The sequence below is a fragment of the Colletotrichum siamense genome (assembly GCF_013390195.1).
Source record: "Colletotrichum siamense strain Cg363 chromosome Unknown KSG_Cg363_contig10, whole genome shotgun sequence".
In the NCBI taxonomy this organism is placed as follows: Eukaryota; Fungi; Ascomycota; class Sordariomycetes; order Glomerellales; family Glomerellaceae; genus Colletotrichum; species Colletotrichum siamense.
In genome coordinates this window covers 1,755,450-1,893,545 of record NW_023501023.1, presented here as the reverse complement: position 1 = coordinate 1,893,545, position 138,096 = coordinate 1,755,450, and the positions used below count along the sequence as shown (strand labels likewise).

The 138,096-nt window shown below is 47.0% G+C and overlaps 33 protein-coding genes across 33 annotated transcripts; 16 read left to right on the top strand and 17 right to left on the bottom strand.

Annotated features, from left to right (window-relative positions):
- Positions 1 to 28,595: 28,595 nt before the first annotated feature.
- cpc-1 (Cross-pathway control protein 1) lies at positions 28,596 to 29,216 on the bottom strand (the record flags this gene model as incomplete). The annotated part of the gene is made up of 1 exon (XM_036646250.1): positions 28,596 to 29,216. The coding sequence occupies one exon, from the start codon at positions 29,214 to 29,216 to the stop codon at positions 28,596 to 28,598; it is 621 nt and encodes a 206-aa protein (XP_036488058.1).
- Positions 29,217 to 31,746: 2,530 nt separating this feature from the next.
- On the bottom strand, positions 31,747 to 32,379 carry CGCS363_v014400 (uncharacterized protein; the record flags this gene model as incomplete). Its single annotated transcript, XM_036646249.1, has 1 exon — positions 31,747 to 32,379. The coding sequence occupies one exon, from the start codon at positions 32,377 to 32,379 to the stop codon at positions 31,747 to 31,749; it is 633 nt and encodes a 210-aa protein (XP_036488973.1).
- Positions 32,380 to 33,657: 1,278 nt separating this feature from the next.
- nup-20 (Protein transport protein sec13) lies at positions 33,658 to 34,854 on the top strand (the record flags this gene model as incomplete). Its single annotated transcript, XM_036646248.1, has 4 exons — positions 33,658 to 33,660; positions 33,722 to 33,766; positions 33,937 to 34,052; positions 34,107 to 34,854. 4 exons carry the CDS (start codon positions 33,658 to 33,660, stop codon positions 34,852 to 34,854), a joined length of 912 nt encoding a protein of 303 aa, XP_036488312.1.
- A 972-nt stretch (positions 34,855 to 35,826) lies between these two features.
- Positions 35,827 to 40,590, bottom strand: GPATCH1 (G patch domain-containing protein 1; the record flags this gene model as incomplete). The annotated part of the gene is made up of 7 exons (XM_036646247.1): positions 35,827 to 36,112; positions 36,180 to 36,526; positions 36,579 to 36,714; positions 36,772 to 36,808; positions 36,861 to 37,133; positions 38,611 to 40,307; positions 40,382 to 40,590. 7 exons carry the CDS (start codon positions 40,588 to 40,590, stop codon positions 35,827 to 35,829), a joined length of 2,985 nt encoding a protein of 994 aa, XP_036488313.1.
- Positions 40,591 to 43,099: 2,509 nt separating this feature from the next.
- kin1 (Protein kinase kin1) lies at positions 43,100 to 46,086 on the top strand (the record flags this gene model as incomplete). Its single annotated transcript, XM_036646246.1, has 3 exons — positions 43,100 to 43,333; positions 43,455 to 44,085; positions 44,147 to 46,086. 3 exons carry the CDS (start codon positions 43,100 to 43,102, stop codon positions 46,084 to 46,086), a joined length of 2,805 nt encoding a protein of 934 aa, XP_036487982.1.
- A 1,052-nt stretch (positions 46,087 to 47,138) lies between these two features.
- rcd1 (Cell differentiation protein rcd1) lies at positions 47,139 to 48,205 on the top strand (the record flags this gene model as incomplete). The annotated part of the gene is made up of 3 exons (XM_036646245.1): positions 47,139 to 47,538; positions 47,604 to 47,759; positions 47,826 to 48,205. The coding sequence occupies 3 exons, from the start codon at positions 47,139 to 47,141 to the stop codon at positions 48,203 to 48,205; spliced, it is 936 nt and encodes a 311-aa protein (XP_036487983.1).
- Positions 48,206 to 61,774: 13,569 nt separating this feature from the next.
- radR (Transcription factor radR) lies at positions 61,775 to 62,720 on the top strand (the record flags this gene model as incomplete). The annotated part of the gene is made up of 3 exons (XM_036646244.1): positions 61,775 to 61,949; positions 62,020 to 62,546; positions 62,607 to 62,720. The coding sequence occupies 3 exons, from the start codon at positions 61,775 to 61,777 to the stop codon at positions 62,718 to 62,720; spliced, it is 816 nt and encodes a 271-aa protein (XP_036487984.1).
- A 4,247-nt stretch (positions 62,721 to 66,967) lies between these two features.
- Positions 66,968 to 67,831, top strand: CGCS363_v014394 (Uncharacterized protein; the record flags this gene model as incomplete). Its single annotated transcript, XM_036646243.1, has 3 exons — positions 66,968 to 67,011; positions 67,149 to 67,592; positions 67,645 to 67,831. 3 exons carry the CDS (start codon positions 66,968 to 66,970, stop codon positions 67,829 to 67,831), a joined length of 675 nt encoding a protein of 224 aa, XP_036487985.1.
- A 158-nt stretch (positions 67,832 to 67,989) lies between these two features.
- On the bottom strand, positions 67,990 to 69,155 carry CGCS363_v014393 (Homoserine dehydrogenase; the record flags this gene model as incomplete). The annotated part of the gene is made up of 2 exons (XM_036646242.1): positions 67,990 to 69,050; positions 69,119 to 69,155. The coding sequence occupies 2 exons, from the start codon at positions 69,153 to 69,155 to the stop codon at positions 67,990 to 67,992; spliced, it is 1,098 nt and encodes a 365-aa protein (XP_036488340.1).
- Positions 69,156 to 69,627: 472 nt separating this feature from the next.
- Positions 69,628 to 70,773, top strand: CGCS363_v014392 (uncharacterized protein; the record flags this gene model as incomplete). Its single annotated transcript, XM_036646241.1, has 3 exons — positions 69,628 to 69,979; positions 70,045 to 70,381; positions 70,479 to 70,773. 3 exons carry the CDS (start codon positions 69,628 to 69,630, stop codon positions 70,771 to 70,773), a joined length of 984 nt encoding a protein of 327 aa, XP_036488342.1.
- A 327-nt stretch (positions 70,774 to 71,100) lies between these two features.
- FBP1 (Fructose-1,6-bisphosphatase) lies at positions 71,101 to 72,249 on the bottom strand (the record flags this gene model as incomplete). The annotated part of the gene is made up of 3 exons (XM_036646240.1): positions 71,101 to 71,231; positions 71,287 to 72,068; positions 72,125 to 72,249. The coding sequence occupies 3 exons, from the start codon at positions 72,247 to 72,249 to the stop codon at positions 71,101 to 71,103; spliced, it is 1,038 nt and encodes a 345-aa protein (XP_036487980.1).
- A 1,688-nt stretch (positions 72,250 to 73,937) lies between these two features.
- PEX11A (Peroxisomal membrane protein PMP30A) lies at positions 73,938 to 74,743 on the top strand (the record flags this gene model as incomplete). The annotated part of the gene is made up of 2 exons (XM_036646239.1): positions 73,938 to 74,479; positions 74,581 to 74,743. The coding sequence occupies 2 exons, from the start codon at positions 73,938 to 73,940 to the stop codon at positions 74,741 to 74,743; spliced, it is 705 nt and encodes a 234-aa protein (XP_036487981.1).
- Positions 74,744 to 75,290: 547 nt separating this feature from the next.
- srp2 (Pre-mRNA-splicing factor srp2) lies at positions 75,291 to 77,081 on the bottom strand (the record flags this gene model as incomplete). The annotated part of the gene is made up of 8 exons (XM_036646238.1): positions 75,291 to 75,340; positions 75,399 to 75,822; positions 75,866 to 75,962; positions 76,019 to 76,095; positions 76,496 to 76,665; positions 76,742 to 76,747; positions 76,817 to 76,945; positions 77,030 to 77,081. The coding sequence occupies 8 exons, from the start codon at positions 77,079 to 77,081 to the stop codon at positions 75,291 to 75,293; spliced, it is 1,005 nt and encodes a 334-aa protein (XP_036488547.1).
- A 2,480-nt stretch (positions 77,082 to 79,561) lies between these two features.
- Positions 79,562 to 83,288, bottom strand: snx12 (Sorting nexin-12; the record flags this gene model as incomplete). The annotated part of the gene is made up of 2 exons (XM_036646237.1): positions 79,562 to 79,616; positions 79,669 to 83,288. 2 exons carry the CDS (start codon positions 83,286 to 83,288, stop codon positions 79,562 to 79,564), a joined length of 3,675 nt encoding a protein of 1,224 aa, XP_036488546.1.
- Positions 83,289 to 83,833: 545 nt separating this feature from the next.
- Positions 83,834 to 84,590, bottom strand: TRM8 (tRNA (guanine-N(7)-)-methyltransferase; the record flags this gene model as incomplete). Its single annotated transcript, XM_036646236.1, has 2 exons — positions 83,834 to 84,321; positions 84,371 to 84,590. 2 exons carry the CDS (start codon positions 84,588 to 84,590, stop codon positions 83,834 to 83,836), a joined length of 708 nt encoding a protein of 235 aa, XP_036488556.1.
- A 1,121-nt stretch (positions 84,591 to 85,711) lies between these two features.
- Positions 85,712 to 86,214, top strand: CGCS363_v014386 (uncharacterized protein; the record flags this gene model as incomplete). The annotated part of the gene is made up of 4 exons (XM_036646235.1): positions 85,712 to 85,777; positions 85,853 to 86,026; positions 86,075 to 86,128; positions 86,191 to 86,214. The coding sequence occupies 4 exons, from the start codon at positions 85,712 to 85,714 to the stop codon at positions 86,212 to 86,214; spliced, it is 318 nt and encodes a 105-aa protein (XP_036488555.1).
- A 604-nt stretch (positions 86,215 to 86,818) lies between these two features.
- CGCS363_v014385 (Coiled-coil domain-containing protein 174) lies at positions 86,819 to 87,868 on the top strand (the record flags this gene model as incomplete). The annotated part of the gene is made up of 1 exon (XM_036646234.1): positions 86,819 to 87,868. One exon carries the CDS (start codon positions 86,819 to 86,821, stop codon positions 87,866 to 87,868), a length of 1,050 nt encoding a protein of 349 aa, XP_036488715.1.
- A 486-nt stretch (positions 87,869 to 88,354) lies between these two features.
- On the bottom strand, positions 88,355 to 90,698 carry CGCS363_v014384 (uncharacterized protein; the record flags this gene model as incomplete). Its single annotated transcript, XM_036646233.1, has 2 exons — positions 88,355 to 89,486; positions 89,539 to 90,698. 2 exons carry the CDS (start codon positions 90,696 to 90,698, stop codon positions 88,355 to 88,357), a joined length of 2,292 nt encoding a protein of 763 aa, XP_036488553.1.
- Positions 90,699 to 95,351: 4,653 nt separating this feature from the next.
- On the top strand, positions 95,352 to 95,927 carry CGCS363_v014383 (uncharacterized protein; the record flags this gene model as incomplete). The annotated part of the gene is made up of 1 exon (XM_036646232.1): positions 95,352 to 95,927. The coding sequence occupies one exon, from the start codon at positions 95,352 to 95,354 to the stop codon at positions 95,925 to 95,927; it is 576 nt and encodes a 191-aa protein (XP_036488438.1).
- Positions 95,928 to 97,238: 1,311 nt separating this feature from the next.
- On the top strand, positions 97,239 to 99,394 carry bcsl1b-2 (putative mitochondrial chaperone BCS1-B; the record flags this gene model as incomplete). The annotated part of the gene is made up of 2 exons (XM_036646231.1): positions 97,239 to 97,532; positions 97,604 to 99,394. The coding sequence occupies 2 exons, from the start codon at positions 97,239 to 97,241 to the stop codon at positions 99,392 to 99,394; spliced, it is 2,085 nt and encodes a 694-aa protein (XP_036488552.1).
- A 4,607-nt stretch (positions 99,395 to 104,001) lies between these two features.
- hcs1-0 (Hydroxymethylglutaryl-CoA synthase) lies at positions 104,002 to 105,677 on the top strand (the record flags this gene model as incomplete). The annotated part of the gene is made up of 4 exons (XM_036646230.1): positions 104,002 to 104,061; positions 104,266 to 104,368; positions 104,432 to 105,480; positions 105,540 to 105,677. 4 exons carry the CDS (start codon positions 104,002 to 104,004, stop codon positions 105,675 to 105,677), a joined length of 1,350 nt encoding a protein of 449 aa, XP_036488551.1.
- Positions 105,678 to 106,252: 575 nt separating this feature from the next.
- CGCS363_v014380 (Delta(24)-sterol reductase) lies at positions 106,253 to 107,806 on the bottom strand (the record flags this gene model as incomplete). The annotated part of the gene is made up of 1 exon (XM_036646229.1): positions 106,253 to 107,806. The coding sequence occupies one exon, from the start codon at positions 107,804 to 107,806 to the stop codon at positions 106,253 to 106,255; it is 1,554 nt and encodes a 517-aa protein (XP_036488550.1).
- A 648-nt stretch (positions 107,807 to 108,454) lies between these two features.
- est-1 (Esterase) lies at positions 108,455 to 110,012 on the bottom strand (the record flags this gene model as incomplete). Its single annotated transcript, XM_036646228.1, has 2 exons — positions 108,455 to 109,169; positions 109,222 to 110,012. The coding sequence occupies 2 exons, from the start codon at positions 110,010 to 110,012 to the stop codon at positions 108,455 to 108,457; spliced, it is 1,506 nt and encodes a 501-aa protein (XP_036488565.1).
- A 2,507-nt stretch (positions 110,013 to 112,519) lies between these two features.
- PEX14 (Peroxisomal membrane protein PER10) lies at positions 112,520 to 113,740 on the bottom strand (the record flags this gene model as incomplete). Its single annotated transcript, XM_036646227.1, has 4 exons — positions 112,520 to 113,230; positions 113,281 to 113,591; positions 113,648 to 113,654; positions 113,708 to 113,740. The coding sequence occupies 4 exons, from the start codon at positions 113,738 to 113,740 to the stop codon at positions 112,520 to 112,522; spliced, it is 1,062 nt and encodes a 353-aa protein (XP_036488889.1).
- Positions 113,741 to 114,410: 670 nt separating this feature from the next.
- NDC80 (putative kinetochore protein NDC80) lies at positions 114,411 to 116,787 on the top strand (the record flags this gene model as incomplete). Its single annotated transcript, XM_036646226.1, has 4 exons — positions 114,411 to 114,455; positions 114,538 to 116,340; positions 116,397 to 116,527; positions 116,583 to 116,787. The coding sequence occupies 4 exons, from the start codon at positions 114,411 to 114,413 to the stop codon at positions 116,785 to 116,787; spliced, it is 2,184 nt and encodes a 727-aa protein (XP_036488896.1).
- Positions 116,788 to 119,816: 3,029 nt separating this feature from the next.
- On the bottom strand, positions 119,817 to 120,861 carry cccA-1 (Vacuolar iron transporter cccA; the record flags this gene model as incomplete). Its single annotated transcript, XM_036646225.1, has 2 exons — positions 119,817 to 120,363; positions 120,449 to 120,861. The coding sequence occupies 2 exons, from the start codon at positions 120,859 to 120,861 to the stop codon at positions 119,817 to 119,819; spliced, it is 960 nt and encodes a 319-aa protein (XP_036488897.1).
- A 2,237-nt stretch (positions 120,862 to 123,098) lies between these two features.
- CGCS363_v014375 (uncharacterized protein) lies at positions 123,099 to 123,335 on the top strand (the record flags this gene model as incomplete). The annotated part of the gene is made up of 1 exon (XM_036646224.1): positions 123,099 to 123,335. The coding sequence occupies one exon, from the start codon at positions 123,099 to 123,101 to the stop codon at positions 123,333 to 123,335; it is 237 nt and encodes a 78-aa protein (XP_036488894.1).
- Positions 123,336 to 123,495: 160 nt separating this feature from the next.
- mns1B-1 (Mannosyl-oligosaccharide alpha-1,2-mannosidase 1B) lies at positions 123,496 to 125,215 on the bottom strand (the record flags this gene model as incomplete). Its single annotated transcript, XM_036646223.1, has 4 exons — positions 123,496 to 124,070; positions 124,121 to 124,702; positions 124,760 to 124,932; positions 124,986 to 125,215. The coding sequence occupies 4 exons, from the start codon at positions 125,213 to 125,215 to the stop codon at positions 123,496 to 123,498; spliced, it is 1,560 nt and encodes a 519-aa protein (XP_036488895.1).
- Positions 125,216 to 127,147: 1,932 nt separating this feature from the next.
- swi10 (Mating-type switching protein swi10) lies at positions 127,148 to 128,452 on the bottom strand (the record flags this gene model as incomplete). The annotated part of the gene is made up of 1 exon (XM_036646222.1): positions 127,148 to 128,452. One exon carries the CDS (start codon positions 128,450 to 128,452, stop codon positions 127,148 to 127,150), a length of 1,305 nt encoding a protein of 434 aa, XP_036488892.1.
- A 599-nt stretch (positions 128,453 to 129,051) lies between these two features.
- On the bottom strand, positions 129,052 to 129,816 carry CGCS363_v014372 (uncharacterized protein; the record flags this gene model as incomplete). Its single annotated transcript, XM_036646221.1, has 1 exon — positions 129,052 to 129,816. The coding sequence occupies one exon, from the start codon at positions 129,814 to 129,816 to the stop codon at positions 129,052 to 129,054; it is 765 nt and encodes a 254-aa protein (XP_036488893.1).
- A 2,783-nt stretch (positions 129,817 to 132,599) lies between these two features.
- lgd1 (L-galactonate dehydratase) lies at positions 132,600 to 134,027 on the top strand (the record flags this gene model as incomplete). Its single annotated transcript, XM_036646220.1, has 2 exons — positions 132,600 to 132,755; positions 132,831 to 134,027. 2 exons carry the CDS (start codon positions 132,600 to 132,602, stop codon positions 134,025 to 134,027), a joined length of 1,353 nt encoding a protein of 450 aa, XP_036488890.1.
- Positions 134,028 to 135,118: 1,091 nt separating this feature from the next.
- On the top strand, positions 135,119 to 136,957 carry speE (Polyamine aminopropyltransferase; the record flags this gene model as incomplete). The annotated part of the gene is made up of 3 exons (XM_036646219.1): positions 135,119 to 136,146; positions 136,199 to 136,502; positions 136,553 to 136,957. 3 exons carry the CDS (start codon positions 135,119 to 135,121, stop codon positions 136,955 to 136,957), a joined length of 1,737 nt encoding a protein of 578 aa, XP_036488891.1.
- Positions 136,958 to 137,195: 238 nt separating this feature from the next.
- CGCS363_v014369 (uncharacterized protein) lies at positions 137,196 to 137,837 on the bottom strand (the record flags this gene model as incomplete). Its single annotated transcript, XM_036646218.1, has 1 exon — positions 137,196 to 137,837. One exon carries the CDS (start codon positions 137,835 to 137,837, stop codon positions 137,196 to 137,198), a length of 642 nt encoding a protein of 213 aa, XP_036488384.1.
- Between the last annotated feature and the right edge of the window lie 259 nt (positions 137,838 to 138,096).

Genomic DNA, 138,096 nt, shown 5'->3' with positions numbered 1-138,096 from the left:
AAGTAATATTTAAATACTTATAATTTACCCCCTAAGATACTAAAGTAAATTATAAAGTATTAAGTTTTATATAAGTATTATATAGTATATTTTATAATAGCTAGATACTCTTAAGATAGATTTATAAAGAATTAAGATAAAAGTATTATTATAAATATAATATCTACTTTAATAAGTATAGCTATATAAAATATTAATCTAACTATCTTTTAAAAAATCTTAACTTCTTATAATATTACTTATCCTTTATTTTTCTTAAGTTCTACTTAAAATAGAGGGATTAATAAGTAAGTAGTATTTTATAAGTTAAACTTCTAAATAACTTTTTTAATATATAAGTTATAAACTAAAAAGATTTTTTAAGCTTTTTAATCCTTTATAACTCTTACTCCTAAGTACTATTTAATATCTCTTTATTCTTTAATCTTATATTTTTTCTTAATCTTATTAATTACTTTATAAGTTTTATCCTTATTATCTTTATAAAATAAAATAAAAAAATTATTAATATAGAATATAATTATAACTTTTTAGTTAGGGTTTTAGAAGAAGTAGAGGTCCTCTTTTAAGCTTTATAAACTAAATCTCTTAAAAGTAGAGCTAAATTCTTTATACTATAAAAGTAGTATATTTTAAAACTTATATAGAGTTTTATTTAGCTTAATAATATATCTAATAGGGGAATTTAAGTATCTTATAAGTTCCTTAATACTTTAAAATATCTTATAAATAACTAAATCTCCTCTTTTTAGTATTTTTATATTTAAAAATATATTAATAATATTATATTAATATACTTTATAGTTAAATTATATAATAATTACTATTATAACTTAAAAAGTTTAAGAGGTAAGTATTATAGTATAGATACTTTTAAGATCTTTTAATTAAAGGTTCTTTTTTATAATAATCTAAGCTTTTATATTTATAAAATATCTATCTATATTTAGTTTATAAGTAAAAACTTATTTTAGGAGGAGGGGTTTTAAGTATACTTTTAAGTAATTTAAAATCCTCTATATTTTAAAGTTAATAATCTTCTTAAGCTCTTTATAGTATATAGTAATAAATAACTTCTAAAGCTATTTAAAAAGCTTTTTAATCTCTTTTTAAATCTTTAGAAGTAATAGTAACTAAATATAGTATATCTTATTAGATTATAGTAAGGGATTAAGAGGAGGTTTTAGGATTAATTTTTTATAAATATTATCTCTTAGGGGTTTAATTAATTTAGCTTTTATTATTTTATAAAATATATAGTAAAGTTCTTTATTTTCTTTAATAGCTTTTTATTTTTTTAGTATAAAGGATATTAAGAAGTTATTTTATTCTTATTTATTAGATATTAAGTTTTTATCTTTTATATTAATAATATTATTAATATAAGTTATAAAAGTATTTTTAGATTTACTTTAGAAACTACTCTTCTTATAAGAGTAAGTCTAAATATAAGTTTTCTTTATATATAAACGCTTTTTCTTTAGCTTAGAGGTTCCTTTTTATATATCTCTAAGGTTAAATTAATTTTTAAGAAGAAATAAATTCTTATAAAAGCTATTTATATCTATTAATTTAGAGTTTTTTATATTTTTTAATAGGGATTCTATTCTATTAGTTAATTTTAGATCCTCTTAAGATACTAAAGTAGTAGTAATAATATTACTTTTAAAACTTCTATTACTTAAAAGTTTTAGAGTTTATTTAAGAGGATTATTTCTAAATATCTAACTAATAAGTTCTAAAGATTATTTAGGAGTAAAAAAGCTATATTAAGCTATTTTAAATATAATCTTCCTATTTTTTATGCTTTATAGTAATTATTATACTATAATTCCTTTATTAATTATAAGATTATTTTTATTTAGGATATAAAGGCTTATAAGTATATTAGAAGCTAAAGGTAATTCCTCTATTTCCTTAACTATAGCTTTTATAACTAATAGTTTTATACTTTCTTTAGTATTCTTTTTTAAATAAAACTTATTTTTATTAAAAATAATATTTTATAAGATAATTACTCTTTTAAGTATTAAAATTTAGATCTTATAGAAATTATATATATTAAGTATATATTTTATAAGATATCTAATATAGCTATATAGGATTACTTTAAACTCTCTTCTCTTTATATTTCTCTCTCTTTCTCTCTTAAAAATATATATTTTATAACTATAAGTATATATCTCTCCCTAGTAAAGTTAAGTTTTAAGGTTCTATAGTATACTATAAATTAATATTTATATATTAAAATATCTTTTAAACTATTCCTCTTTAACTTTATTAAGAAACTTTTAGTTTATTAATATATAAGGATTTATATTATATAGAAAGATACTTATAAGTATTAATTTATCTTATAACTTAAATAGAAGTTTTATTAAGTTTAATATCTATATATTTTATATAATTACTTTTTTTCCTATTTTTTCTCTTTTATTAATTAGGTTTTTTATATAAAGAGGGGGAAGCTTAATATTAATATTATTCTCTTAAGTTTATTATTAATATTTAGTTATTCTTTAGATTATAATAATAGATCTATTAATATTTTATCTTATTTTATATATAAAGAGTTTTTTCTATTTAAAAACTTAGTTCTTAAAAGTTTATAGTATTTAGAAGACTTTATAGTAAGTTTTATTTTTAAAGTAGAACTTAAATAGCTTTCCTATATATTTATCCCTAATTATAAGAAGCTATAAAACTTCTAAATAAGCTTCTAAGTAGTTAAATAGATCTTAGGAGATATATTAATAAAGATATTTACTTCTAAATTTAGATAGTCCTTATAAGATAACTTATTATAATTAAACTATAGAATAATCTTTATATTCTAGATAAGTTAGCTTTTTAATTCTTACTTCTTAAATATTTTAAACTAAATATTTAAGAGCTTTTTATCTAAAGTATTTAACTTATAAGTATTAAAGATAAATATTATCTTTTTTTATAAGTTTAAGGTTATAAGAAGATTACTCTTAAGAAGTTATAGCTATTAGTTAAGTAGTATTTATAACTTTTAAGTAGCTTATATTAAAATAGATTTATAATAAAAGTAAAATAAAGTAATTAGAAATAGGTTTATATTTAAAAAATAAGATATTATTAATATATATAAATATCTAAAATAAAGTTCTAATTTCTCTATAGTAAATCTTATTAATATATCTATTTAACTAAATATTAATACTCTTAAGAGAGGATTTTAAGATAATATTAATCTTAAAACCCTTAATATAAGAAATATTCTTAAGAGTAAGATCTTCTATTTATTCTCTATTAAGCTTATAAAAAGCTTTATAAAAAACCTTTATACTTACTTTATAAACTATTAAAACTTAATTTCTTATAATAACCTTTTTAGGTTTCTTAAGTAGTTTATAATCTTATAAGTAGCTTATATTATTAATAATATAATTTAAAGCTATAGTATTATAAATTATAGAGAACTATAGAGAGCTATTATTTTCTCTATTTATATTAAAAATAGATCTAAATCTCTCTTTAAATATTTTAGGAGTAAATAAGTTTATATATAGTAATATAACTATAATAATAACTAAGTTATTAAAGTATAATATATTTTTAGTAGTATATCTTTTTACTTCTATAATATTAAGTTTGTAGTTATAATGCAGCCCCCCTGCAAAAAGACTATAGCAAAATTCACCCTATATGTAGGCATAATTCTAGAAACACTATATAGGTACCTTAACCTATACCCTCTACTAATTAAGGAAAATAGTATAGAAACCCTATATATTCTTGCTAGTAAGTAAACCCTCTGAATATTACTATATAAAGTTGAACGTATACCTTAGCTGAATAGACTAGTAGAATAGTAATAGCGCTAGCTACGTAGCATAGGGCTAGCGGCGCTGTATATAGTAGGGCTGATTATATTAGGGCTAAAAGGGTTACTAAGGCTCTTATAGCGACAGCTTTACTGAACCTTCTAGCGAGATGCTATGAACGCTGCTATAAGAGAAATAACTCCTTAACTAAAGAGGTTATAACGCTACTAAATAGAGATAACTTCTTAACTAAAGAGGTTATTATAAGAGGTTTTCACAGCTAGAAGTATAAAAAGCTCTGCTATATATAGGGCCTATACCCTTCCCTCTTCCTCTTCCTCACCCTTAAACTTATATTAATAACCTATCCTTATAACCTATAACAGATCCTTCATAATATCCACACTACATAAGGAATATAAGAATACTAACCCTATACTAAGTACACCCTTTTTTAAGAAAATAGCTAGGACTATTACTATATAGTATAATATCTATACGCTAGATAAAGCCCTTAAGTTTAGTAAGTACTTTAACTCTAATTAGGAGTAGTTTATTATAGTAGTATTAGATAGAGCTTTTAAAAATACCTCTAAAAAGGACCCTCTCTATACTATAATTAAGGTAATAAACACCCTTAATAGCCTTAGAGTAGAGGCTATATATATCTCTAGCTATCCTAAGGAGTAAGCTTTCTTTATATAAACTTTCTATAATACTAAAGTAGATATAGCTTAAGCTTAAGTATAAGCTTAGTAGAACTTAAATATTAGTAAGTATACTTTATACTAATTAATAGAGAGAGCGTTACTAATAATAGTATAGCTACTTTAAAGGTATTAGCTAGCTTAATTAAATAAGAAGATAATAATAGTAATAACTTACTTCTAAAGAAACTACTATAGTAGATAGCGAAGTAGTAATAGGGATAGTATTTAATAGTAACGTAAGTAATATATAAGAGAGAGGATAGGTTAATAGTTTAGTAGTCTATAGTAATTAAGTAATTAAGTAATTATAAACTATATTGTTACTAAAGTGAAGTTAAAGATAGTAAAGTTATGTGTATATATAAGTGCAGCTAAGATTAGGAGAGGTAGTTAGAGACTTAGGAGGTCGTTAGGGATTATATAACTAAAGGCTGTGTGTATTATTAAGAGGCGTAGAGTTAGGAGGTTTGTCGCTCTAAGCAGGTAAAAATCATAGTGAACAGCTAGAGGCCTTACTTCTATAATATCTTTTAGTTTAAGCTATCTCTTATTTATAAAGTTATTATAGATTAGTTTTTACTTTTTTAAAAATACTTTAATTTTAATATTATTTTAGATTTCTATAGTAACTCTTAAAACTAACTAGTAAGATATTTTATTAATTAGTATAAGTTTAATTTTTATATAATCTTTAAAAAAACTAAGTATATTATAAGGATTATTTTTTATTAATAAATTCCTAGTATAAATATTTTTTAATTTCTTTAGGAGTATCTCTAAACTTTTAAGACTTTTTATCCTTAGACTTTAATCTTTTAGATTTAGATCTTCTTAAAGTTAAGCTTAATATTTATAAGTTATTAGATCTATTATTAATTATTATAAATACTTTATTAATTTTAAGTTTCTTTTAATAAGAGTTTAATTAGATAATTCTTATAAGGATTTTTCTATAATCCTCTAGTTTAAGAAATAATTAGGATAATTCTTTATAAATAATAAGATCTTAAATTATTTATTATACTTAATTAAGAGTAATTTAAACCTCTATAACTTATAAAAAATATTTAACTATAAAAGCTCTTTAGATATTTAGAATTTTATAAGTTAATACTTAATAGTAATAATTAATCTATTAGTTATAGAAATCTCTTAAACTAATATTTAAGTAAATAGCTTTATAGAGGATATTAAAGTAGTTTTCTTTTATAATAATCTAAATAGCTAAATTACTTTTTATAAACCTATTTTTAAGTAGTTTAACTACTATTTAAAGAGAAAATAATCTATTATTTTTATTATTTAAAGTAGTTTAGTTTATAAATCTTTATAAATATATAAATATTAATATAAAATTTATACTATCTCCTAACTTAGAAATATCTAAAGTATATAACTTAAATAAAAGTAGTATTTTATATCTTAAAATAAGCTTAAATAAAGTATAATTTTTATTAATCCTATTTAAGATCTAAAGTTTAATAATATTTATAAGTTTTTTATTAATACTTATAAGAAATTAGTTCTAAATATATCTTAAGAGTTAATTTTTAGTTTTTTAGTTATCTTAAATATTAGCCTCTAAAATAGATTATTACTTAATAAATATTCTATATTTAACTTAAAAAAAGGGATCCTTAATTATAATAAATAATAGCTTAATTAGTTTAAGAAGAAGTTAAAAATATATAAACGTAAAAGTATATATAAGTATAAGAGAATATAGAGGTATAGAAGCTTATATAAGTATAAGAGTAATAAGGATTTATAAAACTTTTTTTTTACTAACCTCTTATTATTATTAAGAATTAGCTATTTTTACTTATTTTTCCTCTTAAGCTTTATTTACTTCTTATTTCTTAAGATCTTTATTATAAATATTTTATTTCTCTTTATTAAGTTAAGTAATATAATTTTTAAGAGAAAAGATATTTACTCTATTAGTATTTCTAAAAATAAGTATATTAAACTTATTAAGATTAACTAAATCCTAAATATTATATATAATATATATAATTTTAAAATAGTTAAATTAGATTAGCTAGTCCTTATAAATCCTTAATTTAACTTAATTACTTTTAAAATAAGAGTCTATCTTAGAAGCTTTTTTAGATAAATAAGATATCTTATAAAGTATAATAAATAGTTATATATAAATAAAAGTATAGAAAGAGAAAAGAGAGTCCTATTTACTTTATAAAATATTTTAGTAGTAATAAAGGGGTAAAATTAAAGTTCTAATAAACTAAATTTATAACTACTAAGAGCTAGTAGTTAGAAGAAACTAAAGAGTTTATAAAAAAGTACGTCTTATTTAGGAGGAAGTTACCCTCCTAAGTATCTTTAAATTATAAGTTTATAAAGCCTATGCTAGTTATATAACCTGCTCTCTTAGTAAGGCTTACTGAGGGGGCTGCGTAAGGTAGAGGACGTATTGTGAGATAAACTGTTACACTATATAAGTATTTAGTTATACCTTTTAGCTTAATTAATACTTTTATTATATTTTAGAATTATATTAACTCTATATTTAAAAAGATTATTAATATTTTCTATATTATTTATCTAGATAATATCTTTATTTTCTCTAAGGATTAAGAGATCTATATTTAATATATTCTTTAGGTTTTAAATTAAATAAAGGAAGTTTAGCTATATATTAACTTTTCTAAATATTTATTCTATTTTAAAAGTATAGATTTCTTAAGGTTTATCCTATCTCTTAAGGGAGTTTCTATAGCTTTTAGTTATATAGAAGTTATTACTTTATAGCTAATCTTTAAGACTTATTATAATATTTAAGTTTTTTTAGGATTTTATAACTTCTATTAATAGTTTATTTTAAGATATTCCTATATTATAAAACCCTTCAGAGAATTATTAAAAAATAGTAAAAATAGTAAAAAACTAAGTATAGTTAAGTTTAGTTAAGTAGAGTAAATTATATTTTAATTACTCTATTTAGCTTTCTAATATACTTTAGTTTTATAATATTTTAATAGTAATAAACTAATAAGAATTAAAATAGATATATTATAATTTATAATTTTTAGTATTTTATTATAAAAATATAAGGATAGCTATTAATATCTTATAGTATTTTAGTTCTAAAAGTTTAAAAAAGCTAAACTAAATTAATATATACTAAATTAAGAAATATATACTATTATTAAGTAGGCTGCTAGCCTTATATTATGAAATTTAACTGGTATTAACTGCGAAAGCTAGACTAGTCCCCTCACCCTTTACTAATAACCTTTAGGTTATATAACTACTTAGATATCTTCTTCGCCTCTACACTCCTCTATTAGTCCTTTAGGACTTTAACTATTATAATAAGCTAAGTTAACTGTTTTCCTCTAGCTACCTCTATCTCTATTAGTCTTATCTATCTCTTGCTCCTCTAAGCTGCACCTACCCTTTACGCTATATTTAATCTACGCCTATTTTCTGTTATCTCCTCTACTATTTAGATATCTACGCTATAAGCTCTACTAAGCGTAGGGGCCCTAAGGCCTCTATACTATTACGCTATTATAACATCTTCTACTCTACTATATAATCTTAATAGCTCTACTACTATTAGCTATATTCTTAATATTAGATTCACCCTTTTTAACTTACTAACTACTTAGGCTACTTTAGCTATTTTAAGGAAGCCTATAAAGTAATTATAAATATTAAGATTATTATTAATAGCTTTAACTATCTCTATATTAATCTTAAGGTTATATAACTCTATTATATTGCTCTTATTAGCTATCTTAAATAAGTATTTCTAAGTGAATTTAAGGAGAGTTTTCTTTTTAGTAAAGAGAAAGTTATTATATTTAGAGTTTTTAATTTTATTAATATTAGTTTTATAAACTAAGTTATTTAGTATAACTTTATTTAGCTTATATATAGTTATAATAAGGGGGAAAAATATTATATAGGGTTATTATATATATAGGAGGATATGAGGAATAAGCTTAAAGCTTTATTTAAAGTAGTAGTTAAGTTCTTATACTATAGTTATAAGAACCCTTTTAGCTATATAAAGAGTTATACTATTAAGTTTACGCTCTTAAGTATAGGTTTAAGCTATTACTAAGCTCTAGCTGCGTTATAGATAACGCTTTTATAACGTTATAAATAATACGCTTATGATATTATAAATAATACTCTTACTAGTATGTTTTACTACTCTACTACCTACCTACCTACCTACTTACCTACCTACCCTCTTCTATATAGCTAGGGATAAGTTAAGCTAAGCGTTAATAACTAGTTATACTGAGATTTATTTGTTTACTTTATTAAGATTAGGTATAAGTTAAAGTGCTGCTATTAGGTTTTAGTACTGTGAAAAAAAGTATAAAGTAAACTATAATACTTACTTATATAGGTTAACTAGACTACTAACATACTATTATTAAGTTTTTTAAGACTTAGTAATATTATATAGAAAGATTAAAATATCTTATAGAAGTTCTAACTAATTACTAAAACTTAAGCTTTTTTATATCTTAAACTTATATTATAAGGAGATAAGCTTATTAATATATTTATCTTATATTTTATAACTTTATTATTTATTATTATTAAGAAAAGAGTAACTTTATTAATAAGCTTTTAAAACGCTTTAATTATTATAATAAAACAATCCTTAATTTTAACTTTTTATTAAGTATTTCTAAAAAAATTAAACTACTATAAGAATCTTAGCTAGATTAAACTAAAGTTAAAAAAGTATAAAATATTTAAGTAATAACTTAAGCTAAAGCTTAATATATTACTAAAGATAAATAAGTATATAACCTTAAAATAACTCTTAGTTTAGAAAAATCTATTAAAGATCTATAATCTAAAGATTTCTAATATTAAAAATAAATTCTCTAAATTAATAAGGAAAATCTACTAAAACATTAAAATTTAGAAGCTAATTTTTTTAAATATAAAGATTATATTTTTATTTCTAATAAAATATTTATTTAAATAGAGATTTTATCTCTCTATTATAATAATCTATTAACTAAATATTTTAATAAAGATAAAACTATTAAACTTATTTAAAGAAAGTTTTAATAGATAAATCTTAATTAAGATATTAAGGAATATATTAATAGCTATAAAGTTTATAATATAATAAAAACTAAAAAGTATTAACTTTATAGTAAATTATAGCTATTATTATTATTAAACTAACTTTTTAAGGAAATCTCTATAGATATAATTATTAAACTATTATAACTATAAAATAATTAAAAACTTTATAACTTTATCTTAATAATTATAAATTAATTTATTAAGTTCTATTTATTTTTTACTATTAGTATAATTATAACTATAATAAAACTAACTAAACTTTTTTTAAAAAAAATAAAGTTAGTTTATAAATCTCCTAAAGGAATTATTAGTAATAAAAAGCTATTATTTATTAGCTAAATCTAAGTAGATCTTTATTAGTATAGTAAAATAAAATATAGATTTTCTATTATATTTTATCTATAAACTAATAAATAAATAGAAGTAATAAATAAAACTTTAGAATAATATTTATACTATTTTATAAATAAATTCTAATTAAATTAGATTAAATTACTACTTATAGTAATATTTATATATAATAATATAAAAAACTTTATTATTAGTAAAGCTTTAATAAAAGTATTACTAAAGTATTATTTTAAGTTTTAAAAGGATTTTAAAGATAAAATCCTAAAAAGGGAGATATAAGGAGTAAAAAACTATTTAAAAAAACTAAATAATTTTTATAATAACTTATAGGAATCTTAGTAAAAGTTAATAGAATCCTATTAGAAAGGATATAATAATTATTATAAAAAGTAGGAGTTCTATTAAAAATAATTAGTTTTACTCTCTATAAGAAATTTATATTTTAAATCTAAAAAAAAGAAGTTATCTCTATATTTTATAAGATTATTTTAAATTCTAAGTTATATAAAAAAGTAAACTTATTACTTAGTTCTCTTTAATAAGTATATATATCTATATAATATCTTTTTACTTAGTTTATTTAAACTATAGAAAAGTAATTAAAGAAGTAAACTTTTACTTATCTTAAACCTAGAAAATAAAGATATCTAATAAGAGTTAGATTAAATAGTAAGCTATTAAAATATTAAAGAAAGATAGTTTTATTTAATTAAATAAACTAAATAGCTATTAAAATATAACTCTTAAGTTAGTAAAAATAATATAAATAATACTTAAAAAGCTCTATAATAATATAAAAAAGTATAAAAGAAATAAAAAATAACTAAAGGAAAAAACTAAAAAGAGAATAAAATTACTACTAATCTAAAGCTAAACTTAGTTAAAACTATAACTAAAGTATTATAAACTTACTACCTTCTTTTTATTAAGAAGTAAAAGGTATAAATAACCTTTTTAGGTAGATTAAAGCTATAATTTTAAACTAAAAGATAAAACTATAAGAAAATAAAACTAATAAAACCTAAAAAACTACTTATTTAATAAATAAAACTAAATAGGAGAGGCTTATTAATAAAAGCCTTAATATAGTTTAAAATCTTATAAGAGAAAGCTATAATATATAGGTTAATAATTAATTAAGAGGTATATTAGTAAAATATTTAGTAAAAGCTAATATAAACTATATAGCACTTAAAGATCTATTAAGCTATATAGCTAGTATCTTTAAGTAAAAAGAAAAGATTAATATAATATTTCTTAAAATTAAATTAGTTCTAAAAACTTAAAATTTATAATAAAACCTAAAGGAATTAAGTATATTTACTATTTCTCTTAAGTTAGTATAAAAGTAAGAACCTTAAATAGATATAAATTAATAGTAAGTAATATATTAATAGTTATTAAAAAAGGAAGTATATTCTTACTAGAAATACTATTTAATTATTAGTAATTATCTCTAGAATATATATTAAAATAAAGTAATATTTTAAGGATTTTCTTTAAAGTAAGAAAGGAAAACTTTTAGTAATATATAATATGAAGTAAATAAAAAGTATTTTATATTTATTTAATAAAGTTATATAACTTTACTATAATATCCTTAAATTCTATAAGAAAAAAGAAATAATAAAGTTTATTAATAATAAAGAAGATATCTTAATACTTATTTAAGATAGATAGAGTATATTATATTAGAACTTATTAATAAAAGACTTCTAAAAAACATAAGAAAAATAGAATTACTATAATATAGAAAGCTTTATAAGAATAATACTAAGTATAATATATACTACTTTTAAGAGTATAGATATATTCTATAAGAAGTAGCTAATTATAAGAGGTTTTATTTTCTTTCTATATTTTTATAATAATATAAATATAATAAAAGTATAACTAAATACTATAAAAGCTATTATATTCTAGCTTATTTAGGACTCCTTTTAGAGTAAGTAGTAAATAGCTATAATAACTAAATTAACTCCTATTTAAATTATTTAAATAATAAGAATAATAAGAATAAATAAAAAAAGTATTATTTAAGGAGTTACTATCTAAGGAGGTATTATTAGAAGAACTAAATAAATTTATACTAAGTAAGCTAAAGTTAATATTAGCTAAAGCTATATTAGCTAAAAAGGCTATATTTTAAGGCTTAATAGTAAGTACTAGCTTATTATTAAATACTCTTTCTTAAAATTAAATTAGTAATACTATAAAACCTAAAATAATAGCTATATATTATAAACTCTTAAAACTCCTATTTATCTCTAAAATCCTCTATAGCTTAATTAATAACTATATTATTATTAATTTCTTATTAAAAACTAATTAATTTAATACTAAGAATATATAGAAATATAACTTATTTAAGCTTTATATAAAAGCTATTAAATATCTTTAAGCTCTTCTTTATAGTTATATTTTAAACTAAAAGATTATAAAATAAAGTTAAGATAATAGTTTAATAAATAATTACTAATAAGCTAAGGAACCTTAAAACTAAAAGAAAATATATAGTTATAATCCTTATTTTTAGTAATAATATCTATTTAAACCTTAAGAATAATTAACTTAAACTACTACTATTAAACCCTAAAAAGATACCTAATTATTATATTTATTTAGCTTAAAGCTTAATTAATAAGATTAATAGTTATAATATTACTCTCTTAGTTAGTCTCTTCTTATTTATTACTATTAAGAAGTAGATAATTAGTAACTTACTAAGTATAATATAAGATTTAATCTATATAAGTAAGAGGAATAAAACTACAAAAACTAACTATATAAAATAAAGTAAATTAATATAGTAAAGAAGTATTAATATATTATAAAAACAATAATAAAGAGAGTTATTATTTTAAAATATTATTAGATCTTTATATACTCTTTAAGTTAATAATTTATAGTAGTATTATTAGTAAATTATAAAAATAATATAATCTAAATATAAATAAATAGCTAAATATTTTTAAAGAAAAGGAAATCTATTATAAAAAATATTACTAGAAGTAAATAAATATATAAATAGAAAATTATATAGCTCTAATTTTTTTAATTAGTTAATAAGTGAGGAGGTAAAATAAAGTAACTACTTTTTTAATAAACCTCTTATAAAAAGTTTAAAATTAGCTAATCTTTATTCTAAACTAAGGATAATTCTTTAGAGGGGGACTTAGTTATTATAAAGCCTTATAAACTTAGCTACTTTAGGCTTTTACTAAGTTATTATTAGTTATTTTAGGGAGAGGGGCTTACTTCTAGCTACTACTTAGCTATTAAAAGGTAAGCTAAGATTTAGTCCTTATTTAATATAGACCCTAACTATGTTATTCTCTTAATCCTAACTACTATCTATAATAAATACTTTATTACTAATTAGTAGTATATTATTAGAGTAACTATAACTAAAGCTTTTATAAATACCTCTAAAAGAAACTTTCTATATATTATAATTAAAGTAATAAATAATAGCTCTATATACCTCTATATAGAAGCTATATATATTTCTAGCTGTCTTAAAAAGTAGCCTTTCTTTATATAAGTCCTCTATAATACTAAAGTAGAAGTAGCTTAAGCTTAAGCTTAATAAGACTTATTAGTAAGTATGCTTTATACTAACTAATAGAGAGAGCATTACTAATAATAGTATAAATAGCAGATAGTAAAGTAGTAATAAGGATAGTATTAATAGTATAGGTAATATATAAGAGAGAGGATAGGTTAATAGTTTAGTAGTTAGTAATTAAGTAATTAAGTAATTATAAACTATATTATTACTAAAGTGAAGTTAAAGATAGTGAAGTTGTTAACTAATATATATATATAAATATAGCTAAGGTTAAGAGAGGTAGTTAGGGAGATTATATAACTAAAAGCTATATGTATTATTAAGAGGTATAGAGTTAAGAGGTTTATTGCTCTAAGTAGGTAAAAATTATAGTGAATAGCTAGAAGCTATAAATATTAATTTATTTTATAGTTTAAATAAAAGTTTTATAGAGTTTAATATTTATATACTTTATATAATTATTTATTTTTCTTATTTTTTCTCTTTTATTAATTAGTTTTTTTATATAAAAAAAAACTTAATATTAATATTATTCTTTTAAACTTATTATTAATATTTAGTTATTCTTTAAATTATAATAATAAATCTATTAATATCTTATTTTATTTTATATATAAAGAGTCTTTCTTACCTATATAGTATAGTAGTATGCGCTTAGCAGGCTTATGCGTTACCTAAACGCATAGGCGTTAGTTCGATCTTAGCTATAGGAACCCCTTTTCCTCTCTTCTAATTAGTTAAGGACCTACTATAAAATATAGGTCCTTCTTTCGAGGGACTTATATATATAGTAAAATACTAATAGCTTCTAGCTAATTATTATATAGTATTATATACGTATATTATTTACTTTATTATATACTACGTTTATAACTTAAGTTTTCTTCTTATAAAAAGTTTCTTAGTAGTACGTAGTTTAGTATTAAGTATTAGTATAGAGTATTAGGGCTTTAAGCCTTATAGTATAGATTAAATAGAGGGGGAAGTACCCTCATACCTTCTAATAAAGAGTCTTTCTTATTTAAAACCTAAATCTTTTAAAAGTTAATAATATTTAGAAGATTTTATATATAATAAGTTTTATTTTTAAAATAAAACTTAAATAACTTTTTTATATACTTATTTTTAATTATAAAAAGCTATAAAGCTTTTAAGTAAGTTTTTAAGTAGTATTAATAGTTTAGTTAACCTATATAAATAAATATTATAGTTTACTTTATACTTTTTTTATAGTATTAAAACTTAATAGTAGCACTTTAATTTATATATAATCTTAATAAAGTAAATAAATAAACCTTAATATAACTAGTTATTAACGCTTAGTTTAACTTATCCTTAGTAGAATAAGGTAGGTAAGTAAATAAGTAGGTAGTAAAGTAGTAAAATATACTAATAAGAGTATTATTTATAATATTATAAAGGTATTATTTATAATATAGTAAGAGCTTAGTAATAGCTTAAACTTATACTTAAGAGTATAAACTTAATAGTATAACTCTTTACTATTATAACTAAAAGAGGTCTTATAGCTATAATATAAGAACTTAACTACTACTTTAAATAAAGCTTTAAGCTTATTCTTTATATCTTTTTATATATATAGTAACTATAATAACTTCTCTATTTTTCTTACTTATTATAACTCTATATAAGCTAAGTAAAGCTATATTAAATAACTTAATCTAAAAGACTAATATTAATAAAGTTAAAAGTTCTAAGTTTAGTAACTTTCTCTTTATTAATAAGAAAACCCTTTTTAAACTTACTTAGAAGTACTTATATAAAATAGCTAATAAGAGCTATATAATAGAGTTATATAGCTTTAAAATTAATATAAAGATAGTTAAAGCTATTAATAATAATCTTAATATACCTATATAGCGCAGTAGTATACGCTTAGTAAGCCTATATATTACCTAAACGTATAAGTATTAGTTTAATCCTAGCTATAAGAACCTCTTTTCCTCTCTTCTAATTAGTTAAGAACTTATTATAAAAAGTAAGTCCCTCTCTTAAGGGACCTATATATATAATAAAGTACTAATAGCTTCTAGCTAATTATTATATAGTATTATATATATATATTATTTATTTTATTATATACTACGCTTATAACTTAAGTTTTCTTTTTATAAAAGGTTTCTTAGTAGTATATAGCTTAGTATTAAGTATTAATATAGAGTATTAAGGCCTTAAGCCTTATAATATAAATTAAATAGAGGGAGAAGTACCCTCATACCTTCTAATAATAATCTTAATATAGGCTGCTAGCCTTATATTATGAAATTTAACTAGTATTAAATGTGAAAGCTAGACTGGTCCTCTTGCCCTACGCCCTTAAGTATAGGTTCAAGCTATCGCCAGGCTCTAGCTGTGTTAGCTGCAAGTGCTGTCAGCGTTCTGCGTTACAGATAACGCTTTTGCGATGTCGCAAATAACGTTCTCACAACATTATAAATAACGCTCTTACTAGTACGTTTTACTGCTCTACTACTTACTTACCTACCCTCTTCTACTAGGGATTGTAAAATATAGTATTATATATTTTATAAGCTTTAGTAAAGTAATATATTATTATTATTTAATAAATAATAAATAAATAATATTATATTTAAATCTATATTTAAAGTTTTTATAAAACTCTAATTATACTAAAAATAGTATATTATTTATTTTTAATAATAATTAGAAATAAATAATAATCTATTTTTAGTATAATTACTATTAATAGTTATAGTTTAGCTTACTAACTAGCTTAGTAAAACAGATTAAAAGTGGGGAAATCTGCCTCCTAAAAAGTATTTAAGGAGCTAGAATTTCCCTTCTCTTTTTCCTAGAAATTAACGCTTTTAATTCCTTTAAAATTCGCCCCTTAAGATGCTATTTAATTAACAGGGATAAGTTAAGCTAAGTGTTAATAACTAGTTATACTAAGATTTATTTATTTACTTTATTAAGATTAAGTATAAGTTAAAGTACTACTATTAGGTTTTAGTATTATGAAAAAAAGTATAGAGTGAACTGTAATACCTACTTATATAAGTTAATTAGACTGCTAATAATAATCTTAATACCTATAAGTACTTTATAAGTTTCTTTAAGATAGCTAAAGTAACTTAAGTAAAATATTAATAAGTTAGTAAGGGTAAATATAGTAAGAGTATAGTTAATAATAATAAAGCTTTTTATTAAGACTATATAGTAAGGTAGAAAACATTATAATAGTATAATAGTATAGAGGCTTTAAGGCTTTTATACTTAATAGAGTAGTATAGATATCAAAATAATAGAGGAGAAGAAGATAAGTATAAATTAAATATAGTATAAAGAGTAGGTATAGCTTAGAGGAGTAAGAGATAGAGGAGATTAATAGAGATAAAGATAGCTAGAGGAAAGTAGTTAAGGCTTATTATAGTAGTTAAAGTTAAGATATCTAAGTTTAAACTATAGTTATATAACCTAAAGGTTATTAGTAGAGAGTGAGGGGATTAGTCTAGCTTTTATAGTTAATATTAGTTAAATACTATAATATAAGGCTAGCAGCTTAAGTTTCTAAGTAGGTAAATAGATTTTAAAAGATATATTAATAAAGATATCTATTTTTAGATTTAAATAGTTTTTATAAAATAATTTATTATAAATAAACTATAAAATAATCCTTAGCTTTTAGCTATTTATTATAATTTTAACCTATTTAGAGCAATAGACCTCTTAACTTTATACCTCCTAATAATATATATAGTTTTTAGTTATATAATCCTTAATAACTTCTTAAGTCTCTAACTACTTCTCCTAACTTTAGCTATACTTATATATATATATTAATAACTTTACTATCTCTAACTTTACTTTAGTAATAATATAGTTTATAACTACTTAATTACTTAATTACTAACTACTAAACTATTAACTTATCCTCTCTTTTATATATTATTTATATTACTATTAAATACTATCCTTATTACTACTTTACTATCTACTATTTATTACTATTATTATAGTTTTCTTATTTGATTAAGCTAGCTAACGCTTTTAGTATACCTTATATTATTTATAAATAAAGTAGTATACTAAGTTAATAAGCTTAATAGTAGCTATACTATTATTAGTAATACTCTCTCTATATAATAATTAGTATAAAGTATACTTATTAATAAGCTTTATTAAGCTTATACTAAGGTTTAAACTATATTTACTTTAATATTATAGAAAGTTTATATAAAAAAAGACTACTTTTTAGAATAGCTAGAGATATATATAGCTTCTATACTAAAGCTATTAAATCTTCTTATTACTATAATTACTTAGTAGATAGAATCCCTTAGAAAAGTATTACTAAAAGTTCTATCTAATATAACTTTAATAAAGTACTTCTAATTAAAAATAGAGTATATATTAAACTTAAGGGTTTTATTTAGTATATAGATATTATTCTATATAGTAATATCTTTAGCTATATTCTTAAAGAAAGGTATACTTTATATAGGGTTAATATTCTTATATTCTTTATATAGTATAGATATTATAAAGGATTTATTATAAGTTATAAAATAAAGAAAAAGAAGAGGTAAAAATATAAAGCTTAAGTTTATAGTTATAACGTAGCCTCTCTATAAAAAGACTACAAAAAAATTCACCTTATATATAGGCATAATTCTAGAAATACTATATAAGCACCTTAACTTATACCTTCTACTAATTTGTCACGGCGCTGGCGCCGTGCCTGCCTCAGAGCGCGTCACGTGCCCAGGCACGTGACTGGCAGTGAGCGCGCTGGGCGCGCCCATAGAGCCCTCGCGCGCCCGCGCCCCCCACTTCCGACTTTTCCCTTCTGCAACTCAATATCAATTGATCCAGGTTATCCATTAATGCGCGTTAGCCATACTTCGTGAGCCTGTCGTCACAAATTAAGGAAAATAGTATAGAAACCCTATATGTTCCTATTAGTAGGTAAACCCTCTAAACATCACTATATAAAATTAAACGTACGCCCTAGCTAAATAGATTAATAGAATAGTAATAGCGCTAGCTATATAGCGTAAAGCTAGTAGCGCTATATATAGTAGAACTAATTATATTAAGGCTAAAAAGGTTATTAAAGCTCTTATAGCTTAGCTAATAATAGCTTTACTAAACTTTCTAGTAAGGTATTATAAATACTACTAAATAGAGATAACTTCTTAACTAAAGAGGTTATTATAAGAGGTTCTTATAACTAGAAATATAAAAAGCTCTACTACTATATATAAAGCTTTATATTCTTCTTTCTTTCTCTTCTTATAACTTATAATAAATCTTTTATAATATTTATATTATATAAGGAATATAAGAATACTAACCTCTTATAAAGTATACTCTTCTATAAGTAAATAGCTAAAAGTATTACTATATAAAATAATATCTATATACTAAATATAGCCTTTAAATTTAGTAATTATTTTTTTATTAATTAGTAATATATTATTAAGGTAGCTATAGCTAGAGCTTTTATAAATACTTTTAGAGAAAACCCTCTATATATTATAATTAAAGCGATAGATAATAGCTTTATATACCTCTATATAGAGGCTATATATATTTCTAGCTATCTTAAGGAGTAGCTTTTCTTTATATAAACTCTCTATAATATTAAGGTAGAGGTAGCTTAAGCTTAAGCTTAATAGGGGAATATTAGTAAGTACCTTTTATACTAATTATATAGAGAAAGCGTTACTAATAATAGTATAGCTACTACTAAGCTTATTAGCTTAGTATACTACTTTATTTATAGATAATATAAGGTATACTAAAGGTATTAGCTAGCTTAATTAAATAAGAAGACTAATAGTAGATAGTAAAGTAGTAATAAAGATAGTATTAGTAGTATAAGTAATATATAAAAGAGAGAATAAGTTAATAGTTTAGTAGTTAGTAATTAAGTAATTAAGTAATTATAAACTATATTATTATTAAAGTAAAGTTAAAGATAGTAAAGTTATATATATATATAAGTATAGCTGAGGTTAAGAGAGGTAGTTAGAGACTTAAGAAGTTATTAGGGATTATATAACTAAAAGCTATATATATTATTAGGAGGCATAAAGTTAAGAGGTTTATTACTCTAAATAGGTTAAAATTATAATAAATAGCTTCCTTAAGCTTTACCTCTACACTCCTCTAACTTTAACTATTATAATAAGCTAAGTTAACTATCTTCCTCTAGTTACCTCTATCTCCACGCTATATTTAATCTACACCTATCTTCTAAGTCTCCTCTGCTATTTAGACGTCTACACTATAACAGATAATATCTTCCACCCTACTACGCAGTCTTAATAAAGAGCCTTACGACTATTAGCTATACTCTCGCTATTAGATTTACCCTTCTTAACTTACTAAGCCCTTAGGCTGCTTTAGCTATCTTAAGGAAGTCTATAAAGTAGTTATAAATATTAGAATTATTATTAGTAGCTTTAACTATCTCTATATTAACCTTAAAGCTATATAACTTTAATATCTTACGCTTATTAGCTATCTTAAGTAGGTACTTCTAAGTAAATTTAAGTAGAGTCTTCTTATTAGTATAGATAAAGTTACTATACTTAGAGCCCTTAATTTTATTAACTCTAATCTTATAGATTAAATTATCTAATATAGCTTTACTTAGTTTATATATAGTTATAATAAAAGGGAAAAATATTATAGTTATTATATATATAGGAGGATATAAAGAATAGGCTTAAAGCTTTATTTAAATAGTTAAGTTCTTATACTATAGCTATAAGAACCCTTTTAGCTATAGTAGTAAAAAGTTATACTATTAAGTTTATACTCTTAAGTATAAGTTTAAGCTATTACTAAGCTCTAGCTATAAGTACTATTAGTATTCTACGTTATAGAACGATACCTTTATAATATTATAAATAACGCTCTTATTAGTATGTTTTACTGCTCTACTACCTACTTATTTATGCTCTTCTGTTAAGGATATATTAAGCTGAGCGTTAATAACTAGTTATACTAAGATTTATTTATTTGCTTTATTAAGATTAAGTATAGGTTAAAGTGCTGCTATTAGGTTTTAATACTGTGAAAAAAAGTATAGAGTGAACTATAATACCTACTTATATAGGTTGACTAGACTGCTAACAAACTTCTCTTAATAGTAAATTATACTTTTATTATTCTAATAGATTATTAGCTTTATAATATTAAAATAGTAGAAGATAAATATTTATATTAATATAAGTTAACTTAATAGACTTATTAGAGTAGTAGACTAATAAGTAGTAGATATATTAAGTAATATTACTTAAGGAAATAGTTAGGTCTAAAAATAAGCTTAAAGTATAAAGATAATATACTTTACTTAAGAATATTATAGTAAGCTATAATATTATTAAGCTTCTTAGCTTAAGCTATAATAAATATATATTTTAAGTAAAAAACTTTATAGAGAGGTCCTTAAGTATTATCTAAAGGGATACTACTAAAGATAAGCTAATATAAGTAAGAACTTTAGTAGAATATTAAAAAAGTAATAAATGAATATAAGAAGAATATATAAAAATAGGATTTTTAATAATAAAGTAGGAGAAGAGGGGCTAGTTAAAATAGGTTTATAAACCTTAGCCCTCTAGAATATAGAGGGAGTTATTAAAAAAGTTAAACTCTTTTATAATAAGCTCTTTATAGTTAGAGAAATTAATAAAATTAGAATGCTTAGAGAGTAAAGTATTACTAATAATAATAAAAAGAAACTTTATTTTTATATTAGAGTCTAATAAGGTAAGTTATATAAAGTTAATTATAGTAAAATAATAAGAAAAAAGTAAGTATTTTTATATAAATAATACTATTATAGAAATAGAGAGAGTAAATTAATTAGATCTATATAAGTTAGTAATTAATAAAGATTTAAGACTAATTAATTTATATAAATAATAAGCTAAAAATATATTAGCAGTCTAGTTAACCTATATAAGTAGGTATTATAGTTCACTCTATACTTTTTTTCATAATACTAAAACCTAATAGTAATACTTTAACCTATACTTAATCTTAATAAAGTAAATAAATAAATCTTAGTATAATTAGTTATTAACGCTTAGCTTAATATATCCCTAGCTATATAGAAGAATATAAGTAAATAGGTAGTAAAATAGTAAAATATATTAGTAAGAGCGTTATTTATAATACTATTATTTATAAATATATTATTTATAATATTATAAAAGCGTTATTCTATAATATAAAATACTAATAGTACTTATAGCTAAAGCTTAGTAATAGCTTAAACCTATACTTAAAAGTATAAACTTAATAGTATAACTCTTTACTATTATAGCTAAAAAAGTTCTTATAGCTATAGTATAAGAACTTAACTATTTAAATAAAGTTTTAAGCTTATTCTTTATATCCTCTTATATATATAATAACTATAATTTTTTCCCTTTTATTATAACTATATATAAGCTAAGTAAAGCTATATTAAATAACTTAATCTATAAGATTAAAGTTAATAAAATTAAAAGTTTTAAATATAATAACTTTATCTATATTAATAAGAAAACTTTACTTAAATTTATTTAGAAGTACTTATTTAAAATAGCTAATAAGTATAAGATATTAAAGTTATATAGTTTTAAAGTTAATATAGAAATAGTTAAAGTTATTAATAATAATTCTAATACTTATAACTACTTTATAAACTTCTTTAAAATAGCTAAAGTAGCTTAAAAGCTTAATAAATTAGGAAGGGTAAATATATTAAGAGTATAGTTAATAGTAATAAGGCTATTAAGACTATATAATAGGGTAGAAGATATTATTTATTATAGTGTAGATGTCTAAATAGTAGAAGAGACTTAGAGATAGAGGTAACTAGAAGAAGATAGTTAAGGCTTATTATAATAGTTAAAGTTAGAGGAGCGTAGAGGTGAAGAAGACGTCTAAGTAGTTATATAACCTAAAGGTTATTAGTAGAGGGTGAGGGGACTAGTCTAGCTTTTATAGTTACTACTAATTAAATCTTATAATATAAGGCTAGTAGCCTATAAGCTAAGAGTATATTAGAAATATTATTAGAATAATAAAAAGTTAGCTAAAATAATATTATAATTAATTAATTAACTTACTACTATATAAGTTAATAAGAGAAAAATAAATAAGAAGTAAACTAAATATAAAAAATCCTATTATTATATTATTTATTTATAAGGTATAAAGTAGTTAGTAGCTTAAATTAATATAATAAATACTAGCTTTATTTCTAGCTTATACTAACTGCTCTTAGTTTATACTATACTTATATTTATATAAAAGCTAAAAAGGGGGGTATATATTATAAGCTATACCTATTATTAATATCTAGATAGTATTATAGACCTAAAAGAATTCTACCCTTAGTAATTATATTTACTTAATAGCTACTTTATACTTATTTTTCCTCTATATAAGAGGCTTTCTAGAAACCTCTCCTCTTTAGCTTAGATTCCTATAATTAAGGCATCTTTAAGTTAAATAAACTAAAGGCTAGCCCCTTATAATTATTTTATAATTATTAATTTAAGAAATAGTTAAAATAATTTTCTATAAATTATAATATTTTTTAATTATTTATTATATTTAATTAAAGGCCTCTAGCTAGCTATTATGATTTTTACTTAGAACTTATACTGTAACAACCTCTAACTTCCCCCTTTAGCTAACAGCCTACTAGTTATATAATCCTAGCTTTAGCCCTATTTCCCCCACGCGCGCTAAGGTATGCTATTATAATCTTATTACTTTTAATATTACTTTAATAATAACTTTATAACTTTAACTAAACTTAATTACTATAGAAGCAGACTTTCTATAACTTTTTAATCTATCTTCTAACTCTTATACACACCTTTTATCACTTAGCTTTCTTCTCTACTGCCTACCCTAGTTCTATATTTATTAGCAATATCTATAATATTAAGCAGTTTAGCTAGGTTAGCTTACTAGCTATACTGCCCTACTAAGGATGTTATTAAAATAAGCGTAATAGTTAGGATTAGCAGTAAATATAGCTATATCCTTTAGCTAAGGTATATAAGTGCTTCTTATAGCTATACTACTAACGTTAGCCTTTAGAACTATTAAATATAACTTAGCTATAGTTATTTTATTCTTAGAGCTTTATAAGTAGAAGGGTGTTAACTTACTAATTATAATAAGCTTAGCTTTATAGTTAGTATTAATTATTATATCTTAGGGCGTGCTTTAAGTAAAGCCTTATAGTATAAAGCTTTATAGATTAGGTAGGATAGAATATATTATAAAGGAATTTAAGTAGTTTACTTATAGGATAAGGGATAGGCTTAAGGCTTAGTAAGTAGTAATATCTTAAGTATATAGCTAAGATAAGCTTTTCTATAGCTAAAGACCTTATAAAGCTATTACTACGTAGTATAAGTTATATAGGTGAAGCTATTAACCTTACTAGTAATAAAGCTATTATTAATAAAGCTAACAGCTATAATAGGTAAGTTGAGGTTAGTATAAGTAGTTATTCTAGACCCTTAAGTATATATATTACGAAGCTACTAAACTAAGCACTAACTGAAGTGCTTTTACTGCTTTTTCTCTTATTATGAAAACCCCTACTAGGTAGGCTTGAAACTTCCTTAACATTATATTTAATTAAAAGTAATTTAAATTTTAATAACTTATAAAAAATATTAAGTTATAAAAACTTTTTAAATATTTAAAATCTTATAAGTTAATATTTAATAATAATTATTATTTTATTAATTATAAAAATCTTTTAAATTAATATTAAAATAAATAGTTTTATAAAAAAATATTAAAATAATTTTTTTATAATAATTTAAATAGCTAAATTATTTTTTATAAATGTATTTTTAAATAATTTAATTATTATTTAAAGAGAAAATAATTTATTATTTTTATTATTTAAAATAATTTACTTTATAAACTTTTATAAATATATAAATACTAAAATAAAGTTTATATTATTATTTAATTTAAAAGTATTTAAAATATATAACTTAAATAGAAGTAATATTTTATATTTTAAAATAAATTTAAATAAAATATTAAGTTTATAGTTATAACGTAGCCCCCCTATAAAAAGACTATAGCAAAACTCACTTTATATATAGGCATAATTCTAGAAACACTATATAGGCATTTTAACTTATACCTTCTACTAATTAAGGAAAATAGTATAGAAACCTTATATATTCCTATTAGTAAATAAACCTTCTAAATATTATAAAGTTAAATATACGCCTTAGCTAAATAGATTAGTAGAATAGTAATAGCATTAGCTATATAGCGTGAGGCTAGTAGCGCTATATATAATAAAGCTAATTATATTAAGGCTAAAGGGGTTATTAAGGCTCTTATAGCTTAGTAATACTACTAAATAGAGATAACTCCTTAACTAGAGAGGTTATTATAAGAGGTTCTCACAGCTAGAAGTATAAAAAGCTTTACTACTATATAGAGCTTTATACCCTTCCTTCTTCTTCTTCTTTACCTTTAAACCTATATTAATAACCTATCCTTATAACTTATAATAAATCCTAAAATATCTTTATAATATCTATACTATATAAGGAATATAAGAATACTAACTTTATATAAAGTATACCTTTCTTTAAGAATATAGCTAGGGATATTACTATATAGAATAATATCTATATATTAAATAAAACCCTTAAGTTTAGTATATACTCTATCCTTAATTAGAAGTACTTTATTAAAGTTATATTAAATAGAGCTTTTAGTAATACCCCTCTAAGGGATCTTATTTACTAAGCGATTATAGAGATAATAAGACTTAATAGCTTTAGTATAGAAGCTATATATATCTCTAGCTATCCTAAAGAGTAGCTCTTCTTTATATAAACCTTCTATAATACTAAGGTAGATATAGCTTAAGCCTTAATATAAGCTTAATAAAGCTTCTAAGTAGTAAGCTAATATTAAATACTTCTTAGGGAAATAATATATAAATATTATTAAGTATGCCTTATACTAACTAATAGAGAAAGTATTACTAATAATAATATAGCTACTATTAAGCTTATTAGCTTAATATACTACTTTATTTATAAATAATATAAGATATATTAAAGGTGTTAGCTAGCTTAATTAAATAAGAAGACTAATAGTAGATAATAAAGTAGTAATAAGGATAATATTTAATAGTAATATAAGTAATATATAAGAAAAAGGATAAGTTAATAGTTTAATAGTTAGTAATTAAGTAATTAAGTAATTATAAACTATATTATTACTAAAGTGAAGTTAAAGATAGTGAAGTTATTAATATATATATATAAATGTAGCTAAGGTTAGGAGAGATAGTTAGAGACTTAGGAAGTTATTAGGGATTATATAACTAAAAGCTATATATATTATTAGGAGGCGTAGAGTTAGGAGGTCTATTGCTCTAAATAAGTAAAAATTATAGTGAACAGCTAGAGGCCTTAAATAAAATATAATTCTTATTAAGTTTATTTAAAATTTAAAACTTAATAATATTTATAAATTTCTTATTAATATTTATAAAAAACTAATTTTAAATATATTTTAAAAGTTAATTTTTAGTTTTTTTAATTATTTTAAATATTAACTTTTAAAATAGATTATTATTTAATAAATATTTTATATTTATTTAAAAAATAAAATCTTTAAGAATAATAAATATTAATTTAATTAAGTTAAAAAAAAGCTAAATATATATAAATATAAAAATATCTAAAATTTAGAAATTATTTTTTTTTATTAAAAGTTTACTTATTATTTTTTTTAAAATTATGTTTATTTTATTTCTTTTATAAAACCCTTTTATAAATATTTTATTTCTTTTTATTAATTTAATTAATATAATTTTTAAGAAATAAAATATTTATTTTATTAGTATTTCTAAAAATAAATATATTAAATTGATTAAAATTAATTAAATTTTAAATATTATATATAATATAAATAACTTTTAAATAATTAAATTAAATAAGTTAATTCTTATAAAATCTTAATTTAATTTATATATTTTTAATATAAAAGTTTATTTTAAAAGTTTTTCTAAATAAATAAAATATTTTATAAAATATAATTAATAATTATATAAAAAAACAAGAAACTTATTTATTTTATAAAATATTCTCATAATAATAAAAAAGTAAAATTAACCTTCTAATAAGTTAAACTTATAATTATTAAAAATTAATAATTAGAAAAAACTAAAGAATTTATAAAAAAGTATATATTATTTAAGAAGAAGTTACTTCTTTAAGTATTTTTAAATTATAAACTTATAAAGCTTATATTAGTTATATAACTTACTTTTTTAGTAAAGTTTACTAAAAAAGCTATATAAAGTAAAAGATATATTATAAAATAAATTATTATATTATATAAATCTAATACTCTTAAGATATAAAGTATATTAAGAGTATAATATCCTCTTAAAAAAGATACACTTTTTTTTTAACTTTTTAATCTCTTTTAATTATTACTTATATAATAATAAAACCTATAAGTTAGGCTGCTAGCCTTATATTATAAGATTTAACTAGTATTAATTATAAAAGCTAAACTAATCCCTTTACTTTCTATTAATAACCTTTAGGTTATATAACTACTTAGATATTATTTTTACCTCTATACTCTTCTAACTTTAACTATTATAATAAGCCTTAACTATCTTCCTCTAGCTATCTCTATCTCTATTAGTCTCCTCTATCTCTCTTTCTCTTACTATTTAAATATCTATACTATAAGCTCTATTAAGTATAAAAGCCTTAAAGCCTCTATATTATTATGCTATTTAAATAATATCTTCTGCCTTACTATATAGTCTTAATAGCCTTACTACTATTAGCTATACTCTTACTATATTCACCTTTCTTAACTTACTAATATTTAAGTATTTAAGCTATTTTAGCTATATTAAAGAAGCTTATAAGGTATTTATAAGTATTAAGATTATTATTAATAGCTTTAACTATATCTATATTAATCTAAAAGCTATATAACTCTAATATATTATACTTATTAGCTATTTTAAATAAGTATTTTTAAATAAATTTAAGTAAAATCTCTTTATTAATATATAGAAAATTATTATACTTAAAGTTTTTAATTTTATTTACTTTAGTTTTATAAATTAAGTTATTTAAAATAACTTTATTTAGTTTATATATAGGTATAATAAAAGAAAAAGATATTATAGTTATTATATATATAAGAGGATATAAAGAATAAGCTTAAAGCTTTATTTAAATAGTTAAATTCTTATATTATAGCTATAAGAACCCTTTTAGCTATATAAAGAGTTATACTATTAAGTTTATACCCTTAAGTATAGGTTTAAGCTATTACTAAGCTCTAACTACGTTCTACGTTATAGAATAATGCTTTTATAATATTATAAATAATACGCTTATAAGCTAAGGATAAGTTAAGCTAAGCGTTAATAACTAGTTATACTAAGATTAATTTATTTACTTTATTAAGATTAGGTATAGGTTAAAGTGCTACTATTAGGTTTTAGTACTATAAAAAAAAAGTATAGAGTGAACTATAATACCTACTTATATAGGTTAACTAGACTGCTAACATAAAACCTATAAGTTTATAGTTATAATATAGCTTATAAAAAGACTATAGTAAAATTCACTCTATATATAAGCATAATTCTAGAAATACTATATAAGCACTTATAATAATACTTATAGTAAATTGCTAGAAGCTATAAAGAATAAATAGCTAGAGGCTATAAAGCTATATTTTATAAAGAGGTATAGTGATTTTAACTTACTTAGTATAGTTAACCTCTCTGTATAAATAGCTAGAGGTTTAGGGAAAGAAGAGGAGGAAACTATGCTCACGCAGTAGAAACGCAAGCTGACAATGGCCTTAGACAATTGCGATTGAGTGGACAATGTGTGACGTCTAGCTGACTACCCATACCTGGAGCACTGTACCACACACGAAGTAGAAACCTAAAGAAAAGCAATGCAGAATTGACGCGCGAGGTGACTGATTTCAGACTCCCTCCAGTCCATGCAGAAAAAAGAACCCCAAGTGGCAGCGAGATCATGTTCGGCCAAGAGCCACATTCTTCCAGTGATCACGCTCCGCTTCCAACTTTCGAATCTTCTCCTCCAAGTCCTCAAACCGTTGAGCCTTACGCTCACGAGACTTACGAGCCGCAAGAGTGTTCCGTGCCCGCTTCATAGCGACGACGTCGCTAGGATCCTCCACGACGATGGGAGGCAAAGGTTTGTCCCGCTTTCGAGAATTCACACCAGCCACAGAAGAGTGGCGGCCGGAGCCGGACGGTGGAGAATCACTCGACTTCCGCAGCGTGGAGGCTGAAGTAAACTCAACGACTTCAAGGTCTTCTTCCGCAACAGCAGGAGACTGCCCAACATTCTGTTGAGTGTCTTTGGCCAGAGCGGGCTCCTGGGGAAACAGAGGGAACCAAGGATCAGTTGAACCGGTTTCGAAATCACCAGAGCCAAAATTGGGAGACACGTCGTAACCGTCGTTGAAGTCTGGCGACTCGTTATAGACGGACGGAGAGGTTAACGCAGTGAATGCCGTCGAATTAGGAGCCGACATGAACGGCTCCTGGATTAGCAGGTCTTGTGGAGAAACAGTGCCCAGGTTGCTCGCCCCAGATGCACTACCGCCGAGATCGAAGACAGATGGCATAGCTGGGGACGAGTATGTGGTAGAGGCACCACCCTCGAACCCGGTGAAGTCGTCCAGATCGAGTTCTGACAATCGTAAGCAAGGCGGATACGTCAACGGAGGCAATTGCATAATACCTTGCAGTTCCATCTTAGACGATCTCTGGGAAGTCTGACCAGTACTCTGAGAGAAAAGCGGGACCGGGGGCAGATGACGACGGGATTGCTGCTGAAGAGCAAGTGAAGACGACGGAGCTGAAGCAGCGTAGAACTGGGCTTGGTGTGCGGGAGAGGTGAATCGAGAAGCAACCAGCGATGACGGAGACCTCGAGTGGTCTGCTGCCTGGATCTGGGCTAGTCGTTGGTTGTGACGGACGAGAGATTGGCGTCCGCGTTGCTGATGATGACGGAGCTGATGCGACGAGTGACGACGGTGCTGTATTTCAGAAGCACTAGACTGGTGAGTGTGGTTTCTAGGTTGACTGGGCCGTAGGAGAGGCTGATCGAACAAGACGAAGTCCTGTTGTGGTTGCTCGACGGGTGGGCTGAACTGTTGTTGCGCGGGTTGTGCCGGCAGGCTGGGAGAACTGGAGGGAAGCCATGGTGATTGGGAATCCGTGGTGAAGACTGGAAAGTCTTGCGAGTAAATGGTGGAAGAGGAGGAACCTGAGCTGAAGCTTTGTGTAGCTGGGCTGAAGTTCAGATCGACCTGGGAAGGTAGAGCTGAGGGTGAAGGCTGAGTGGGGAGAATGTTGCCGAAGTGTTGAGACTGAATTTTGTCTGGTTGTGGGGAGCAGCCGAAGAGGGCGGTTGATTTAACGCATCTTGAGAAGCCTTTATGGCGATAATGAATTGCTGTGTATTGGGGGAAAATGGTGAGGATGAGAAGAGGAAGGAGGAAACGTCCATATGCGTTTTGTGGGCGAGCAACTAGCTTTTGTAGCCTTTCAGGCAACCGCAGGCCAAAACGACAAGCGCAAGCCGAAGGGCGCGCGGTTGGCAAAGCCCTGGAATGAAACGGCATTAATGGCCGGTAGAAAGTACAGAGCTAGGAGGTATCCATGCCTACCCGGGACGCCCAAAACTTCGCAAAATGGCCCACAAGCTGGTCGACCATCAGCCTTGGAATACTGCTATTGGATGTACCGTGCAGACCCTTCCACACAGGTCTTGATCCGCCCTCTGTGTAATCCATGGTCCGGGCTGATGTGTGACTCACACTCTGCGGCGCCAAACCATATATGGTCTAGGACGGAAGCAGTGAACGGGCACAGTACAGTGCGTGTCAACAAGGCAAACGGGCTACCCACCCACCACCATACCTTAGAAATCAGCCTGGATGCCGGACGTCTCTCGCCTGCCTAGTTTCCACGCACTGCCCACCTCACACCAACGCCGGCCACAAGAAAAAAGACACGCTAAGGTAAAGTACAGTACTTTCTCAGTTCGCTAACTGGCTGTCCTGAGAGATACCGACAACTTTTATTGGCGCCATCTTCGGCCAGCCCAAACGGGAAACACATAGTGTACTGCATAGTAGGTACCAGCGACACGGATGAGCCGGGTACGAATCCACTGCACAGCGCACTCCTCAACAGTAGATTCAACATGTATATCTTCCTTTATTTGCTCACTTTGCTCCTGCTGACGAAGTCTTACTAGATACTTCAAACCGTATGCAGTGTACGCATACACCTCTGTATCAGGCAATTCTCGTACTTATTTTATCGATGAACAAGCTTACGTTTTCGCCAGGTCTCCGCGAAAACAGACAAACATACATCATATCTGGCAGGCCCGGTATTCCTCGCTACACATAGACTCTGGATACAGCGTTGCCAATCAGCCAATCATTTAGACCAATTGATTCAGTGATAACCAGCGCCCCTGTCAGTTCACCCTGTTTCACGCCTGTGACTCATGATCCCCAACTCTCCCCGCAGTCTCTCGTCTCGTAGTGTTTTAAATGATCAATCTCATCTTGCACATGCTCCATATATGCATGCCCACTATGTCTAGCATATTGATTAACTCCGACGTTGTTCGCCAATTTCCAGACCTCACCGATCCGCACACGCACTCCCAAAAAGACTGCCATTGGACGTGGCTGGGCTCAAAAGGTGGAAGACTTGCCTGAGATCAATCCGCTGGATACGCAGAATTGAAGGTCGATACGGCCTGTCTCGCACCATATGATGTATTTATAAACCATGCTAACACTGTCGCAATAATGATTGTCTCGCCGGAACGTCTCCCTCCATACGCGGCATCAACAAGCCACATCATGCTCGGGATATTCCATAAGCCGGTGAGGTCGGGTGCCGACGGTAAAAAGCTCGGGCCTACAAAAATCCGAGATCGGTTCAACCCCTCAATGCTGACATCCATCATGGCCTGGCCCACGTAGGTGATGCAATTGGGGACACAACATGCCATCTCGCGATGGCATCCTCTGCCCAATCCGTCAACTCGCGGGGCGAACTCTGCAATGAGGTTGGCTTGTCATCCAAGATATACGGTTTGACTGCCTGCACCTGCACACTGCTGCCTAGTCATGCCTCGGTCAATTTGACCTTTTCCAACAAGTGACCGTCATCGCCATGTGTTTCCAGTATTTCGTTGTCGATGATATCCTTGTAACCATCTCGGAAGTCTCTCATCAGTAGCAGGAACCTCGAATTTTTCCACTTGTCACCTTGCTCGTGTTGAACCGATTCCAAAATTTGTCTTGCGGCCTCGGAAATTTCTGATTGCCCCGGGCTAGCGAGATCGGCTGACGTTGTATCGGCCATGTCATCGAGGCCCAGCCGCGACACATCGGGGAGCTGGTTGGGTTGGGATGTGCCAGAGGGAGCCTGAAAAGAGTGGTCTTTCTCCTCTACGGATGTCTCACCATCCACGGTGGCTGGCATGAGTTGTTCACCGCGAAGACTGATGCCAAGGGTTCTGTCATCGTTTTGGGCAGCCGTTATTTCTTCTTGCTCCATCTGCCGCGCGAGCTCCTCCATGATGGCGTCAACATCTTCTAATCGGCTGTCCCCATGAGCAGCCATCCACCTGTCCATTTCGAGGTCAAATTCAGCCTGAACAGCGTCAGCGCCCTGGCTCGTAGGCCCATACTCCGCGAGTGCCCCAGGATCTCCGACAGGCCTAAAGAAAGACGGCCTTGAGGGAAATTTCATCATGTTTGTCGCGAAGTCTGCGGAGCGAAGTGAGTTATTTTGTGTGGTTGGACGAATGAGCGCCGAGCTGCTTGAGGCTGGAGTGTTTTGAGAGAACCTTGCAAAGTCCTGAGCCCAACCTGTTGCTTCTGGGGGTGCATTTGGTATGTGGTATGGGCGGCGGGCCACGCTTTCGTCCACAGAGGGTATAGCATTGGACAAACGGGAAGTAGAGGCCGGGTTGTTCATCGAAAGGCGTCCGTCATAGTGGTTTACGAGATGCGGTGCTATGGAAGGACTAGGTATTGGCTGTGAATGAGAGCTTGGCGCATTCGTGGTTAAAAATGCGCCGAAGTCATGCTGTGCTTGAGGCGAGGACATCGAGCCACTAGACCTAAAGGCCTATTCGTTGTGTTATAAGCGCTCTGGATAGGGAGAGGTAGATACAAACATACATGTTGACTAGCAAATGTGGTGGAAAAGCGATCCTGGTGGAGGCTACGGTCTTGGCCGCCGTGGTCGACGAGACTCTTGAACGGCGTTGAGCCGCCACAGGAGTTGTCACCCATTCTCAAGAAGGAATCTCAAGAAGCCTGAGCGGATTAAAAGTCCAAGTGGTGGCCGTAGAGTAAAGAGCCCAGGGTTAAGAACCACCCGCCGTTCTGCTTCTCTTCTGCCTGATTGGGTCAGCGGTTCAGCGGCTGGAGTGTATGTGACGGCCGGCGTATAATGCGAACGAGCAGTCGAGGCTGCTACCGTCGAAGCCTGAAGTGGAATAATCAAGAGTGTGAAAGAAAAGCCCGCGAGTTCTTGAAGTCTGCGGAGAGTCGACAGTAAAAAGTAGGTAGGGGATGTGACAGGAATATAACCTTTCCTTGTGAATGACGGTCATCATTCTGAATCGGCCTACCTCGGCACAACGCGGTACGTACCGACGGTGTCATTAGACGTGGTTCTGTGGCAAGACCCAGGATCTCACCGCCTGCCTAATCGGGCTTCCCTCACTTCCGCCCCCGGGCGGATTGAGAGAGGGCGGTGGGGTACTTCCCGCAAGTACCTTTCCTCAAGAGTGACGAGGCCAGCTTGCGGAGGCCCACTTTGCAGCCAGCTTGACCAAACCCGAAGAGCTCTTGGATTAGGTGGCTCGTCAACATCTACTACGACTGCGACAACACTTCTACCGACACTTCGACGGCGGTAGTTACTGTCTTTTCTCTGCCAACCCCGTCTGACTGGCCCTCACTCAAACGACACATACCTTTCGATCAAAACGGCTTGCAACCTAAAATAAACATCCCCGCCATGGTGATTTTGCACCTACTTCACCTCCCAGTTGTTGCTTCTTGCCTGCTGACACCCATTGCAGGCGTCCGCTCAGGTCATCTCAAACTCTGGCCACGATGATATGATTGTAAGTGCAAATGACACCTACACCAGCCACGCGAAATCGCCATGGCCGCCGACTGCCACCATAAGGGACTCCATGACGGGTGTAGATCTGGAACCGCTCCCCGACTCCCATACCCCCGGGTTACTACTCCATCATCAAGCTCTTGAGGCTAACCGAAATCCTTTTTGCAGCATGACGCCGTCCTCGACTACTATGGTCGCCGGCTCGCGACTTGCTCGAGCGACCGAACGATCAAGATATTCGAGATAGAGGGTGATTCTCAACGACTTATAGAAACCCTCAAGGGGTAGGAATATGTCTCATTACACGCCTATCAGCTTTCAGACTGACGCAGCAATAGACACGATGGCGCGGTTTGGTGTGTTTCCTGGGCTCACCCCAAGTACGGAAACATTATCGCTTCGGCGGGTTACGACGGCAAGGTCTTCATATGGAGAGAGCAGAACAACCAGTGGCAAAAGATCTTCGACTTCGCTCTGCACAAGGCTTCCGTCAACATTGTCTCCTGGTCACCACATGAATCCGGATGTCTTCTTGCCTGTGCCTCGTCCGACGGCAATGTCAGTGTGCTCGAGTTCCGAGACAACAGCTTCGACCACGTTACCTTCCCTGCTCATGGATTGGGCGTCAACTCCGTGTCGTGGGCCCCTGCAACTGCACCGGGTAGTATCGTGAGCAGTTCTCCAGGCCCCGGCTCTGCTGGCGTCAGACGTTTTGTCACTGGCGGCTGTGACAACCTGCTCAAAATCTGGACCTTCGATTCTGCGTCGCAGTCTTACAAGCCAGATCAGGAGCCCCTTGTTGGCCACTCCGATTGGGTGCGTGATGTTGCATGGTCACCCACTGTTTTACAAAAGTCCTATATCGCCTCAGCTTCTCAGGATAAGACTGTCCGCATCTGGACCTCTGATTCAACCGGCGCAAGCCAATGGAGCTGTAAAATCCTCAACTTTGATGCTCCCGTCTGGCGTGTGAGCTGGTCGCTGAGCGGCAACGTTCTGGCCGTAAGCGGAGGCGACAACAAGGTTTCCTTGTGGAAGGAGAATCTCAGAGGCGAATGGGAGTGTGTCAAGAGCATCGAGGAGTGATTCAAGTGCTGTCATGACATCACAAGCAAGGCGTTCACGGAAAATTAGGGTTTAGACAGGTCAGCTCTCATTGATGATGTTCTATTACTCGATGTCGATGTCGTTTGTTTTCAGGGGTTGGTTCGCAAACGTCCCCGCCGGCTCGCTTCTCCTATTCTATGGCATCAGCCATTGGCCGCTGGACTTCTTTGCCAACAAATATCGAGAGCGACGGCACGGCCAGCATGTTTAATTTATCTCATACTGCCGCATAATTTCCCCAGCGATTTATGCTTCCTGCGTAGTGCACGCAATCCCCCCCCCCCCCCCCCCCCCCAATTAAGCATAGGACATATTGGCAATCGGCAAACCGAGTTCCTGCCCCTAGGCTGTCGTCTCGCGAGAGACGCCACCGCTCTTTTAGATGAGGGCGGCTTAGGTCGAGAGACAGCCCCGAAATGCATGATAGTTGAGAAACCGGACTGGTCCCAGCACCAGAAAAGGACGTGGTGGTCCTGGCGAAATCCAACGAGGTTGCCACTACGTGTATGGAGCACGTACGGCCCACACATGGACATCATCAACAGTCCACCATTGCCTTTCCGCGCTACACCTATGGGCTTGCCATGCCCGCCGGGTATGATACATGCTGGTAACCCGCGGAATATAAAATTCTTGAGGCGTGGTATCGGCCGGCACTGAAGGACAACCTCCATTCAATGCATATGCTTCTTTTATACAAGCTATACAGCCGGGCGCTCTACCTGGTGTACAACCGTGAAACCTGCAAGGCCAAGCGGAGGGTAAGATTGAGAAAGCACGATAGACAAAGCCAAAATTAGGGGGCGAATAGTATAAATATTAGGAATATCTGACCCGTATTATGAGATGTAAGAAACCCAGCATTTTTGCCTTTAGTTACTTCAAGGTGCGCTACCGCCAGATACCTACGTGTCCTCCAAACCATGAATCTGACCTCCTTAACTCAGTCTTTTAACGGAGGCCAATTACGCTCATCTCCAATGTCCAGACCCGCCTTATCCAGACTTTGAGCTTTCCCGGCACACCTTCCACATTTTCAAGTTCAACACCTTCCCACCAACAGCGCCTCGCCGGCTTGCGCCAGAACAAGAGCAACTTCTGAGCCATACCGACAGCATTGCTGCCCATGTCATTGCCCCGAATGTCACTTCTCAGTCGCGCTAGGGCGAGGCTACAGACGACTGCCTTGTTTGGTTCCCCAGCTCGGTGTCCCCAGCTGTCATCGTGGTTGAAGCCGCTAGCATCGACAATTAGCCTCAACTGCATACATCGTGAATGAACACCTCGTCAATTGCATAACTTACCCTGCTGTCAACATTTCGATAAGGTGAGCCTCCGTAGTGCCCGGCTCGTCACTTCTTTTCAGGCCAGAGAATATGCCATTCTGTTGAAGTAGCGCTTTGCCAGCCGCTCGCTTCACCTCTAACATCTCTGATTGCGTGATATCTGCCCGCGGCGGAATGACGTAGAAATCCAAGTCTTCTCGCAAAACAATGATGCCGGCACGTTTAGAAGAGTCATCTCTTGATTCCATGGCGTCAGCAGCGGATGCATTCTCTTCCTGTGAGACGCTTGGGGACGTCTCGGCCGGTATCGACTGTGCCACAGTACGGAAGAAATCCAGCATGTATTGCAATGATGCTGGATCATACTAGCAATCGGTGTCAGTGATGGGGTCGGATGGCCTTTTGGCTTGTACGTACGTCTACTTGAACCGCGTCGCCTTCGGCGAATCCACCCATGTGACCTTCGGGGAAGAGCCCGTTCGGAAAGAGAGACAGGAGCACGAACTCAGGCAACGTCAATAGTTCGTCTCTCGAGAGAACAAATCTGGTACCCCTGCAGGACTACTGTTAGCCGTCCTCGTGTCTCATTTAGAGCAACCACTGATCTTACCGAAGGTCCATGGAAATCGTCTCGTCGGCGCCGACATCTAGCACATTGTCAGTAGGTAGTCGGACCGCCACACGACGAAGGAGACCTACCTCCGATCGCATTGATGGGCGGGCCTCCTTGTTGTACCTGAGTAATGATACTCGAGGCGCCACCGGCGGTAGCCATGAGAAAGGTGAAGGATTGAAGTGGACTGGGTCCCTCCGAGTAAGCTGGCGGCGGCTCGGTATCGTCTTTGCTCGCAGCGGCGCCCTTCTTGTCTTGAGTGAGTCCGCGCTTGGTGTCTGTGAGGGCTTGATCAAAGGAGCTTGAGGCGGTCTCGTCACCGGAGATGACAGAAGACGTGGGTGCGTATGCTGGGGCTGCTACAGAAGATCCAGCCGCGGGAACAGCTGAGCTACTATCGCAATATACGTGATGGGTACTTGCGCTAGTCTCAAAATTGCCGTAGAGAGACGAGAACGGTGGTGGATGCGAAGTTGAGGCTTCGGACGTTGGATACTGAGGAGGGGGCGAAAGTACTCGAACGTTGGTAGCAGAAGCAGCTTGTCCTTGCAAGTGTGGGCGTTCTTCGGCGGTCCTCTTTTCGACAGAAAGGCAATTTCCTCCTGAGAGAGGAACTGAAGGCCGGGCGGACACGGGTTCCCCGTTCCTGTCGTCTTGCGGACCTGGCAACGTTGTGGCGGTTGGAGAAGATATTTGGTAGTCAAATCGCTGAAAGAAGTGATTTGTGGTCGCCAAACGCTCGTTTTACACTGCCTGCGGTTGCTTTCAGCCGATGAATGTCGTGGCTCGACGAGAAGGTAGGTTTGTCGACGGGCGACACGAGGACACAGCAAGGCAGGCGTCGGGGGGAGGGGGTTTATTCGGAGATCGAACCAAGGCGCTACCGACGATAGTCGCGATGATACGACAGCAAGAATCAGAGGAAACCGACAAGTCGCAAAGCGGAGGATGACTTGTTGCTATCGTCTGGCTCTGAAGCAGGCAAAGATGCTCTGTGGGAAAGGAACAGTTGGCGGTGGTGACGAGCAGGGAATTGGGAGTAGGTCTTGTCGGAGCGGTTTGATGAGGTTGGACCAGAATATGGGAGGATGGCGGTTAAGACGTAAATGAGCGTGAACGGATCTGAGAGTGAACCGTGCTCTGGTGACTGTAGGTACAGAGTACTACAGTGGATTGACTGCACTAACTACCTACGGTTTGGAGCTAGCTCCTTCCAACCAACCCCCGTCTCTTAAACCCTGTCATTTCCTAATTACTTCCGTCCGAGATTGGAGGCCACGCTCAGGTCGGCACACCATTGCCTGTAGCCGCCCATACCATACCATCCGCTTCCTTCTGGGCGAGCCAGAACGAGGCCAAGTTTGTAGAGCTTAAGGTTCACTGAGCGTAGATGAGAGGGGGTCTGCCTCGATAGACCCTGCATGACCTCACGATCCCGGGCATGTAAATAGGAATGACGTGCGCGAACGTCTTTAATGGTTGTGACAGGCTGCAACGTGCGATCGAATGGGACTGACTGGCACTTACTTTATTATTCTTCGTCGCTGCTATCACCAAAAATGGCCCTGAAGACGTTGTCGTTTGGCCGGGCCACCTCTTTGGTTGAGTCCTCGCTCCTAGATAAGTCAAGTCTAGTTTTCGTTGCTTCCCGAGAACATGCCAAATCAATGGTGGCTGCTGTATCCTGTCTTATACCCGGTGACAGGCCCATTTTGTCTGCTAAAGGCGGAAGAAGAGGTGAATGGCTCCGCATCATGGATGCCGCTGTCGCTGTCGCTACTCCGGGCTCAAAGTCTGGTTGCACGTGTGCTGGTGGCTGGACGTTGAAGCGCTTACACAGCAACCTGCCAGGGAAAAAGTCTTCCATCAGCCTCGTCATACGCCCATACATGCCCATTCTGGCGGCTTCTTCCGCTGCGCCTAGGTGTGCGGGTGCTGCCGTAGCTTTTCGAACACCAACGTCTGTGGCCAATTCTGATCCGCCGCTGGTAGCAAGTTGCTTGGATCCTGCCGAGGCGGTTGTGAATCTTGTGGCCATGAAACCTGTCATCGGTTTGAAAAGCTGCGCACATCCGTAAAATTCCCCGATCTCCTTGACAAAATCATCATCTGTCATATCCGATGGCTTGATGGGAGGCCCACCAAAGCCCGCGGCGCTCTGTAAGTAAAGGCGATATCGTCCACGTTTTGCGTCGTCGTTGGCATAGGGGCTTCCAGTGCTTGCCCCGCGACTTATGGCGGCGAGAGCGGTATCTTTCTGCAGACACGGTAGAGTGCGAATTCTTTCCTGAAGCTGCTGTTCGGCTGGTCCCCTAGCTTCGATCGGAGCCTCGCCTTTCGCTGGAGGCAAGTCTGTCTTCCCTGAAGCAATCGCCAGCCGCTCTCGAGAGGCTGCCGACATGTAGTCAAACACAGACTTGCCTGGCAAAGTCGATTCGCCTAGGATTGCCGCGCGAGTGTTGGGATCTAGCTTGGCTGCTTTGGCAGCCTCTGCCGTCGACGTATTCGTAGAGAACGTGAGGGATGAGTTGCTCCTTGACGGTGCCCACTCAGGGGGGACCGAGGGAGGAGGATACACGTCCGTCGAGTTCCCGGTTGCTTTTGAGTTTGTGAGTTGTCCGGGAACAAAACCGTTCAAAGGCCGCTTCCCATTCCCGCACCTGCCGTGTCCGCGACTTTTCGTGGTGTGGGCGGCTCTGGAAACGAAGACCGGCGTGGATCCAAGACTGGGATTTGCAGACACACTGGTGGCTGCAAGCTTCTTCTTCTTCTTGGTCTTTTCCCCGCCTAATACTCGATTATATGAGATGCGTGGACCCATCTCGTAAGGATCATCTTCTTCTGAGCCGGTGTCATTTAGAACGCCAACACCAAGACCTCCCCGCTGGCCATGCTTGCTTTTCCTCTTCTCGGATATTCCCAAAAGCACATTAAGGCCGCTAGCCGGGCCATCATCCTCTCCCTCATAAATTCCATTACCGGCCCTAGTAACTTCATTGCGGTGGTTTCCGGAGGCAGTGTGGTGCGCCCAGGCGCTACGAGAGCTAGATATTCGCGAAATCCGAGCGTCGTCGTCGTCGTTGAATCCCAGGCCTTGCTGGTCAGGTTTCTGGATAAAGCTGACCATGTTGATATTTTCCGGGGCGAACATGTGCGTCTTCTCTGCCACGTGAGGCGTGTTGCCTCCCGAGATGTCGAGCCTTGCTACCCTACGAATTCTGGGCCCGATACCTTGGCCATCCTTCCAACCCATTTTTCGCAGCAACTTGAGACCTATGGTATCCCCTTGAATGCGCATCAAGCTGGCTAGGCTACCGGACAGACGCTGACCAGGCGATGGAGCCCCGAGAGCCCCAAACGGATCAGTAGTTCGTATCTCCTTCGTGGCGGCTGCATCGGCAAGATCCTCATCATCCATGTAATCCTCTGGTCTCTGATCTGGTGCCCTCGGGTCATCTTTCCGGCGAGCCGTGCGGCTGGACACGAATGTCGAAGGTGTCCATCCTTCCTTTGATCCGACGGTGTTGAAATAGCTGGACAGGAATGTCAGCGAGCGAGTATTACTGAAATGAGACTCTGCCACATGAGAGCGTGAAATGAAGCTTACCCTGCACTCCAGCCTCCAGTAAAGGCGCCATGGAGGCGCCGCCTGCCCTTGTCGTCCCTTACCTCCTGCTTGTGTAGTGGAATGTATGAGCCATCATCACGGGTATCGGCGTCTAGGGACGGCAGAGGTGTGCCAAACGCGACGTGGACGGCGGCACCATCGTGGAGGTCGGCCTCATAAGTAGCGCGCGATCTTTTGCTGTTGAACATGGGGTTTGCAGAGGCGTTGGGTGGTTGAGTGGGCAGTGCGTGTGCGGCAAGGCTGCAAGCATCGACAGAGGAACAGTCTCAGCCCTGTGAGGATGCAAGTTGACTTTGAGATACCTAGGTACTTCGGGCTTGTACGTAGGTAGGTAGGCACCTTGAGCACTCTCGACGGGGTACGTTACGTAAGGTACCGTGATTGATTGGGAGGCGCCTACACTGACGAATACTCACTAAGTGAGTAGGTAGGTGAGGCAGCTTTGGGTTTTTCGTCAATGTTAGCGACTCAAGTTTTATTGACTCCGCAGTCCCTTGTTCGATTCCATTCTAACTTGCACCCTGTTCTTTGCAGGTACGTAGTGCGAATGCAATTTCCCCAAAGGCGGATAACTCCACGCGGCAGAGTCTTGGTGGCTTCTGTGGAGATGGTTTGATTGTGCCCAAGGTCAACTTGTTTTGAGGTCGGGAACTGGAATCCTTTTCAGAACGGGTACATACTGCAGGCGTGGGCTACACCGGCATGTCCGCGCATCGCAGAGGAAACAACAGCACCTAGACTATCTGTGCTATGAAGAGCCGTTGGAAGCAAACTGGGAAATGAATTCGTTTGGTGCTCAGATCGAATCCATTAACGATTAGCCTGACCTCATGTGTGTCTCTGCAACAACAGACGAAGCAGTGACTGACAGTCGTCGGGTGTGGGATGGACATGATCGAGTGAAATTACTCACAGCTCTGTCCCTTCGAGTTGACGATCCTGGTCCTTAATTGTCTTTGGGCGTGACCCCTGGGACCGAATGGAGCTCCGCGACCTCGTGATAAAGATGCAAAATTGGTCGGGAGTGGCACGCCCTGGTGCTGCTGCTGAGGCCCGGCTTAGAACCTGCCATCATCGGCCTGCCCTCCATTTCTCGCAATCCAATGGTCGTTGTTGGAGGTGAGGGACGAGGAAGAGGCCGGGGATCTGACGTCAGGTCGGGTTTGCGTACGGTCTACACTCTACACCGTCTTCATTGACAAGATACCTAGAGGTTCCGATCCTGGCCTGGGTAATATCCCAATTGCCTATTGCTCTTCGGACAACTCATGCTCCTCAAATATGCGGGCCTCGGCATGGAGTCCGACGAAAACGAGTTACGAGTTGCGACACTTGGACAATTGGACAAAGACATGCCGAGGCGAGAGGCGCCGATGTTTGAGAATTGAGCGACAACGACAGAGCACTGCAGAGTTCCTTACCTTAGATTGCCCGCTACCCGCCCGCTACCTAGACTTGGCAAGGTGCCATGAGGGAGGCGGGCGAGGTGCGTTCGTGCCTGAAAGCACAATCGTAATCACCCACCCAAGGTAGTGTGTATCTCTACCCGACGGACGGCACCTGTTGACAGTCCAAATAGAGGGCAATGTGCCCAACCCCGGGGGGGGGGGGCGGGAGACCTGCCCGGCCAAACACCAGGCGCACCGGTGTCTTCATTACCTAGGTTCCCCACTGTGTCTTGTCCCCACAGCCCGGGCAAGTTACGGTGCACCTTTCATTTCCTCCTTCCCTTCGTCCTCATCCTGCTTCTGCTGCTGCTGCTCCTCCTCCGATGCTGCACAGCACGGTTTGGTGCTTGCAGCTTTGCTTCGCTGTCGGCTCCTGTGCCAAAGCAATAGATAGATCATTGAGAGCACACGCGTAATCGAACTGGGAAGGGTGCGGACACACAGCGGTTCGGGATGGAAGGTGAGGTGTCCTGTCCGTACCTTCCCCCATAAAGATGGGTGAAGTGGTGAAGGTAGGTACTAACCTTACCCCAAGTTACGGTAAGGCAAAAGCAGGGGGTGAAGAGAAAAAGACGACGGAAAACATGGTGCTTCTCATTCGTCTCCAGCACCTAATTACCTACCTACTGCCTTACCTTGACCGCCCTCTCTTTTGGTCTCTCATCCCCGACGAATTCCCACTTTCACTTTCACGCTCGCCCTCTGCTCCCCGTCGTTCGTTGTCTGCTTGTCCCGTGTTCCGTCCCTTCTCGCTCGTCTTACCTGCCCGCCTGCACCAGATCCAGCGAACCCTCGCTCTGTGTGGTGTCGCATCCCCCCTCCTGCAATGACAACAGCAATCCCGGCGAGCTCTGATCCCTCTGCACATGCTCAAACAGTCCCTGCCCGCGCACCATCGACCAGGACACGGCCTTCAGTCTCCGCCTCTGGACCTCATCCTCAGCGCACCTCCTCCACCTCCAACCACTCCTACTCCCACCACCATCACCATCGCAGCCACAGCCAACAAAAACACCACCAACAACACCGTTCACATTCGCGACAGTCTTCCTCTGTCGCTGCCGCCCCCCGCACCTCTCAGGACAATTCTCCTAAACATGATTATGAGCATGCAAGCATAGCCTCCTACCCCAAGCGACCCGCCTCCAAAGACCATCCGACGCCCTCTCCCTCCCGCGCCGACGCCTCGCGCACTCAGCGTCACGGCAGCACCAGATCTAATCATCATCCGAGTCGAACCTCCAACGACATGCCTGCAAACACCGCCGTTGCCAATAACGCTGGTCCTGCTCCTGTTGCCCATGGCGCAACCGACCCTCGGAGCCCTACGGGCGCCTCCTCCGCTTCCGCCTCCGCTTCCAAGCATAGCAGGTCGCGCACAACAATCCCCACGCCATCCGGGAAATGGATCCTGGGTAAGACAGTCGGTGCTGGGAGCATGGGCAAAGTGAAGTTGGCCCGTAAGGAGGACACTGGCGAGCAGGTTAGTCTAGCCCCCTCAGATGCTAACCCCTTTCTCAAATACTGCTCACTTCCCATCGCCTGCAACCAGTCAGCTGAGTCACAATACACAGTTGCTAATCTCTCCTCCATCTTATCATTAGGTTGCTTGCAAAATCATTCCACGTGGCTCAACAGAAGATGGGCACCACTCTCGAGCAGATAAGGAGAGAGCAGATCAATCAAAGGAAATCAGGACTGCCCGTGAGGCGGCTATCGTCACGCTTCTCAGTCATCCTCACATTTGTGGCATGAGAGACGTCGTCCGAACCAACTATCATTGGTACATGCTTTGCGAATACGTCAATGGCGGCCAAATGCTTGACTACATCATCTCTCATGGCAAATTGAAGGAGAAGCAAGCGCGCAAGTTCAGCCGTCAAATCGCGAGCGCCCTGGACTATTGCCATCGCAACAGCATTGTCCATCGCGATCTCAAAATCGAAAACATTCTCATCAGCAAGACCGGCGACATCAAAATTATAGATTTCGGTCTTAGCAACCTCTTCGCGCCTCGTACTCATCTCAAAACCTTCTGCGGAAGTCTTTACTTTGCAGCTCCGGAGTTGCTTCAGGCAAGAGCTTACACGGGCCCCGAGGTTGACATATGGAGCTTCGGCATTGTTCTTTACGTTTTGGTGTGCGGTAAGGTACCATTCGACGATCAAAGCATGCCCGCCCTCCACGCCAAGATCAAGAAGGGGCTAGTTGACTATCCGAATTGGCTTTCGAGTGGTACGTTTTCTTGTCCTCTCTCTTTCTCCTTTTTACATCTTAGAGTCCTAACGTGCTGCAGAATGCAAGCATCTGCTATCTCGCATGCTCGTGACCGATCCAAAACAACGTGCCACCATGTTGGAGGTTATGAGCCATCCATGGATGACCAAGGGATACAACGGCCCGCCCGACAATCACCTGCCACCCCGTGAACCCTTGACTCTTCCTCTAGACTCGGACGTAGTCAACGCCATGACTGGATTTAATTTCGGTCCTCCGGATTCTATCAAGGCACAGTTGGTTCGAACAATCGAATCCGAGGAGTATCAACGTGCCGTACGTCTGTACCAGCGGGAAAAGGAACTTCCCCAGCCAGCCAAGGACGTCGAGAAGAAGCGGGGTTTTGGCTTTGACTTTTACAAGAGAAGAAACTCGGGCAATAGCCGCGACACACTAACGGCCCCAAGCTCCGAGGCTCTTCAACTTGGCAACGATCCGCTAAATGCGTTCAGTCCGCTTGTTTCGATATACTATTTGGTGCGGGAGAAGCAAGACCGTGATAGCGCTGAACGGAATCCTGGAGTGCAGAGCACGCCCAAGGAGAAGCCACCCATCCCAGAGATTACACCACCACAAGAAGCACACACCAACACAGCGGCTTATGAAATGCCTGGTGAGAGGGCCACCGGTGGTCGGTCCCGTCCCCGTGCCAGGACTCATGGAGAAGACGAAGCACCTGACTCCGTGAAGGCTTCCCAGCTCTCACCAAACGCCCCGCTGTCCCCAGAAGTGCCTCCTGAGCCCTTGCCAAAGAAGGAAAGCACCGCTGCCGGTATACTGCGACGTTTTAGCACACGAAGACGCAAAGACCCGGAGCGGCTGGATAAGGACCGCTCTCACCCTCCAGTGGTCCAAGTTCATTCCCCATCTGGTGGTGCTTCAGCCGAGACAACCCCGTCCTCTGTGCCGAGAAAGAGTTTCAGCATTCGACGCGGCAGACGGGAGCGCGAGGAACCTATGCCCCTGCCGTTGCGGTCTGGCAGCAGTCAGCCGCAGCACAGCGATCTCCTCAGCCCGCCTCTTTCCGCAGGGGGCCCGTCGTCACGCCGGAAAGGTCTGGGTCGATCCACGAGCGTAAATTCGGCAGACCTGCGTCGCCGCGGATCGACTAGGACTGAAAAAGATCCACCGCCGACCAGTGGGTCAGATCAATCGACGACAACTGCTGACAGGCCTCCGCCAGCATCACGAGATGGTCAACAGTCTCGCGCAGCGTCGATGAGAGCCAAGTCCCTCGGACATGCGAGGCGTGAGAGCATTCAGCAACGAAGACTCCGGCGGGAAGAGGCACGGGAGGCCAATGTCCCGGAAGAAACCGACCAAGAGCAGGGAGATCAAAGTGGTGTATCGACAGACAGGTTGGACAGGTCCGATCTAGCCAAACCAGTTTTTCTGAAGGGATTGTTCAGTGTGTCAACAACGTCGACAAAGAATGTCACCGAGATTAGGGCCGACATCAAGCGCGTTTTGAAAGGTCTGGGAGTAGACTACATAGAGATCAAGGGTGGCTTCACATGCAAGCACACACCAAGCATAGATCTCAAGAGGGTTCAGGATCCTCCCGGTAGCCCTGGCCAAGCACCACCTGGCCACAGACGGCGATTCAGCCTAGGCGGGGTGAGAGGTGGTGACCGAGAACGAGACGACCTCCCCAGCACAGATCGGGGACCATCAACGCCCCGAGGCACAGGCAGGAACGGGGCAGACAGCTACTCAAACTCAGACGTCTCGATCGACAGCGTCTCTCGCGAAGCAGGAGGCTCGTCCAGAAGAGTACCAGGCGAGACAAGCACCCATGTCCAGAGCGACCTCGGCGGAAACATGGTTTTGGAGTTTGAGATATTCATTGTGAAGGTCCCGTTGCTATCGCTGCATGGCATTCAGTTTAAGCGTTTGGTTGGCAACACTTGGCAATACAAGAACATGGCAGACCAGGTGCTCCGAGAGCTTCGTCTTTAAAAGGGGGCAGAGTGGCTACATGCAGTCAAAGGGTGGGCAACATACTCGGGAAGGCCTTTGCCAGCTTTCATTGGAGGCATCGTTGAGTAGGGGACAATAACGTTGTCTGGATCCAATCTCTCGCATCAATTTTCCCCGATCCCGGGATTTTCTTCCGTTTCTCTTTCCGGCCGCAGTCATACTTTGAGCGGCTGTCAGTCTTTCTGACATTTGGGTGCGGTAGCTAGCAGAAAGATAGACGCTGTTTGAATAGGCGCTTAGTGGGATTTAGCAGCGATGTCTGGGAGAGGAGTCTCAAAACGCGACAGTTGGCAAGAATAAATAGTCGTACACGAAATTAGTAGTAGTCCAAAATTTCATCCTGCAAAGGCCATCCTCGACGATTCTGACCATGGGCAAGAAAGTCCGAGGCAAGTACGGATCTATTAGTGCATACCTTACTCTTACTATCCATACGGAGTTAGCTGAGGCGGTACAGAGACCAACACCATGGCCGTACCTCAAGGTACCTACCTTACCTTAAGGCAACCAGTACCCACCGCCTTCCCAAAATGGACGTGCATTACCTAAGGTAAGGTATGGCAGCCAGCCTTGTTTCCTGTCCACACTGCAATACTGATTAACGTTGGTTAACCACGACAACTTCCTGACGCCCACCAAAGAGCCTAACGCCAGTCCGATCACTCTGCGCAAACACCATTGCCCATCACCCATCGCCACCTTCGCTGTCGGTTGTCCACTCGCTGCCGCTGTTGTCGAAAAGGGATCACATTCTTTGCGACAACCGTCCTTTGCGATCCCAACAGCCTAGTCCCACGCGCACCCAACCCCACCCCAGTTCGCCCCACGAGTACACCAATTGTCGCACGTCGACACATCAGCCATTCAAGACTCGACCAGCCATCGAAAACGACATTGTCGATAATAACGCGGCAGAGCAGTGAAAATACCACACTCACAGTCGGACGCAGACTCGAGTCGGCGTCAGCCTTGAACATTTTCCGGCCTATTTTTCTTCCTATTCCACAGAACGTATCAGTCTAGGGTCAAAGATGATGCCGACTGCTCACGTGTACGGCGGCCACCACCAGTTCAATCCACAAGCGGACTCGGCCGCATGGATGCACCAGCAGTCGAATCAGCACCATCATGCACAGCAAGCTGCCGCCGTTGCCGCTTCGGCTGTCCAGCAACAGCAGCAACAGCAACAGCAACATCAGCAGCAACAGCAGCACTACAGCAGACTTGCCGGTGCTCACTCCGCCGTCAGCTCCCTAGCCAATGCCCATACACAGGACGGCAGTCACGATAACATATCTGAGGACAATCGGAGAACGATGTCTTACATTGCTGATCTGTTGAACGAAAGTACTCGCGAGGCCGCTCTCTTGGAGCTAAGCAAGAAGCGAGAGCAAGTCCCAGAGTTGGCTCTCATTCTTTGGCACTCTTTCGGTAAGTGATAATGGCTTGTGCCTGTTACCAGGCTGGGATACTATACGAGCTGACACGCGACGCAGGAGTTATGACTTCCTTGTTGCAGGAGATCATCTCAGTCTACACCCTACTAAACCCATCCCAGCTCACAGCCGCAGCTTCTAATCGGGTATGCAACGCGCTGGCACTTCTCCAGTGCGTTGCTTCCCACAACGACACACGCACGCTTTTCTTGAATGGTGAGCATCACCACTGCGATACTCCCTTCGACACTACCCCTTTCCAGCCTGCTGACCCTAATCCAGCTCACATCCCTCTGTTTCTCTATCCGTTCCTGAACACGACATCGAAATCGAGGCCCTTCGAGTACCTACGTCTGACATCGCTTGGCGTTATCGGCGCCCTCGTGAAGAACGATTCGTCCGAGGTCATCAATTTTCTCTTAACCACAGAGATTATCCCCTTGTGCCTGCGTATCATGGAGACAGGCTCCGAGCTGAGCAAAACAGTGGCTATCTTCATCGTTCAGAAAATCCTGCTGGATGACAATGGTCTCAACTACATCTGCGCCACATATGAACGATTCTACGCGGTAGGAACTGTTCTGAGCAATATGGTTGCTCAACTAGTCGAGCAACAGACGGCTCGCTTGCTCAAGCATGTCGTCAGGTGTTTCCTTCGGTGAGTTTGTCGGTCAGCATGGGTGGATTTGGGCTTACCAACGGTCAACCAATAGACTGAGTGACAACGCTCGAGCACGCGAAGCTCTTCGCCAATGCCTCCCGGAGCCTCTCCGAGATGCGACGTTTTCTTCGGTCTTGCGTGACGACGCTGCAACAAAGAGATGTCTGGCACAATTGCTCATCAATCTTTCCGACAATGTCGTCGAAACCGGACAAGGAGGTCATGTCGGCGGCCTTTGAAGCCATGGCCAATACTAGAACGTGTGCGGACCAAAAAGGAATCATGCATAAGTCGGCGACCAGGAGGTCAGTCATTTCATCGAAAAAGCGCAAAGCGTCGTGGACATATTGATACCCGCTTCCTTTGCCCTATGTTCGGGCATCTCAGGTTGATCTGGAGTGCGTCTTCGACACCGAGTCTTTCTTTCTTATATCATCTGTAGCATCGAAGGGGCGGATAAAAAGCAAGGGTTTTCGTTTGGAGCCGGCGACATGGGGTGTCATGTCATTTGATTATAGGGATCACCTGGACCTTGGGATGGCGCTGGAGGATGGTATCATGGTATCTACCGCTGGACACTGGTGCTCTTGCTGGCGTTTCCCTCCCTTCCCAGCGGTAGCGAGTGTCGACTTTGGCTTTTCTCAGACGGCGAGCTTGTTCACATGTCTTGGACGACGCCGCCAGTAAGTGATACGTAATGGAGTTCACACTGCCCGAGTTTTCCTGTGTATGTATATATATATCATGGACCGGGGCTGGGCCGGTGAGCTGGAATGTTTTAGCACTCAACACAAGCACTGTCAATGACCTCTTGACGTCCCACCAGCTGTATCGTTTGAGCCTGAAGTTGGTGTCGTGAGCATACAGCATCGAATGGTGGCAGATACGGAGCATCTTGCCATATCCCAATTGTATAAGCATGAATTCGCAGTCATGGCCAGAACCTCCTTGGAGTTGTTTTTTTCCTGCGACTAACATGGCACTTGCCTGTGCCTAAATACCCCTGCTCTCTCTCGCCTGTCTCTACCTGATTGTTCTGAAGCAAATATTGGCGGTCCTCCCAATGCAGGGGCAGTAGTAGGTGGAAGATGGGACATGCCAACCAAACACAATAGCCTTGGTGACAAGGTCAACGGCACCGGCAGGGCCATTTCTAGGAACAATTTCGACACAGATATATAGTTAATGATTCGAATTAATGAACCAAGATCGCAAGCGGCGCCAGCTAGACTTGGGCGACCCCGGCCGGCCGGTTCAAATGAATGTGACCTAGGGGTAAAAAAGCAGATACCTTGCTCTTCGTAAAGGACTCACAAAGTTCACCTGATACGCAGGCATTGTGCAAGTGAACTTCGTGGGTTAGTTTAAACCTATCCTCTTACGAAAGAACCTAATACCTGTTGTAAACATACACCTGGTTTATGATGTGAAGCTGCTCGATTGAACAGACCTCGCCAGTGAATGGCATTGTAATCAACCGGACACTCTTGGCAGGACTGAGATGCCTGTGAAGCATGTGGGCAAAGCTCGTCGCCGAGTAGCAATACCGACATATGAACGCGACCAGTATAGCAGCCTACTCCCAACAGCTTCCTTGTGGGCTCTAAACCTTTATACCGCCGTTCCTAGGCTTTAACACGACTACTACAGGCCCAGGAAGATCATCTAGACCACCAATACAGACGCTAGCAAAAAAAAAAAAAAAAAAACGGATAATTAAGGAGGCGCGAGTTACTTCGGCGGGTGCAACAACCTATTCAGACGGTTCATATATGACCATCTACGGCTCCTAAACACCGTTGACTAGCTTTTGTAATACATCGTCAACACGCGGGAACAGTGCTCTCAATTAAGGTCGCACTTCCTGCGAAGTGTTGCATACCGAACACGGCTCCTTCTTGTCAATGCCAATTTCGAGACTCGGCAGGAGAGAAGCCACCGTCTGTCTGCCCCCGCAACTAGAGCCATTTTCCATGGCCCTCAGCAATGCACGTTACATTACTCAGCCGAACCCGAGGCTATCCAAGCGCTCAAGGAAGCATACAAATGGCCGGCGTGCCGAAGCTCCCTGGTGTGTCTATACGGTATAGTTCTGAGGTAATCCGGGAGCCAAGAGGTATTTCCGTAGCATTGGAACCAATCCTCTCAGGTACAAAAAGACCAATGGGCGGGAAATGATCATACGGGCAGCCAACCATCAACCCCCTTTCTAAGGCTGGTGGTTGACAGAGGGCTATGCGGGATGAGCTGCGAGGTCCTTTTGGTAATCCTAGCAAGGCCCAGGATCCATTGGAGCACCGCAGGCCTATCAGTGAGTCCCACAGGCGGTAATACCTACTGCGTAGTCCGTATTTCATGAGCGCAGCAGAGGACCTGTGTACGTCGCGCTACTAAACAAGCAGTCGGCAAAGGGTAGGTGTTCTCCAAGGAATCAGACACAACGTGCGGGAATAGCCGGGGAATCACCGAGAGATGGAAAGCTAGCGAGAGCCTGATGGGAAGAGCTTACCATACAAATAGTCCATAGCCGGACCTTGAACACCCACGTCTGACGACACCTATTTGCCCACCTTCCTTCCTAAAGGCCCAATTCGCCCTCAGCCGTGTGCTAGGGAGCAGGCAGCCCTACGCGGGTCCTTGGCTGAGATTCGATGTTACACAAGGTCCCTTCTCAACCATCCCAAAGCCCGTGGTCCCAACGCTGCGAAGCCGTCGTTCCGCACCTTGGAGGAGGAGGGCAGGCTGTCTAACTACCCCATGGTTACACAAGACACTGGCTGCCCGGGCCTGGTGATGATCCTTTCGTGTGGATGCGTACTTTGGCACGCGCTGGTGGTGTCGGCGCACAGTAGTACAGCAGGTTGCAGGTTGCAGGTGCAGATGCAAGTGGAAGGATTGAAGAGCGGCGAGGATACATGCCTCCCGTCTAGTGTACTTCCGTTCCCTACGGATACCTAAGGTACCTAGATGCCTAACTGCCTTGGCCACCTGCACCGCACACCACCCTACTAAGTAGCCCGCACACACTCGCCCCTTGCTCCCGCTCTTTCTGCCACCAAAGCGTTCAAGTCCACAGCCAAAACTCATCTCAACTGGCGGACTCGACGTTGATTGGAGGGCTCGTCCTCCTCTACGCCTCCCCGCGTCCATGTCTCCGTCTCTTCTTTTGTGCCCACACTTCACTGCACCACATTACAATTGACATCATGGTCTCGCACTGGAGAGGCGACCCTGCGCGACCCGCACTAGCGGCCGATGTTTTTCGATCGGGGGCCATTGTGGCTCCTCCGGATCTTTTCGAGAGCATTTCCTACCAAATATGTAGCCACTCACAGTTCGTGCGTCGCATCTTTGATACGTACATGGCCAGGCTGAATGCTAGGCTTTCAGCCATCGCTCGAGTAGGCCCGGCATTTTGCGCACCACGGACTGGACCGAGAATGAACAAGTACGGCAAACCTCAGGAGGCAATGTCCAACGTATCGTCAAATGCCTCTCACCGCTACGATCGGCCGGTTCACAGGAGTGAACACTACCGCTACCGACCACGTAACTCGGATGCGCGAAAGCTGAGCCGGCCAGGCCAAGTCGGCTCGGGTACGATAGCCCGGAGGCTCCCGCACAGCGTACATCGACAGCTCGAATATTGCGGCTTGCTTCGTCAGGAAACTCGGATCAGTGTGGTTCGCAGCCAGCCCCGTTAAATCCGATCAGGCTCGGACTCCATCGCGGCCGGCGTCTGATGACAACGGAAGGGCGTGGCACGCGAATTCACCGGCAAGCACACGTTCGAACCGCCGAGATAAGCTCTTGTATACGAGCACCCCGAGCAACCCGAAGCTCTTTGCAAGGCGCGTGCGGTATCCTTGCTACCAGGATGAGTATGTAGGCTGGTAAAGGTAGAATGAAGGACCACGGGATGAGAAACGATACTCACTGTCCAAGTACCTCACTTCTTGGCCTCGCAAGTGCACCGTTCCTCTCAATGGAGAGCTTCTTTGCACCCTGCAGCTGAGACCTGCAGCCGCAGAAAGCATCATGTCCTGATACCCGGACTAGCGAACTTGGGGTTGCACAACATTACGTACGTGCCTCTACGAATACTCGAGCCTATCAACGTCGTCCAGCGATGCGTCTTCAGCCCTATGGCCCCTTGCTATCGGCGGCGTCACCGAAGCTTGGCAGCTGCACCCAAGCACCTCTAGTCCCCGTGGTCAAGCCCGTGTTTCTCCGCCCCTGATAGAGCGAGGTATCTTTCTGCTGACGAACTATGCCAGCTACATTCCAAACACGCAAGGCTCACAAATTGAAGGGCCTGGTGTACTCCTCCATTTGAGGAGCACGGAGCGATGACCGTTTAGGCTCATGTACGTACAGCAACTCCGCCTTTTGCCTCCCTCACTAGCAACATCGACACGAACTCACACTCCGCACCCTGTGCTGTTTCGATTCACCATCCTTAACGAATAGCTGAGAGGACTTCACAACTTGATCAAGCGAAAAGAGGCCCATTTCCGTCACCGTTCAAGTCAATTCGCCTGTGTCGTGCCAGGAGGCTGCACTCAACGGTCTGAATGCCGCCTGTAAAAACAGCAGAGGGTCTCATACGTCATGTGCTCCTCTACCAGGGCCTCCTGCCTCACATGCCGCCTAGGTAGGGAGGGACGCTGCATGCGACTGGATGCGCAATATGCGGATCACGGTCACTTGTTGGCCGACGTCAGCTGGTATCTTGATATGCGATTTAGATAGCCACACCGCCAGAAAGATGCTGAGTTGCACATGTCTTCAATTGTAAGTCGAGCACGTTGACCAGCTGCCTCGATGGCGTGCACGCAGCGCGGAGGGGAGAGAGCATGCCGTGTAGCCCCACTCTCGTGAGCGTAGAATGATACGATGATGCATATCGTCAACCACACGTTGCATCTGCGCGACTGTCCAACTGCCCACGTTTTTTGCTTGGTTTGTAGTATACGCAAGACACAAGAGCACGTCTGTGCATGCTTCGGCTGGGTGGCGGAGGAACTGCTCTTGTGTCCAAGGCCAGCCCTACGAGTCCATTTGTATTCTAACGTCTTACTGGGCGCATGGGAACCTGTCAAGCACGGGTAGAGGCAGCATCATTGCATGTCTGTCCGTCAACTGGTGTCTACCATGCCTGCAAATGCATTCAGTACTTTAGTACATGTCCATCTTGGGGTTGTCTTTCTCATCACCACATATATAGCTAGGAGAGACATCGTTCCTGCTTTGTGACACGCCCATTAGGCCAGGCAGTTAGTTTATTCCCCTGCCGTATCTTTATTAGACACGCTTGAAACGGCGCGCTTTAACTTTCGGCGCGCAATTGTCGTTTTGTCCACTTTCATCCTGGGGGATACGTATCCGTCATAGCCTGTTGAAGAGCCAGAGAATTGGATCGACACATACCGCACCTGCGAAAATAGCCCTGTTTGATTGGTTGATTTCAACGAATTACCCAATTCGGACACTCTGCCCGATCTGCTCTCACCTAACCGGACCTGGCCTGACGCTGTCATCAGCTTACCAATCCCCGACCGTCATCGAGCGTTTCCGTTGAAGCACCGAAAGGGACGGCAGTGCCCAAGCCCTCTGCGCTGTGCCGGCTTTTGGCTATGCCAACTTTACCTATTCCAAGAACAAAGACTCTTGGCTTGATGTGGCTGAATGTATGGGCCTCCCTGCCACCAGGGCCTGGTGTGTAATTAACTAGTTCAACCACTGCTGGATTACAACCACCACGACAAGCATTCCACCCACCCAGATGCCTATTTTTTTTATTTTTTATTTTTATTTTTTTTGATACTCAATGCCAGGGTCGACTAACTTCTGTGACGGTCAAGGAACGGGTTCCGTGGACAGCCACAGCACAAATGATTTTGATCCGGGACTGGATGCAAGGTTTGTGACGAGGCGTCGCTGTAGCTTGGATGCAGCGAGCTCCCAGTAGGAAGGAGTGTATGGGACTTCCCCCTGAAAGCCTACCTTGACTGCGACCTTTTTCCCTCGGCATATCAGAAAATGGTGAGCCATGAACCGAGCAGAGTTCCTTGCTCCATCGGCCGGGTCGTGGCTATAGATTAGGACATGCGTCTCAGCAGTGATGGTGATGACTCGATACTGTAATCCCCGACGAATATTTGTCCGAGTGGAATATGTACATCATCCATCCATATCTTACCCAGGCAACCGTCTGTTCTTCCAAAAGTGCTTTTTTCTTCTCCTTTGTATGTTCCCTTTCCCTTCTCTTTCGGTGTCACTCATCTTCTGCTGTTTTTGGTTTTTTCCTCTTCTCCTTTGGCAAAACGGGGGGGGGGGGGGGGGGGGAGGCGGGGGCTGCGGGTTCGGATGGGAGAGGGCAAAGTGGAGACATGTTCCGAGTCCGAACCGGCCAGTCATAGACGCCGTCCGGGTTGTTTCATTGGATGTCGCCTAATATGTACGGGACTTTGGACAACTCGGCGACAAGGTAAGGCTGTTGGTCCGATGCAGCCCGGAGCAAAAGCCCGTGGCCCATTCTAATAGTAAGTGCCCGTCTCTGTCATTGCCCTGGCTTGGAACCAGGAGAGCGGTGGAGAAGCAATGAACTACACTGAGAGTCCGAGTCCTCACCCAGTATCCGTACCTACTGCTTAAGATTGCGGAGTCCTCGCCCTTAGCAATTCCTTGCCATGTCCGTCCATCGGTTCGTCTTGGCAACCACTCCCCAGACCACATCGACAGTGGCGGAGCCCCGAGTCGAGAGTGTCTGTTCAGGATTGTATCCGTACATGCGGATAGCCCACTAAGAAGAACAGCACACCTGCCCTCCGCCGTGGGGCCGTTTGGCCGGCATCCACATCCACAGTTCCTGTAACCTGTCGTTCTCCTTGAATAAACACGCGAGGTGTGGCCAGGCAGTTACAGAGCATTCTTAGGTGCGAGACCTGCACGTCTTGGGCAAAGTAAAACGGCTCGATTCAACATTCGCAGTCTTTGCATTGTGGAAAGTGTCAGAACTTTAAAGATATCGTGGGAGTCGAGCAAATGTATATGCCGATCCCCTGGAACCTGGGAGCGCCACAGCTGATGCTGACTGCGGCCCAGGGAATACCCCCTGTTGACGAAGCCTCGGCCGAGGGGTAGCGCTGTCCTCTTCTGTCAGGGTACATTTGGAAAGGAGCTGTTGTTATCATTAAACTGATCAAACTGCCCCTGTTGGAGCCCGAGAGCTCGGCCTGGGGCCCTGAAACCCGGGCCCTTGGGGGAGGGGGAGGGGGAGGGGGCTGAAGACCTGCACATCGTCAGGTAAGATGAATCCAATCTCGGCGATATAGGGCTATCCACTGGGGAGAGAAAGGCGAATAGGCCAAAATGTACGACTGATGGGTATGCGAACAGACAGGCCGCACAGGGGAATAAAATTTGACAACGGAAGCTGGCGATTTGTTCATAGTGATTCGCTTGATCTCCCTCTCCCCTATTAGTCGGTTGCTGTGGCCCGTCTAAAGGGCGACTTAAATGTCGCATTGGGACCGAAAATAAGTGAATGATCCATACCAGGCAGCAGTCATTCCGAAGGATGACCGACCAGGACTTTGGGTTCTGATAATCCGTTTAGTGCGCGGCGTGTCGTGGGCAGTGGTGAGTTGTCGCTGAAGGCTCGTTGTATATGGTGCCGATGAAGGAAGTAGTGTTCGTCCACAGGAACCGGGTGGATTGGCTCGGCGGCCGATGGACGGGAGATGTGTGGTGTGAGCGTGTCTCTGTTGCTGAAGAAGGCGTTCTACAGGGTCTTTTACTTGGCTCTTGTTGGAGGTGCAACAATAGTGGTGGTGAGGTGCGTGTAACTGCCAGTTCACTGCTGCACGTTGGGAAGGGGAGAAGACAAAAGAAGGGAAAAACAAAACCAGCCCAACGGCTCCCCGTCCCGGGGGAGAAGAGACAGGTGGCGGCGAGGCGGCGGTAAATTGCTGCAGCCCTGTTGACTGGACTGAAGGCTCTTGATTGGTCTTTGGTCCGAGTGTGCACACCTCTTGCCAGATTGTCTGTGCTTGCTCTGCGGCGATGATAGATCCGCAAACATGGGTGTCGAAGCTAGTGCCGTTGGCTGGGCTGAGCTTGTTGAAACCATGGACGGACAGAAGAGGGACTTCGCAGCGCGTTACTTGCGTCGACCGACTTGTCGACAGAATCCTGTTCGGACTACGGTCTAGACGAGGCCGCCTTAGGAGCAGCAGTAACGACAGGCGTACCTCGTCCACAGCGAGAGCCCAATATGAGCAGGTGAGGTGGCATCTTGTCAACCTTTGATGGAGTACCTCCGCTCAGGAAGCAGGTTGTGGAGGAACAAGGTTGTGCACGCAATGGTGGAATGGACGAGTAGAATTTCAGCCAGCGTCTTGCTAATCGACCACGCAAAAATAGACGTCTTACAAAGCACGTGGGCATTCTCGTCATTGGGGGCCGAGAATGGTGTCTCTCGGCGGACAGGAGGGGCAGACGGGGGCAACCCCTGACCACACTGAAGCACTGTAAGCGCCTTATTACTGCGCCGTACGCACAGGAGGTACTAAAAAGCAGGTACCTTTTGTACGGATAGATGGACGCGGCGGGCAATGAAGAACTTTTGATGCTGTACGTGATGCCTGAGAAAGTGGACGATGAAGCGGGCGCAAGCTGGCTAATTCGGGTGGATGTTTATGTTTTTCTAGCCATCTGCCAGATCAACCACCACCGGCCTAGCGCCAAGTCATCCTGCTACAATTTGCTTCGCTGGCCTCCTTCACCCGAGGTGAAGATGATGTGAAAGTTCGGATATGGGTGCTTCAGCCTCCAAAGTGCCTCCAGCTCCTACCTAGCCCGAGACCAGTCGAGATGAGGGAGGTTTCATGGGCAAAGGAAACCATGTCGAGCAAGAGACGCTGTCGTTTGTCGAGTTTTACGACCCACGGACACGGCGTGTGTCAGGTTGGACCTTTTGCAAGATGGCAAGCCATGGGCAACATGAAAGAAATGTCAAGGTGCGCTAAAGCGCGGCTAATGGAAGGCGTATGATACGTGCCGCTTCCCACGACTGGATCAAACATTCACAACTAAAACGGTTTGGCCGATCTGGGTGCACCGCGCCCCGTGGCTGGGTAAGTCGGAATGGCTTTTTCCCGCTTTTAGTCCGCAAGGGCCGGCTTAGGTTGATTCCTTTTGACCTCTTTGGTATGACGTCGGGCGGGAACTGGGCATTTGGGGGGACGGGACGTGTAGGGACGTTTGCGGGGCTGACCGGCGGGTCATTGAATTACATTAGTTGCGGTGTTTTTGCCAGAGGGGAGACCCTGAACACTGAACAGCGCATGGTCCTTTGGGGGAATCCTACGAGAAAGAGAGTCAAGGTGAGGTCTGCTTTGCGTCTAGTCCTCCATCCCCCACTTGAATCAGGCAATCGAATTCTCGTGCTCGAGATTGGTAGAATCGGACAGCGGCCTGTCAGGGGCGCACGTTGACGGTGGGCGTGCAGGGGTGCAATGGCGCGCTTGAACTTTCGTGTTGAATTGATCTGGTGTCTAAAGTCCCGACGGGAGTCTGGAATCTGGCATCAGTCATCCCGAGGCAAGCGGGTCCAGTGTTGGGTTCGAGGCAGGGAAAAGCTTGGCTTCGAGACATTGAGGGCCTATGATTGGCTCGACTTACGATTCGCTATATTAGGACTAGCGTAATCCGATTCCCCGTCTACGACTGGGCCCACCCGCCGTGAGGTCACAGGTGCCGTCCCGCGCCACGGTACCTCACCTCAACTACACTACCTACGGATACCTTACCTAGCATCATATGTGAATTGAACTGCCACCTGCCCCACCTTCTCCCGTCTAGTGTCCCCAGGATACTGGAGTGTGGGTGGTGGGTGCTAGGTCCCGGGATCAGATTGTCGGCCGGTCCAAGCATGTACCCGTACGATGTTCCCTTCCCCGGCTGGCTGTCCGTCCAAGTCAAGTCCAGTCAACCAGATGAGCTTTTGTTTTCTTGCCAGCCCGGTCCTCTGTTCGGGCGGTGGTCACACCGAATGAGCCTTGAGCGGTGTGTCCTGGGATTGGTCCATTTTCGCATCGCAATATCATGACCCTGTCCATCATGTTTCGCATTGTAGACGACGACTCCCTCTGGAAATATGAAGGCAGATGAAGTCGAGCCCAGTCCAGTCCAGAACGAGGCATTCGTGAGCCATCCATCGCCAAATGTTCGGGAGCAGCATGTGCGGGTGGGATCTGCGCCGCCACGCTCCCTCCGGGGCAGTAGATGTCCTCAACGGCGACCAGTCGCCTCACCAGGTGCTTCCAGGTTCCCAGCGCGCTACGTGTATAGCTATCCATGGTATTTCTGCTTCCTTACTCCCCTTTTTGGAATCATTGAGCGCCCGCTCAACCTCCGAGGGCCTGCGGCTCCGTGGGACCTGTCCGGAACGGCACAATAACAGTGAGAGAAGGGGCAGTGTACGCAGGCAAGCTCGCGCTTTGCCCAGACGGACTCCCGTCCAGTTCGGATACGGTCCGGAGGGGGCGGGTTGACTCACAGAGACTTCTAGTCACCCACTTCATACACTCATCTCCATCCGAATATCGCCTCGACGCCCGCAAGGTCTACCCCGTCCCATGCCCGTGGTAGGTAAGGTGACAGCTAACATATCCTGCCGAAGATGCTCGCCACCTGATGGAGCAAGGTATGTAAGGTAGGTATGCTACATGAACCCAGTTACTGGACACAGGAACCGTGTGTCGTTGCAAGACGAAACGCGCCCTTTGCTAGGCACGGCAAATGCCTCGGGGGCGTGAAGGTCTTCCTACGTAGGTAGGTAGCCAAGGTAGGTTTGGTGGCTGGACATGGTCGCAGGATGGAAACGTCTTTCTTTGCATTGGTCTATGGCTTCCCATACAGGCAATGCGAGGGACTTTGGGAGCGGCTAGGGTGCTGTGCGGGCTGAGCTAGGTATCTTGGGGAGCAGCGCTTTGGGACCTGTAACTGTCCAGTGCCCCCGAAAGATAGCGAAGGTGCCGTCTCCAACTTTAAAGTGGGTAATGAGCGATCGGCCGTCTCCCAGGCGCCAGCCCAAAGCTTGGCCATTGATGGCGGCGACAGATTGGGAAATGCTGCTAAAGCTGGAGCAGAACGCACACTCTGCGGCGATGATAAATTGTACGTGACACACCTAAAGAGAAGGGACGCTGAGAAGGGTGGAGGGCGAAGGGCGAAGGGCGACAGGCCACCTAACTGGTGTTGGATTGGCCTTGGGTTGAAATGCCAGCAGACCTTTTGCCGTTTATCCTGTGGCGGCGGTAGCGCGACCCTCCATCATCGATCTGGTGTTGCTGGGGAAGGTCGACCGAGTCTACCTTACCTTAGGTAGGTACTCTGTGCTGCTGATGGGCAGCCCTACGGAGCGCAACGGCGGCCGCGAGTTTTCTCATGAGCTCGAGGCGGAGAGAGTAGGTACCTCGCATGTTCTCATTTGATGCCCCGCAGACGCCCCCGTACCCAAGGTAGGTACCTACGGACATTGTATCCGCACTCGGTACGTACCTTGGTGTAGTCAGGAACCTTGGGTATGTACAAGGGGGGGTCTTGTGTAACCTGACGCTTCCCAGGGACGCGATCCTTTGGCAAGGGCCTGTCTTTTGGTAAGGTAGATGGCACGATGCAGCAGCAGGTTCCAGGGTTTGGCTGCATCTCAAAATACCGATACTACAGTGCAGTTCCTCGTCGGCTTCTGGCCACGAGCCAGAAGCCAGACAGACACCAAACATTCGGCAGGTTGCAATTGTATGTAGCTACTGATGCAGAACTGAAGAGGAGGCCGTCAAGTAGGCAAATTTAGCACACTTAGCTCGGTTTATTTGCGCTTGCTTGGTGTCATGTCCAACAAGGCTCTTCTGCTGGCCATGATCCTTCCTTCTCATGTTGTTGTTGGGTGGTGTGGTGTGGCAGGTACAATTCACAGGAGGCGGCAAGATAAGATGGCATCGGATCCAATCTTTGGTCACGCAAGTAATTAGGCAATGGCCAGCAAGACAAAATCTGGTCCTTGATCATTTTGTCCGGTATAATTGCGCCAAACCTTTCTGCGTTTCTCGTACAAGTCGTCCAGTCAAGTCAAGCTGGTCTTGAGCCCCCCGTACTGCGGTAGTATCGTGGAGCGATGGTGGTGGAGAATAGAGAGAGACGGGACCCCTACCCCAGCCTCAACCTTGGACCCCCTTCCCCCGCCCACGGTGCAGCGACCTGGATGCGGGCAATGGAAGGCTAGTCCCCTGTCTCCGGGCAAGTCCCAGGTCGCCATCCATGTCGGACTAAGCTATGTGCCCGCGTACCATAAGGTACCTTGGGTAGGCATGGCGTGGACCGTGGTTGGTGTGGTTGGTGTGGTTGAACCCCTACAGCCAGATTGAGACGTCGACTCCACCAGGCTGGACGAAAGGCCCCGGTACGTACCCCCACCGTCTCTTTCCCGCCCTCGACCCAGACCCCTGCAATACTGGACTGCAGCAGGTGCACCATCGCAGTGCACCTGTTCTCGCGCGTCGCTCTCCACCACTCACTCCACCCCGTATCTCGACGGTGCTGCGCGTGTGTTCGCACTTCTTGCTTCGCTGCAGCCTGGCCGCCAGCGAAACAACACAACAACTACGGATACGTACCCTCACCTCCTCGCTCCGTTGACTTGGATTTCTGATGTGCCTCCCGTCTGTTACTAGGAACGTGCTTCTCTTTCTCTGCCCTACGGCGGTTGTCACCCCCCTCCCATCCTATCCCATCACCCCCCTCCCAAATTTCATCTGTTCACTTCAGTCTTCTCTACTTGGTATCTATTCGCATATCTACCTACCGTATCCTGCGGACGCCCTGGGTAGGAGGTACCCTGCCTCTGCCGCACAGCACCTACATACTGCGTATTCTGCTGTGCCCTACACACCCTTCCACAGGCCACCCCTCCCCCCTTCATCCTTCCCACAGCCTACCGGCCACGGCAGTGGTACCCTTCTGCCTGTCCCTCTGCCTCGAGCTCTCAACACAGACAGCTCCCAGGTTAACGCCTTGCAAGGATAGGGACTTGTACCAGGCGCACCAGAACAGACCGGACCACAACCAGGTTACGGCTGCGGGTGCGGGTGCGGATGCCTATTCGCACACCCCACCCTAGGTACGCTACAAACGAATGCCTACCACGCCCGCCAGCCCTGTCTCTTGCTGCCGCTGCCATGTCATTGCTCCAGCTCGTCGGTCACTCTCCTTGGGCTTGACTGGAAGTCAAGTGAAGCCTTGGGCCGGTTTTATTTAATAGCTTCCCTTCCTCTCCATCGTCTATCGTGTCTTGACCCAACAGCTCGTTTTTCAACCATATATCTTCACTCCTCCATATCGACACTTGAATTGGAAACTCTTCCATTCAGCCTCCTTCGTACAACTGGTCTTCATACAACTGGTTGCTTGCTGGCTGTCTTCTACATCGCACATCCCTTCATTGTAACAACAACCTCGTCCTAGCCAAAACCCGAGAGCATCGTCCGCCATGTCTATGTTCACCATGTCTCAACATCAATACACCTACCCGCCTGCTGCCCCGGCACCCAGGGCCTATTCAGGTCACGGCACAAGCAGCGCATTCAGTAGCTCTGCCAACCCGGACGAGGACTGGACCAAGATCTCCGACCTCGCTGAACGCCGGAGGATCCAGAACCGCATCGCTCAGCGCAACTATCGTACGTCAGCCTCACGGAATACATGCCATTCCCTACCTCAACAGACTTTCCTCCTAACAAAGATTCATAGGCAAGAAGCTCAAGAGACGCCTCGAGGACCTCGAGAGACGCGCAGGACAGGAAGGCCCGACCGTCACCACTGAGAAGCAGACGCAGCCAAAGAGTGCTAAGCGTCAGTCGCAATCCTCCACCAAGACGCAAAAGACGCCGGTTCCAACCAAGACCATGAATCAGGGCCAATTTACCCCCCCAATGCACACCGATGACGAGCTTCTCTTCGCGCAAACTTACGAAGACGGTCGTGAAAGATCAAACACTCCTCCTCTTTTCGCCTATTCGACTTACCCTCCCCCTGAAGAGATGCTCCTTGCTCCTTCGTACACAACTCAGCCTTACCCCATGACAACTGCAGAGGTCTACCCTAGTTACCTGGCCGCAGCGGTGCCGGTAACGCTACCCCCAATGAACCATTTCAACGATGCCATCAAGCGCGAATCCTACTCCAGCGACGATGGCCTCTCCCCCTACGTGAACTACGGCTATATTTCCGGCGTCGACATGAACGCAACTGGCTCCTACGACCCCTCGAACCCTCATGTGAGTTATATGCGGCATCTGCCTCCCCGCGATCCACAGTGCTGATGGGTTGATGAGCAGACTCCTCCGCTCTCTCACTCTTTCGACCACTCGGCCAACTGTTCTGACGCTGGCTACGAGTACCCTACTACACCTTTGTCCATGCCAGGATCTCCAGGCATGATTCAACAATAAAATGGCCCCTGGCGGAGGGTGTAAGCGAGAAAAGGAGAAGAAGGGAAAAAAAAAAAGAAAAAAAAGAAAAAAAAAAACAAGTTGCAGCGGGACGCGACTCATCTTTCGATAAATCCCGCCGAGCGAGCTATATTGGAATTTACTTGACATATGCAGGGTGGCTTTGGCCAGGAGTTCGGGAGCATTTAGGGTTGCATGCAATGGTCGAAGCGCTCGACCATACGCGGAGATGACGACTGGGAACGGGCGGCGGCGTTTCAATTTGGCTAGGTACTTCGTTGTGTTGTGGACAGTTTAGAAACTTCAACGACAATCCAAACAAGAAAGATTGTCACAAGAGTCAGCATGTCCAACAAAATTTACCAAGTTACAGTCAACCAATATCCCCTCCCCCCCTTACTACGTGATGATCAACGCCTGCTCAAGCGCGCGTGTTTGTGTGCCCGGACAGCCTTAGGCCCTCTGCTTTGGCGTGGGTAGCGAGATGGATGAAGATTTACAATGGAAGGGCGTCAAAGACAAGGACGTCCCCTCCCCACAGAAGGTAATGTTTCCATGTTCGTCCGGGGCGATCCCACCGGAGTTAATCCACAAATGTCTCGCCGTAGTCTCGCCCGGAATAAGGATTTCCAAAGTCCATGCTGCTTAACTCCTAGGCCGACACCATTCCAGGGCACCTGAGCCACCACATTGGCTGACAAAGCACGCCGCGCAAAGAAACAGACGGCGCTGGGTGCTTGCACCGGGCAAAGCGACCACTTCGCGCCGTCTCTGAAGGTTACACAGGCATTGAAACAAAATGCTTCCCACTCACACTTCATGACAGACTTGCTGCCGCAACTTGGGCCCCTGTACAGACCACAGGCGAGGCCATGAAGGCTTGGCTTGGCGCGTCACTGAGGAGACCGTACCCGGCTCTGCCCCTTTCTGCTTCCCCTCAATTTGTACCTTTTCCCCTCGGAGACACCAGCACTTTTTGTTCACAGCCTTGGCTTTGCTTGGAATGACAAGGCCTCAGCATGCGAGGGGTCTGTATGGAGCGTCGGCTTTCTTCTGCTCGGATAGAGACGAACAGCGCAACAGCATGGGTAACGGCACAACAGGTGATGAATATAGTTTCAGCTTCGAAGGCTTGATGGAGGGAAAGTACATGCTGGGTGATGGGTGGGATGGGATGGGCACGGCTGGTCTCATGGGTGGAGAGCGCCGGGTGCGGCACACTAGCTCTATGTTCAGTGACCACTTCAGTCATGCCTGGGCGCAAACAAGTTGGGGTACGAGATATTGAGTTGACCATGAGACGAAATGATGGATGCTCATGACTTTGAATGGCCAGAAACCCGTACACATGAAAAAAAAAAAAACATATGGCGCGGAGGGATGAGTCTCCCGGGATATGACCATGCTGCTTGATATTCGGCATCGACATACGGATACTGCCTCTGCCTCGTCCGTGCAGACCCGGTTGTCGTACAGGTTACGTGCCGCATTTTTGGTCCAGCACTTAGGGTTGCAGGCGGGCACAGTCGGGCGTCCTCGTCAAGAAGGCTGGCGGGCTCGCCCTCTGCGACTCTCGAGGTTCAACTGTAGCTTGCAGGGTTGATTAACAAATGACATGATGTGATGGGGCACTCGGCTGCGCGGTCCTTTCGTTCGGTAAAGTCATGGGCATCCATGTACGACGAGGCGATGGAGATGTGCGCTTCAGGTAATAGCCAGCACACTACACATATGCATACACACATTCCTCTCGGCCCCTTTCTCCCGGTCTACCTTCGTTCAACCTATGTGCGTGCATACGAGGCAGCAATATTTGCAGCTACAAGTCGCTTGTCAACCCTGGCTGCACCCACATCTGCGTCTGCTGCTCAATCAGGCGAGGATACCATCGTTACACAAGATTTCTTCCTCCTCCTGTCCCAGCGGCTTCTGTCAGTTGTATGCTGGCCTGGGTTGCAAGCCCGACTTCGACGTAACACAAGGAGGGTTCCCTGTCGGCCGTCGATTGACAGACGTTAGGAAACTCGCCGGAAAGTCACCGGGGGCGCCAGTTAGCATAGGACACAGACACGTTACAAATGGACGCCACGGGGCACTTGGCTAGGGAGGGTGAGGTGGAGGATATACGCCGTAACATTGGATGGGACAGGGGGAGGGCACCAGTAGGAACTTTGGACCTTAGGCGGGTACCTCGGTAGGTTACTTACCCCGTAGGTAGACGGATAATTAGGAGGGGGGCCACGGAGAAAACGGGGGCGTGCTTCCTGGAAGGCTGAGAGGGACCTAGGCTCCGGCTGTTGCCGGAGTTAAGAATACCCAGTCAGTGGCGGCTTCAGTGGCTATACAACTCGAACTCATTCTCATCGTCACCATCTCAAGAAGTCAAGAGGTCTGCATCAGTATCTTCTGCTCCTTGCTGCCTGGCTCGGTTCGGAGGGCGGGAGGACCATGCTGGTCGGTCTTAACCGTCACATCACCGGCGCTAAAGCAGAGTATTCAATCCAGAGTACCCTTTACGTATGACAAGTACTTTGCGAAGCTGTGTTTGATGCCTCGTGCTTTTATCTTGTTGACTGGATCGAGGCTACCTGTGTTTGGTTGTTATCGTCCGGTGTAGACAGTGCAAGGATCAAAAACGCACCAGAGCTGCATGCGGGCAATGGAACCTGTGAGGGCTCTTAATTCGTGTCGCGGCCACCAGCAATGCCTCATGGTCGATGCTGGTTCATCCCGTCCATCCTATCTCGTTTCTCACAACATAACCCGGCTGTTCGCAAGCCTACTGAGGTTTTAAGTTTCTGATGCTAATTCCATCTTTGAGCAAGACCGGAGCCGATGCGGCAATGCTTGGCAAAGACGCTGGACCGGCCTACCGAGACGCACGCCCGCCCCCATTAAACTCGACTTCACGCGCTAAAACACATCGCGCAGGTCCCCTAGGTATTCTTCCAGCGCACTTACCTACGCACTACGACTTTATACCCGCCGTGATGGATCTTCCCAGCTGCGGTGCCTGAGGTCCGCCTGACATCCGTCACCTTGCGCCACAAGCGATCAGTCATCATAGCGTCGGGCTGGACAGGAAAGAGGATTCGCTACCTGTTTACGAGTCGACATCGTTGGTTAAACTATGTCCTGGTGTCCTTACCCAACTGAACAATGATACGCGCTTTTGCCTCACCAAGCCTCCGGCTCTGTTCCGAAATAGAAAGACTAGAATAATGCAACCTGCAACGCACCACTCCGTACCGCATTTCCTGCTACCCACACGTACTTGTTATGCTTCCTGCGTCAAGATCCTCCTTCGTAGTCAAGATCGGGCACACTGGATAATGCTCGTCCACAAGCACCTCGCTTTGCGTTGTGTCGTGTCTCCTTTGTGTCCAAGACGACCATTAGCCGTTGTGGATCTGTTCCGGCCGGGATGTCCAAGAGTACCAAGGTATTGCCGTACAAGATTAGCTCGTGATGTTTACGTAGGAGGTTGTATGTTATCTGCGCCTTTGCGCGGCCTCCCTCAACAAGGACCACAACGACTCAAGAGTCACATTCTCAGACATTGCCATGACACAGGTAGATCGGCGCCTAATGCGAGCCACTTGTCAAAAGTCAAAAGTCAAAATTCCTTTCCTTCCACATTAGCCCTTTGGCATACTGGAGGTGGAGGTACGCAAAGAAGTGACGACTTTCGATCTGGGGAAGCTTCAACACCATTTCGGTGGGAACTAAAATGCTTCGACACTCGGCCACGAAGTCACGACAAGGTTTTTTTGCACTCATTATCTCACCGTTTGCGCGCCCGGCTGGGGAATATAGCCTGGTCGATCACTTGGTGTTTCAATAAGTTGTGGTCTGCACATTGCCTTAGGTAATCCCGACACTGTGCCACATGCAAACCAGCTTCGACAGAGTACCTGCACTTACCTTTCTTGGTTGGTGATGAAATTAGCCCGGGCTCCACTTGGCTTACGTTTTCCCGCCATCTGCAAGCAAGCTTGCAAGCTTCCCGCGAAACATCTTCAATCCCTTAAAGAACTGTTTGGATTTACGTCGAGGCATAGGTGATTGGATGCGGCCCAGGAAGCAACCCTACTTCCCAATCACCCCCGCCGAACCGCGGACACTCCAAAACGCCCAGACACTTTCTTGCCATTCGCCGTTCTTGCAGCCCGCCGAATAGAATCCGCACATTCTTTCCATTTACCAGCCGAACAACCGCCGGCTCTACGCAGTTCAGAACGACCGCAATGGCACCGGACTGGAAATTGCTATACCTCTATGGAGGCGACAGGTTGGTTTTCTGGCCCAGATTCGGTGCGGGGACCATTGCGTTGAGAAACCCGCACCGCTCCCTTACCCCTTCTCATGATTCACTCATCTCTTGAAATAGCGGAACACATGAGACATCTGATTGACCAATATTATTAGTCCCTGGGATTCCAGTCTCTGGACTGATTCTGATGACCGAGTCCGCGGCGGAAAGAGCCAGTCTCACATGCACTGCGAATCGCCGGAGAAAGCTCGGTTTTTTGGTCACCTAGACATCACCACCCTCGGAGCAGCTGGATTCGCGTCTCAGAGGACTCTTGGTACACTCCATCTGGATTTGAGGCAGTATGATGGTTTCGTCATCAGAATCCTTGAGAGCGACTCCAAAAAGTACACTCTTACTGTCAAAGACGAGATTCTGCCTCCCAGGGACGATGGCCGCGATCAGAGCACAATCAGCTGGGAGTACGACTTCGTCTGTGATACTGGCGACGTGAAAATCCTCTGGAGCGACTTCAAACCCACATACAGGGGCAAACCCAAGCTTGACGCCAAGCCGCTGGACTTATCCAGTATTAAGAGAATCAGTTTCATGATGCGAAGGTATTGCAATACCCATCATTTTATCGCCTCATTTTCGCTGATAAAGTGTCAGCTTTTTTGGAGAGCAGGAGGGAGATTTCACCCTGACTGTTGCACATCTCGCCGCCGTTAGCGACAGACCCACGTCACCAGGATCAGAGCTATCATTCGAAAAGGACCATGCCGCCGTGCGTGCTGCTGCGCGTCCTCCCGGGGCCCAATCGTCGTGGCTTAGCTGGATTTGTGGATGGGGTAAATGACCTCCGGTGATCATAGACTCACTGTCCGGCGCCAGCCATGCTTCATGGAGTATACAATCACAATTCGTGGTGCATTCGTTTATGTACTTGACGGCATTTTTTTTTACAGCGCTATGGATGTCCATCTTTCTGTTTTAAAAGCTACCTTGATGAGCGCTTCATACAATCTGACCTATAACCTTGATCAAATCGCCTGTCACACCCATAGCCGTCACATCACCACCAGCGCCGGCACCCTGGATAATTAGTGGGTTGCTACCATACCTCTCCGTGTAAAAGCTGATGATGTTGTCGCTGCCCTTAAGCGCGGCTATGGGATGAGATGCGTCGAACTGCTCCAGACCAACCTTGACCTGCTTGGAAGCAACGTCAATGCTGCCTACGAAGCGCACAACCTTGCCTTGGCTCTCTGCGGCTGCCTTGGTCTCCTCCATCTGACTGTCAAATGCTGGAAGCTTCTGCAAGAACTCGTCACCGCTCGAGCAAGACTCGAGTTCCTTGGGGATCAGACTCTCGACGGGGAATGAAGTCGGTGATTCCACTGGCAGTCCAGCCAGTCTTGCAAGAATGGTGAGCTTCCGGGCGACATCGAGTCCATTAAGATCGTCTCTCGGATCCGGCTCCGTGTAGCCTAGCTGCTTCGCCTTGGCCACCTCGGCGGACCACTTGCCCCCGGAGCCTGATACAGGAGCAAAAGAGTTGAACAGGAAGGACATGGTGCCGCTGAAGACGCCCTCAATCTTCGTAACACGGTCACCAGTCTCCACCAGATCTTTCAGAGTCGAGATGACGGGCAGGCCCGCACCGACAGATGACTCGTGGTAGACTTTGGCGCCAGATGTCGACGCTGCGGAGAAAATATCTTGCCATAGCTTGTAGGAGCCCGAGAACGCCTTCTTGTTGGGGGTGACAACGCTGATGCCACGGCCAAGGAAGACCGGGTAGGCATCGGCGACATCTTGGGAACTGGTGTTGTCGACAAGGACGACCTTGGCGGGAGCGGCAGCAAGATACTCAGCGAGCTGGGAAAGAGGGGGCGGAGCCTGCGAAGCGGCGGAGAGTTTCTCGGTGACGCCAGTGATGGAGATGGCAGAGTAGCTGTGGTCGTATAGAGCCTTTTTGCTGGTTGAAATATAGCATAGGCTGAGCTTTGGGGAGGGTCGTCTCGCAGCTAGCGCCTCGAGTTGGGAGAGGAAGCACTTTCCAACCCCGCCAGCGCCTATATTGCATGCCACGAAACGTTTAGATGATGTTCTTTTCCGTGGTGGTGTGAAGGGATGCTCGTACCGATAATGGCAATGAATATCTGCTTGGGAGAAGACATTGCTGTATTTCAAGGACTAATCAGTTATTTAGACGCGATGTGAGCTGGGCCGTTTGCCTGTGGTTTCAGTGTTGAGTGCAACAGAGGGGTTTAGGAGGAGGGCAGGATGATTAATTTCTCTGCACCTCCGACCGCGGGGCACCAGTGGGGCACCCAACATGGGGCTTCTCGGGGTACTCTATCTTATCACTCGGTGAGTATCTGCACCGAAAGTCCTGCATCGGCAACCGGACGCCTGTGCATTCCAGCATCGGAGCTTGGGCCGTTCTCGTCCCGGCCCTGTCCAGGTCATGTCGTCATTCAATAAGGTAGCATCCCATCCCCCGGCCGTACGCATCTCTACAAATATGCACGGCTGATACAAGAATGCCCCCAACGTCGCTGCTGTCGACAATTGAGTGAGTGATCCATCGTTTTCCCCACGACATCCTGGCTCTCTCAGGATTATTTCCACTGAAGAACGGTAGTCGCCATGACTCTACTACAATCGCTTCTCCATCTCACCAACTTCAAAAATCCCTTGCTACGGACTTTAGTTCCCTCAGTCTCCGCCGCATACGCGATTCAATTTGCTTTCGCGATCCCCTCCATTCTCGCACAGAATGAACGCTTTTATGACTTTTCCGGCTCCCTGACGTTTCTGTCCGTAACTGCTCTCAGCCTGTATCTGCCCTCCTTGCGCACCACATTCTCGTCTACGGCAGCCAACGTGTCTACTCCGTTGCCGAGTCTTCTCGCTCCGTTCACCAGCCCTGGTAGACTCGGAGCTCTGAACTGGCGACAAGTTGCTCTGAGCGGTGCCGTTGTGTTTTGGGCTGTACGACGTAAGTTTACACACATCTTCTGTGGCCTAACGTGAGGTTTTTAAATCTGACCGCGGCATCTGTAGTGGGATCATACCTGTTCCAACGTATTCTGCAAGACGGCCACGACTCTCGCTTCGATGAAATCAAGAAATCTCCCGCAAAATTTGCGGGTGCTTTCTTTGCTCAAGCCACCTGGGTCTCCTTGTGCCTACTTCCTGTCATAGCTCTTAACTCCGTTCCCGCAGCTTCGTTCGCTGCGTTGCCACCCGTCAAGATATCTGATATCGCCGGCATTCTCGTCTACGTTGCCGGGTTCGCGTTCGAAATCACAGCTGACCGGCAGAAGAGTAAGTGGATGCGAGAAAAGAAGGAAAAGCTGCATGACGAGCAGTTCATGACCCGCGGCCTTTGGACTGTTAGGTACGTTTTGAACTGCGCCATTAGCATTGCCATCTCTGCTCCCATAGGGAAGGCACCAGTTGGAAAGCGAAATACGGCATGGCTAACACAGCATCAGCCAATATCCGAATTATTTTGGAGAAATTTCTCTCTGGACTGGCATTGCAACTGCCGCCGCCGGGATTATCGTATCGAAGCCTGTCCAAGCCAGTCTAGGCCTTTACGGCGGCATTGCTGGGCCTCTACTAGCAACTGCAATGTCGTTTGCAAGTCCAGCATTCGTCGCCCTGCTCCTGACAAAGGTTTCGGGCATCCCTCTGAGCGAGAAGAAATACGACAAACGTTATGGAGACCGCAAGGACTACCAGGAATGGAAGAAGAACACTCCGAAGCTGATTCCCAAGATATTCTAGCCCGGGATACTACTATGTTGAGAAATTGGTACCACAAATTGAAGATTATTTCTTTTCAATATCGGAGTTTTCAATATGACCAATGCATACTCTGGTCCGGAATGGACTAACCTGCCTAGATGAGGTAGTTTACGATCGCCCCAGCCAACCCTCTTTTCCTCTCTGCCCACTGCGCGTCCACCCACACAACCAATCTGGTGCCCAAAGCGCCTCCAACGGGAATCAATCATCAGTCAAAAAGAAGAAGAAAATGTCATTTCGCATCCATTAAATGTCATGAGAATCGGTGTCGTTGGCTGGGATGAGACAAATGCGAGTTCCAATCAGTTACTGGTGGAACTTCTTCACCTTCTCAACCTCATCAAAGCTGCCCATGAAGATACCGGCTCGGTCATGAATGTGTTCAGGCACGACTTCGAGCATTCTCCTCATCTTACTGTCGACCGCTTGACCACCGGCTGCGAGAATGTTTAGGAGTGAAACTGGGCAGGGTATAGAGATACTCAAACTTACCATTCTCAAATACCAATGCCATTGGTGCGCATTCGTAGAGAATACGAAGTTTGCCTTTAGGGCTCTTCTTGTCGGCCGGGTAAGCAAATACGCCTCCGTAGAGCAGAGTACGGTAGGCATCAGCCACCATAGAGCCGATGTACCGAGCGCTGTACGGTTTACCGTTTTCTTGGGGTGTCTTCAATGAGTTGAAGTAGTTGTTTGTGCCATCCTCCCAGTATAGCGAGTTACCCTCATTCACCGAGTAGATGGCGCGGGACTTGGGCAGTCTCATGTCGGGATGGGTAAGGATGAATTCGCCGACACCGTTGTCGAGCGTGAAACCATTCACGGTGCCGCCCCTCATAGTAATGACGAGTTGAGCCGACGCGCCGTACATGGTGAAGCCGGCAGCCAGGAGCTCAGTGCCAGGCTTCAGAATGTCTTCCTTGGTGCCAGTTGAACCCTCTTGTAATTTGTGGATACCAAAAATGGTGCCAACGGACACACCGGCATCCAGGTTGGAGGAGCCGTCAATGGGATCGCATGCGACGGCATAACGGGCGCCCGTACTGTCGTTGAAGAAGATAACGTCCTCCTCCTCCTCTGAGACCAGTAGAGCGCACTTGCCGGACGATCTCATCGCCTCAATGAAGAGATCGTTTGAGATGACATCAAGCTTCTTTTGATCGTCACCAGTGGTGTTGGAAGAACCGGCCAGACCAGTCAGGTTAACTAGGGTAGCTCGACGGATGTAGTAGGCAATCGACTTGAAGGAAAACTGCAGGGCATGGCATAGAAGTCTATGCGCATGGTTAGAAAACAAACGTAGCGGAGCAAGTGGGAGTTGAAGGCCTACGTGAAATCTCCGGTGGCTTCCTTATGTTTGGCTTGTTCTTCGGTGAGGAAGCGAGTCAGCGTAACAATGTTGGTGTTGATCTTTTCGGTTTCTTGGCCGCCGCCGTTCGTTGTGTAGGCCGACATGATGGGTTAGATGGCTGTGCCTGGACGCGTCAGTTCTTTGGTCAAGGTTGTGAGCTTCCGGGAGTTGACATGAAGAAAAGATAGAAAGGAGAGAAGTGCTTTCTAGTGGTAATTGAGGCTTGTGAAGGTGGTGGTCCACGGCGGACATTACAAAGAACGACGAGCGCACGGTATAGAGGGGTCGGGTTTAAGCCGAAGGACAATACGTACGTTAAAGTATGGCGAGTGCGATGCGGGAAGAGAGTGTGGTACAGGAGGGGAGACGTCAGAACGCAGATGAAGGTGACGAAATAGAGGAGATGCGAAAGGAAAAATAAGGTGGCAATTGGAGGAAATGGACCGTGTTTGTAAGTCCGGGTCTGGAACAAAACATCAGACAGCGTTGCCGGAAGCTCTCGTCTTCAGAGCTCAGTGCCCCTCAATTCGGCATACGGCTATCGCAGGGCTACGGTGCTACGTCCTATTATCGCGTACGATCCCGAGTCACCACGACGAAGTGGGGCCTACCGCAAGCACCACCGGCCGAGGGGAACCCGAGACATGGGGACGAAGGCGCTAATGGTACGGGACGCGAGGCGCCTCAGAGGATTTCTCGGAAACCCTCGGCGCGGTATGCAGCGAGAAGCACCCTCGTTTCTCACTACTATTTCTCGTGGACTACGTAAGTGAGTAGTCTGTCGGTAGGTTGGTTGGTTGGTTCTTTTCCGTCCCATAGTAGTAGGTAGGGAGTACTTTTGGGTGGCGGGAAAAGAAACGCTAAGGGTGGCAGGGCTGTCCATGGCTACGACGAGGACGTGTTGAAGTGCCTGTAGCTTGGTTTAGGTCAATACTTTTGGCATCTGACAATACCGCTCTGTTTCTATTCTTTCCATCGAGAGTGATGGAACCCACCGCGGTCCTTGATTCTCCCGCTCTGTACGAAGTCCGGTGGACCGGACTATGGAAGCATGAGGCACTATGACAAGAAGGTCCCATCCGGACCTGTGCGGAATGCTGACAAAGGCCAGTAATTGCTCTGTATGTAATTGTAATTGTAATTCCTACTTCCGTATTGGAGGTGGAGCTTGAGGTCTCTGAGCAGTAGTCACGACATACACAAGAGTTAGGACCAACAAACCTTTGACTTGTTGACGCCTGAGGCGCAAGCGATTCCTCATCTGCCGGCCTCTTTGGGTTTATGCCAACTCCCCCAGCTTTAACCCCACAACTGACCAAGACCACGCTCACTGGTCCACCGCGCAGCGCCTGCAGGGCCGCAGATGCCGAGCCAGCGAGCTTAGATAAGCCCCTATTTTGCGCTCACGTGCCCCCCCGCCTGAGCGTGCTCAAGGTCATGGACATGGTGCCCTTACGTGCTTCATACAGTAGCCCGCGGCAAAAACCCCCCGTCTCGGCCGCGTTGTGCTGGGAGTCTTCGCTGATGTCTCGGTTTCGCTGGCGGACCTCGGCATGTGGCAGCTGCACTAGCAGCCAGTCGATCTGCCCAGTTTACTATCCGTGCCCATCCCCCGTGCTTCGGCCAGAATCTCGACGCTTCCCATCGCCAACAACAATTTTCGTGACTTAAGCAGTTGCCTCCATTCGAAGCCCACCGAACTCCATCAAATCCACTCCGCATTTGGCCGCATCCTCCGAAGTTACCGCCTGTCCCGAATTTCTGATTTGATACTCTGCCTTCCGCCTCCAAAATGGTCGCCGACGCCGTCATCTACCATCCTTCCGTCGCACACTACCTCAAGTTCGTCGCCACGACTGTCGGTCGCGACAAGCTCCTCCGCACTCTCCAGTACTTCGCCCGTTTCTACGCCTGGTACTTGTTTCGCACCAATGGCTCCAAAACTGAGATCGCTCCTTGGGATGCCATCAAGAAGCAATTTGGCCTCACCCGCAAAATCATGCGCGTAGGCAAAAACGTCGAGCACTTCAAAGCTGCCGCCGTTGCTTCCGATGCCAAAACTATGGACCCTGTCCTCCGCTACGCCGCTGTCGGTCGCCAGCTTGGCTATGCCGGCTATCTGACCTTCGATGCCGCCACCGTTTTGGACGCGGCTGGGATTAGGAAATGGGAGGGTGCCAAGAAGCTTCAAAAGGAGGCCTATCGCTGCTGGGCCATTGGTCTGATCTGCAGTGTCATTGCTCAATCCTATACCCTTTACCGTCTTCAGCAGCGGGAGGCCAAGGTCGATAAGAAGGAAGGTGAAGGTGTTGTTGAGGCAAAGAGAATAGCCATGTGAGTACCCCCAAGATGAAACCCCTCAGAACCGTCTCTGGGACGTGAAAATTCGCGCCCTCTTCGCGTTGGCAAGCCGGCTCAAGCTAATCAAACTATAGTGAACGCGCTGGTAGCCGCCTCCAGCTCCTTTCTGACCTCTGCGACTTGACCGTCCCCACCTCCGCCTTGGCGTGGGCCAATTTTGACGATGGCATTGTTGGTCTCGCTGGCACCGTAAGCAGTTTGATTGGTGTATACACCCAGTGGAAGAAGACGGCGTAATCTTACTCTACGGTGAAGACGCGCATGCATGTTCCTGCGCTTGGAGCGTGTTTTGATGGGACGGCAAGAAGGCTTCGAAATTGTGTCATCTGAACATCCGATAATGGAGGGTATGTTGGGGCGTTCCGGTTTAAGCCAGCAAAGGTTGAGGGTTCAATTGCTACGGCAGGTACTTGTAGGCAGGGAATTTGGCTGTCAATTAATGCACATTGTCGATGCGAACGCCATGGTCCTCTTCGATGTTTACTGGGCACAGTACTAGGTCCAACTCATCATCGCATAAGCGAAGTGGAAGGGTGTGACGGGGTGCAGGCAAGGACTATTTTTTTTTTTTTGGGTCGGATATCCATGCGTGTAATCGTACAATATACATTTCCTTCTGGGTACTCCCACCTCGATTTTCCGCGACGCAACACTTCATTTTCTGTTGCCCCAAATCCTCGGATCCTACATGACTGGAAAGCTCGGAGACTTAGAACAACTTTTCAGGCCCACGAACAACCGCCATTCAAATCACATCGTTTCCTTCCTTATGGTCCAATGCGAACTAGAGGATGCGGTCTCTGTACTGTAACATGTTTTGGGCGCCTCCAGGATCTATTCAGAGTCAAGGACAGCCCCTTTGAGGCAAGTGTTTGAGCAGGAGATGAGTTACCAGTAACGGCCACCACGGTCATACTCGCGAGGGTACCCATCACGAGGGTACGCCCCATCTCGAGGAGGGAAGTCTCTCGGAGGACGGTCGTAGGGTCTACCATTGGCATAGGGATCGGGTGGCGGAGGATAGTCTCGACGGTAGGGGTCGTCATAGCGGCCTCGCGGTGGAGGGTAATCATCCATAGGGCGGCGAGGAGGGGATCGGTATCGAGCGCGATCATCATAGTACTCTCGACGAGGGCTGCGCTCACGATAGCCGTCACGATATCCATCTCTGCGCGGACTGTAACCTCGTGGAGGGCCGCGCCTATCGTAGTCGTCCATCGGAGGCGGGTAAGGGCGACGTCCGCCAGGAGAACGTGAGCGCGCGCCGCGGATGTCGCGAGGAGGCATATCGGGTTGGGTCTGATGAAGTGCGTCAGCTCTGTCAGACAGCGCATTTTCATTTACAGATTGGTAACCCACGTCGGCAACACAGGTGACACGATTTCCTTTGAATTCTCGGCCGTCAAGCTTCTCGACCGCAGTTCTCAGGTCGGCTGCGGTCTCAAATTCAACGAATCTGTAGAGTTCAGTTAGTACTTGCCAAGACCGCGGGAAAGGTGGCAATTGACTCACCCTCGACCATTGCCGTCGCGGCCGGTCTCAGAATAGACGACATCGAGACTCGATTGACGGGCAAAATCTTTGAGATCCTATATCCAGAGTCCATGTAAGTTGGTGTCCAGGAGCGGTGGCATGGGCCGAAGAGGGTTGGAAGTCCGGAGCTCAACGACCAGACAGCGTCCAGTCAGCGGTGGGAATAAAGCCATCGTCGAGGCGGCCATCCCAAGGGTTTCCTTCCTTGTTCTGATAGGGCCAAGCCGACATAGAACCAGTCCTGACACGGCAATGCGAGTTCCATCCGAGCCGCATGGTCCGCGCTGGTATGAGGACGGCAGGAGGGAAGGTATCTGTGTGCCAAAAACCGCAGAACGTGCCGGGAAGTCCATCTCGCGGTGAAAGGGTCGACCAACGCGCCTCGCGCCAGCAAAGGGGGAGAGGGGAAAAGTCCAGGTGTCCGGCTTGAGAGAATGGGGAGAGATTTCAACAGACCTGCCAACTGGTATCGGTGGGAAGTCCCGTGATCTGCATCCGATGGGGAGTACGGCGAGGCCTTGGAGGAGCGCGCTCGTTGTTAAAGCCGCCGCCATTACCGCCCTCCCGATGCCGGGTTCCACGGGCAAATTGCACTGTCAAGCGTTCGCCCATAAAATCGGATCCATCTTTTGATGCGATGCTATGGTTAGCGGACCGGACCGAAAGAAGCAGATTGCATTGTATCGACGCGCGAGAACATACGGAAAGCTGGGCAGACAAGGAATTAGCGATGAAGAAAGTGACGGGACTAGCATGCGTCGGCGTTGAAACACTTACCTGGGACTACATCACGGGCATCCATGGCATCTTTGTATTCAATGAAGCCGAAGCCGTTCATGAGTTTGATTTCAGTTATTTCGCCGGTGCCATGGGTGGCGAAGTGTGCTTCGACGTCTGCTTTGGTAGCTGGCGGAGCCAGAGGCGCATAGGTTAGCGATTTGCTACCACAGCGCGATGCACCGAGACGCATTTGGGCGAAGTTGAACTAACCAGTTCGCGGGAGATTCCCCAGGTACAACCTGGTAGACGATACTTCGGTCATTTTGATGGGAATGCCTTGTCGAGTCTGTCGCGTGTAGAAGAGCAGCCAAGCGAGATTCGCAGTAGCAGTTGCTACAGGCGTGTCAACGATACGGCCGAGTCCAATAAGCGGCAATGACGTGGAGAATTAACGACTTGTGATGTTCCAGGTCGACCTATGGGCAAAAAGGCGATTGAAGGACAGTAAGGAATAGCGCGGACGTATTCGTGCCAGTTTCTGAATGCCGACTAAACGGGGAAGACGGATGAGAGATGCAGGAGCGAGACGATGGGCTGGGCTGGGAGGGGAGAAGTTATGAAGGGTTCTAGTATCGACGTTACACCGGTCGGTCGAGCAGCGATTGGTCGGAAGAGGGAGTGTTGTCGGGCACCTCTGTGAGCAGAGTACCCAGTAGTGTGTGCGCCTTGGGGGAAAGGTGCCGGTGGTAGGTGTCAAGAGGAGATGAGGTGAGGTGAGGAACGGGGTAGGAGCTGTTGGAGGAGAAGGAAGTAAGCTAATGTAATGTAGGTACTTGACGGTTCCTGGTGCCCGCAGTGCCGCAGCTGGCTCACCTACGGTATCTCGTGCTGTAATCGAGTTCCCGGGTAGGTAAGGGCTTGAAGCACTAGGGGAAGAACGTCCAATCAAGTGTGGATTTGTAGCTAATTTATAGCTACCTAGATAGGTAGGTACCTTAGCTGCCTGACCTTGCGACCTGAGGTCCTGAGGTCCTTGCTGGGGATGCGAAGAGGAGGAGGAGGAGCAGGAGCAGGAGAGAGTAGACAACAAGGAAAGGAAGAGAGAAGGAAAAAAAAAAAAAAAAAAAAAAAAAAAAACAAAAAAAAAACACACACACACAAATTGGGATAGTGGAGCGACCGAAGAGCGTCAAGCATGCATGCCATGCTCGGGCTGAAGAGGGGAGGAGCTCCTGGAGTGCTGCAGTGGTCTGCACAACCGAGGAAAGGAGGAGGAGCAGGAGCTACAGCATGCAGGCTGCCCGGCTCTGGGGCTTCACAGCGGGGCCTTCTCGTAGACAGCCAATGACAAGCTGATATATCCTGGCACTCTCAAGCATGTCCTGGCCTATGAGGGACCTTCCCTACCTTACCTTCCATACAAGAGCTAGACTCCCCAGGTCGTTCGTCCACTGGTTCATCGTTCCACCTCACCAAGTAGGTACCTACCTGCCTTAAGTTCTCAAGGAGGGGTGGGGGGTATCCTAACAGTCGACAGTCAATTTCGCCCAAGCATCCAGTCAAACAAAAGAACTATTGTTGCAAATGGTATAACAAGTAACTCGTCAAAATAAGCTGACCAGCGGTACCTGTCGACTTGTCAAGCAACCGTCATCCTAAGGTCAGGATCGATCAAGAAGCCCGCTCAGACACCGGATACGAATTCAGGGAAGAGACCTAACAACGTCTCTCAACGATTGCTGTCGATGTTATGAGGAGACGGTTGCGGGCTGTGAAATCCTGCCAATTCGATAAGCCTTGCAAATTGCAAGGTACTTGTATTGACCATGTCTAGGCAGCAATGACGTTGGCCTTTCTGCTTCTTACCCAGAGCCCGCCGGATATGCATTCGAAGTACCCCCTGTGGTTTCACCGGTCCCCAAGTCTGGTCATCATCAACCTTCTTGATGCTGTTAATCTGACCTTTGAAGCACCTTACAAACCGGAGGTTCAAGGTGCTAAATCGCTTTGCAAAGGAATCGTCACCTCCACGATCGGACTTTCGAAAGAAGATGATACGACGGTCTCTCGGATCTCGGGTTGTCGTGTCGCATCGATGTGGGTAGCAGGTTGCTGGGTATTTTAGTCAGTACTACTCTCAAAGAGTCAAAAATGTCCATTTTCAGCTTCTCCTGAGTGACAAAAGCCTGACCAAGAATGTTTGCGATGCCCACCCGACTGTTTCAAGCATCTTTTGGGATCTTGGGGCCGTCGTTGAGCCAATTGCGAAACTCGCAAGCTTTTCCCTTGTCACCTAGTAGACCGGGATCTTTCACAGGGGATCGATCACCCCTTGTTCTGCCCTCGTTGCAGCCTCGTGGAGAAGCATACCTAATTGACTTTATTCTGACCGCCGTTCAGTCAATCCGTGGTTGACTGGCGTCGTTATGTATACATCGGGTTTTCTCACGGGCTTGGGATGTTGTGTTGCTACTATCATTACTCGCCCAGTCACAAAGCGTTCTTCTTACTGGTCTTCTCCCTTATCTTGATACTCGGCCGATCGCCACCCAGCATCGCACATTGCCATGCCCCTTGGTCCATCTCGCCCGCCTGCCATCAGCGAGTGGCCCTGTATCAAGTTGACCCTTGACACCCGCTTCTATGCAGCAAGATGCACCGCCCCCAATACCTGCCAGCTCATAAGTTTAGGGCGCCAAAAACGCCATTCTATATGCCCATTGCCCCCAATCAAGACGAGGCAAAGCGTACCTCCCTGTTCCGGTCCCCGAGAAGATAAAGAGAATGGCTCACGCGCCCACATCAGCCAAACAAAATCTCCACAAACTCGTCCATGAAAGTAAAAGCTAAGTGAGCGCTGACAAGTAGTTAGCCCATTGCAACCAAAAGCGGTCAGAACAGCTACTTACTTGAGTCTTGAATTATTAAAGGTTGCAAAAACACGTCGGCTGGCTGCTTGGGCATTGACTCTACCGACCACACTGCCTGCCAGGTCTGGTACAAGTGTTGCTAGCATCAGGCTGGCTTCTGTGCGTGTCTGCTTCTTTTCTGCTGCTGTCCTTGGCAGCTTATTCTTGTTCATTTGTCCACCGGGCCACATGCTGTCTTGGAGCAGGGCAATATACTTAAGAATCGCGTCCTCTTGAACCAGCACTTTGACGTTGTCACGTACTTTGCGTTCTATGGTACCCCCGAGTAGTTGCTGGAGAACCACAACGACTGCCCGACCGCGCAACCAGTTGTTGCCTCGATTGAGCTCGAATACCTCCAGGAAAATGTCGCAAATAGGCTTGATAAAAGACTCGAGCTCCTTGTTCTCGAAAGCATTCAACTCGGCCTCGGCCTCGGCCGCATTGACGCCATCTTCGTTGACTGGTAGGGGCATTGCGTTCAACTGGTTGGTCGCTGCTGCAATCAGGTTCTGGCCCGCTAGCGAAAGTTGATCCAGGACTGGAATATTGCCAAGGATATCCTCCACACCGTCCGTAACTGAGTCGTATAATCGCGTTATCATGTCTTTCTTGTCCTCGCGGTCCACTAGATCTTGACCCTGAGCAATCACGCTTTGAGACAAGAACGCTCGTAGATCACGGCTCCGGCAAACTTCCGGTAGCATCAAGAGTTCGCGAAGATACTGCTCCAACGCAGCCCGTCTTTTGCGCAGAAACTCGCTCTGAAACTTCATGACCATTCGTCGTCTGGGAAAATCGAGGTTGCGAACGGATGGATACCTCGACCGAAGCTTTTGGTGTAGTTCATGGAACTCGCTATATCGGCGAGTGATGATCCATGTCGCTGCCGGCATCTTCTCTCCAGCATCCCGCTGTACCTCGATTACATAGAGAGCGAACTCCCTGCCGTCATCTTCACGTCCCACCTGAATGGCTTTGATCTTGATCGTGGAGCGGCCGTAGAGGCTGTTGTCGCTTTCCTGTACTACGTACTGCTGTCTCTGCAACTCTTTACGCCGAATTTCGCGCTGCAGACTTGCTTTGGACTTCCTTAGAATACGTAATTCGGCTGTGTTGTTCGTGAGTTCGGCCTTCTTTGTAAGAGATTCGACGATGGCATCTTGCGCTACAAGGCGATCAATGTCGTTAGACAGCGCTGTGATAGCTTCCGCCAGGCCCAGGTCTCCGGGCGCGGCTTCGTGAACTTCGTCCTCCACATCCATCTGTTTACCTCCGCCATCGTCATCCTGCTCGTCAGAAAGATACTTGTCCTCATCTCCGAAGAGATCATCGTCAACGAAAACTCCTATTCGAGAAGCGGCGCTTACGAGGCCCAAAGATGACAAACTCGGTCTCTCGGCTTCCTTGGACGACTGTGCCGGCCTCGGCACGTCGAGTGATCCTCGATGGGAATCATTATCGCCAGAGAAGAGGCTTGAGCCTGCATCTTCAGCCCCGAATAATGACGCCCGGAATTCTTCGGCTGTTTGAGGTCGGTTATCTTCCATGATATTATTTAGAGCTTCTTCCATAGCTTGAACCACAGTGGTATCGGGAATAGGATTGCTGGCTTCCTGGTCCAGACTCTGCACCGAGTCCATCATGTTTTCGTGCTCAAAGTCTTCATCGTCAAACAACGGAGTTGGTGAATCGTCGTCTAGAGAGCGTCGCTGTGCCGTTGCCGGGTCAAGACCGCCGCCGTTAACGTTGGAGATCCTCAGATCCGACGCAGATCCGGCTCGCTTCGTCGTCGGACGTGTTAATCTCGGTGCAAGTCTTGCAACCGCATTCGGCTTGGACTGGTATGATTGGGAACTTCGGTGTATGGGCGGATGGGCCACCGACGAGGACGGCTCAACTGAAGGGACAGCAGTGACAGCTGCAGATGCTTCCTCGGCTGCCAGGCACTTGTAAAAGAGGTCAGACTTCTTGAAAGATTGAAAAAATTGTGCTTGCATCCTCTCCAAGACCGCTGTTTGCGCTCTCAAAATGGCTCGCCGGGCTTTGTAGTACTGCTCTGCAGTAGCCGACTTGCCGGCGCTCAGAAAAGCCCGAACTTCGTCCCGAGTGGACTGCGACACCTTCAATTCAGCCTTAGCCAAGTACGCGTGGTCGATTTGCGCCAGGTCTAGGCGATCAGAATCGGTCCACATGGACAGATTCAATGGGAGCTGCTCGTCGTCCTGACCTTCATCCTCCAACGGGTTGCGGAAGCCATCAACCACCAGCCAGAACTGAACGAGAGGCATCATGCGATGACGATCCATGAACTCCATGAAGTAAGACAACCCTGATGCATCTCGGAGCAGCTCCACCAAAGAGGCATGCTCAAGTTTTGACACCGCCTTGGTATTGCCTGCGGGGCGAGGAGGCAAGGCGGCTGCGTTGCGTCTGTCTCCTCCCGCCGCAAGCACTTGAACGCGCTGGTCCAACAGCCTCTTACCCATTTCCAGCCGGCGAAGATACACCTGGTCCTGGTTGTCTTCTAACGAATCTCGTTTTAGTTGACTAGCCACCTCGCTTCTCAGGCGCCTCGCCTCCGAAAGATTGTTTACTTTTCTTATGGCGCGGATGAACTTCTCAAACTTCCGTTCACTGTCGGTGGGCGAAAGTCGTGGTATGATTGCGGCTTTGCCCACCCTCGGGGTTGGCGAAGCATGCTGATCCAGCGCAGCCCTGAGCTTGCGGACGGTTGACCGGTCCTGCAACATAGATCGACCATAATTCTCCATAACTTGATTCCATGTATCGGGTTCGGCCAACATCTGAAGCACGGGAAACAGCACAGCGCATGCGACAATTTCTCGAATTATGGTGGAGACGGCGCGACTGGCGAGCATATTAGGCGGGAGGACCTTGGGCAAGATGCCAGAAACCATTTTTCGAAGATAATCTTGCTGGACGAGCTTGGTATCGGGAAACGACAACGATGCGGCAGGGTGCAATCTTCCATCCTTGTATTTGGAAGCAATTGCCAAGTCCAACTCCTCTGATTCCGTCACGGATCGGTTGAGCTTCCTCCCCCGAACCGAACGTTCGGCATCGTAAAAGTCGCGGAAGTGAGCCGTTAGCATTGGGACAACACGAGTGGTGACAATGTCCACCAGATCAAGCTCCAACAGCCTCTCTCTGATGTTGATAAGAGCATCGCGGATAGCTTTGTCCACTTGGTTTGCAAAAATGGGGTTTTTGCTGATGTTGGAGTACCACGAGGTGACAAAGTCCCGAACGATAAGACCGAGAAGATGGTCAAGAGCTTCGGATATTCGGGGCGAATCGGGGTCGAGGGAAACTTTCGAGTAGGAATGGCGTGTGTAAAGGTCGGCAACTTCGCGAGACCAGGCTTTCGGCGCAATGAAGGCGGGCCCCTGCGGACGAGGTGATCGATGACAGAAGCTTCGTCTAGAACCTCGGGACGTGAGGAAAATGGCTGCTAGAATCGAAGCGACGGTCAGAAGAGCTCCTCCCAAGAGGGCATATCCGATCCATCGCAACGTCGGCGCCCAACTGACGGCGTAGCCCCAGGCAATGAAGCATGTGATGGCGGCAAGGATCAGGTCTCTTCCTTGCAGGGCCATAGTCCAGATTGGTATTGAAAGGCAGCGTGTCGTCGCTACATCGTTCGATGTTGATATTTGCGGTGCTTCCGGAGCTGTGTTTGTTGACGAACGAGCCTGTTATCGATTAGGGAGTATGCGGACGTCCAAATCGACACGTGGATACGGTATCGAGGTACGGTGAGGCACTGCCTAGGTAAGGTTGAAGTACCTTTCAGGTTACCTCAACTGCGTGCATAGCTTGTCCCCTGACCAGCACATCGCTGCAAGATGCCTGCCGCCTTACGCAATAGAGCGCTAGGTAGCACTGTAATGGAATATGCATGTGGCCGAATGGGTCCGTGCCCAACGAAGCTTTGCGACCGGTAACATGAATATGTAATCCGCGAGAGTATTTTATAAAGAAATCACTCGTACAATGCGGATGAACCATCCGTATCAACCAGTTATGGAACCTAGTATGACGCTCCTCTTGGGTATCAATGAAAATGTTTGGCATTCAGGGCTGTGCCTGTTGCGCCCTGCCCCGAGTCCGTCGCCCATCCTCGTTTTAACGCCATTACCAATTACCAGGCCGGGTCTTCCTTTCTGCGGAAGAGGGCAACATGCTTCTGGCCTTGATTCCGCGCCACTTTCTTTCCCTCCTCCGTTTCGGACCTCATGACCTTGACGCACTCGTCCGCTTCCTGCTCTTCCTCGGGTATGCGCTCGAAAGATGGATGGGCGCCGAAGTGCTCTACCATCCACTGGTGCAGGGGCTCGACGTCTGTAATGGTGTACACTATGCCGCCAGGCCGCAACGCAAAAGCATACTCTGAGTTGAGCGTGGTCGAAACGATCCTGGCCTTGTGTTTCCGGGCTTTGAAGTGAGGGTCCGGAAAGCAAATGAAGATCTTGGAAAGTTGTGCCTTTTGGAAGAAATTGGGTAGGAACTTCATGCTGTTGGCCCGGAGGCAGCTGATATTCTGGTAGAGTCCAGTGTCCTCGTTCTGCGCGCGAAGCGCTCTGATCCGCTCTTGTACATACTCTGTGACCGAGGTCCGAATCTCGAGGCCTGCCCAAGTCAGTCAACCAACAACTAAAGGCGTGCGTTATTCACATACCAAGAGCCAGTGTGTCTGGCAAGAGGGGTGCCAGGGCCACAAGCAACCCTCCAAACCCACAGCCAATGTCAACAACCTCGACATCCTTCCGCATACGACTCGTTTGGTTCGTTGAAATGGCCTGAGTATCTGTGTCGAGGGATGTCGCTGCCACGGGTTTGGATACCAAGGGGTGGTCTTCTTGGACGGTGAATGCGGGGTAGTATTGAGTCCAGTCCATCTCATTCGGACCAGCTGGGCTGACATGCAACATGCAATTAGTATCATTGTCCATGGGCAGCGGACCGTTGTGCGACTCAACTAGACTAATTGATGATCTGAGAAGGGGTTCGCATGAGCTCTTTGCCGGTAGAACTTCTTTTTGGGCAACTCGAGCACGCCTTCTTGGCTGCGCGCATTGCGATAGTCTTCGCGTTTCTGGCTCTTTGGTTTGTGCGTCACTTTGCCCATTTCGTCGTTTTCGCTCCGCGGTTGGGGATTTGTCAGGTGCTTGTGGGAGAATGTTTCGATGTCGCAAGTCTCTTCGAATTTGGCTTGTACGATTCGCGAAGGACGTGGGGTTTGGGTTTTTTGAACCGGATGTCACAGGAAGGAAATAAGTATAGAGAGAGCGAAGAAAAAGAGGAGGGAAAAAGCGTCAGGCAGAAAATTGCGATGCAACTCGTGGTGCAGTGCTATGTCCATGGAGGGGGTTCGTAGGTAGGTAGTGGGGTATCGCAAACGGAAGGCGGTCACACACCCACCCCCTGAAGATGGTGTACCTACAACGGATGCGCGCTGAAGGCACTTACCAACCTGGGAAAAGAGGAACGCACTTATCCATGCCTCCCGTGTCGCAGTTGCTGCTGGTCGGTCAGTAAGGTGCCTAGGTAATAGAAGGTGCCTTAGCTACCTGGGCTACACTTCATCACGGAGGCGCCGGCTAACCCATGCTCACGCAAGCGCGTTCTCCTCTCCCTTGGGTCTGACGTGACATCTCATATTCCACCATCAACTTCCTTCCACCTCACGCGGCTCTCACCTCATTCTCTGGAGAAACATTGAACTTGCCAGGTCCGATGGTCAACTCATCAGCTGCTCAAATAATTGTCGTTCGCCCTGAAGTTTGTTATCCGCCGTACATGCGTTCCTACACACTCACTTCCCTCGTCTGCTTGCCTTCGTTCGTCACCCGCCGCACACGCATCTAGGTACCTATTACCACTTGCACCTACCAACCTAAGTCATATCACCGAAACCCCACCACTTTCTTTCGCCCCTGTTGCAAAAAGACGTTGGCTGCTTGATTTCCACCCGATGGGGATGGGATCTCGCTCGCAGCAAGCCTCGTGGTACGACACAATGATGACTTACTCGCTTCTGGCCCCGGATTACCCTTCTCTGGTCAGGTACATATCAGGCGCTTTCGTAAGTCTCACATTGAACATCCCCGTCGTGTCAAACCAACCAAGCAAACTCCAAACTGACGAGACGAGACGATAGATTGCGCTGGGCCTGTTTTTTGTGGTCCCCATTGTCCTGTTGATTGGATTTGACTTCGTTGTCTGGGTCTACCGAATCTGCTGGAGTCGCCCCTGGCAGGAGTCAAGAAATGGTCAACTCAGACCTCCCACAGCTGCTCGACATGCCCCAGAGACGGCCGATGGCCTGACAGATGTGAATCAGCGCATGAAGTCTGCATAGTACCAGAGGCTTGACGGGCAGGCGTCGTTATCATCGTTGTCGTCGTCCTGCAGTCGCGGGCTGACCAACACACAAGTAAATGGAGGAGGCCGTTCGGTTTTCGGAATGCATTAGGGCTCAATTGACAGCTTTTACAGGAGTTAGCGTTTACAAGAGCATAGTTACCATGTCGAGTACGACTGGATATACCTATGCACGGAGCAACGTTTATATCCATTCCCTGTTGACGTGAATTCATTGACTTCGCTTAGGCTTGTCCCCCTCCGTCCTGTATGGTATTGACCGTAGGTGGAAACTTACCCGAGTGTCTAACAACTAGGTACCTGTAGATGAGTGATTGCTGGTTGTCTTTACTTTAGATTGGTACCTTACCTACGTTACCTAGGTAGGTAGCAGTGGTAGGTGGTATGTAAGCCCAGCAAGAACCTCAAGGCACCTACACAGTGTATAGACCTAAGTTACCTAAGGTGCCTACCTTAGGCACCTAGCCTAGGCGACCTAGGTACCTTCGGTGCCTTCCAAGGCTGGGTGTGGGCCACTCCAAGCGCCACACCACGCTGAAGGTGCCCAGAGCAGAAGCGCCTGTGGACTCTACACGACAACCCCAGACATCTTTCAACACCCCCCCAAACAAACAGACTTATCGTCGCACTTCATCGTTTGTCCTCGACGGATGTGGGAACAGAGAATCGCACCCAATAGCTCCCGAGTACTTTCCGATTTGCAACTGCCTCAGATCTGACTTCCTGCCGGCGGCAAATCATCATGCCCCAAGACCCAAACCTCTATGGGCAACCACTGCCTAAAAAGCGCAAGAACAATATGGCTTTGAGCAGTTCCATGGATTTCACTGCCCAGCTGTCCTCTATCATATCTGGCCCATTCGACAACGCTCCTTCGGTGGCAAGACCTCGCCCGTCGCGGACCAAAGACAACATCTTCACTGGCGCAAAATCGAGGCGGCAGAACGACAGCCCCGGCAAGGCGGGCTCGTCCTCCAAGGCGGATTCCACGAAGCTGAAGCTGAGGGATCCTCTGGGTACCGACGAAGAATCCTCAGAGCTGGCCCGCACCCGGCGCAAGATGGAAGAGAAGGCGCGCCTGTACACCGCCATGAAACGCGGTGATTATGTGCCAAAGGAAAACGAAGCTGCGCCCCTGATCGACTTTGACCGAAAATGGGCAGAAGCCGAGGCAAGAGGGAGAAAGGACGACGATGAAGACGCTCTGAGTTCTGACTCCGATGACGACGACGACGACGACGACGACGATGGTGGTAGAGAGAACGCCAACCAGGGAATTGTCGAGTATGAGGACGAATTTGGGCGTTTGCGGCGGGGCACCAAAGTCGAGATAGAACGTCTGGAGCGACAACGCCGCCGGGGCCTTCTCGGTGCTGAAGAGCTCGAGCGCATGTCTGCTCGGCCTGCGGCACCCGCGAAACTTCTACATGGTGACGCTATTCAAACCATGGCATTCAACCCGGAAGACCCCGAGAAGATGGAGGAGTTGGCACGCAAACGTGACAGGAGCGCCACACCCCCCGACTTGAGGCACTACGATGCCGATAGCGAAATCCGAACCAAGGGAACGGGGTTCTACAAGTTCAGCAAGGATGAGGAGACGAGGTCTAAGGAATTTGAGAGTCTTGAAGCAGAGCGACAGAGGACAGAGACAGCGAGGAAAGATCGTGAGGAGAAAAAGGAGGCAAGACGGAAGGAAATAGAGCAACGGCGTAAAGACGTCGAGGCGAGGAGAGCCCAGAAACTCGCTGATAGCTTCCTGGACGATTTAGCAACCGATCTCAAAGGCTAGTTAGTAGATGATAGTGTAGAAGCGTGCTCAGGTGGGCTGCTCAGGAGGATTTGAATGTTTGAATTGCCAAATGACGGAACTCTCATTTGCCCAGCTTCTGTATTCTTTTCATCGAAAATTTGAACTAGTACTAACAATATTGTTGACCGTGCAAGACAAACCAAACCTGCGGCATCAAGTCTTTCAACAGTGCTAAGCCAGCCTGAGATGAAAATTTGCTCCGATATCTTCTTTTGCCTCGAAAGGGCTGTTGAGCCCTTGCGGGCCCTTTCCTAAGTATTCCGCCAAATACACATATATATACACAATCGCCAGCCTACTGCGCCGGATGAACGAAGCCCACAATGCTCGTCCAGGTAGATATCAAACGCCTTAAAACAACGCAAATGTAACAACAAGGCCTTTGGGCCAATAAAAGATGGTGTAGTACATTAAGCCGTGCAATAATAATGTTTTGTCATGGCACATCGTGACAAACGCTGGGTGTTATGTGAACCACCAAATGCAGCCACAATCACTCAGCTGGCTTGTCCTCGTCGGCCGATCCCGTGATATCAAAAGGCTGTCTTCGTGGATCCAACGTTTCGAGTCGGCGATAGCGACTGTCTGCCTGTTCTCCATGATCATCACCTCCACGGGCTGGCCTTCTTCGTTCAAAACGGGAACCGTATTCTCTCCGTCGTCACAAACCTCAACCTGTCGGCAGAAGGCATTCTTGGTCTCGTCGAGGGATACGCGACGCTCTTCGAACTTGATGACCTGTGGGTATGGCGGAGGCGGAGCTCGTCGTGGCTTGTCGGTGGGAACCGCGGTGGAGAAGGTGCTCGTCGCCAATCCGTGGCGCACCAAGAAAGGGGTTGAATTGGGTGGAATTGTGGCAGCTGCTAATGGCTTTGTCGTCGACGTTGGCTTCCGTTGATAGCTGTTATTTTGTGATGGATAGACGAAAACTTCGAGGAGAGTACCAGGCCAAGTGCAGATCCAGGGTCTATCACCGGCCTGTGCTCCCCTCACACCCTTCCTGCTAAAGTCTCCGGACCCAGGGGGAGGGCCATTCCACCGCCTTTTCGCACTTGGCCTAGCAGTGCTGACACCTGGAAATCTGTCCTCAGGTACGACGACGGTTTTGTTGTATGTCATTTGAGCAAACCAGGCGGCACCCCTACCAGGTTCAGAAGTGTCGTTGACCAGCCGCATCTTCAGCGGGTCGATGATGAGAGGCGGTTGAGTGCCCCAAGCGAACATATTGAGTTTTTCGTCGGTGTGGTCGCTGTCATTGAACGTAGTAAGTTTTAAGGTGTAATCAGATATGGGTAGTTCGTTGGCAATTCGAGAAACGCCCATGACGTAACTAGTAAAAGGGATGTTACAGGTCCAGGCCTGCGATTGTGTCGTATCGTTGAAACATGTGCTCGGCGCCTGACTAGCGATCAATGGGGGCAAGCCAAATGTACCGATCTCCATTGAAGGCAGGTCAGGTGGAAGAGTTGCCAATGGTTTTATGTCAACCGTGGCAGTTGGGATGACGAGGGGAACAGGCTCATCATCTTGATGACGGCCTGGTGGTTTCTTATGTTTGGCAAAGAAAGTGCCAATGACTGCACCTAGAATAATGCCCCTGCGAAACAAAGTTAGTCGATAGGTTCACATGAAAGCCGAATCCCACTTACATCAGCACCAACCCAACTGCCAACAAGCAGATCGCCCAGTAGGGGATGACGCCAAACATTCGTTTCTTGGCCCTCTTCTGCCACTTGCGATCGGTGGCCTTCTCGGCGTAAGCCTCTGCAGCAGTGTTGATTTCGTGTTGGCTTGCAGTGTCTGAAGTCAAAGTCCTTGATGACATGCGCGACGGCAAACGAAGGTCTTCCCGAGACTCAAACTCGGGGTTTCTTGTTGCGAGTCCGAGACCACCAGCGCCGGGAATCACTGCAGGGGGGACAGAGGCTGCCATGACCGTTACCGTGTTTTGTGGTTGTGATTGTGATTGCGGTTGCGTTTGTGGTTGCTGGCCCGATGATTGTGGCGAGAGCTGCTGGTGAGGTTGATCTTGGTGCTGTTGATGATTTTGCGACTGAGCCTGGGGCAGATCGCCGGGCTGTTTTCTCGCGTACGCCTGCTCTGGGTACCTGGTGTATGGAGGGAGCTCTTCGGTATGCCCCAAGGGACCGATCAAGTCGGCAATTTCCTCCCCTTCGGGTCCCATACGTCGCTGATAGTTATCAGAGCGTCCGAACCCAACGGGAATGCTGTCACCTTCACCGGAGTCCACCGGCACCGTGTTCTGTGTGTAGAGAGTGTACGGATGGGTCGGGCCACGGGGGCCAGCGTACGACCGTTCTGACATACGGGCGGTGGATGACGTCGCCACACTGTTTGTTCGCTGGGGGTACATCTGATACGGGTGCGAGGGGCCAGAGGGGCCGTCGTAGGGACTCTCGGAGCGCATTATGGGCGAATCGGTGGAAGCGCTGGATACGCGTGAAAGTGCGGTGCCGGTCATTTGGCCGGTGGAACCATCATGACGAAGGGCGAGAGGGTCGTGAGAGCGTGGAGGTTTCGCGATACTCGAGGGTCGGGCAGAAGGTAGGGCTCGATGGGTAGCGGCATAGTCTCGTGACACAACCGCCGAGCCAGTCGAAGGGTTTGTGATCGAGGGAATGGGTGGATGGGACGCAGAAAGATCGGCTGGGCGAAAACCGTCAGATAAGCCCATGGCGGCAGCCAGGTCGTACTCGTCGTCGTCGCCGTCGACGGTGGTTGATTGCCTCGCCGACATTCTAAGGGAAGCCCTCCTCTCGTTGCCCGCTTTGTCATGAAAAGGATCCATTGTGATGTTGTGCGATGGTCAGGATTCAAATCGACGACGAGCTGCGGCGGTTAAGACGTGGTTGCACCAATTTCACAACATGGGCGTCGGCCGCTGACCCCAGAGGCCCAAGTCCAAACCCAACCTCAACCCGTGATTCCTCGATGATACCGCTCCGAACCAGTCGTCGCTGAGAAGAGGTGGACAGTTCGAGGATTGAAGCGTCGGGGTGTGGACGACTTAGATTGAAGAAAAAGGTCGTGGGTGGATGTGCAATACGAGAAGGGAAGTAGTATGGTCTTGGGAGGAGGAAGGAAGGATAGTCAGACAGACCGGGCAGTAGTGCAGGACAGGACAGGACAGGACACAGTCGGAGAGAGAGGCGAAGGCAAAGGGCAGGGCGATGGGGGGGGGAGAGAGAGAGGAAGCGCGGGTGCGGGAGGGCACTACTAGACAAGGTTGGACGATTCAGGAACAGTTTGGGTTTGGGGTCCGACACGAAGCGTCCAGGCGCATGATTGGTGGGCTCAGGGGAGGGGCCCTTTTTTCTGTGTACCGGGCGGCGGAGGCAGGATACCCAGGGGCCGTATTCAGAAGTACTATGGTAAGAACAGCGACGAGGAGCGAGTCCGCTGGAGACTTTTCTGCTAGAAACGACCAGGGGTGTGAGAGAGACGGCGAGAGAACCAAGGAGCGCGGTGCGTGAGGGATGGGAGGGGGGGGGGTGATCCATGGATGGATGCACTTGGGAGCCGTGCCGTCTCTGGGTGCATTTGTGCAAGGAGCCCTGGACGAGGCCGAGGACTGGGGGGGACGACTAGGAAGGTATCCGTAGCCTGAGTAGAAAAAAGTCTAGACACACGGAGAGAACGGGGAAAAGATACACGAGTGATGCGCCGTCAGCAGCGGGCGAAGCAAGTACCTATTGCCGAGCGATACCTGTCCCAGCTAGGTAGGTAGGAGGTACTATGGTGGTATGGATAGAACACTCGGCACCTACTACGTACAGAAGCACCAGGCAGGTAGTCAATGTTTCCCTGGCTCGCGTCGGGTGCAAGACCAAGACCAATGGAAGACCAAGAACAGCGGCAGACCGACTGACTCTGGAAGGCGATGCCCGTGCCTCGTCGGTGAAGTGATGGTCATCAAGACAAAGAATCTCAAAATAACGACAGCTTGCCTGCGGAACGCGCTACAGAAGACGATGCAGCGGGAGCCAGAAAGCCCCGCCGATGCTCCCTGGAAGTGCAGGCGCGGGCAACAGTGCAGGTGCAGGTGCAGGTGCAGGTGCAGGTGCAGGTGCAGATGCAGGTCGTGGTGCAGGTGTTCGTTCGTGTGAGAGAACGGTGGGGATATTGCAGCATTGGCGTCTGGAGTCCACAAACGCTAAAATAAGTGAGCCCACTTGGACGGAGAGGACGGGCGAGAAACAAGAAGGTAGGAACTCTCTCTTTTTTCTTGTTCTGCTTCTCCGTACCTCACACTACACTACCTTACCTTAAGGTACCTTGAGGTAGGTACGGATACCTACTGTGCGCAGTGCTGCGTACATAGTGACGGTATCTGTAGTTCATGGAGCTGATTGCCCGCGTGGATGCCATATGAGGTGCCTCCTCTCTACGAATGGTCGCCCAAGTCAAGTACACCATCCAGATGAATCCAGATCAACATGTTGTGACATCTAGAAGAGCATTAATCAGACGGGAGATCCCCGTGTCGGCGTGAGTCGATCTACACACACAAGACATGCTATGATTGCTGAGCCTATTAATCTCCGATCTTGGGCGACTCTTGTTTCGTTGCGCTGAGAAACAGCCACAGCCACAGCCCGACCAGTGCTGACAAAGGAAGGCTCCGAGGTAGCTCATGACACCCGACTCGGTGGAGGAGAGAAGGCTGCAGGGAGGGATGAAGAAGACTTGCTCGGAATGACGCTGTCACAACGGAAGGTTTCAGACGTTTGGCAAGCAGTGGGGGCTGCTTCAAGTGCTGCGTGTGTTGTGTGTCTGGCCAAAGACGACAATGTCCAAACAGAAACGCGAATGGGAGCAGGGACGACCGCAGATCTCGGTTTTGAATGCTGGGGCAGACCATGGCGCTAGAGCCCGTACTGGCATAGTGTCGCTTCCTTCGGCACGAGCACTGTGACAGAGCCCAGGTAGGCCCCTGTGCGCTGCTCACTGCGCACTGCGTACATACCTGAGGTAGTAGTCGGCCAAGACCGCATCTCAGGCAAATCCTACGACTCTCCAAGAGATGGACCGAAACTCAGAAGCTGGTGGGGCCCGGAGACAGATGGTCCAGAAAAGCAGGTAGAGTAGTGACGGGCTGTGGACCGGGACTGCTCACTGCTTGAGAAAGTGGAAGCAGATCCGCCGAACGGCGACTCAACCTAAGGCAGCCCGGTTGCTAACACAATGCCCGCGATAAAAGATCCGCCGTCACGTACCTGGGCTACTCTAAGGTTACTTACTGTCCCTCACTGGCTCGCTAGGAAATGAACCCTGCTTCTCAAATCCCATCGCCAACGAAGCTTTCCACGTTGCGGACATCCAACTAAGTAAGGTATGTACATAAGGTCTGCTTAATTACCAGCAAGTAGGATTCAACCAGTCGGGTCCTCGGACGAGTTGGACTCCAGTGTATCCGTACCTACTCCAGTCGGTGGGATCCACCAAACATCATTGGGTATCCCATACTTAGCCGTCGTTATACTAACAAAGTCCATGTCTACCTGCATGCAAATGCTATGCGTGTACTGTTGAGATTCAGTAACCACACAGACACCTATCGCGGCAAGAATCCCATCTCATCACAATTGTGCCCCGTTACCGTCGCCAGCAGCACTACCATGTAATAGTACATCTATTTCACTTCTAACTCTTCACCTTCAGGCACGGTGTGGCGCATCTCATGCTTTAATTCGTCTCAAGCCTCCCCATTCATCACCCATCTAACTGAATGCGCGATGCCAAACGTTCGTGTTACCCCGTCTCACGTCTTGCATGCATCCGCCTGCTTGCTAGCAGGCTGTCCAGACAGGTGAGTGACCTGGTGCTATTTTGCTCAAATCTGACCATGGCACCTCGGAGATCAACATCGCCGTGGTCTCATTCGCCCGGAAGCCAACATCGGTAAACTTGCGGTGGCTTTGCTGGGGCGGAAGTCCGAACCAAGGCTCGTCAGCGCATGTTGCTTATAGTCTTTTTCGTATGGCTGTCGGAGCTCGTACGCAGCTGTCTAGGTGCACTTTCCCCGGCAGGATGTGTGCTGCGACTGGCTGCCGTCGACGCTGGCGCAGCCCTGTTTTCGTCTAGTGATCCCCCCATTTCGACCAACCTACAGCTGCACGTCTAGATGCATCGCGTCTGGCTCACCGAACGCCAGTGACGAATGGTTTTGGCCGGCTACCGCTCATGCGCTCGCAGCCTCATGTTCACTCCGAATGCTCTGCTCTGTAGTCTACCGGTAGTTGAGTCTGGAGATTGGAGGCTGGAAAGTCGCAACAGCCGCAGGCTGCGATTCCGCTGCCCATATACCTTCGATACGCATTGTATACTAACTTATGTCCGTTTCCCCTGATTTTCCGAGGGCGTACAAAGCAACACAATGGCAGTAGGTGTAATGTTATATTGTCCTGGCCCCTCTAATATATGTATATATCCGTGCGACGCCTTCAGCCTCGATCCGTACTTGGACAACTAACTAGGGGTCAACACTCGTGCGACTTGGGCGTGGGTAGCCGCTTCATGAGACCTTGATCGGTGTTGCCCAGATATCCTGCCATTTCACATGGTAGGTAACTCGTGTGCACTTTAAGTTGTCTCAAAAGCTTCTGTCGAAACAGCTTTACTGGTCAAACATGTGCAGGGCTGCCGTGGAAGTAGGGCGAAATGGCTGCCTTTTCACGGGAGGGTGTTGTACCCCGCATGGGACACACACAGCAGCGTAGTCCCTCGAGTCTCGGGTATATCACTGGTTCGATCTCGAATACATCTCTCGTCGCCGTGATATGACGAGGTACAAATCACCTCGAGTCCCCTTGCTTTTGCACTTGCATCACGCACTTTAACACGTATGGGCCGTTGACCCCCTCGGAGCCATGCACCAAGATGAGGCGAGCAGCATCGACCAGCAGTGGATTTGCTCACGGCCACGCTCGTCCCCTCTATCTGCAGCAAGAATGCAACGAGTATTTGAGAGGGCTCTTCCCGGGGTTCCGCTGCTTGTTGCTTGCTTCGTCTCTTGCTCGGTGTTCAGCAAACTCAGCCCGTCTTAGTAAGGGTTTTGCCCATACGGTGCCTCCGGTGCCTTGTCTTCTCGCGTCACTACCTGCCGGCGCACCTTCGTCCCATCCCTCCCTTGCAGAGGTTTCTCTCTGCTGCTCTTACTCCCGCTCCCGCTCTCGCTTCTACGTGTGATCCTGCTCCTCCTCTTGCTCTTGGTCTTGCCCCCAAAAGTAAAAGTTGGTGCTGGGACGAAAATTCCCAAAGCTCGGCATATCCTGTGCAGGCAGCCATGCCCCACTCATCGGCTTCGAGCTCGTCGGGAAGCTCTCGGCCATCCTCGAGATCATCCTCGGCCTCATCCTTGCGCTCGGGGAGTTCCAAAAAGTCGAGATCTTCCCAGGTCTCTCACTCCAACATTAAGAGTGATCACTGGGCCGTATCCTTCATGAAATGGACCACCGGCGCTCCGCTCGGGAAGCCTCTATCGCTGCGAAGAACCAAGGTCCACGAGATTGACGAGACTTGGGGCTTGTACCAGGACGATGCTTCAATCTACAGCGATAGCTCTTACACCCATTACGCGTGGGTCACCCCAAGATTCGACGACAGCATTTCCGAAATAGCGTCCAGGACAAGTAGTCGCTCGTCTGGCCGTCTTCGGAGGGAGCACCGGTCCAGAGCCCCGCCTCGCTTCGGACCGTCTCCCGCCATGCACCAGCCACCTCTTTTCCCGCAACACCCACATCCACCGGGGCCGCCGCCTCCACCCTTCATGCCGCCTCAGCACACATTTCACGACTACCATGGCTACGAAGACGAAGACGACGACGACGACGACGACGACGATGTCGCGAGCGGTTACGAAGATTATGGCACAGAACCGCAATTCCACCCACATCCTCACCCTCCTTTCCCGCCAGCGTCCGCACACCCGCCAGCGCCAGCCCCTGGTGGCGAAGCTCCCTTCATCGTTCTGAACGGCGGCGGCGGCGGCGGCGCTCACAAATACACGCCTTGGTGATTGAAATGTTCCGGATTGCAACATTTCGAAACTTTGCTTCGAATGAGTGAAAAATGGCTAGTTGCGTTCCAGGCGGTCTGCTCTTTTGACGGATTGTTGGGTCTCGGCGTAGGAAGAGAGACACACCTATAACTTTGACCCCCCCTTCACGTACCCAGAACGCAGGAGGGAAGAACAGAACCTCCAAGGAGAGGTCGGGTACGGCCAAACAACTTACAATATGTAATTGCAGTAACGAGATTATGATGGTCTGTGAGCGAAGAATGTGTTTGTATAGTTGCTAATATGATGATGAATTGCTGCTTGAGACCATTGCATCCAAGCCTGGTGCCGCGTGAAGTGGCCGTACATTAACGTCGTAGGACACAGCTCGAGCCAATGGAAGAACAGGTGGATATGCGTCATTCGGAGAGCCCGCTGCACAGAACGTTGGCGCATGGCGTGGCTAAGCGCAGAGTTCTCAGCCACAACTTGGTTGGCCTCGGCGCTCCATCTGGCGCACCATCTCCAGGCAACCATCGCACCGTCGACCCTAGAGTGGAGAGTATGACCTTGGACTTGAATGGACTCAGCCTCTAACGGCTTTACCGGGTGTTGGGTCTTCTCATTCGTTGGTTTCGCGAGTATTCTTTTGCCGAGACGTCAGATGCCATTCATCCCACATGATGATATGCAGTCATCCTTTTCATCCTTTCCTGGGTCTTGCAGTCAGACAAGGTGCAGCTCCTCTTCTTACTCCTTCGACTAATCCAAACATGGTCCATTTGTTCCACCTGCGGATGGCTAGTCTCTTCGGACACGCAGTCGTGAAGCATAACCTGGCGAAGGCACCGGCCAGCTCGCTGCGGCTGCTTAGCTTCTTCTTGCCCTCAAAGAATGTCTTCAAAAGGTTTCTGTTGCGTCCTCTCGCTGCGGCCCACCGCCCCTAGCCCTTCCGGAGTGACTCAAGTGAATGGATCGTGCCTGGCGGCCTCATCGTCTAGGCAATGTGATTGGCCCGTAGGAACCACAGAGGCAAATGCTGGCCTTCACGGAGATGTCTCTTCATGACTGGCTGGTTCCGGTCACGAACACAGATTGTGAGGCGGGATGGCTGCCTTCTCTGCGAGATATATACCTCAAGGCAGCCTGACCATATTCACGGGTTTCTTCACTCTGTGTCACCCACCCTTTCTCTCAAAACCCTCCCTCCGTCCCACATCACTTACAACTCTGAACTGGCCTCCAAACACACAAGCCGTTCGAATCACCACAATCATTCATTTCCAAGAGCCGGCCCTCAAAAACAATTCCCCAAACCCCATAGACATCATGGAAACTTTTCCGCAACCCGCCTCCTGCGCGGACCCCTTGAATACATCCGAGTCCATCGCGGCTCAGGCGCCTCCTCAAATGGCACTGCTGGATTTCTTTTTCCCCGGGTTCAGCGTCTTCTCGACCGCCTTCCAAAAGTATCTAGGCATCGATCTCAACGTCTACATACCCCTGGTTATCCTCTGCGGTGGAGCAACATTCGCATGGCGCTACTTCAGCGATTACCTTTGGGAGAAGATTGATACCTATCTCATGTCCACGGTCGAGGTCCGCACCGACGATGAAATCTACGTAAGTATGGTTCAAAGATTCAGTCGTGATGGGTGACATACTTCATGACCAAAAAAGCTGAACTCGGATAGAACATTCTCATGTCTTGGGTCGCCGCCCAACGCTTTGCCAAGAACTCTCGGCGGTTCGTCGTCAACACAAACCTGAACTCGCGGTCCTGGTTCCTTTGGCGCTGGGATGATGATGACGAGGAGGACAGCGATTCTGGGGAAGCGTCAAGCGAGCCGGGCCCGAAGAAGAAGCCCCTGGCTTACACACCCAGCTTTGGTAGCCATACCTTTTGGTACCGCGGTCACCTGCTACTCTTCAAGCGTAGCCAGAACCAGCAACAAGCCTCTTACCTGGTCGTTAGCGAGCGCGAAGAAATCAGTGTTTCCTGCTTTGGTCGTAACCCCTGGATTCTCAAGGAGTTGCTCCAGGAGGCTCGAACCGAGTACCTCAAGAAGGATTCTCAAAAAACAATGATCTACCGCGGTAGTACACGTGCCGGCATGACGGAGCCCTCATGGCAGCGGTGCATGGCGCGCACATCTCGACCCTTCTCCACTGTTATTCTCAATGAAAAGACGAAGCAAGAGCTCGTGGAAGATGTCGCCGATTACCTCTCACCTGCAACCCGGAAGTGGTATTCGAACCGTGGAATACCTTGGCGGCGCGGTTACCTATTGACCGGCCCCCCTGGAACCGGCAAGTCCTCTTTGTCGCTTGCTCTGGCGGGATTCTTCAAGATGAGGATCTATATAGTCAGTCTGAACTCCATCTCTGCCAACGAGGAAAATCTTGCCACACTCTTCGCAGAGTTGCCACGCCGATGTGTAGTTCTTCTCGAGGACATTGACACTGCTGGTCTTACCCACACGAGGGAGGACTCGACGGCTGAAAACTCCGATGCCAAGGAGGGGTCTAGCGACATGGTACCTGGACAGACCACCCCGGGCAACGCCACAACGACAACAAATTCGAGCAGGCTGTCACTCTCTGGTTTGCTAAACATATTGGATGGCGTGGCTAGTCAAGAGGGCCGTGTACTGATCATGACGACAAATCACGTGGAGAAGCTCGACAAGGCTCTCATTCGACCTGGTCGCGTGGATCTTGTGGTAAAGTTCACACTTGCCGACGAGGAGATCATCGGGTCCATATTCAGAGCCATCTTTGCTCCCCTCGAAGGTGACGAGAATGAAGCCGCCCAGCAGATGCAGAGCCTCAAAGACTCCGAAGACGAGAAGGCTTTGGCCGAGCAACAGGCCATACGTACAGCTGAGATTAAGTTCAAGGTCGACAAACTATCGAGGGATTTCGCAACAAAGATCCCTGCCCACGAGTTTAGTCCAGCTGAGATTCAGGGGTTCCTTATGAAGCACAAGCGTAGCGCCGAGAATGCGGTTGCAGGCGCTGCAGAATGGGTTGTGGAGACGCGCAAGGAGAAGAAGGAGAAGGAATTAAAAGCTGCTGAGGAGAAGCGGCAGGCCGAAGCTGAGAAGAAGGAGGAAGGGGAGAAGAAGAAAAGAGAGGAAGAGGGAAAAAAGTCGGAAGAGTCGGTGGAGGAGAAGGAAGCTGACAAGGTGCGTAGGAAGCAGGAGAGCAAGGAGAAACGCAACGTTGAGAAGAAAAAGATGAGGAGCAAGCCAAACAAGGAAAATTCCCCCGACTCCTCAAGCGATTCGGAGTCCGGTTCCGGCTCCGATGTGGATGCTACTACCGAGGTTGCGGAGACGGCAGCGGCGAAGGGGGCGGCCGAGGCGGAAGAACAGGTGACAGAACCGCCGGTCCCGTTGACTGATGGAGCGAAAACCGAGGGTGGAGGTGACGAGACCACCCGAAAGAGAGACTCGGGCTACGGTACCCCGGTGGAGATTTGAGTTGCATTGCTAGCACTCGAACGAGCTTATTCTGGTACACGAGAGTGCATTGACCGGCGTTTGGGACGGTTCACTTGTAAATGGGGAATTCCGACAGATGACTACGTATCCATGTCACTGCGCTCGTCTTTGTAAATGCGCATCTCAAGCAGCTGCTTTGCGGAAAACCGCACTAGGATACCTTCTATCAAACCCAACTTTTCGGGTTCGATGATGTCCATTACAATGCGTCTATCGCAACGTTGTTCTTGTGGCCGGCCAAAAAAGCCAGGCATAGTGAACGATGACGCTGGGCTGGGTTGGGTTCGTCAACTTAGTCCAGTGATCGGACTAACTTGGCTGCTGTAATTCTTTCTCGGTTGGGTTAGAAAACCGGCTCACATAGACCAACCGGAAGAAATCCCTACGATGGGTGTCTCATTCATATGTGTGAGCCAGTGCATATGGAAGACGAATAGCCTACTAGCTCGACCATGATGGCAGTCTGCATAGTGCCTCAGGAAACGGAATATCCACGAACAAACCTCGATTTCGCAGTCTTTGCGGAGAAGGGCCAATCAGGGCACCCGAGGCAAGTCCGATGGACGGAAAGGGCACAATAAAGGAGAAAAAAAAAAAAGGTCGGGGGTGGGGGGCAGGCGCAGCTGAATCCGAGTTGCGACCTAGGGGACTTGAAGGGCGGTTCAGATTTTGGACGACATTTTGCCTGTGCTGAGACGGCAGTGAGCGTGGGATGAAGGGCATGTTTTTCATGCTCTCTGAAAGGGAGAAGCCGGAACCTGTGTTCGTAAAGGAGGGGTTTTGAACCATGTGCCAGGGCCAGAGGGCCGATGCGAGCGCGGAGATGTGCGGGTATGGCGATGACGGAGACGACAGGCCAAGGAGAAAATTTTTGCTGGATTTTGAGTCTGGTTACACTCGGTCGAAGAAGCTCGGATTTCGAGCAAGACACGCGGGTGAAGCTGGGATGACACCATAGCCTGGCCAAAGAGTGACGGCAAGTGCAGACCCAAGGCGACTTCTTCGTCGAGCAAAAAAAGTACCTCAAGCAATGTGGTGTAGACGTTGAGGGAATATAACCAAGTATGCATCGAGACGGGGGGAGCTTTCCAGGGTGGGTGACTCGGAGCATCGGTGTCGGCCACTGTGACGGAGGAGGACTCAGATGTCAGAAGAGGTTGAGGAGGAGGAGGGCCCACGTCTCTCGGAGGGCCGATGCGGCTTCGATATCGAAACAGATGTGGTAGTGAATGGGACGACTTGCTCAAGTCGAGGTGATCCATTCAGAAGAGGTGGGGGACAAGGGTGGCGCGGCGGCTAAGAAGGAGTAATGGCGACTCTGTTACGTACAGTCCCCGAAGCAGAAGTACCTTGGTGACATCTCGTTGCCCGACGACGACGACGACGACAACGACGATGACCTAAGGTAGCCAAGGCGAGGCAAGATGCAGTTGAGGTTGTCAGCTGCGCAAGGTTTGTAGTTTCGGCAAGGCGAAAGACTCAGCCACAGTCAAGACGCATAACAAGAGTCCCGCGTATGTTTGTGGATAAGTAGGTAGATGACTGTGAATTTTAAAGCTGTTCAGTCTCGTTCGAGTTCGAGGCCGAAGCCGCCACGCCCCGAGCGAAACAGAGACTCGGAGCTGCCAAGCCATGCGAGCCGCGGGCTACGGCCTTGGTGTGGGTTTCGTGCGGTCTTTTCCCCCCCTGTCTTTTTCTGTTCTTTTCACACTGACGCCGGCGTTCGAGAAGAAGAAGAAGGAGGGAGGGAGGGGAAAAGATGCGAGAACGGCTTGTCCAGTGGAGCCTCAAGTGCGCAACCCGGAACATGGATGAGAGTCTCTCAAGCATCGCCCACAATGTGCAGGCCCTGCTACGTTATCAAGTACCTTTGGACGCCCTTGGCGAGTCCGGTGCGTGCGTGAGTACCGTTCGCTTCCAAGATCAGCCGCCATGTCCTTATCCGCTTACCCGTTTTCGCGCAGGCCAAATTGCGATCCCAGGTAATCAAAGAGACAGAAGCAAACAAACTCGTTGAAGAACTGCAGATGTGTCACGTACGTACGGGTACCCAAGACCGCAGCCGGGACCGACGAGCCGGATGGGAGGGGCGCAAAATCCTGTCTGTTTGAGCTTGAAGAAGAGCGTGGGCATCGCATCGCGTCGCATCGCGTCGCATCGCATCGCATCTTCAGTGACTACCTAGGTAGTATACCTACCTATACCTACCTACCTACGAATAGCCCACTCAGATGGGTTACTGATTGATAAGGTACCTGAGGTAAGGTACTTACTTCACTTCTCGCAGGTCCCACTCATTGTTCCCGAAAAGACCCCACTGGGGGTGTTCCGATACCTGTGAGGCTATGACTTTCACATCTTCACTATGTACTATGTACGCAGTAGGTCCCCTCATCAAGTCTCGAGGCGGGCAGGGGGAGCAGGGTGGCAGGGCATTCAACGTTGAGCGCCTTGTATGTTTTGAGGGCCCAAACTTGGTGGTGAAGGAGGGAGGGGACGTGGATTTCCCGTCCATCTTGCCCACCCCTCCACCCCCCTCCCCCCACCAACAAAAGACCACGACGTGTACAGACACAGGTGCGTATTGCGGCACACACAAAGCAAACACACACAAACACACATTGCTTCCAAACACTTGTACTTTTTCAACAAAACACACATCTCTCCGTCGTAGAAAGTTCTCTGCACCTACCGCTACCGCTGCCGCACCCGCACCGCATCCGCAGCGCACCCGCACCCTGCCTGAACTCACGGCCCGCAGCAGCTCAACCTCACCACCACCTACCTAGTATCTCCTACCTTACCTACCTATGCAACACCTAACTTCATCGTTACCCTACCTTCGGGTCTGCCTTGGGCAAGGGTTGCAGGGCAAGACACGATGACAGTTGGCAAGGCATGCTCTGCATCAGTCATGATGGATGCAGTGTTGGCATGGCAAACCACCGCCAGACTGGTCACAAAGGCAAGGTTAACCAGCCGAGCAGGGAGGGGGGCCTGTGATCCTCCGGGTCCGATGCACCGGCCAGTTGAGGACACAGCACGTCGTCTTTATTTTTACTTGTACTGCGTATTCTGCGAACCCGCCCTCAGCTCTGGCAGCCATGTCCCGCCATGTTGCGGCATGACGGAAAATAACTTGGCAAGCAGGTGCCAGTATCGGGCCAAGAACGAGGTAGAGGCATTGGTCAAGGCCGAGGGATTACTTCTGACGCAGAGAAAGAGAAGGGTAGAAAAACCTCGCATGATTCGAACCGTAGCGTAACAGGCGTCCTGTGTCCGCTGCCCAACAGACATGAAAAGGCTCCGTGCAGTCCGGATGCCGGCTCCGGACGGACAAGACCTGGAGGACATGGAAGGCTAGCTGTAGCTCAGGTTGCGCCTTCGTAGAGCTTCTCTTGGATACAACAGAGGGGGAAGGTCACGCCATTATTGAAGCGGTCCGTCGCTGGACGTTAGCTTTCGCGCCTTTGAGACTGATAGGGGATGGCTTTATTACTGGACTGGTTAGATTTGGTCTGGTAGGTATAGTGTGCCTCCATCATCCGCGCACACTCCCCTCCTCACCTCGTCCGTCACACATGCACACCCGTCACTGGTGCTGTTGGTCCCCTGATTTTCGTTTTTCGTTTTTAATTTTTAATTTTGTTCTTGCTTTCCTTCTTCCTTCATCAGGCCAGGCATCGGAACCTACATCTGCCCCTGCATTGAGCAAGTCTTCCTCAAGCTTGACCCGTCCCGCTCTGCTCTGTATCGACTGCGTAGCTGTCTATGTACCTTGTCGTTCTTTAATGCCCCGTCCCCGTCCCCGTCCCGTCCCAATCCATTCCATTCCATCCCATCCCATCCCATCCCCATCCTGGGTGTCCTATCCTGTCCTGGCCTCTCCGGGTCCCGTTCTGTCCTGTCCCATCCAAGTGTAGTGCTATCCATTGATGGATGGATACCTTACTCGACGCCCATTGCACCGCCGTGGTGTGTTGCTACGTCAGTGGGGATTAATATTAAAACACTCCCCTCTGTGCCTTTGCCTCCCGCTGTTAGTCTCCTATCATCTGCAGAGCTGTGGAAAATTAAAATAAAAAAAATCATAAACGCCCCTCGTCTCGGTCTCGACACTTCTCTCCGTCTCGTCTCGTCTCTAGGCACACCTTTTTCCCTCTCTTTCCCCCCGAAAAAAATCCTACTTGTACTCTCCGACTGCCACCTGCTACTCCTCTTCTCTACCCTCTTCATCCTCCTGCTCCGCATCCACCTCCAAAGTTTGCGCAATTCATCCGCCCTCAAGCAAACAAACCCGCCTTCCCTACCAATAGGTGCGTTGGGTCTCGCTGCCCCTCCCCCTCTCTCAACCTCGACCACCCCAGCAACCACATGTTGCTGGAGTGCTGAACCCTGGCTCTCTCTTTCTGCATGTTGGGCACCTCTGCGACTGCTCTGCCGATTTGTTGAAACGGCGGTGAAAGCCCGTCGAGTTCAAAAACAAAGAAAGCTCCTGGCTAACTCTACAATCTGACAGACCATTCCAATCTTCCGCAATCTTTCTCCTCTCCCCGTTCTTCAGCCTAATTGAATCCCTCTCCAAAATGGCTTCCCGCCCTCAGAACATTGGCATCAAGGCCATTGAGATCTACTTCCCCAGCCAGGTAAGTCGCTAGACACAGAAAGCTCTCAGTCACCCCGAGAAAAAAAAAAAACACTCTCTACCCCGCCGAAATCGCAACCCACCCTTCACCACTCGCTGATTACCCCTCTCCTTGCTCGTCTGCGTCGCTACCCTCGAAGCCCTTTTGTGTGATTTTCCGCCTCTAGGAGCAATTGCTCGCTAACACTCTGCCCTTAACAAACAGTATGTCGAGCAATCTGAGCTTGAGACTTTCGATGGCGTCAGCGCCGGCAAGTACACTATCGGCCTTGGCCAGACCAAGATGGCTTTCTGCGACGACCGCGAGGGTACGCCGAACTATCATAGTCCTGTTTTCGCACAAGCTCGGTTTTAACTCTCCCATCTTGCAGATATCTACTCTTTCGCTCTGACCGTCACCTCCAACCTCCTGAAGAAGTACAACGTCGACCCCAACTCCATCGGTCGCCTCGAGGTCGGTACTGAGACCATTCTGGACAAGTCCAAGTCGGTCAAGACCGTGCTCATGCAGCTCTTTGGCGACAACACCAACATTGAAGGTGTTGACACCGTGAACGCCTGCTACGGAGGAACGAACGCTTTTTTCAACACTGTCAATTGGATCGAGTCATCTGCCTGGGACGGTCGCGATGCCATCGTTGTCGCCGGTGACATCGCCCTTTATGCTAAGGGAAATGCCCGCCCTACGGGCGGTGCTGGTGCCGTCGCCATGCTCGTCGGTCCTAACGCTCCCGTGGTTTTGGAGCCTGGCCTGCGCGGCACCTACATGCAGCACGCCTACGACTTCTACAAGCCCGACCTGACCAGCGAGTACCCTTACGTCGACGGCCACTACTCGGTTAACTGCTACACCAAGGCCCTGGACGCTGCCTATCGCGAGTACAACAAGCGCGAGGCCAAGCTGTCCAACGGCGACGCTGCCCCCAAGGCGGGCCTGGACCGATTCGACTACCTTGCTTTCCACGCCCCCACTTGCAAGTTGGTTCAAAAGTCGTACGCTCGTCTGCTATACCACGACTATCTTGCCGATGCCGACAGCTCCGTCTTTGCTGAGGTTGCTCCCGAGTTGCGCGATATGGACTACGAGAAGTCTCTGACAGACAAGGTCGTTGAGAAGACGTTCATGGCGCTCACCAAGAAGAAGTTCCAGGAGAGAGTGAACCCCAGCATCCAGGTCGCCACCCTCTGCGGCAACATGTACTGCGGCAGCGTCTGGGGCGGTGTCGCTAGCTTGCTGTCTCATGTTGATGCCGCCACCCTCAGCGGAAAGCGCATCGGTGTCTTTAGCTACGGCTCCGGCCTCGCTGCCTCCTTCTTGTCTTTCCGCATTAATGGAGATGTGACTCCTCTCGCCAAGGTCCTTGATATCCCCGCAAGACTGGAGGCCCGCCGCAAGGTGGCTCCTGAGACCTATGATTCTGTAAGATATGATACCTCTTCAGGCTACGAAATTGAATGAGCAGCTAACATATGAACTAGATGTGCGACCTTCGCAAACAGGCTCACCTCCAGAAGGGCTACGCACCCAAAGGTGATGCTTCCACCATCGCCCCCGGTACCTACTACCTCGAGCACATTGACGAGATGTTCAAGCGATCCTACAGCGTCAAGGCATAAGCTGTATCGCAATTGCGAACAGATACACATTTCCTTTTTCGATCTTGGACTTGCGCACGGATAGAGGCGGATGCATAGATCTTGCGACATCACTGCTGCAAAAAGCATAGGCCAGCATGAGGTAGTTAATCTGAGAGGAGGAGCAGAGGCGCCACGGGTCGCGATGGATGTGAACCTAGATACGGGGATCATGTCGCGAGGATGTCTCTCGTAATAGTGATTGTATATACCGGCCAGATGGGGTTATTCGAGCATCGAGATGATGAGGCCAGGGTAAAAGAGAGATATGAATGAATTGAAACGGCTTTTTATGTTAATGAAGTCCTCCAGAGTAACAACCTTCAAATCTTGCAGCCGTGACTTCGCGCCTGTATTACCGCGTCCCATGCGCCTACAATGCCTCTTCTTGTCTGTCCACTTTTGATATTTTCATCTAGCGGCAAAGCCGCCGGTGATGCCACTACCACACCGGTACATGTCACAAAGAGCACAATCTCATTCAATTGTTCGTATGCTCAGTCGTTCGTTTCCAAACATGTTGTACTCCAATGCCAACTTCGCCTGGTTGAACTTGCCTACTGCTCACGCCTGTACTTCCACTCTGCGTGGCGATGCAGGTGGTAATCCTTACTCTGGATAGCTTTCCAGATACCATAAAGGCCGCCGATGGGCGGCTTCGACTTTACAACTTGGCGCCAGTTCTTAAGCTCCTCTTTCCGGGCATCGACATCAACCTTGACCTTGTTGTAGACCGTTGGTAGGGTCGTAGCGCCATACTTGACACGAAGTCCGTCATACCACTCACGATCATAGGCCTGCCAGAATTCGTCCTCGGTGTAGTATGTGTGCGCGTATAGCCACTTCATCCCGCCGAGCTCGCGCAGCTTATGCTCGAGCGCGCGGTTCTTAGCCACGAACTCGTCAGGGTTCGCAGGGCCCCAACCCCAGAGGCCGATGTTGAGCATCGGTTTAGGCGCGGTAGTGACACTGCTCGAGCTGCTACCGGCTGCCGGTCGGGTCTCAATCTCGCCCGTGTGCGGGTGAAAGGTTGGCGGTGCCGTCTGCTTCAAGGGGCAAAGCCACAGCGGCCAGATGTTGAAGTTTTCGGCAGTGTAGTCCACGAAGCGCTCGGCGTTTTTGTAGGGGAGAGCGAGGTCCTGAACGACGAAGCGTGCCGACTCGCCACTCCCGTGCAGCGCACGATAGAGCATACGCGTGTGAAGAAAGTCGTCGAGAAACCAACGGGTGAAGCGCGTGAACGGCACGTACTTGAAGTAATCAAAGGCAGCAGCGCCGACCCAGAAGCCAGCTCGGTCATAGCGGAATAGATATTCGGCCAAGGGGACGAAATCGACGACAGGGGCAGTGCCTTCGATGGCACCGGAAGAGGCGCCAATGGTTCGGTCTTTGACGTGAAGATAGAACCAGGGATCCCAGGCGCCGCTGAAAGTCTGAGGCTTGCTGTCAGCGGGAATATCGTCCGTCAGCTTGCCGGTGATGATGACGCCGTGGTCCTTGGAGAAAAGGATGCCATCAACATAGTCGTTTTCCGGGTTCTTCGTCTCGGCCTGGACCGTCTCGACAGCCTCGGCGACGCTGTGAGTGCGGTGGTACGTCGTCTTCACGTACTTCTTGGCCTCGATCAGTTGAAGCTCAATCATGGTGGTGACACCTAGAGTACCGACGGCGCCAGCGGCGCCCCGGAAGAGGTCGGATCTCTCATCGCGGCTGGCGCGGACGACCTCGCCGTTTGCCAGTACAAGCTCGACCTCATTGATGGTATCATCGAAGAAGCCATGCTTGAAGCTCGAGCTCTCGCCTGCGGTACCGGCATAGCCTCCTCCGGCCGTGATGCCGGGAAACTCCATAACGACGGGGGGGATCAGGCCGTGACGAAGGGTGCTCTCAACAAGGCGGTCCATGGGGACATTGGGCTCGACCAGGGCGGTGCGCGCGGCTTTGTTGACCTCGAGAACATTGCCGAGGGCGCTGATATCAACGAAGCGATCTCGGCGGAAGGGACGGGTGCTGTTGGTCGAGCCGTGGAAGATGCGGTAGGGCTCCTTTCGGTCGAAGAACGACCGCACTGCAGCAGCAATTTTGGAGACAGTCTTCTTGTGGCGCTCCATGGTCGATAGTCGACAATCGGCAGGTGAGGTCGCGATGTCCGTAGAGCTACAGGGTGAGATTTTTTTTTTTTTTTACCCCAAATGCCCGCGCAGTGCCACGTTGGAGTAGGTGAGCTTGGAGTACCCGGCCAGGTAGGTAGGGAACCTGAGGTAAAATCAAGGTTCTGACAGGGGTATGTCTGTACACCAATGCACCTCCAGGGCTACCTTATATAGAGGGTGAAGTACGGATATCTTGCGAAGTAACATAGGTAGGCAACGTACTGCATAGTAAGGTAGGCCTTCGTAGCTTGTTAGCCCGGAAGAGAGCCCGGTTAAGTCAAAGCGCCCCGAAGCACAGTGGTCGCTATGCCCCTGCATACCCAGTTGAAATCGGGGAATTTGTATGAACGCAGCAGGGCAAGCTACTTATTTCCTCTACCTCTGTGTGATTCCAATTAAGCAACTATATTTCTTCATATTCGTTTCGACGCGCGGCCCTTTTCATGCGGCTCAATATCCGCTTGACCGACCTTCTTTACATATGTTTTCGTGAATAATTACATGACATGAGTGATGTAGATAGATACCTTACGTTGAACAGCCAGAAATCATAGGACCGCTTCGATACCTCAATCCCTTGCTGCTCTCGCCCCCGGTTTTGGCCGCTTACAGTTTTGGGACTGCCTCCGGTGTAGATTTCAAGCTCTCGTCTTTCTTTTGAAGGACTCTCTTTTGTATCTCCTCGTAACTAAGCGTGCTGAGCGACACGAACTCGCGAGGAACTTCCTCCAATGACTTGGCCTTGATAGTGGTTGCCTTGGACGATATGCTCTCCGGATTGCTGGTGACCGTCTTCATGAAACCAGTCCAACCCTCAAAGCAACGCTTAGCGTTGGGAATCTTGGCCAAGATCAGGGCAAAGCAGTGTGGCATTCCCTCATACTCTTCGAATACCACGGGCACGCCGTCTTCTCTTAGCTTGCGCGCCATGTACCTGTCCTCGTCCGCTAACAGCTCCCACCCCGTGCAAATGAAGACAGGCGGCGAACCTGCCCAGCTCTTGTTCATGACGAGAGTCACGAGCGGGTGCGCGATGAGATCGTCATCGGCATAAATGCTAGCGCGTGGGGGTTTTGCTGGCCAGGCTTCGCACGGCGGTGGGTTGTACTCGGCATATACGGAGGCCTTTGGCAGGTAGTCAAACTCCCAGTTGGATTCCCAGCTTGGGGAGCTTTGCGTGATATCCATCCATGGCGAGTTGAGGGCCAAACCGCTGGGCAGTGGTATTTCGCGTTCTTCCCCAAGCCATTGTATCTTCCGCTTCTGCCTGCGCAACTCCAGCAGCAGCTGCAGCAAGGCTAAGCTCAAATTACCCCCTGCACTGCCAATTTGTCAGTGCCGATGTCTTGATTTGGTTCATAATGACGACTCACCTGTCACCGGCTACAACGATGTTCTTCGGCTCAACTGCCTCATGATAGGCATCGGGTGGAGGATACAACAACGTCAAGTAAGAGACAAGAGCATCCATTAGGGCTGCAGGGAAGGGATGCTGCGGAGCCAGCCGGTAGCGGACAGAGTAAAGACGCCCGCCCGTCAGCTTGGCTATTTTTTTGGTAGCAGGTCGATGAGTCGCTGGATCGCAAAGATAGTACGCTCCTCCGTGAAGATACAAGACGGTCAGAGGGTTTGTGACCTCTCTCATCAGTTCATCGAACTTCTCTTTTTCTCCGATTGCCGGCGGTTTCGATTCGGAAGTGGCGCCAGCACGGTAGCCGGTCCATTCAGCCTCAACAGGCACAAGGTCTGGCAGTCTGAGATTGATTTCTGGCGTGCCCGGTGTTCGGAGCGATTGTATCGTGCCTACAACCGCGTCGCGGACGTCCGTCTCGGAGGAAGCAGGACTGGCATAAGTTGAAACCCATATTCTACCCTTGACGCCATTATCCCGATTTGCAAGCTTTTGGGATGAAGTGATGGATCGCGGTTTGCTGGCCATGAGATACGAGCGGAGGACAGCGACAATGAGCTCACTCCTTAAATCGAGGTATCTGGCGGGCTTCGACAGATGTAGGACGTGAAGCAGGGCCACCCGTGTTATCAGAGGCACCTTTGGCAGAAGTGAGAGCAATAACTTGAACTGCGCAGGGTCCATATCGAGTGGATTTGGGAAGCCCGATGAAGAAGAGGAAGAAGGACTGTTGAAGTTGGCAGGAGTAGACATTGTTCAAGTCGAGAGGATAGTGGTAGAGGGCTTCTAATATGAGTTGTGAGGTGAAGCAGACAGGCAATTGAACTTGAGCCAAGCCGCGTGCTATGCCTGACGTGGTTGAAACACTCCAATAATACGGTACCCTGGAAGAACAGGCTGCTACCCGTTGAGAAAGAGTCGCAACGGTCAAGGGCTCGTGGTCGACAAAAAGTTCAGATGAGAGGGGATTAACTGCGGTCCCTGGACGAAAGAGCCTGATCTGCATGCGTTGTACACCGACTGATGGTCCCGTTCGAGGAAGGTATCCAGAAGCAAGGATAGGGAGTGGAGGAGGGGGGAGGACGGAGACGAGGAAGCAGATGAGTAGAGAAGACGAGCTACTGCGTAGCAAATTTGCGTGTGGCCGGGAAGAGTAGCCGTTTACTGGGGGGAACGTCCTTGTAGACTGGGACGAACGACGATGAATGGGGATGAGAAAATGCAACGCTGGCGGATACTGACAGCCCCGCGTAACAGAGCAGAAAGGAATTGTTGAAGATGAAGGAAGACTACCTTGCGAGATGATGACTTGTAGACCTGTAGGTGCAGGGGGTGTTGATTAATGTGGTGAGAATGAGACAAATCGTGGGAGGGCTTATGACATGCTGCTTGGCAAGGAGCCTCGGTTGTTGTTGATGGGCTGAAGGCTGGGTAAGGTGCCTACCTAGATTGACGAATCGCTTGTGGCCGCCAGACGTTCGTGCAGTACGAGGTGCCTTAGATGCAGTAGTCCACTTGACCAAACGCTAGGTAGTTCCCCTGTCAAAATCCTTGCATCCTCTGTTGAAGTTTATCGGTGTGGTGGAAGACGGCACCAGGTTTGGAGATAAAACGTTCCTCATCATCGTGGCTAGTAAGTGAAGTGACATCTGCAAAAGAGGACAAGAAAGGACGATTGCAAAGCCCCGAGAGCCCGTCGGAGCAATTTGTGCCGTGGCGAACCCAGTGAGAAGTCGCCGATGAAGGAGGACGGTCCTGCGATTTGAGTGGCCAACGGGAGCGCGTTGCGGTATTCGTATTGAGCATGGTGGAAAGAGCCAGCGTCTCTCGAGACTCGAGAAGCAAGAGCTTCAAGCTTCAGGCGGAATCACGATTGAGATGGCAGATGGATCGCGGGGATGGGCCCTGCAGATGGCATGTTTCTCCCCACGACCAGATGACAAGGCACCACCATCATTGGTCGTCAGCAGGGCGCTCCGTAGCGTCCGGGACAGGGCCGCAACGTCGGTCGAAATAGGAAATGGTTGCGGATGGAGACGCTCGACACCAGACTGTTGGCTCTGCTGCGGCCTGGACCTGCCGAACCGACAAATCATCGGCTCCATTGCTTCTAGAAAGTGGGATCAACAGAAAGGTGGACATGTCAAGTGCCGTGGTGCCTTTCCTTCCTTAGAAGATATCATACGCTACAGGTAAGGTAAGGTATCAGACATTGGCACATTGGTATCTTTTCTTCATCTCAAGCCACCCTTCACCTCAGCTCATGCAACTGAGCTTTTGTTAGCTGAGCATGAGAGTGATCTGCACCCGTTGCCGAATCAAGGAGAATTTACGAAAATGCACCCTTGGCCCGTCCACTTAGAGAAATAAGAAACGCACCCAACACTGCGGCTCTGGCAATATCGCAAAGCAAAGCACAGCACAGCATAGCACAGCACAGTGACAGACATGTGGCCTAGCACCTCGTGCAACCTGCAGTTACCTACGTCGGCCCACGCCACCCAATTTCAGAATCACTTGCGAAATCGACAGATACTTGACCACACTGGGCTGAGCTATTTGCGGCTCGCCTTATTTCCCGGCAACTACCAATTGCGGGACAGCCCCTCGCCCATGCCCCCTTACACACACAACAACCCGGCCATGAAACGGTCGATCTGAACAATACGACTCTGCCAATCGCCGTTTGAGGGCTCCGAGCCTCTGTTGTGCCATGTACGAATTTGCCTATCGTGTCGCTTATTTTGAGGGCATGGACATTGCCAAACCCTCAACTCCAACTGATCCGGGCCAACATCTCAAGCTCATTATACCTGCAGGGCTGGCTCGCCTTGTCCTTCCGGGGGTTCAAGGCACGGAGTTAACCCGGCGCCCGCAAGCAGCCCTTTCGACATCACCCCCTACACGAACCTTCCCCACGAAACTCTGCTCGCTGGTGCTGGCCGCCCACAGGCTGCAACTCAATGACACTGAGCCCGCATGAAACACGTCAAGCGCCGCTCCCTTCCGACTCGCCGCCGGCTACTTGCCTGTCGTCGCGGTCAGCTAGGATGGCTGTCGGATGGCTTTCGCGCGTGGCACGAAGCCAGGCAAACGGCACTATTAAAATATCAAACACTCTGGCACACCATTTTGACATTGTATCTTGAATTGGATTGATATATGCCGGCTTACGCAAGCCCATGACTACAATGGCTCCCTTGCACGAACCTGATTACTGTACAAAAGAGAAAAGAACATCGAAACTAGGACAACTTCCTTCACGAGCTCGTGGCCTCTTGTTGCGAGCTACCCCCAGCAGACTCAGCGCCGTTTGTTGTCGTCGACGACGCCGCCGCAGAGTCCTTGTTGGCCATGGCCATCTGCCATGCCGGGATCGAGGCCTTTCCACCAGGCTTGCCGCTGAGCGGAGAGGGTCGGTTGAAACTGGGTGTTGCCGTGGTCTTTGTTGTTTCGACAGTGCTCGCCGCGTCCTTGTCCCCGCCCTGGCTTCCGTTGCCGGCAGCCCCAGTGGTGCCAGCAACAGAAGCTACGGGCGCAACACTTCCGCCATTTCGCAATCCATTCGTGCTCGGGGGTGCTGCAGCGGCCGACATTCTCTGGGTGATCAATGTCTTCAGACTGGTGAGTTCTGAATTAACCTCCTTGAGTCTGTTATCGGTAGTATCCTTTTGCGTTTCCATGGCCTTAGGGATCGAAGCCTTGAGAACTTGGACATCATCCTTGATGCGCTGTGCTTCCGACTCCCTTCGCGCGTTTGCAGACCGAAGCTCCTTGACCACAGACTCAAGTTCCGTGAGCGCTGTATCGAGCTTCTCTGTCCGCTCCTTCTCCGCCTCCTTGAGAGCTTCAGTATCTTTGGCCAGCTGCTCAACCAATCCGAACGCTTTGTCGAATTGCTCCTCAATGGACTTCTTGTCTTGCTCGAGCTTCTCGGGTGTTGGGGGAGCGATCATCGGATAAACATATCGCTGGGTTCGTTAGTTGCCACATGTTAGACGCGTCTCTACACAGTTCATACCTTGGCCAGAGCATACGCGCCGTAGCCAACGCCTCCGACGACGGTCGCCATGATAAACCAGTCTCTCCAGTCTCTCTTGGGAGGCGGTGGGGGCGGTTGCCATGCTGCATACTGAGGAGGATATGATTGATAGTACTGTTGCGGTGGTTGCTGCTGGGCGACCGGCATCGGAGTCGGGGCGGCAGTTGGGGCCGGTTGCGCGCCGACTCTGGCAAGAGCGGCATCGATCTCCTCTTGTGTAAGGTTCTTGGTTCGCAGGAAGGCCACGCGATTATCAATGGACGAGCTCGCGACACTTGGGTCCTGGAGAACTACGGGTTTATTAGTCTGATGAGTCGCACTCCATAGGCTCGGTTCGGGTACTGACATTGCGTCTACGTTCAGTTAGCAATCAACAGAGGAAGCAATGGAATCAGGCCCAGCCTACCGCCGACACGACGATATCCTCTCGAATCGCCATGGTTGTTATTGTTGCCTTACCAGCCTCACCGCATCACCCAGTCGAGGAGGTGTCGTGTGATGGTTGCGACAGACACAGATGGCACATGTGTTCCTGAGAAGATGCCGTGGGAAGTCTGTAGCGCAGCTGGCGACAGATACGTAATACGGGGGGCCGGGTTTTGAACCGAGGCTTCGGCGCAGTCCAGCGCGGCTGGAGAACCCGTTAGTCTGGGGTGGCCCCTGCAGGGAAACACCCCGTCAGCCAGATGCAGCCGACATGACTAAGGTAGGCTTATGTATCTAAAGGTGCTAAGGAAACACCCGATAAACGAGGGAAGCCTCACGTGTTGGGCATCATTTAACCCCCCCCCAAAAAAAAAAAAAAAAAAAAAGTGGTGGTCCTGGCGCCTGCCTTATTGTTTGAGAGGTGCCTCTTGCAGCCAATCAGAATCGAGTAGAGCATTTTGTTTACTTCCCCCAGGGCAACAACACCGACCGACGACTTCTGCAACGGCTTTCCCTTCCCACCCTCACACCTCGAAACCACGCGCCGCGAAAGCAAAGCTGTCGCGCAAACTTATTCTCTGCTCGACGACTTCGGCGCAACGCTTGGAGCATCGCAAGTCGTGTCGCAAGTCGGTCGGCGGCCATTCGACCCCTTGATCACAGCCGTTCCGCGCCATCCCACCATGTCGCAAGACACCGGACTGTGGAGTGTGCGCAGACCAAGAGAGGTATGTGTCAGTCACACACTGTAGAGAAGCTTCTCGCAGCGACACTTCTCGTTCATAAGCTGCCCTCTGACATGATGCATAGACCTTAGGAGGCATCAACTACAACTCAGGCTTACCCCAACCCGCATCCGCAATGAAGCGATCGAATTCAGGCGCAGGTGCGCCCTTCTCGAATAGCCATGCTCGCTCCGTGTCGGGCTCCAGACAGTCTTTGGCCCTATCACGACCGAGCCAACCAATGTTCCAGCGCTCCTCTTCTGGAACCAACTTGGCGGAAATGGGCCTTTCTTCTGTCAAGCGAACGTCGATCCGCGACAAGTCTTTCGCGCCGACACCGGCCCCGGGACGCGCCTCCACGGACGCAGACAGGAGGAGCAGTGTATACCGCGCGAGACCTTCAACAAACGGCCCCATGAGCCATCAGTCGTTTTTCCAACAAGCACCCCAGCCCGCCGGCGTACCGCGAGACCCTCGCCCTCTAAAAGACAGGTCGTACCAGGCCAGGATCGGTCAGGAGCTGCTGGACTACCTTGCCCAGAACAATTTCGAGATGCAGATGAAGCACGTGCTATCCCAGAACATTATAAAATCTCCAACACAGAAGGATTTCAACTTCATGTTCCAGTGGCTGTACCGCCGTATCGACCCAAGCCACAAGTTTCAAAAGAACATCGACCAAGAGGTACCGCCCATCCTGAAACAACTGCGGTATCCCTACGAGCGAAGCATCACAAAGAGCCAAATTGCAGCCGTCGGTGGCCAGAATTGGAGCACCTTCCTGGGTCTTTTGCATTGGATGATGCAACTAGCGCAAATGCTCGATGGCTACGCCTGCAATCGGTACGACGACGCCTGCCTAGAGAGCGGTATCGACGTCACTGGAGATCATATTATCTTTGACTTCCTCAGCAAAGCGTACAGGGATTGGCTTTCCATGGACGAGGATGCGGACGACGAGGACGCCAATCGAGTGCTGGCGCCACATGTGGAGCGGATGGCCCAGGCCTTCGAGCAGTCCAATTCCAAGTACACTTCCGAGCTTGAAATGCTTGAGGCAGAGAACAGCCGACTACTGCGAGAAATAGAAGACCTCGAGAAATCAACCCCTGATCCTGCAGTCCTCGATAACCACTTCAGGATCATGGAAGAAGACAAGGTCAAATTCGAGGAGTACAATGCTCTCGCCATGCAAAGGTCAGACAAATACGAAAACCGCATACAGGTCTTGCAGGAGGAGCTGGACAAGCTCATGCAAGAGCTGAAGGAAGTCGAGGGCGAGCGCCGAGGCTTGCAAAAAGCTGTGGACGATCTGGGTATCAGCATGCAGGATATCGACCGCATGACTGCTGAACGAGAGCGTCTGCAGAAGGGCATCGAGTCGGCGGTGCAGAGGCTAGAAGAGGTCAAGAAGAAGGTAGCGGACAAGGAGATGGATGCAAGCAGGAAGCTGGACGAGCTGGAGCGAATGGTTGACAAGTACAACACTCTCGCGTATCAAATTGCCCTCATCCCAGCGACGGCTGTGAACGCCAAGGGTAAGGACTACGAACTGCAAGTCACAGTCAACGACGGGCCAGACTTTAGCTCGTCTCAACTCAAGGGCTCCAGCGGAGCTTCGTCTTCGGATAGGTTGCTCGCCGACCCCGTGACTGGGTACCAGCCTGCGCACATTCTCAACCTTGACCTGCGAGGACAGGTGAAGAACAGCTTCCTCGCGCTGAGGAAAGAGATCTCTGAGCGGAGAAGCATTGCGATGGACATGATGATGAAGGATCATGACCTGCTTGACGGCATCAAGGAGGCCATCGAGGACAAACGAAACGAGGTCGAAGCGCTCGAACATCGAGTGCGTGCTGCCGAGGAAGAGTATGAGAAGACCAAGGAGGTAGGTTCATGTATCACGAAGAAAGCACAGGAATGGCGGCTGACTTTGCATAACAGGTCACAACGGCGCAAAAGATGGCTTCCGACGCCCAAATCGAGAAGATGGAAAAGGAGCTTGCAAAGATGCGGGCTTCGTTATCCGAATCAGTGCAACTCATGGAACAGCGAGAGATGAACACCAGCATCGAGTAAGTGCCGTTAATCAAAGAGATCATTGTGGACACAACTGATAAGGTATTGCAGGTATGAGCAGCTTGTGCTTCGTGCCAACTCCTTGAGAGAGGAGCTTCACACGGAGATTGACCGGATGCTCAACGACGTGATCAAGTTCAAGATACATGTGCAGAAGAACTTGGAAGAGTACGAAGATTTTGTCACCAACGAATTGGAGGATGAATTGGGCAGCGGCAGTGGGGCCAGGGATGATACCCGGAGCATGGATATGTGAGGTGCTTTACAAGTTCTTGGGCGGCTCGGTGGACGTCCTGGAGGAGGACAGTCCCTTGTCAGTTTGCTGAGCGTTCCGGTGCGCGTTTTGTTCCTGTTCTGCTTTGGGTGTTGTTTCTCAGATACCATGATGACGGATAATGACGGTTTGGGAAGACTAGCGCAGTCCCAGATGAATATGATTTTGTATTGGTTGTTCTAACTATGCACACTTTCGCGCGGTGTTATCGCCGGTGAGCGCCCAACCCGATCCGACCCATCCACGGGGGAATCGTTCTCCCGCGTTTCGTGGGCCGCCGCCAACTTGCGCCTCCAACTTGATGCAGAGGGGCAATAACCCCATTCTTAGCGATTTCTCTCCAGCGGCAGGCCGGACTTTTCCAGCACTCCGCTCCGCGTAAGGTAAAATGCAGCACGTAGGCCAAAGGTCAAGTGGTCGGCGCGGGAGTCGGCGAAAGGATAGGGAGCTCCGATGCTGATTCTAGGCTATCAGCGCCGGAGCTATAGCTTTCCTTTGCCGCACTTTATGTCCGATAACTCCACCAAAACAATAGGTGAAGGGTGCAAACGTACAGATTGTACATGGTGACGCGCAGACTAGGTAACCCGGGATGGGCAGGCAAGTAAGCCAGACAATGTAATAGGGCACCGCCATCATGCGACACGGGTGAATTTTAATGCCACAATAGACGCGGCCTGCGCAGCCTGCGTGGTTTCTCGCAATTTGTCGGGACGTAGCTATATACTAATCGCCGTAAACCCGACTGAAGGTTGGTTAGTATGTGAACGGAGTTTACGCTGCTTGAGTGCTCGTTGGCCCATTGCTCTGCCCGGCCCGCCCGGCCACCAATAGCATACTTGCTTCTGGAGACATGATGTTTTCTGCGAGAACACCCACAGCTGCTCTATATATCTCCTTGCTCCCTAGGAATCTTTCCCCAATGCCTTATAAAAGCCATGTCCAGGTTACGACACTTCCTACGCACGTTCTTTCAGCAACCAACAGTTCGCCCCGGTGCTAGAAAAGCGTCAACCACTCCAACCTCCATCCTTGCCATATCAATGGCTTCATACACGACTGCTGTAGCCAAGATCCCCGAGCTGGGCCCCTCACCCGACGATGCTTCTTCCAAGCCGCACCATGTGAAGAAGAACGGCGCAACCGTCGGCTTCAAGAATATTCATCCCTCTTATGGTGACGGCGTCGGTCCTTGGGAGCTCATTAAGCATGTCGTTTGGTACGCCCTGCCACGTTTCCAGCCGCCGTCCCTCAGCAACACTGGCTAACAATACCGTGGTCTAGGCCGAGCTGGACAGGCAAGCTACCGTCTCCTGACACGACGCCTCCAAATGTTTCCGTCATCAAGCCAGACTTCCTACCCAGCCGCACAGCCTCCGCTAAGCTCCGCGCGACATGGCTCGGCCACGCCTGCTACTACGTCGAGTTTCCCTCCGGGCTGCGCGTGCTGTTCGACCCTGTCTTCGAGGACCGCTGCTCGCCCTTCACCTTTTTGGGTCCCAAGCGATATACTCCGAAGCCCTGCGACCTCGCTGATATTCCCTTCGTCGACGCAGTTCTCATCAGCCACAGTCACTACGACCACCTCTCCCACGAGTCCGTCCTCACGATCCAGAAGCACAACCCGAAAGCCCACTTCTTCGTCGGCATGGGTTTGGAATCGTGGTTCAAGAAGGCCGGCCTGAAAAATGTGACGGAGCTGGATTGGTGGGAGGATGCGGAAATCACATTGGCCGTCGAGAAAAGTACCGCTGACGAGCCCGAGACTATCACCGCCAAAGTATCGTGCCTCCCATGTCAGCACACATCCGCCCGCACACCGTTCGACAAGGACGAGACCTTGTGGGCTTCGTGGGGTGTCAAATCAGGCGCGAAGTCCGTATGGTTCGGAGGTGATACTGGGTACCGTGCCGTGCCGTACGTTCCCCCGAGTGTCGACGATTACGGCCCGGAATTCGCCTCTCTGCCGGTTTGCCCGCAATTCAAGCAGATTGGCGAGTTCAGAGGCCCTTTCGATCTCGGTCTGATCCCCATTGGCGCATACTATCCTCGGGTCGCTTTCTCGCCGATGCACGCCAATCCTTTTGACTCGGTCGAGATTTTCAAAGATACTAAGTGTCAGCGCGCCATGGGCATCCATTGGGGGACCTGGGCCCTGACCATGGAGGAAGTCTTGGAGCCGCCCAAGCTTCTTCAGCTGGCCATGAAGCGCAAGGGCCTTCCTGAGAATGGTGTTTTTGACGTTTGCGACATTGGAGAAAGCAAAGAGTTCTAACTCGGTTGGAGGTGGGAGTCGCAGTGTACACCTCATTAGTGCTTTCCTTGCATGGCGAGTTGGCGTTTGGTTCCCAAGTCCCGTCAGGATGATTGGGCTCGTGGTTGCTTTATAAGGAAGAATACCATAGATAGCGTGACAATGGGTGCGAATACGCACTTGGCTAATACTAGACATGATTTTCGTTGCACTGCACCTGTCAGCACCCATAGTACATTTCTCTCCGATGTGGGCACAGGGCTTTGCGCCGTGTAGGCCTGGCTTGTTGCGACTTTTGCGTACTTGTCACTGTCACAACGTTGGGGTCAGTTTCTTGTTCCAGTAGGCACGAGGTCGAGTAACAACTTTCGGACGAGCGTTTTGTATGTACTCGGCGCTCTCACACGTTCATTCAGACGGAAGGCAGGCATCTCGTCTCGAAAATAGAGTGGTATTTCTGCTTGGCCCGATTGTTCGGCAACTTGATATAGCTTACGGGAGTCTTTGACCCCAACGCCTTTTCCAACCGCTGCCACCAATGCTGAGGTGTCATCTAACCCGGACCAGGGCTCCGCGCAACGCCGAACAATGCAAATCAACATAGGAGAATTTTCAACCTGATTGACACAGGGCCTTGTCCTGACTATCCCATCCAAAGTTCACATTACACATGATTGACCCCACACAGACTTCAAATGTGGTCGGCCAAAGGGGGTTTAGAGAAGATAAAGAGATGAAAAGGAAAGGGAACGGGCAATCACAATATTCTACTCGCCAGCGCCGACACATCATCCGACTGCGCGAGTTGATCAAATGCCTTGACGAGCCCCATTGCTGCACCAGCCGCGGCACCGCCCACAACAACCATCTCCAGGCCACCGACCACGGCCTGCCGCACAGCGCGGAAGCCTTGCCAGCCAGAGACGATGCAAGTTTTGACGTAACCAAAGGCGAAGAGAGCGACAGCCATGACGGCGACGGACACGTAGAGGGCGAGATAGACGTCCTCGGAGGGAACGAAGAAGTAGGGGAACAGGGGAACAAGACCGCCCAGAAGGTAGCCGGCAGCAATGGTCAACGCCGAGACGAAGGCGCGGTTCGAGGCCGGTTCTTGTTCGCAATGATGGAACTGCATTAGGAAGTCGATGAGACGGGGCGAAGTCGAGAGATGGTCCGTCACCTCCTCGAGAGTGTGTTTAGGGAGGTCGTAGGGTTCGAGAACTTCCCGGACCTGAGCGCGGGCGAGGTTCGGATCATCTTGCGTCAGGCGGGTACATTCGTTGAGGGTTTCCTTGTAGGAAGCGCTGCGGAAAGACAACGTTAGCATCATGTAGGAAGAGGAATGGACATTGTTTATGGACAACAGGCCGGGGGAGAGCAGGGACTCACGCCTCGCTTTTGGCTCCGAGATAACCACCTAAACCCATGGAGATGGCCCCGGCAATCAGCTCGGCCATACCTCCGAAGATGACAACCTTGGTCTGGCCTAGCGCAGACAGACCAGCTGTAAGGGCAAATGGCACCGTCAAGCCGTCGGACAGACCAATAGTAGCATCGGAGATGACACGAGCATCGATGCGGAAGCGGCGAGAGTCGCTCTCGGAGGCTGTGGAGGTCGTAGATGTGATTGTCGCCATCGTCGCCGTCGATGCTGTCCTGGCACCCAGCAGGGGCTGTCTCTCAAGATCCCCCTCGGTGATGGTATCGTCAGAGCATGTGCTCTCTGCGCGCTCGTTGACCGGTTTGCGGGCGGGAGCCTGTGTGCGCCCGAACAGGAGGTTTTTCAGAGTGACAAGACCCATGATGAAGCTTCGTTCGGCTATCTTTGGCCTGCTCCCAAGAGCGTTCTGAGAAGAGGTCTTGAAGCCAAAGAGTCCAATAACTCTGCTCTCCGTCAGATTCTGAGGGATCGAGGCCTGTCTCTTCCGTCAAGGAGGCAAGATGATGGACGCTTTGAATTTATTGTCCGCCTGGGGTGACACCAAAAGCTGGCGGCGTCGAGGAGAAAGTCTGGGGTAATAAGACAGGCGGAAAAGCTGACTTGTTTGTTTTCTTTTCTATGCCTTGCTTAGATTTTGTCTGGGGTGTGTGGTCGCGAGTGGTGATCTAGGCAAGTGCCAACAATTTGAGACGAGACAGGCTTCTGGTGTCTTTAATAAAAGTCACATTCCTATGCTACAAGCTTTCCACAAGCTTCGCTACCCGGGTGGGATATAAAGAAAAACCAGAAGAACCCGGGCAACGAACTGGTAACTTCCTAGCCCCCTGGCAAGCTAACAGAAGACAAGCTTGGCCCTTTCACTCACAGACGATTTTTTGGTCTCTTGTTCGTCGACAGGCCTCTCAAAGAGACCCTCAGACCCATCGAGGACCTGGGACCTGGGCCTGGTCGTCCCCCATCTGCAGGGCTTGGTGGGCAACGGGTTACCCTTCAGACGAGTAAGCATCATTAAACATCCCCTGATTGGCTTGGCTGGTTCTCTAATCAGAATCCTGAGGATGGTGATTGGCTCGGGAGCGCCCCCCCCCCCCCCCCCCCAGCTTCCTCCCACCCCCATCCTCCGTCACCACAGGCTGCTTTCTCGGGAGCCGACTTGGGGGTCCGCGCTGCGCTTGCGCAGGGCTCGCACGAAGGTTCTGTCAAGTTGCCCCTTTTGGCGTCTGTAGAAGCGTGTTGCCTCCCACTGATTGGCCTGCCCAACCCTCCGACCCTCCGACCCTCCGGGAGGCCACGGACGGCGTCCCGGCGTTTACTTTTTTGTGGTATCCCCCGTTCGGTATTGGTGCCGAGAGACCAGCAGGCCTGACAAGCTCCAGAGTGCAAAGATTTCAATGGAGGTCGGAGGAGGAAACACAAGCAGGAAAGATCAGTGACCGCTGAGCAAGGCCGCCGTCTCGATGTCCGACTCCCACGCAGCTCCGCTCGGGGCTCGGCGCGGTGAATTGAAATGCGACGTGCTTGACTGGCTCATGACCAAAGGCGAACACAAAAACGGCCTTGCACTTGCACATACATACAGGTAACGCTTCCCTACAGGCTGTCTGGTCGTTAAGGCCGTCTCCGTCTTCTCCGACGCAAAACCCCGCCCAGATCGAAAGCCATCTTGTTACCTGGAGTCCAGGCTTCACAAGGGCTTCGTCACCCTGGAATGACGTTGCTCCAGAAGAGAGACTGCCCATGATGCAATAAAATTCCTTTGCCTTCTTCACCATCGTCACCTGACATCTGATGTCTGATGGAGGTGCCTTTTCCTCGATGGACATCCTAAGCACCTGGAACAAGCAAAACTAGACCCAGACGCGCAATTCGTCTGCATTTCTTGTTGGGGAGACTGCCTATTTTCCTTTTGCCATGGCGACTTTTTTCCTGTGGGCTTACTTACCCTCTATTGTATTCATCGTCGGTATTGGTGTTATTGTTGTCATTTTCACCGTCGTCCTCCTCAAGTACAGATAGGAAATACGGCCGCGTAGAGCAAACAACTTCCCTACCTACACAAGTCTCGCATTTCATGTGCAAAATAAGAGCGTTTCAAGCATTGCCATGCGCTTGATTGCTGCTGCTGCTGCTGCTGCTGCTGCGCTTTGACGTCGCCACATTCAATTGCTGCCGGACAAAGTTTCAATAGCACGCTTTAGCATTCCGCGGGACGCTTCCTGTGTTTTGTCTGAAGCGGCCTGCGCTCCAAACTTGGGTCCCCTAGAGTGAAAACCTGATGAACGGTCCTGGCCAACGGGAACGACAATGACCATGTCGAACCATAGCTACGTCTTACACACACCCACTACGAGAGACAGGGGGATGGATGGCATTTGAGTCCTGCCTTGGGCCCAGGCGGGTCGGCGCGAAACTTCGGCTCCGACTCTGGTTGGACGCGAGCTAGGTTGTCATCTCGGTCGGGTGAACCGTTCGCCACCTGCTATTCGGTAATAATGACACTCGGCCGTCGAATACACACATCACGCTGTTTGCCATTTGCAGCAATAAACGCCGTCCGCAAACTCGTGCTTTTTGTCGCCACGCATCTTCAATATCATCATGGGTCTTCCCCTCAAGCTTGGCGTTCCCAACGTCCCTGAAGAGTCTTCTTCTCAGCAGCAGTCAAGCCAGCCGGCTGCGGCCCAAAGCCAAGAGGCGTCGCAGGCAGCCACCGGGGCAGGCGCAAATACCGGGGCCGGCACCACACGTCCCAAGACGGAGGCTGAGCTCGAAGCCGATCGACTTTACGAGGAGGCTATGGAGGAAGAATATGCCAAGAGAGATGGTGGCTCATGAAGCATGTATCACCGGTAGCTTAGGCACAGATGGCTTCAAGGAAATCCTGTACCTGTATTGCTGTTGGGTATTCATTTCGACTAGTGATATTACACCCCTGTTCGTGATATCTATCTGTTGACTGGCCTGCCGCTTCTTTCTGTCAACAACCGCACGCATGCTAAGCCACAGAGAACGGGTGGGCCTCCGTATTGAACACGAACTTGTTGTCCGCCACGTCTACCTGCACTTTCGCGTCCGTAGCTTGGATCAAGTAGCTGTACTTCATTACCTCTGCAAACCAGAAGCTCTCCTGGAAGTCATCGAAGGACCCTCCCTTGGGATCGTTCACATTCGTAATGGATGAGAAACCACTGCCGGCGCTGCAAGTCTTGTTGATGGCAAGGAAAGCGTCCCAGGCCCAGTCCTGATACTTGGAATCTCCAGTAGCGCGGTAGGCGTAGTAGTAGCTCTCAATGACTTCTGGTCGAAGCACATACGAACCACCATCACTCCTAATCCAAAATCCGGCTCGGTTGTAAAACTCCGTGTCGTTGGCGGGTGGTTGCGGGTTCAAGGTGGTATTAATGCCGGGCTTGTCCTCAAACCAACGGAAGACTTCAGGTCCGATGCGGGTGGCCGTCTGCTTGTACGTCTCACGGCAAGCCTCTGTGAGCTTGATACCAAAATCAATGTACTTCTGTTCTTTGAGAACGAGACCTCCCAAAATGAAGTTGCCTCCATCAAAGCATGCCACTGTCGAGAAGATCAGCAATAGTTGCCCTCGATCGGGTCGAGAAACTCACAGTGTGTCGAAACAAACCTCAGCTGGGCGTTGGTGTAGGCAGCCAAGAACGTCAAGTCAGGACGCGTTGACGGGTTCGAAGCTAAAAACTTGATCGAAGAGTCGGCGGCGGCAATCCAGCGGTCCTTGTAAAGAGAGAAGCGCTTTTGGTCATACACCCACATCTTGATGAGATATTCGTAGAAGCTGTCGGTACCACCATTCCAACCTCCACTACGATCAGCGAATGTTCCATTGGAGATGAAGACATCCGTGCCTAGCAGACCAGGAAACACCTCTTCATTGGGCCTCAGCAGATAGTCCTCGCCGCGCTGAGACAGGTTGGCGTATTGTGTGTCGCCTGTGAGATCGCTGAGCCGAGTCCACTCTAGGACGAGTGTTCCGATGGTCGCAATGCCGTTGGTGCTAGAACCGTTCTTGCGAGGCTTCGGATCGTAGACAAGAATGTTGTCTGGAACTCCGGACGGGGTATCAAATGCCACCTTGAGGTTGTCCGCAAGTTTCTTCGCCTGGGTAAGCAGCGCATCCACACCTGCTGAGTTGGAAGCAACGTCCTTCAGAACGCCCTTCAGCATGTCGTGTCCTGGACTTTCAGTTAGCCGGGAACCACGCGAGCGGCGATTGTAGAGCTCGGATTTACCTGACAGCAGACCACCCAGATATCGGATGGTTGTTTCGAAAACCGATACTTCGGTGGATGTCACGTCAAAATTAATTGTCGGTACGAAATCCAGAATCTGCCCTACGATATCTTTGTTCTCCATGATGATGGCCGTACTCAAAGCATCAACAGCACTGGCGCCCCATCCGTTTCTACAGCAGACATATCAGCAACAGTCTTGCGCAGGACTGAGCGCGAGACTTACCGGTCGTTTTCAAACGTGTTGGAGACCGGCTTCAGTGTGTCATTCGGGAACGCAAACTTGCGATAGCCATCCCACGAACGTTGGAAAGCTTCTTTCACAGCGTTGGCTCTGTCTGGCTGGTTCGTATACTTGGGAGTCGCAGCAGGTTGCACTGAGCCTTGCGGGCTGGCCGACGCTTGGGCAAGAAGCCCGGCGAAGGCCAATATGCTTCCGGAGCGTGAAAGACGCATTGTATCCAAGGAGATGCCTCTGACGGCGAGTACAGATGATGCCTGGGGACAGTCGCAGTAGTAACACCGTACGCAAAGTCCAAAGGGACGTCCAAGCCAAGGTGAGGTAGGCAACGGACGAAAGTGAGGAGGTAGAATGCGCAGTGGTTGAGGACCGGGGGAAGAGGGAGTCAAGATATAAGATGCACGCGGAGAAAGGGAAGTAGCGCCAAAGGAATCATGAGCAGGAGCGCGGAAAGTTAAAATAATTTCGAATGAGTGGCCGGGGCAGGTTGGGATCATGCAACTGCAACCCGCAAGAAATCGGTTGATTGTGGTACACCCCAAGGAGACTGATTAAACTCTGTTTCTCGTCCAGAGTCCCCGGACATTGTGATTGTGCCTACCCTTGTCTCATGGTCTGGACGTTCCGCTGCGCCCCTGCTTCTCCTGCTTCTTCTTCCTGCACGTTGTGGTTTTTGATTGCCAAAGTTGCAATCCCTAGCTAATCAGTCGGGAATCGCTAGCCTGCATGGTGGTGCGTCTCTCCAGTTTCTCTGTGTCGTGCATCGGCCGTTCTTCTCGATGCTACCCACCCCTCAACAGGGCGAGGTTGCACGCAGAGCTCCAGATGAACACGATACATTCGCATCACTCACGCCAGGGTTGCACTTTGGTAGGGCTGCAAAGCGATTAGAGGGTAGTTCGCCATCACGCGAGCCAAGTCCGTCGGTTGGCGTACATGACTGGCAGCAACACGCGCAGAGCAGATCTTGCCGAGTTGGTCGCTCGCCCTGAAGTGAGAAAGTCATCAGGCACGGACTTGTTTTGCTGAATCAGGCACGTGCGGAGCAGTAGTTGAGAAAACCCCCTTGCCAGTGCAACCCAAAGCTAAATGCAGAGTCGCGTTGCATAGAGGACAAGATCGCAAAAGAAATGCAGGTGAAGGCAGGCCCAGCCTAATGCCTGAGCCTCCGAGCCTCCTGTCTCCTGGGGGCCTCACCATCTGCATCGTCCAGTCGCCATCGTCCCAGCGGGGTCCAGGACAACTCCCAAGGCCCTGGAGTTGCAATTGACTCTGGCCACCTTCTTGGCAACAACGGCGAAGAGACGGGGCTGCAGCCATCCACATGCGCCTATTGCCGTTGCACCCGGCGCAACATTGCCGTTGAACGCCAGAACCCTTGGCCGCTAACCTTCTAATGAACATACTGCCAGCTGATTGTTTCTTGGCTTTGACGCATGTTGTGCAACTCTTTTCATGTACGGTAAAGGAGGAGCGACGGCACTAGTTGCTCGCCAGACACCAATATTGCAAAAGCCTCCCAAATCACCAGTAAGCGGACGCGGCGTCGCGGCCAGGAACACAACAGTCCGTCAAATATCAACCACTTGACTTGGTCAGAAGGTGCCATTGGAAGAGACATAAGCGCATCTGTGACGATCATCATCTCCAACTTGGTTGAGTTCGGTGCCTGCGGAAGCGTCCTGGCTCCCCCGCATTGGGCGAACAGAATGGAACACCAGACTTCCCCCCACCTGCTCCGTGAAACGTTGTGGATGGCGTGGGATGGTCCCAAGTAGCATCAAAATGTCCCGTCCGTAAGTGCAGCGCGTCTCCTGACTGGCCCCTCCGTCTAATGAGCAAACGGCAAGTCGATTTTGTTGTCAGCCTGGCCCTGATTGGCTTGACGACGGTTTCTGGGTCATCTTGTCGTCGTAAACGTTATTTCTCGCCTCTTCCGCTCATCAGTTGGCTTGCATTGCAGAGACGCCGCCGCGAGTCAGGATTTTTTCGGGTTTGATGCACATGAAGATATCCTCTTGCAACGCTGAAAATGCGATGGGTGGGTTTCCCTCCAGGTTCGAACCATGCTTGTGTCAGTCGATTAAGCTTTGCCTTGAATATCGGCAACTTGTACGGGCCGTCCTTGAGGCTTTGGATTCGATGGTTCAGCCCTGCTTTCTCAGCTTGGCGAGCGCAGCCGCTACTCCGTCAGGAAGTGCATCGTTTTTGTTACTTAGACTGGTTGATTGTTTCGCCTGGGTCTGTGCTTCTGCATGCGTCTGCGCAGTCTGCTTGGACTCCTCAATAGCAGCTGCAATCATTGCCTCTTCATCATCTTCATCCGGGCCCGCAATGTTCCTTTGGCGCTGTGCAGGCCGTTTCTCTTGGGCGCTTGTCGATTTATCTGTCGCTGGTGAGCCGAGGGATGAGTCTCTTGTTGACTCCATCTCCCGCAGCGGGACTCTGGCGAGAGGAACGGCTTGGTCGAGTCTAGACACTTGAGCTGGCCTCCCGTTTTCGGTGCTTTCGACTCTTTCCAGCTGGCGTTTGGCGGCTTTCTGGGCTCGGAAAGGTTCCTCTACTGCCTTGATCCATTTGTTCACTTTGATAGCTCCCCATCCAGCAATGATGCCGACCTGTTCAGGATCGGCATTAATGGCATTTTTCAGGCTGCCAAAGTTGCTGACTAGTGCAACGGCATCGGACTTGTTTACACTTCGTGGGACGGTGACGAATTCGACTAGCTTTTCGGCATAACTTGAGGCTTGCTGGCCGCGAATCGCGTTGAAATTGGCGTGTTCGTAGGACTTGTAAAGTTCGAGATAGCGCGCAGCTTCTGCTGCTGACCAACATAGGATGATGGTGACGTTGTTCACGAGTGACGTTTTGGAGAGCTCGCGCAAAACTTCTTCGTGATTGGGTATGTCGACCATTGTCAGCAAGATACGCAGGTTATATTTTCCTTGGAGATTCCTTATCCTTGTGTAAATGTACTCGGGATGGAGGCGATGATATTTCAGGCTGGTTGTGGTCAGAAAGATGGCAGCAAGCACGACATGGAATGCGTATCGGACCAACCTCAAGAACAAAGCGCATGTTGTCAAACCCAAAGCGTAGTCAGCTGCAATGTCACTATATTCCCATGGCATAGACTTCAGGGAGGCGAGCACTGGGTTTCCTCTCTGGCGAGGGGATACCATAATGGCAGAGCCCGACCCTCGCTGGGGCAAGGCTTGCGGCGTTGGTTGAACAACCTTGCCATTGTTGTTATTGTTGGACGTATTGGTCGGCGGCGCCCTGTCTAGACGTTGGGGTGTCGGCTGTTGGATCTTCTGGGGAGTATGCTGCTGTACGCGAGAGCGAGTAGGAGCAGGTTGAGACGGAGGACCTAGGTGTGATCGTGAAGATCCCGAAGCTGAGGAAGCGAGGGCGGCTAGAAAGTCCTCGTCGGCGCCGAAATCGTCGTCCATGTCCCCCAAAGTTTCGTCTGGATGAGCTGCGATTGAAGTGGCGGATAGAAAACCGTCGGCGGGGCGGGGCGGCTATCTAAGTAGGTAGCTGGCAGAAAAAAGAGGTCAAGAATAATCACGTCACGGCTGATGGCAGAAGTAGACGGCGAGTGCACGCGCATTTGGCACGATCGGCACGCGTCTCGCCTAGGTGCCTACCTTAGGTGGCAGTGGGGGGAATGGGCCTAACACTACCTTAGTGTACCTAGGTACCTTAGGTAAGGTACCAAGGTAAGGTAGGCAGGTGATACGTCGTCGGCACCGTGGGAGGGAGCACTTTGTCCACTAACCCCTCAACTCGGTAGCTCCCAAAGGCACCTACCTACCTTGGTAGGTACCTCCCCTGCGTACCTACGGGTGTATATCGACAGCCGGGGCAGCCACTTCATTGCAATGAGCGCGGGGTCATCATCGATCGAAAAAATCGATGGCTTGAAGAATTCTAGCTTCATGGTATACATTCATTCGTTGGTATTCTATCTTCCTCACCTTGCCCAAGAAACTGACAAAACCAAGTGTATATTTTATCTCCGCGTTAATCACCCGTGCATTGGAATATGCTAGTCCGCGCCTGTCGTTTCATAGTGACTCTGGAAGGAATTCGCGTCGTTTGTGAGCTTGTCGTGTAAAGCGTACAGAGCCGCCAGCCATGTGTCGAACACAGGCTCCAAGTGTTGTGCGCCTTCTTTATCCTTGACCTGGTCTCTTAATCTTTCATACGCCTCAATCATGACCCATATCTGAAGAGATGAGATATCCTCTCCACTTCCCCGCGGCCGTTCTATCATGGCCGTCGAAAGCTCTCGCGCCAGAAGGTCCGTACAGATTTGCAGGCTGAGGTTGTGGTCTGGCGCAGGAAACTCCGAGCTGCGCTGGACGCGGGCCCGGCTTCTTGGTGGTGGAGTTGGTGGCAAGGATGGCGATGACGGTTCGGGAGAGAAAGACATGGGCTTGAAGTATATGGCCTCTTCGTCAAAGGCGACCAAGGTCCCGTCGTCTGACGTCGGAGAGTGTGCCGAGACATGCCGTCGGTGTGTACGGGCCGGAGACTGATATACGTCTGATCTCAAGTCCTCCGAGACCTCTCCAGCGCTGCATGTTGACCGCGCCAACGAAGAACTGGTGTACGAGGATTGTCGCGAGGGCGGCGGATCGGATCGCGTATCGGTGCAGATGGAGTTCGAATCTTGCGACTCAATAAGAGCCTGATATTGCTTGGCAATCAGGTCCACGCTAGACCTGTCGATTACGACCGGATCTTTGGCACCAGGGGTGCTCTCAAGCTGGCCGATGGTGTAGACGGGTGTTTTTGCGCGGCGTCTCATACTGGATCTTGTGCTAATGGAAGAAGTTGGCGACGCGAGCGAGCTGTCGAGCGAGGGCCTTGGTTTTGAATTGTTGATGGTGAGATGAGATAACTCTGGGATAAGTTCTGGAACTGTTGCTGAAACAGAAGTGTCGAATGAGACTTTGGGGTGATGGGGCGAACGTTTTTGTGTGCTGCTCGTGCGTAGGTATTCGTGCCATTTGGAGTCGCTGAGATCTGGAGATAACCGCAAGGAAGGTTGGCCGACGGTTCCGGCTTGTTGAGCGACTAGTCCGACGGCGGTGGTAAGTTTATTTGACGCAGATGAGTCGACAGGCGCGGGCCGACGTAGCGACGGGAACTTCTTTCGTAACCTGTTCCGTAGACGTGGTGGCTCTGACGATTTGATCGAATCCGAGATTGGCGAGACCAGTGACGGCTCTCGTGAGTGGTTCATTTTGTGTGATGTGTAGCAGCTGGAATGCGAATGACAGAACGGGATATGTCACTGCCCTGGACTGGATGGGTGTGGGATGTGGGCGACTGGACTGTTAATAGTTGAAGATCTTGGGAGCGCAGAAAAGTGTTGGCTGAATTCATAGATGGATGCAGAAATCAGTTCATAGCTGAAAAAGTCATGAGTCTGTACAAAAGGCAAATGACGTTCGTCGACGTATGTGAGTGGTGTGTGAGAAAGCATGTCCCATGCACATGTCGGTATGGAGGCGAAGGCAGGATGGATATAGGTGGTGGACAGCAGGAAAGCGAAGACGAACGAAGGGTCAGCAGTGCAGGTATCCGCGCGTACGGATGACAGGATATGCATGTACAATGATAGAGTTGTGTGGATATCCAGGCAAGAAAGCGCAAAACAAGATTTGACGAGAAGAGAGGCTAAGCTCAAATGCTCACATCAGTCAACCTGGGCAACCGAGTGTGGGCGACGCATCTTTGGCGGACAACGCATAACAAGTGGCTCGACTCGACCTGCTGCAGGGATATGATGACAAGCAGGCAGGCCGCAGGCAGGGCGAAGAAGCTCGCACTGCCTTCGCGAGTACTGCGGTACTGCGGTACTGCTTATCGACAGGCCATCGATATGGTGGTCTAGAAGCATGGATAAGCAGCCGAGACATGGTGGATGCATCCTTGTCCCCACGTCATTGTCGCCCACTTGCAGAAGTGACGCGGGGGAATACAGAGCAAAAAGTGCGTTCGAGGCTCACTTGTCGCCAAGGTTTGCAGGGAAGCATCGCGTCTGGTGGAGGGGGTGAAGACCCCGATCGCGGACAAGGGTATCATTGGATCTCCTTGGTAGACAGAGTTCGCACTCGCCCAAAGAAAAGACAGGACGACCTAGCTCGGAGTCAATGTAAGATGATGGATGGAGTTGGGACCAGACGAGAGACAAGATGCAAGGCGGCTGGCCGATCAGTGTTGCAGAGCAAACAGCATCATCACAGGCCTCTGACGGCTAGGTTGGGTGAAGGAAGGATAATGGACGGGGAACATTGAGAGTCTTGCGTGGGAATGTGTCGGAGCTGCACAGTGTCTCCCCGGAACCGGCATCAGGTCGATCTGCGGCCTCACTGGTGAAGGTCGGAACACACTCGATTGGCTGATGTCATCAAGACCCTCGCCTTCTCCGTCTTTTCTCTGTGAAGTTCCGGTGCCGTCTCAGGTTCCGTCTTCGCCGAGTCATTGCTCCGGACCGACACCGTCACCGAAGCCGCCAGCGCCATTGGCTCTACAATGTAGTTGTGCGCCAAGAAGTGCAAACAACCGGAGCTTCTTCCGGCACACGCTCTTGCCCTCCCGGCCCAGACTTCAACGAATCGCCAACTCTAAGACAAGGTTTCGAGATCTGCCGCTCGCCCGCCTATTTGCATGGCCTTCCATGTTCTACCTGCCCAGCAGGCTTTGGAGTCGCGTACGCAGTAGAAGATGGCTCGGTTGATATCTCAACCCGCCACTTGGCGATTAGGTTGGCTTCAACGTGATTTTGGCAGGTCGCGTAAAGCCACTGAAGATGCTCTGCTAGCCCATCAGAGAGGACGTCGGAGATTAATATGCGCACGGCAAACCACGTTGTCTCCGAGGCTCTCACGGCTATCGTGGTCCTTGATCGTGCAGATGGACTGATGCCAAGTCTACCTTACTTGGAAGTACAAAATCAAGCCAAACTACTGTGCAGTACATTCCTACCTACCTTACCTAACCTAGTCGATACTCTCCGAAATGCCGGAGAACAGAGTTGAGTCCGCTTGCCTAGGCGAGAAGACGAAATATTTTTTCCGCAAAATGGTCAACCATCGACACACATCTCCATGCAGAGGATGCCGAACAAGCGCGGGCTGGGGAGGAGACGGAAGAATTGTTCCATCAATCAGAGGCAGCCAAAGCTGGGGGAGCCAGGGCCGGTTCGTCACAGTGTTCTGGCGCTGCCCCCGCGCTGGCAGGCGGCCTTCTGGCCGGGGGTCACAGGTCCAGTCTACGGCCAGAAGCCCCACCAAACAGACCCCACGCACCGTTCTCATCTCCACGTCCACGACCCCTCCGCCGCGGCCTGCCCCTCCCCCTCTCTCCTCCCAGCCCATACGACCCAATTCCAGACTCGGGGTAAAGTGTCGTGGACCCTGCTGGTCACCGGTTGGCTAGGTGGGGGAAATTGCTTCGTAGACACTATATAACTCGAGATTTCTCTCTCCCATGGCCTCGGGGTTTGATCGATTGCTCTGTTGTCCCTCACCAGCTCCCCTCCTTCATCCTCTCCCATCTCTGTTTCCCCCCTAAGCCGCCATCATGACCGAAATTACCATCACAGGCTGGACCACGCGCGATGTGCGCTTTCCCACATCTCTCGACAAGACCGGCTCTGATGCCATGAACGCCGCTGGTGACTACTCGGCCGCCTACTGCATTCTCGAGACCGACTCCAAATTCTCTGGCCACGGAATGGTGCGTCAGAATCATCCCCCCGAATTTCACACTTGGAGTTGAGGGACGCAACCGCTGACAAGAACTTCTCTGCAGACCTTTACTATCGGCCGAGGCAACGACATTGTGTGCAAAGCCATTGACTATTTGGTTGAGCGTATCAAGGGCAAGAAGCTGTCCGAGCTGGTATCCAACTGGGGCCAGACCTGGAGATACCTTGTGAACGACAGCCAGCTGAGATGGATTGGTCCTGAGAAAGGCGTAATTCACCTCGCCCTTGGCTCCGTAGTGAACGCCATCTGGGATCTCTGGGCCAAGGTGCTGGGCAAGCCGGTCTGGCGCATCGTCGCGGACATGACCCCGGAGGAGTTCGTCAGCTGCATTGACTTCCGATACATCACCGACGCCATCACACCCGAGGAGGCTATCCAGCTCCTCAAGGAACAGGAGCCGACGAAGGCTCAGCGCATCAAGGACGCCGAGAACAGCCGCGCCGTCCCGGCTTACACCACCAGTGCCGGATGGCTTGGTTACGGGGAGGACAAGATGAAGGGCCTGTTGCAGGAGACCCTCGGCAAGGGTTACCGCCACTTCAAGCTCAAGGTGGGCAGCAGTGTCGAGCAAGACAAGAGACGTCTGGGCATTGCTCGTGAGGTCATTGGTTACGATAGCGGCAACATCCTCATGGTCGACGCCAACCAGGTCTGGTCTGTGCCTGAGGCCATTGAGTACATGAAGCAGCTTAAAGAGTTCAAGCCGTGGTTCATCGAGGAGCCCACGTCCCCCGACGACATCCTCGGCCACAAGGCCATCCGTGAGGCCCTTAAGCCCTACGGCATCGGTGTTGCCACCGGCGAGATGTGTCAGAACCGCGTTATCTTCAAGCAGCTCCTCATGTCTGGCGCCATTGACATCTGCCAGATTGATGCCTGCCGCATGGGTGGCGTCAACGAGGTCCTCGCGGTCTTGTTGATGGCCAAGAAGTTCAACGTCCCCATCGTCCCTCACTCCGGCGGTGTCGGCCTCCCAGAGTATACCCAGCACCTGAGCACCATCGACTACGTTGTCGTCAGTGGCAAGCTCTCCGTTCTTGAGTATGTCGACCACCTCCACGAGCACTTTCTCCATCCTTCCGTCATCAAGGATGGATACTACCAGACCCCCTTGGAGCCTGGCTACAGTGTCGAAATGAAGGCAGACAGCATGGACAAATTCAGCTATCCTGGTCAATCTGGTGTCAGCTGGTGGACCAGTGACGAGGCCAAGCCTATCCTCGAGGGTGAGAAGATTTGATTCACCGAGGTCCTGGCACACACGGCGTCGAATTCAAGGGGTCAAGTTGGCGAATACTTGTCCGCAGGGCAACGATGGCATCCTGTATGGTCGCTATTTGCTGACCATCCTTCTTAACGAAATAATGGCATGAAAAGGGGGAGGGGTCTGGCCAGGAAGGCCAGTCCGCAGGGCAACGATGGCATCCTGCATAGCCCAAGGAAAGACTTTGGCTGTCCTTGTGCATCAGGTAAGGCAGATGCGTTACTGCGGCATTGAAAAGGGGGTTTGGCGAAGAGAGCCATTCCGCAGGGCAACGATGGCATCCTGCATGGCACAGATCATGCCTTGTGACCATCCCAAATAAGCGATTTCTATCCTTGTTTCCATTTTTTGGGGAGATATTACAAAAATGGGGGTGTGGCTAAAGGAGCCATTCCGCAAGGCAACGATGGCATCTTGTATAGCATGAGCGAAGAAGCTCACTATCCCGCAACGATAACGAAATAATGAGCAGGGCCTTTGTGTCCTTAAATGACCCTGGCCTTTTCCCTTTTTTTCTTCTTGTCCTTGATTGCGACGAATAGTGATCCGTATGCTTGCTGGACTGCACCGCCATACATCGTGCGGTCAAGCCACACATGGAGGAACGGTGTGGCGCACAAAAGAAACTGCTGTGAATGAAAGGATGGGCTGAGGAGACGTTTCAAAACGCACGAGGATAGCAACAGACAACCCCTTCTGCCCACAGCGCATGTCGCATGTCAAAACACGGCCTGGACTTTTTGTGAAGTCTTAGCTCGAGTCGGAGAAGCAGAGAGCTGTAACAGCAGGCTGTTGAATGCCAGATAATCCCTTTTCCCCCCTGTCTCTATAGGTTTGCTGTTGCTGCTCTTGCGCGCTGATTATCCACTGAATCCCCGCTGAAGGTTGCTCCTGTCCCTGACTGAGCTGAGCTCCAACGAAGCTTGACCCCGGACGCTCATCCTCCTCCACTTCCGATTTCATATCTGTACTTTCGGATTCGATCCGACTGCATCTTCACGTCAACCTCAACTCACCTTCTCGCTTCCTTGCTCGCTTTCAGACGGCATCACCAATCCTCGCACAAAATGCCACCGAAACCTAAAGTCTCCGTCGCCGACGACTCCGACGCTTTCACGCCAGAGCGGTTCGAGAAGGAGCTCAAGACATTAGCAGCGAAGGCCAAGGGTGAGACCAAGGGCAAATTCTTCAAGGAGCAGGCTTCCACATACATCAAGACCACCATCCTTCTCACATTGGCGGCTATCTACAGCAATGTCTCTCAGCTGGCGCTTTCTCCCGTCTACGGCTCGATTCCGTCATCGATATATCATGCGAAGCTCGTCATGGTGGCGTGTTTCTTTGGCTGGTCGGGTAACGTACTTCTGAATCGCACACTGCCATTCAAGACAGCAAAACTGCTACCTGTCATTGCTCTCATGGTTCCGACAATCCAGTTTCACCTGTACAAGACCAGCGCAACTCTCACGGCGCATTGGGGCCCTCTGGCCACTGAGGCTGTCACTCTGTTTCCTCTGATCTTGGTATCCGTTAGTTGTGTGGCGACTGAACTGGAGAAGGCAAACCTGTCGAAGCTGCCCAAGTTTCTGGCCGACGCAGGTCCCGGCCTTGGATCATGGGGACTCTTCAAGTTCATGGAGAAATTGTCGGGAGACTATTTGCAGGCGTATATCGGCAAATCGTTTTTTCAGACCCGCATTGGCCTGGAAGCGTTGCTTGCGGCCGCATACTCCGTCTACGCTCCCTCAAAGCTTCTCTTGTTTGCTATTCCGACTGTCCTACACACCGCTGTGCTCAACACCCATGCCCTAACTCCCATGGCAGCTGCGTCGCTCAACAGCACCTTACTGGCAGACGACTGGTTTCTCTTGGACCGTAAAGAATCCATTACCGGATATATTTCAGTACTCGAGAGTATCAAGGACGGCTATCGGGTGTTGAGATGTGATCACTCGCTCCTAGGCGGTGAATGGGTCAGACACAAAGGACGTATCCTTGCCGAGCCCATCTACGGCGTTTTCGTCATGCTCGAGGCTGTCCGCCTCGTCAAGACCACGAATCCCGTGCCTGATAACGAGGCTAAGGCTCTCAACATGTAAGTCGATATCCGCCAGAGCCAACCCCACTTGAAGTTGACCGAGAGATAGCGGCCTTGGTATCGGTACAACCCCCGGTGCTCTGATTGCCCATGGCATTGACACCACAATTGTTGAGATCGATCCGATTGTTCACGAGTTTGCTTCCAAGTACTTTGACCTGCCTTCCAACCACACTCCCGTCATTGCGGATGCTGTGAGCTACACTGCAAAGCTCGTCGACGACCCTAGTGCCAGATACGACTACATCGTCCACGACGTCTTCACTGGAGGCGCCGAGCCTGTCCCTTTGTTCACCCTCGAGTTCTTACAAGGCCTGAACTCCCTTTTGAAGCCTGACGGTGTTATTGCAATCGTAAGTTTTTCTGCTAGTGCATGATGGGCCGCGTTTCTAAACCCCCGCAGAACTATGCTGGAGACTTCCTGCATCCGGCGCCCAAGCTTGTCGTCGACACCATCAGGGAGGTTTTCCCGTCGTGCCGCATTTTCCGGGAATCGGAGCACCCTAGCAAGAAGAAAATTCAGGAGGAAGGCCAGGACTTCACCAACATGGTCATCTTCTGCAAGAAGACTAGCGGCAAGCTGTTCTTCAGAAAGCCCACCGAGGAAGACTTTCTCGCCAGCCGCAGTCGTCAAGTCTTCCTGCAACCCCGCCACGAGGTCCTGCCCAAGCATTTCCTGGATGGCGACTTCGGTTTGCTGAGAAACAATGCCACTGAACAACTGACCAAGTGGCATGAAAAGAGCGCCCTGGGGCACTGGGAGGTCATGCGTGTCGTGTTGCCCGCATTTATCTGGGAGAATTGGTGATCACGTCGGTTTGAGTACATTGGCGAGATTGCTATATTCACGGATACTGTAGATTGTATATACCGTGGAAGTTGTACATATGTTTGTGTCGGGGACATTGCAGGAGAAAGTACGGACGGGTTCACTCATGCGGAAATCACTGTTCTTTGAACATTTTAACTAGACTGATTGTTCGCTCCCCTTCTCGATAGCCCGGTGGCGCTTGTAGTTCGCGCATTCTCGTCTACCCTTCAGTGTCTCATGCTTCTCCGGGCCCGCCTCTCTTGACCGGAACACGGGCTGCCGCCGATTCAGCAAATTCTCGCGTCTCTGAATTGACACTTTTGATAAAGTCGGTGATGTACGACGGAGGGTCTACAATATTGTAGGGCCCAGACACAGGCTCACCCATTGTTCTATACACAGGCACGACGCCAGTCCAGACTTTGTTGACAACCTCTGCGTCATCTCTATCATGTTTCTCGTCTCCAGGTGGCCCGAACCTCACCTTGGCACTTCCGGTCTCGATGGTGACTTTGAGCACACTGGTAGATGACAGCTCGGCCTTGTTTGGGGGCACTCTTGTGTTGGACCAAGATCCGGGGATGACGCCGTTAGTAATGAGTTCCATGGCGTACAGACGTTCGGTTGGATCTTCCACCACTTTAGCATGGCCAAAGAGCACAGAGGAGCGATAGTTGTAGCTGTGAGAGTTGGGAGTCAAGGCCATGACGAGACCATCAAGGTGGCTGGCAGCAACGCAGACTGGCATGCCGTCTGATGCGCCACTACCGCGGGACGTATTCATCATTCGCGAGGAGACGTAACCATGAAGATAGAGGTCGAGGACGTCGCCTTCGTCGGCCGATGGTCGAGTGTAAGACCCCATTTGCCCAAGCATTGGTAGGATGCTGGGGAAGGGACTGCTGATATCATTGAAAGAGACATGCAATATGGGGCTGGTGTTTATGATCTTGTGGATCGTGGAAAGTGCGTATGAAGCTGGGAAGCAATGAGTTGATGTCTAAACCACCAAAGCAGATGGGGTCTCACCTCGCGGGCCGTAACGCTTGACAGTGCCAAAAGGCTTCTTCGGATACTCGAGTTCGGTGCGCGGCATGGCAAATATATTGTTAATTACAGATATGTGGCAAAGTCTA